The sequence below is a fragment of the Hibiscus syriacus genome, unplaced genomic scaffold (genome assembly GCF_006381635.1).
Source record: "Hibiscus syriacus cultivar Baekdansim isolate YM2019G1 unplaced genomic scaffold, ASM638163v2 tig00110833_pilon, whole genome shotgun sequence".
In the NCBI taxonomy this organism is placed as follows: domain Eukaryota; kingdom Viridiplantae; phylum Streptophyta; class Magnoliopsida; order Malvales; family Malvaceae; genus Hibiscus; species Hibiscus syriacus.
Genome location: NW_024062884.1, coordinates 262,408 through 404,423, shown reverse-complemented (window position 1 = coordinate 404,423; position 142,016 = coordinate 262,408). Strand labels below are relative to the sequence as shown.

The following is a 142,016-nucleotide window of genomic DNA, read 5'->3' as shown; positions in this document are numbered from 1 at the left end:
ATTTGGAAGTTATTTTAAAATTTGTGAATCTCATTCACTTGAACAATGGATGACTTGGTGAGCCGAGTCCATCAAATAATTTCTCTAAACCATAACCCAAAAACATATGTTTGAACTTGTTTTAGCCAATTTGACACGCATATGAACCACTGAATTTAAAGTATATTGGTTCACTCTCACTTTCTTCCCCAACTTCTTTACTCCTTTAGTGACATTCTTCTCCATCATTACTATAAAAAAATTCAAAGAAAAATAAAAAAAAAATAGTTAGAGATTTTTTTTCTAACTTATCAGAGAAAACCAAACTTTTTAAATGGTTAAAATATTGTAACTCTTGAATATGCTAATTGTAGAGCAACACACTGATGAGTGTTCAAATTTGTATATATTTTATTGGTAATTATTCTTAGTTGGTTTGATATTATTGATTTGATTATGTTTTGACTTGTTTTTGTGTAGGAACTTATTTTCTAGAACCAACAATAAAAGGGCTAATTCTGTATTTTTTTATTTATGGAATCATGGCTAGCATAATAGACACAATCTGGAGCACGACGTTTTTCAACTTGGCAGATTTAGATCGTCCAATCATAATCTTTTGAAAGGTTGGCGGACGAAATTATCTTAGGGAATTTAAGTTTGAATTTTGAAAATACTATGTATAAATCTTTTGACTATTATTGAGATATTTTATTTCGAATATTTCTTCTATTCTTAAGATATTCTTAGACTATAAATATCCCTTATGGTGAAGCTTGAGAATGTACACTTTTTACTTTTGATTTATTAAATTCTATCGGGTTTTATTTTATCAAAGTTATTTTCTTCCATCTTTTATTTTAACTTTAACTTTTATTTTATTTTCCAAAAAACTAAGTATGATTTCAATCATGCTTAGCTAAATTTTCATATAGCCAAAGACTTAGCGATGACTCAGTTCATATTGTGAGAATTGAAAAGCACTTAATATCTTTGGATAACATTATTGATTTTCTGAAAATGTGGATTGACAATCACTCATTCCTTAAATTATCACAACTCCTTCACTTAAAAAAAAACGTTGTTGATTTAAAGGTTTTTTTGTATTATTAGGAGGAAGAATTGGTCGGTTGTAATTCAACTTCCTATGAAAAAACTTAGTGATGATCCACTAAGGTGAATAGAGATCAGGTTCGATTCTCAGCGAGACATCATAACCTTGTTGGGCTTTTTTAGCGCTTAAAGTTGTATTGATGCTAACGACGATAATCATAGTTAGTTTAGCAAGGACTGAATTCCTAAGATAAACTTGGAAATATCAATTTACCAGAGAGAAAAGTAAGTTGTAAGGGTTGACCTTGTAGACTGTAACTAACATGTATCTGGAAGTAAAATCTTTTTCGATGATCAATTGAGAATCGAGCCAAAGCGAAGCTTGAAGCTATTTTCATCTTATCGTATTCTTTTTACAAATTTACTCTTATTTTATTTCATCATTTTTAGATTTTTACTATTTTATTTTTAAACCCCCTTTCTTTTATTTTATTCGTTAAAGCAAGATCCAAAGAATTCAACATTGAAAACTCCTTAGTTCTTGCAGATCGACCCTACTTCTCTATACTGTCTTTCCATTTATTTATTTATTAAAATTAGAAATTATTTTATTTGACAACTACAACGTTTGTCACACATGTACAAGTCTATAGTCATTTAGAAGCAATCATCACAATGATTCTTCCCCAAACGAATGACTAAATGTAAAAAATATTGTCTTCACACACAAATCTCAAATCAAACCACTTTATAACACTCTATTGACCAAGAAAGACAAGTGTTATATCTCATTCGAATATATAAGTTTTTGGATGAATTTCCCCCCTAATCAGAGTCTTCAGAGAATCATATTCTCTGACCCTCCTTTGACATCACTTATAGCAAGTCTATGTGATGGGTCAAAGTTGAATCTATTATCAGACTATCATGTCACTCATCCTACTAATATATAAGTAGTCATCGTCATCTTACATCTAACATTAACATTTAGTGATAATATATAAATCTTCATGTAATATTGAAAAATGAGACTCTTTGTGCCTCAAATCACTCATCATCTTAAATTTATCACTCACTCTTAAATTATTAACTATGATTTTCTACCTAAATTAAAAAGAATGAACTATTCATAACCCTGATATCTCACATTATTACCATAATAATTTCGAATTTTCATGTTTTGAAAACTCTTTGAATTGTCCAAACGAATCAATAAACGGAAACGTGTTCTTACAAAATAGTGGGTTAATTTTGTCATAATGAACCGTTAAATTAAGGAAAACAATTTTTAAAGGCAATAATAATTGAGTTTTATGTTCATCGTGGAGATCCATCATAAAAAATACGCAGACGCGAAGGGACAAGATAACGCCACGTAACCCCGACACACAACCGTCGCATTCCCAACCTGACCTAAGACCAAACATTGAACTATGATTAAGGCCTAACCTAAGCTTGTATTAAAATAAGATTAAAATTCCAAAGTAATGACTCATTTTGATTGCCCCACCACGTGGCGAGCAACAAGACCCGCATCGTAAACGAAGAAAGTTAAAGAAAAAAAAAGTTATCTGTCTCTCTTCTTCTCTCTCTCTCTCTCTCTTAGCTTCCAGAAAGTTCCGGGGAACTCGTGACGGCAAAAGAATAATCTAAAGCGCGGTCCTGATTAGGACACGTGTATGTCTTTGATGTGGCATCCGACGTGGCATGCGTTAGTTGTCTGTAATTGATACGCACCCCCCCACCCAACCCCCAAAACATTTTGTCAGGTAGGATTCGCTAAATTCTCCGTTTCTCTTTTCAACTCTCTCCTATTTCTCGTCTTACACAGAAACGGGTCAGATTAATTTTCTCGGAATTTAATCCTATTTTTTTTTAGAAAACTCAGAAACGAACAAAGAAATAGTGGATATTTTTCTTTGAAATTTGTTTCAGAAAATGAATGGAAACGAAAGAGAAGTGAAGGTGGAGGAATGTAAAGAACTGGAGGTTTATATGTGGGGGTATTTACCGGGGACTTCACCGGAAAAATCTCCGATCTTGTCTCCGGTTCCCGTTCGATTGCCGGATTCTGTTGAAGGCGGAGCTCGGTCTTGGACGGACATTTGTGGTGGTGGTTGTGGATTTGCTATGGCCATTTCAGGTTTATAATTTTTTTTTTAACAATCTGCTACCGATTTCATTTTTCTTAAGTTAATGTTTCAAGTTACGATCTTGATTAATCTGTTTGGGTTATGGATTTGAAGGACTTTTGTTGTAAGTTGAAAGTAAAACAAAATTATTTCACAGTTGACTTAGGCCGAAGTTATGAGGAATAAAATCAAGGATTGAACTTTAACTGAAGAAAATGGCTGATTTGTTTTGGTTTTCAATGTTTGGAAATTTAGATTGCGGGAAGCTGATAACATGGGGTTCAACAGATGAGGAAGGACAAAGCTACTTGACATCAGGGAAGCATGGGGTAAATGAAGTGATCCTTTAATTTATTCGACTTCAAATGATTAATGATTAATTTGTTTTGTTTTGTTTTGAAGGAAACACCAGAGTCGTTTCCTCTTCCAACTAAAGCTCCAATAGTCAAAGCAGCTGCTGGCTGGGCTCATTGTGTGTCAGTAACAGGTATTTTCTTTTATTTCCCATTTTTCTTTGGCTTTTAAGAACTCAATTAGCTTATATAAAGTATTTGCAAATAAAATTCTTTGAGGTACGAAGAAAACAAGAACACAAGTTATGTTTACTGGTTGAGAGATGAAGATTCTGAAAGTTATTTGGGAAATGCTGATGTTCATTGTTCTTGCATCACGGCCTTATAGGTAATATTGTAGAAATAATTGTTGATTCTCCCAATTGACAGGAACTGTACTAGACTGGAAGATCTTTAGTGCTTATATAGTCTCCTTGTTAAGGGGACTTCACTCCTTAATTATTTTATGCAGATTGGTTAATACGATAGTTTGGGGGTTACATGTTCTTCACGGTGCAGGCTTTGCCCGACTGCATTTTGGTTCTTCTTACTATCTTTCTAATCGAAGTTGTGTTATGCCTAAACAGAATCTGAATGGGTTCTTCAAACTTTCAATGTGCAGATACAGGTGAAGTGTACACATGGGGCTGGAAAGAGTGTGTACCCTTAGGGAAAGTCACCCTTGATATGATTGCTGGAGGGAGCTTTCAAAAGGAAATTGGTGGAAAACAGGGACCAATTCAAACCGAACAAGGTGATTTCCTTGAAGCCTGTGTATTTCAATAATTAACAAATGGTGCACCAATTTTGCGTTTCAGACTAATGCTATGGAGGTTGAATTTCTTACAGTTAGTCCAAAGTCTCGAGGCCTAAATGTTGGTAGTGGAATGGTTTCTCAAACAGAGAATCGGAATACAGGGGAGGAAGTAGCAAAGCGAAGGAAAATATCTGCAGCTAAAGAAGAACTTGAAAGCTCTGCTTCTGGAGATGACTATTTCACATTGACTCCATGTCTTGTGAATCTGGGTCCAGGAGTAAGGATCACAAGTGTTGCTGCGGGCGGGCGCCATACTTTAGCACTGTCAGGTAAATAAACTACATATTGGGTCACCAACCGGGACAGTTGTATCTTCAGGTGAAAAAGTATCATCTTGTCATCACACCATGTAGTTTTTTAGGTTGTGTGAAGTACAAAGTTATGGAAGATTTTTTATCTAAAGCAAGACACCTGATGGTTCATATTTTTAACCGAGCTTTCAGATATGGGACAGTTGTGGGGTTGGGGATATGGAGGCGAAGGACAGCTAGGCTTGGGTTCCCGAATAAAAATGGTGTCTTCTCCTCACCTCATACCATGCATTGAGCAAAATACTTCTGGAAAAGATGCACCTCCGGCTGTTCGTCAGGGAGGCTTGAATTCACAAGTGCAACATTCTAAAGCAACTGGGAGCTATGTGAAGGAAATCGCTTGTGGAGGTCGGCACAGTGCAGTAATAACAGGTCTGCTTTTGGTACTAGAACAATCGGTTAATTTTCTAGGAAGGATTTTGGCTGTATTTATTTATTATAATTGAAATTGAACATATCGGTTTAGTTTGATATGTTTTTTCTGTTATAGTTCAACCGTGGCTATGACCTTCTTCAAGATGATTCTAGCTTATATTTCTCTGACATGGATCTCGTTAGGTTGATTCTGGTTGGAAGTTGGTTGCAAAATTTTTTCAGTTGCATTCTATGTTAAATATTATTGATGTATTTGAACATTCTTACATCCCTTCATCACTTTTTTCAATTGTAGATGCCGGAGCTGTACTTACCTTTGGTTGGGGGCAATATGGGCAGGTAAATCTTCTCAATGTGATATATATTGCTTTTTTTGTTGGTTGGTGAGATGAACGGATAAACTCTTTCTGAAATTCCTCCACCTATATACGACATATACGACGTATATGACCTGTTTTCGTGAGACACTAACCTTGGGTACTTCTAGTACAGTTTGTTCATTTTGCTTTATGTCAATTCTGCCTCTTTTATCCAGTGTGGACAAGGAAGTACAACTGATCTTCTGAGACCAACCTGCGTTTCCTCTTTATCGGATATTCAAGTTGAAGGAGTTTCTGCCGGACTCTGGCATACTGTGTGCATAGCTGCTGATGGTCAGGTATTTACCTTTGGTGGGAATCAGTTCGGACAGTTGGGTACTGGTGCTGAACAGGCTGAGGTGCGTTTGATGCTGTTATTTGTTTCACTTAGGGCGTGTTTGGGAAGTTACTTCGTAATTGGATTTGGTGCAATTGCTTGTAATTACTCATGTTCGAGTAATTGTTGTAATTAGTGAGTCCAACTGAATTGAGTTTAATTAGATAAGGGTTGAGAATTTTTTTTGTGGGGGAGGGTTGGCGTGCAATTAACCATAATGACTTCCCAATTTTTCATTCATTTTTGGATTAGCGGATCCCATTGAAATAGAAACCTAAGCCTAGGAGCTGAGCAACCTAGAAGCTAAACAATTACCTTAGAATCACCTTTCAAGCTACTTTCTTGTTCATTTCTGTTATCAGAATTAATCTCTTCTTTATTTTGTTTTTAAAAGCTTGTTACTCCACATTTTACTAATATGCATGTAAAGCATTCAAGTATTGGAGAAGTTCCAGAAACTAATTAAACGTTTCCAACTGCCTTAGACATCACCAAAACGATTGGATGCAGCAATTTTGGAGGGCAAGCATGCAAAGAAGGTATCATGTGGGGCTCGTCACAGCACTATACTTACAGGTATGAATATGACTGAACTGGTACTACAAGGATCAGGGGATACGCAAACTAGCTCTCGGTTTATTTCGGCTGGTGCTATATGTTAGGTTGTAGAACTTTTAGCAAGTGCTTAGATAGGTACAGAGGATAATATGTAAAATTTATTTTCTAAAAGGTCCAACAACAGAAGTATCAACTCAAAATATAAGGGGATTGGAATTTGTAAAGAAGTATCTATGGTATAGTTGTCAAGTAGAACAATAAGCATATAAAATTTACTGCTTTTCCCAAGTTTACACCTTAAAATTGCTTATTGCTTTTCTTGCAAGATGATGGCCAAGTACTTAGCTGGGGCTGGAATAAATATGGTCAGGTATGATGTCAACTTCTCTAGTTTGCTACATGACATTTTGTGTGCAAGAATGTTGGAATTCATACTTCGTACTTGCCGGCTTTTGCATGCAGCTTGGTCTGGGTGATACGATTGACCGTAGCATTCCTTCCCTTGTTCCTATAGATGGTTGCATACCAATAAACATTGCTTGCGGTTGGTGGCACACGCTCATGATTACAGAAGCATCAATTTTGGAACCCAAATAGGCCAAAACAAGATCCAGGAGGAACAGTTTTGGTAAATATGGAGATGTACTAACTTGTCAATGTTATTTGATTTAGTATCCATCTCTTATTGTACATAAAGTTTGCTGTTCGCGCATTCTTCGGGAACCTAGTTTGTCATCAACAGCAGATTGAAGTGACATCTGCATTTAACTTGTACTCAACCAATAAATACTTGCACTGATACATTATGTTAATCAGTAGGTTGGTTTGTTATTCCTTAGCCTGGTAATGCAACGTTGTTTGGACAAGAATGCCATCATTTGCTCATGAAAGTCCTCTCCAATTCTTTTGCTTTAAATAGGAGTCCTTTGCTTTTGAAAACATGGGCTGGTACTTGATTTTGACATGAGAGAAACAGAACAGGTTAGGTGTTAAGAAGAGCTTTTGTATGTGTACTAGTCCGGTCAAAAGATTAAATATATGACAATTGATGATTGCGACTCTTATCAAGTAATTATTCATGATTTATACTATTTATGAATTGATATGGAAAAAAACAATTGTTTCAATTGTTTAAAATTAGAACTATTAGACAATCTTCTACTATTAAGAGTTGCTTGACGGTTTTATGTATAGTACATTATTTAAGGTTGTCGAGTTCAACCAGTTCCATCATTTGATCCACAAAAGTCTGAACAGAACATCAGTTGACGTTTAGACCCTGAATTAAATAACTAATGACATGCTTTATGTAATACCCAACCCGGATACGAGTCCGAAGTGTTACATTGACTTTTCAAACTTTGACTCATGACAAAACTCGAGAAAATTTAAAACTTTCATTAAAGTCACAGCGGTTTGTTTAACTCAATCAATTAGTACATGCAAACTATATTCAATATGCAGAATACATCTAATTCAAGACATCTTTTCTGATCTGATCTTCGGTAAGAAGTAACTGACGTGTCTTGCTCCTCTTCACTTTTCTTCTAGCTTTTCGGAACCTACGTGTGAAACACTCACACGCTAAGTCGATGACTTAGAGAGACATAAAAACATATAACCACTACTAATGCATTCATAATCTATACTTATTATATCATACAAAATCATACATTCTGTCATGCAACCACTATCCACTTGTACACACACACATCATTCACATATTCTTATAACAGGTTTCATAGCACAAAACATGTAAATCATATGTAAGGTATTTATTATTATCTCTTTATTAGTCTTATTTTCGTTCTTTATCTTTTTGTTATATGTTCTTGCATCAATTCCTCTTAACCAAGCTATATACACATCATCATATCACATATATCACTTCACACCATAAAGATTACAAACCAATCACATACTATCATGCAAGGTTCTTTATATTATTTCCTTTATTAGCCCATGTACACATGTGAGAACCATAGATATATGAGTCTATAGAGGTTGTGCACTAATGATGTCACCACAGCTCGTATAATTGTACCGAAGTGCCATGTAGAATTGCACCGGAGTGCTGCGTAGAATTGCACCGTAGTGCCATATAATAATGTCCATAAGGACCACATATCATTCCTTAAGAATCATATACATATACTAGAGATCAAGTATGTGTCTCACAAGACTTCACACATGTTCCAAAGAATATATATATATATCCCGAAGGACCGCGTAGACCCTCGACTCTTGGTATGCCAACTATACCCCTAGCTCTCAAGACACATAACATGGGCTTTTTCTTTTATACTTATCATTTCACATAACACATAGTTCACTTTCACATATCACGTAGCTTATATAACTTTTCGTGTCATTTTACATTTCTTGACACCTTGCTTACATTCTATTATTATGACTTTTCATAATTACATATACACATAATCTTATAGTTCATTCACATGGCTCATCATAAATTTTCATAAGATCACACCTATTCATGTAGTTCATTTCCATATAATTCACCTGTACCTATTTGGTTTCTCATATAATCACAGAGTCTTATAATATTTCATACGACCTCATACATCACATCACCTAGATACATACTCAAATACTCATAGTTATATAGTACTTAAATTATTCCTATTCACATTATTCATGGTCATATTTATAAACATGCATTTTATATTCTATGTGCATATCATCACTTTATATCTAAATCTCCTAAGTGATATATTGTTCTCAGTTTCTTTTATAGTTTAGTCTTATCTAGTTTTCCTCCATTCTCCATAAATCTTATAACTCTAATGCACAATTTCCCATAATTGATCATATCATTACTTACTTATCTCATTTATATTTCTATTATTTATGTAACCTTTACACATGCTTACCTAATTCAGTTTCACATACTTATCGCATATGCAAGTCTTCTAATAAATTATCATCAAAAGCTCCTATAACATCTTCCTAGCTTCATAGATCTTTACCATATAATTGGTCTTACATATCCATATAACCAGTTCTATCAATATCTCATAATATATATTTATCTATTAATCTCATATTGTTCTATAGGTCAATGTTATTTAACTTATCTCACATTTTATTTAATCCCTTAAGTTGATTCCACCAATTCCCTTATATCTAAATCAGGTAATTTATATCTTGTTCCATATTTTATGTCACTTTCTCTTGTTAACACATAAGTCGTGGTTACCTTACATAATTTGTGATCCTATAACTTATATCACATGTTCATATAATAATTTTCCTATAATACATAAATCATTGTCATATAACTCATATCATATAAATTCATACCACATAACATATAATACGAACAAAACATATTCACACAATATCAAACATAATCATACTTCTACTCCTACAATCATATTGGAAACAAACTTGTCGCAAGTCTAATTTCCATATTCAATACGTATATTATAATAATATGCACTCACCTGGCCTCACTAGTCAATACCGATCTCTTATCTTTTCCTTGATTGATCTTACTTGCCAAATATTCTAGAATTGCTTTACGCTTAGAATCTGCATAAATGTACATTTTAAGGCAATTATTAGATACCTACACCTTGTAATTGGATACTAGAAACTTACACGAACCTATAAAACCAATATTCACAACTTTCCTTTAGGGGGAATCGGTTCCCTCCTGTGGGGGTATCGGTTCCCTCATGACATTCTATAAATTCTGGTTCGTTTAAGGGGGTATCGGTTCCCCTTGAATGGGTACCGATTCCCCTAGCCAAAAAATCACATTTTGAGCTCGAAAATCACTTCATTTTCAGTTCCACACTTCCTATTTCACTTTCTTGACGCCAGACAGAATAGTGATTATCCTGCAAGCGCTCCAACAGATGATTCACAAGAGAAAATTCGCCCAAAAAAAACCAGAGAAAAAAAGTCTCTAGGGTTTAATAAAATATTATCAAATCAAACAATGCCAAAATCAGTCCACAAGCCGGACTGTTATAGCCAAAAATCGTCTTTATTCGAATTTTGCCAAAAATAGCAAAATCCCGAAAATCACTCTAAATTGAAATTCGAAATAAAATAAGCAATCTCCAAAAAATCCGGCCTAAATCGGATTTAAATTGACTTCCTAATTGAAAATCGAAATATTACCATAAATAGTAAAAAATATCTAATTATAGTGATTCGGAGGGGAAAACGGAAGAATTTGAGGTTGAAAAAAAGGCCATATGGAGCATAGCTCCATGTGGAGAGTGTGCGCGTCGAAAAGAGCTTTTCGGATTGGGGTCTTATGCGCGATTCTGACACCTGTAGCCAAAGTTATGGCCAAAAGACTGAAACATACTCAAAACGACCCCAATGAGGAACATGTCACAATCAATTCCCGCCTTTGCGCTGATCTGCCAATTCATGGTATCTCAGCGCCATCAAGGTGCAATCTGACAGCTCAGCATCATCTGTCTCGGATCCTCCTGCATCAGTCACCCCGGGTTGGAAAGAACTCGTCCTCGAGTTCATAGTAGTGTCATCAGAATCCACAAAACAATGACTCAGGTGCTTCACATTAAAGACATCAGAAGTCTTCAAGTGGCTGGGAAAGCGCAACCTGTAAGCATTATCATTGATCTTCTGCACGACCTCACAAGGTCCAATCTTCCAATCCTTAAGCTTATTATACTCACCAACAGGAAAACGATCACGAGTTAATACAACCCAAACAAAATCACCAACATCAAAAAGTACCTGACGACGATGATTGTCGACCCGAGTCTTGTACTTGGTATTGCTCTCATGAATGGTTTGTTTCACCTGCTCATGGATACCCCGAAGATACTTTGCCATCTCATCTGCTTTAGGACTGAAATGACCTATACGTGGAATAGGGGCTAAGTCCAGTACCCCGGATGGGTTCTGACCATAGACAATCTCAAATGGGCTTAAACCTGTGGTTCTGTTTTTTGATCTGTTGTAGGCAAATTCTGCCTGAGGCAATGCCAAATTCCACTACTTCGGCTTCGTTCCTGCCAAACACCTTAAGAGGTTTCCCAAACTTCGGTTCACCACCTCGGTCTGGCCATCCGTCTGGGGGTGGTAGGCGCTACTGAAATTCAACTGTGTTCCCAGTTTCCCCCACAGGCTCTTCCAGAAATGATTGATGTACTTAGTATCACGATCTGAAGTGATGGATCGAGGAACACCATGTAAACGCACAATCTCCTTGAAATAGAGATGGGCAATCCGGTCAGCATCCATAGTCTTTCTGCAAGCTACAAAATGAGCCATCTTGGAAAACCTGTCAACCACAACAAAGATAGAATCCGAGGCCCTTTGGGTGTGGGGTAAGCCTAGTACAAAATCCATGCTGACATCGAACCAAAGAGCTTCAAGAATAGGTAAGGGAGTGTACAAGCCCGCATTTGTGAGAACTCCCTTAGACCGTTGGCACACATAACAACGGTTCATATAATGGGCCACATCACTAGTCAACTTGGGCCAATAAAAGTCAGAAGAGATAAGGGCCAAGGTCTTATCTCGGCCAAAGTGTCCCTCATTATGGAGTTCACTTATAATTTGCTGCCTCAATGAACAATCTGGAATGCACAACTGTAATCCACGAAACAGATACCCATTATGCAAAACAAAATCATGACGGTGACCCTTAGTTACCTCCTGAAATATCCTTCCAAAGGAAGGATCAGCTGCATACATATCTGTGAACGTCTCAAAGCCTGCAACTTTAGTACTCATGGTGGTGAGAAGTAAGGTACGACGGCTCAGGGCATCTGCGACGCGGTTCAAACTCCCTGCTTGGTGTCTCAGCGTAAAAGTGAATTCTTGCAAGTATGTCACCCACTTGGCATGACGTCTACTCAGCTTGTGTTGTCCATTGATGTACTTCAAGGCCTCATGATCGGTAAACAGAATAAACTCCTTCTGTACTAGGTAGTGACGCCAATGCTTCAGGGACTGAACTATGGCATAGAACTCCAGATCATAAGTGGAATAATTTTTCTTTGATCCCAATAGTTTTTCACTGAAAAAAGCAACTGGACGACTTGCCTGACTCAGAACACCACCAATGCCAACGCCAGATGCATCATAATTTACCTCGAACACTTTGTCAAAATCTGGAAGTGTCAAAACTGGAGCCTCGGTCATCTTCTGCTTGACCAATTGAAAACTGGCCTCTGCCTCCTCAGACCACTGGAAATCACGCCCCTTGAGGCACTCTATGATAGGGGCGATCAGAGTACTGAAATTTCTAATGAATCGGCGGTAAAAAGACGCCAAGCCATGAAAACTTTAGATGTCATGTAAGGTCTTTGGTCTGGGCCACTCCAAGACTGCATCTACCTTTAACTGATCTGCATGAACACCATCAGTAGACACAACAAAACCAAGAAAAGTCACAGAAGTAGTGAAGAAAGAACACTTCTTTTGATTGACAAACAAGCACTCCGTTTTTAGCATCTAAAAAACAACACGAAGGTGATCTAAGTGTGAAGTCCATATCGGACTATAAACGAGGATATCATCGAAGTAAACTACAACAAATTTCCCCATAAAAGGCCGCAAGACCTGATGCATAAATCTCATGAACGTACTGGGCGCATTGGATAGCCCGAAAGGCATGACCATCCACTCATACAACCCTTGTGGCATTTTAAACGCCGTCTTCCACTCATCTCCAGGTCTTATTCTGATTTGGTGGTAACCGCTCTTAAGGTCAATTTTTGAGAAGACCTTAGAACCAGATATTTGATCCAACATATCATCTAGACGGGGAATTGGAAACCGATACTTAACTGTAATTCTGTTGATCGCTCGGCTGTCAACACACATACGCCAAGAACCATTTTTCTTTGGCACTAGCAGAGCAGGGACTGCATATGGGCTCATACTCTCTCGGATATATCCCCTCTCCAACAACTCTTCCACCTATCGCTGCAACTCTTCAGCCTCCTTGGGACTGAGGCGATATGCTGGTCGATTTGGTAAACTTGACCCAGGAACAAGGTCAATTTGAAGCTGAATATCCCTCATAGGTGGTAGCCCAGGAGGAAGATCCTCTAGCATCAAGTTAGAGAATTCTGCTAGCAGCCGCTGCACTTCTACTGGTAAATCTGCATCCACGTCTACTGCATTATTCTCGCAAGGTAATAAATCATAGACCACGTCGCCATGCTCAATCTCATCTAAAAACCTGGACATAGAAAGCAGAGTAGTATTATGGGTTACTGGGGTAGGAGTGAGTCCTTCCCGCCGGGGTGCCAACACAATCTTTTTTCCCTTGATGCTAAGGGAATATGTATTCTTCCGTCCATCATGAATGACACTGCGATCATACTGTCAGGGTCGACCCAACAATATATGACACGTATCCATAGACATAACATCACACCAGGCATTATCAAAATATTTTCTACCAATTGAAAAAGATACGAGGCATCTCCTATCAACTGTTACCTCACTACCTTTATTTAGCCATGACAGCTTGTATGGCTTAGGATGACGGCCCGTCTTCAACTGCAATTTCTGGACAACCTCCTCGGACACTACATTCTCACAATTGCCGCTGTCAATGATAATTTTGCAGACTTTATCTGTAACTGTGCAGGTCGTGTGGAAAATATTGGTTCTCAACCAATCGTCCCCTGAATCGCCCTTGGGAGTAAGTAGACTCTTGCAAACGACCAGAGTCTCATGACCATCTCCATACAGCACATCATCAGTCTCATCATCGTCATATACGGGTTCGCCAATCTCCTCAGTCTCGTCTTCCGCGTTTTCCTCAATCAATAAATTTTTGCCCTTTTGACTAGCATGCTTCCTGTAATCAGTCGCCCTATGCCCTTGTTCACCACAACGAAAACATCTAATAGTAGGGTTAGAATTACCCTGCGGTGGCTGTTGAGCAGGACGAGAATCCTGAGGACGAACTGGTCGACTGTTGTTATCGTTCCTGATCACTAGTCTCCTGTTTTGCTGTTTTTCCACAGCAAGTACACGTTGGTAAGCTTCCGAAACACTCCACAGTGAATGAAGGCCGAGGACATCTTGTAAGGGCTGGCGTAAACCCCCCAAATACCGCGCCACCATTTGCTCCTCCGTCTAAGATAAATTGTTCCGGACAACCAATTGGTAAAACTCCTCCGTGTAATCATCGACTGATCGTGCGCCTTGCCTCAACGCATGAAGTCGCTGAAACAAGGTTTGTGTGTAGCCGAAGGGAAGGAAGTGACCCTTCATCTTCTTCTTCATCTTCTCCCAATCAATGATCTTGGCCTTGCCCTGTCTTTCTCGTGAACGTCGCAACTGTTCCCACCACGCAGATGCTCTGCCCTTGAGTTTGATGGCGATCAGTTTCACTTTCACACGATCGGGGAATTCCTTATATTCAAAAATACGCTCTACTTCATTAATCCAATCCACGAATCCCTCGGCCTGTAACGTACCAGAAAACTCAGGGAGATCGACCCAAAAATCGAGGTCTCCATGACGCTCTTCCCGACCACGGTGTTCCCGAAATAGAGCATGATTGTGATATGTGTTTTCGAAAGCGGAATTGGTATCGTGATCAGAGGCCTCACGATCCTCGAAATCCTGCGCCGCCAGGCGCTGGGTTAATTCTGCGACTTGCCTCTGTAAATCCGCAATCATCACATCCTGAACGTTGCGATCACGTCGTTGGGCTTCCTCATTCAGAACCTGCTCACGACGACCACGACCTTCAGCCATTGAAACTGATGAAATTTCCCAGAAAGATGTTGAAGCTCTGATACCAACTGACGCCAGACAGAATAGTGATTATCCTGCAAGCGCTCCAACAGATGATTCACAAGAGAAAATTCGCCCAAAAAAAACCAGGAAAAAAGTATTTAGGGTTTAATAAAATAATATCAAATAAAACAATGCCAAAATCAGTCCACAAGTCGGACTGTTATAGCCAAAAATCGTCTTTATTCAAATTTTGCCAAAAATAGCAAAATCCCGAAAATCACTCTAAATTGAAATTCGAAAAAAAATAAGCAATCTCCAAAAAATCCAGCCTAAATCAGATTTAAATTGACTTCCTAATTGACAATCGAAATATTACCATAAATAGTAAAAAATATCTAATTCTAGTGATTCAGAGGGGAAAACGGTAGAATTTGAGGTTGAAAAAAAGGTCACATGGAGCTCCATGTGGAGAGCGTGCGCGTCAAAAAGAGCTTTCCGGATTGGGATCTTATGCGCGATTCTGACACCTGTAGCGAAAGTTATGGCCAAAAGACTGAAACATACTCAAAACGACCCCAATGAGGAACATGTCACAATCAATTCCCGCCTTTGCACTGATCTGCCAATTCATGGTATCTCAGCACCATCAAGGTGCAATCTGACAGCTCAACATCATCTGTCTCGGATCCCCATGCATCATTCCTTTAATATTCTTAACTCAAATATACATACTTAAACTAATAAATTTTCATTCAATATCTCTTTAACTTAAAAATCCACTCCTCCACATAGCATTCAAGAATCATACCAATTTTTCCATATTACCCAAACTTAATTCTAACATTTCTAGCTTCTTATTCTCATAGATGACAAGTCAAATTCAACTTCCAATTTGAGTAATGAACTCTATTCCAAAATTTCATTCAAAAACTCTTAATCTTTAATATCTCCTAATTCCACCATCCTTTGTTTTTAAGATGATTTAAGCTTTCCTAAAGCTTAATTATCATCCAATAATTATAACCAAATCCTAAATTCAGCTAAATATCAACTAATAAGAGATCTTACCTTTGCTTATGGCTTCACGGTGGAAAAGAAGAGAATGAAGAAGAGAAGTCTGAAACTCTCTCATATTTCCCACGTTTTATAATACTCAAAAAGGGAAGATAAAAATCTTTCCCATGAAAAGACCATTTTGCCCCTTTAATTCATCCATCTTTGCTATTTAATTCAATATTAAATTTTTTTACTTAACTCCTGAGACTTTTAATTTATTTCTAAATTGAGCACAAAACTTTTAAAATTTGCAATTTAATCACTGACCCTGATTTGGGATGTTACACTTTATGTCATTGAAAATAACACAAAGCAATGTTCTTACCATCTTTTCCTTATTGCTGACTTCTTTCGGTAGGCATAGGAAAGCGGAGTAAATCAAGGATTCTTTGACAGTAACTTGAGGTGAGTGAATATCATTTTGTTCGCAGTATCCAGAAATTCTAGCAAAGGTCTCTTGGACCTCGGGGAAACCAGATATTCGTGTATCACCCTCGATACATCCACCGGTTTTCCTTCCGGCTAAAACATCCATCAATGTTGTCTTTCCAGCTCCATTGATTCTCATCAACGCAGTCAACACTCCCGGCCTAAACGTACTGGTTACTCCTCGAAGTAGTTGTAACCTGTCTTCTGCAACACCTTATGCTTTCATTTCCTGTTCAAATACACTTGATTCAAACCATGCTCCTTGGTAACAACTATAAGGTTTGTGTCAAAATTGGACTTGTAAAGAGAGGAAAAAGGATATTACCGGTGGCATATCTACATAGTAATTGACAGTGTTGAAGGACATTGCAAGAGGAGTGAAAGGAAGAACCATTCCTCTCTTGGGAGCAACTCCGATGGCTGCATGAAGTGAAGAATCATTCTGTCTCATTCCATTGGGATTGGTCCGACTGCTCATTCTTTGGATTTCTATTTCTTCTAAATGAATTCATTTAATAGAAACTTCAATTAGTATTTTGATAGTTAATAGGGTAAACTTTATAGAAACAAACCATTTTGTTAAGTTTCTTACTTGAATTAAGTGTATCTGCAGTAGAGAGTGATCGTGGGAATGAATCTTTGCTCGATTCAGGTCTCCTTAACCTTGGTTCTCCCTCCGTACCTTCATAATTTTCATTATTTGGAACATCATTGTTTCTAAGCAGTTGTACCCCCAACGGCGTGACATTGTCCGAAGCCTGCATCGTAGACAAAGTTTTGGCTTGTAACTAACCTTCTTTTTGATGAAATTGTATCACTTCATGTTATAAGAACATCCAATTTCTTACTGAACAAGAAAGCTATATAACATACCGGTTTGCTCATCCACCTAGGGTCGAATAATTCATTCACAGTGAAGGCATTGTAACCATAACTCAATGGGGAAACCCAGTAAGCTCATTCCCACCAATTCGGAATCTCAGTTGTCAAAATAAAACACCCCTTATCAGTTAAACCTTAACAAACAGGGAAAAGTGTGATAATCTTCCTTTGTTTCTATCGATTTATACTATAATGAAGCCTCCCAACAAGAACACAAGGAGAAGCGTAAGATCCCCTCCAGTGTTAGCTATAACCATTGTTCTGCATAATCCGGCGATGAGTCTAAACTCTAAAGAGCCCGGCCGCCATTTGTTGTGTCAGAAATACCAGCAGAAGATGCTTGAAATACCTAGCAATAGGTTTGAAGGGTGTTAAATTGTTGCTTAGGAAAAAGGACAGCTGGGATTAGTAGAGTGACATGTTAAAAAATTGCTGCGATATGATATACCTGCTGTCCTCTGGTGCAAATCCGATAGTGTAATATGTCACAGCGACCCAAACAACAGATTCAAGAATCGATATTGGAACCCTGAGAAAGAAACTGGGCAAAGTGTAAGTCCAGGCTGGGTGGAATTGAAGATCCCTTTGTTTGTAGAACACTGGAAGCCTATTGATCATCAAGGAGAGCTAGGACAGACCGTTAAACATGTTTATGGCCATTTTTGGAGATTAGGGTTTTCAGAAGAAGAAGAAGGAGAAGGAGAAGGAGAAGGAGAAGGAGAAGAGAGTTCTCTGTGCCTTTCGACAAGTTGAGAGGACACAAAGCAGCATTGGCTTTCCGAAAATTCTCAGTCTCTAAAATGGAACTTCTTAAGGCCTGTTGGGACAAATAATGGTTATTGATCAAGAGGAATTCGTTCCTTTACGCGTTCAAGACTGTTCAAATTATATCATGGCAGCCATCTCGTCGACGGTGTTTTTGCGGACTGAATTGAACACTAGGGTTTTTTTGGAGATCAGGGTTTCCAGAGAATAAGAATGAGAAGGAGAAGAGAATTTACCAGAGGATAACTGGCAAAAAACTAACGCAGGTAACGGCATGGACATAAATGAAAACGAATTAAAAGTTTGATGATTGTATTGTAAGTTTCCAAAGTTGAGTGACAAAGATACAAGCGCTCTAAAAGTTCGAAGATTATTTATATATTTTACCCTAAAAAATATTAGATCTGAACTGGGAGGGTCGTCGTCGCCTCCGCAGTATCCGATCTGAATTAGTCGATCAATAGATCGAATATCAGTGATTAATTAAAAAAAATATTTATGAAAAATATAAAATATTTTAACTTTGTATAATACATTAAATTAAAAAAAAAGACACTTTCTCCACATATATTTTTCATATTTATGAAAGAAGAGAAAAGTGTCCATCTTTCATGCTAGATTAGGGATTTCCCCATTTTTATTTATCTTGCAAGAGCTTGATGATCATAGTTCTACGTTTTATTTATCTTGGAAGTTAAAAGAAAAGTGAGTTTTAAAGACTAAAGGGTAAACTACATAAATAGTCATTAATATTTGAATAAATTTTCATTTTTTCCATTGAAGTTTTAAAAATAACAAATCTATCATTGATATTATTGATTTGTAACAAATTAATCACTCGACATTATCTTCCATTAATTTAGACAACTGAAAATTGAGCTGGACTATTAATTACTTACCTAGTCGATTGATCGGTCATCTCGTTAATTTTAAATAAAAATCCAAAGAGGAGCCACCACAATTGTCTCATCACCATCGTCCCTCCATCTTCTGTCAGTTTTTTTTTTGTAGTTTAATTGAAGGAAATATGAGATAAAGATTCGTAAAACTGATATTTGGTTTGTGTATATTCACTAATTCTATTTTTCGTAAAAAGAATGATGAAAGCATGGCGGATAATCGACGTCAATAGGAGTGGAACATGAAGAGACTCTTCATTCTGAAGTATATGAAAGTCCCTCTCAAATGAGAGATATAAAACCCAAATTTCATACCCACTACACATTACCATCCTTCCCGGCGTCTGCTGTCAAGCTCTTGCATCCAAAATTTCAAAACTTTAACACCCATGCAAGAAAGGAAACCATCTAGTGACATGGAAGGATTGCATTGTCTAGTGGGTTCGAAATTTGGACGTTATTTCTCTCATTCCAAAGGGTCTTTCACATATTTTGAAATGGAGAGTCTCTTCATCCTCCACCACCCATTGACGCCCATTCTCCGCCATGCTTTCATCTTTCCTTTTACGAAAATTAAAATTAGTAAAGGAACGCGAACTAAATATCAGGTTTACGTATCTTTATCTCATATTTCCTTCGATTAAACTACACGAAAAGCTGACCGAAGTTGGAGGGAAGGTGGTGGTGAGGCATTTGTGGTGGCTCCACTTTGGGTTTTTATTTAAAGTTGAAGAGATGGCTGGTCAACCGACCAGGTAAGCAATCAACAAACTAGGTAAGCGATTAATGGTCTAGCTCAGTTTTTAGTCACCCACATTAACATCGGTTAATGTTGAACATCGGTTAATATTGAGTGACTAATTTGTTACAAATCATTAATGTTTGTGATCGATTTATTACTTTTGAAACTTCAATGGAAAAAACGAAAACTTACTCAAACGCTAATAATCAATTACGTAGTTTACCTTAAATTAAAATTAGTAAAAGAGAAAAGTAAGAGATCTTAGGTGATTAGAGGAATAAAATTATCTACATACACAAAGACTTGAACCTAAGACATTGATTAAGCGACTACTTACCAGTTTAACAAACCCAATGGTTAAGTTATATTATATTCTAATATGTTGAGCATAATCTATTAAATTATAGGAATTTAATAAATCCACCTCAAAATTGATGTATTTTTACTTAAAGTGAGTCATGTTGATGATCCTAATTTGATTAAGACATTTTAAAATAACACAATAAATTTTGGTCGTGAGACTTGTTTACGATCTATGTGGGATTCAATAGGATATATGCTAATACAAGACATGTTTTTTTAATCCTAAATCTTAGCACTTATATTTAAACAAGTGGGCGAATGATGTGCCACCAACTTTATTATACCTTACTCAAACTAAACTCTATATTTCAAAGTTATCGATAAATTTTTAAAATAATTACTCAAGTCTTAATTTTTTCCTGTCAAAGTCTTAAAATATTAATATCATATCATTTATGTAAATGTCATTTTAATGATTAAATAGTTTTGAAATTAATGTGGAATATATTTAAAATATGAGATTAAATTTTAAACATCATTTACTTATAATATGAATACTTGGATTTAGTGCGTTAAGGATGCAATTGAAAAGATAAGCAAATATTGAGGGTTTTTTTACTATTATGTATTTTACACTCTTTATTTATACTTTCATCTCATCTTTAAATAAAATAACTAAAATTCACTACTTAATAATCGAACACAAGATCTAGTGTTTATTAGTTTTAAACTTGTGCATAATATATTACATGTTGATCAATTGTAAGTTCCATAATATAGTGATATTAAAAAACTAAAATATCTTACCAATATAAATAAGATTTAAATAATATCAAAATATGAATCATAATTTTCTGATTTATAATATCATTTTTTAGTTTAATTACATTTTTCATAGTTTATAACTATTCAAATAACACTAATAATAATAATAATAATAATAATAATAATAATAATAATAATAATAATAATAATAATAGTAAATACTCTCACATTTAAAATAAAATTATTAATTAAGAGTCGGAATAGAAAATAAGTCTACAACATTTGCTTGTTTTTTTAATTACACTGCTCACCTTTTCATGCCACTTAAAAGAATATTGAACGTTAATTGACCATTCAATATTTAAACTAGTACGTTTTTTTCACAATTCAATGATTACAAGTGGTATAAACAAACAAACAAAAACAAATGGCTCGTTCGTTCATTTACGTTCGTGAATGTTCAATAATATGTTCATTTATGGTCGTTCATTTATGTTCGTTTATGTTTATTTATTTATGTTTGTTCGTTTATATTCAATCAAATCTCCAAACCCATTTAAAATATTAAAACCTAATAAATTTTACCTTAAAACCTATTAATGTTTTAAAACCAAATTAATTTTAAACCCAAAAAAATACTCAAACCAATTAAAGAAAATATAAACCCTAAAATTATTTGAAAATAATTTTTTTATCAAATACAAATCCAATAATTTTATTTTCGTTTGTTTACGTTCATTCGTTTGTGTAACACCCTAAACCCGAATGGGCTTAGGCAACCCCTGATTTCCAAAAGCTATTCGTTTTCTTTTAAAACATACTCAATGGTATCGTAGAATATACAAAACAATTTTTAAAACATTTTATAAACCAGAGCTCCGTGACACATAATTTAAAACCAAAATAATACATCTCAGTGTTTGATAAGACAAATACATAAGTAAGGTTCTCTAAATACACATGCCCACTAAAGCTACAATACAGTACTCTGTAGGAGAAGCTGGAAGTCATGTTATGACATTGCTCCACGGACAGCCCAAGCTAGAAACCTGCCAACGGAAAACATCCGAAGGTTGAACTTATAAAACCTAGTAGTATAATCACTAATCTAGATCAACATTAAGAGTTTCATAAACATAAGCGTGCTACAAATATGGTATTAAACATTAGATAATCACATGATCTAGATCAAGTGATACCTACTTAAGGTCTTACTATTCTATCACTTATGTGGAAATCTTATACTTGCCTTAATCCTCTGCTATGGGCACAGCCCTGAGTACACCTCTATCGAGTCTCTACTCAAACTAATTGTAATTGCTTTGCATTATTTAAATGCAACTCTAACTCACTCTGCATTATCCAATGTGACTCTGACTCTGTTATGCATTATTTATATGCAATATTGACTAGTATCTGGTCTCACAACGCCATCAGACACTAGACAATTGTGGATATCACGCCCGATTAACCTACCCCTTGCGAGTGTTAGGCTTCGCTCCCTAATTAACCGTAGAAAGGCCTCGCACACTTACTTAGGTGTATCCAAGTAAGGATATCACACCCGTTAACCCAATCATCGTGAGTGTTAAGACATCATGGTTAGCCGCAACAATGTCCCGCACACTTGCTTAGGTGTTCTCGGATATCCTATACCATTAGACGATCGTCACTGCCTGTACTGGGTTGATGCGACTATACATGCATACCTAAGACCCAAAGTCCACACGACATTGACATTGCTAACTAACTCCTTATGAGTGTTAGGCCTCGCGCCCTAACTAGCTCTTGAAGTGCTTCGCTCTCTGACAGTGCCCTATTAGGGAAACTAAGGTAAATTGGGTATACCCGAGCATAACTGGACTCACTAAGGTGGACGTACAACCATTCCTATAATTTGAAGGTGAATTGAAGAAAAGGTAGTAATAGCTACTAGAGTGTTGCTACTCAAAGTTGAACTCGAGTCAAGTATCAGGCTAGCGAATAATACAACCAGTGAGCAGCAACCACAAAAATCATCGTAAAGCCTCGATAATGCATGAAGACTTCGCTAACTCAAAATCTAATAAATTCATCATACTATTAGTCGATATATCCTCAGCAATGATCCCTCATTGTTTTATACTAACTATGTGCTCGACTGAAGAAATTTGAACATGTTACGCCTACTATGGTTACTTCGATTGTAACCCACTTCTACAAGTGTATTTGGGTTCTTGTGGCCATTTACGTCCCTCACGAGCCATGGTCTACATGGATCATCCTTCGCTATTTCGGGCCTTAAAAAGGTCAAATCTAACCTTCTAAGGTGAGTAGTATCGATACTCTACTTGTAGTATCGATACCCTAGGGTCAAGTATCGATACACCTATGAGTATCGGTACCAGAAATACATTATGTTACTGAAAATAGTCCCAGTATCGATATTGTCTCCCTAAGTATCGATACTATAGGGGTATTATCAATACTCTCCTTGGAAGTATCGATACTCCCTGCCTAAAATTCATAATTTTTACCCCAATTCAACCAGTATCGATATTGTTCATCCCTGTATCAATATTTAAACCTAAAATGTTTTATTTAAGCTTGGGAAAACACCCAAAATCATCCAAAGATTTAATCCTTAAACACCGCTACTGGAAGGATTATGAACATATTTGAAGTATGAAAAAGAATTAAAATCTTACCTAAGGCTTTGACCCTTGGAAAGGAAGAAGAAGAAGAAGAAGAAGAAGAAGAAGAAGAAGAAGAAGAAGAAGAAGAAGAAGAATGAGAATTGGAGAGGAAAAATAATATGAAAGAAATACAAAGGCTCATCTTTGCAAAAATGGGAAAATTCCACAATTAGTCATTCCTTATTTTTATACAATTTAAAAATCATGTTTTTATGACTAATTGGGCTCCAAACCGATCAAATTAGGCCTACCTCGACCTAACAACTCAACTTATAAATTTCACGAGGTTCACTTACTCCTCGGGTAAACTCAAAACTACTAACCCAAAATTTGGGGTGTTACAGTTTGTATTTGTTTATCATTTTAACAAATGAACATGAACGAACACGAACAAGAAAGCTAAATTCCTTAATGAACGAACACTGACAAGAAATTACTTTTGTACAATTGTTCGTGTTGGTTCGTTTGTTCGGCTAAAATTAAACGAATGAACATAAACATATCCTCATTCGTGTCCATTCGGTTCGTTTACATGCCTACTCAATACTCTCAACCATCTGACAATAAACGCTTAAATATTCTACAGTCATTGATGCTCGAACTTAGGACCTCTGTGATAACAACTATCCCTTAACCATTTGTTTTTTTTTTCATTATACCTTTAAAATTAGATTAATATTCCTTAAATATGTTTCACATCACATTTAAATCAATATTTAATATAAACAATAATTAAAATGATAAAAGAATTAATTTATATAATATTGATATTTTAATAATTGAACTAAACTGTATTAAGATTACATATTAATTTAAAACGAAGATAATAATTGAGGACGTGCTCTGCAATTAACCCTTAAATTTAATTTCTTTTTGAGATTGATGACTTGCAAGTAGCAATGAAGGCTCCTGCCTGTAATTTCCTCCACTTAATTTTTTATAGTTTTACCAATGGCTGGGTTTTTGCAATTTTTATTATAGCGTGAGATGAAGCTGGGCTCCTACCATTACGACACGTCACCACCCTTTCCCGTACCTTTTAAATACCAAACTTTTCCCGGAAAATTTCTCTTCATTCCTTCAACACAAAGAAAAACGAGAAGGGAAATGGTAAAATGGAAGGTCTTATTCCTTTTGTTTACAGAGCAATAGTCCAGTACAAGAACGGAAAGGAGGAACACCATGTTTTAGCATCGTGGTTCAACGACTCGCCCTCAGCTTCTTACACGAGACTCCCCACCGGCGATTCTGGTCGGTTTCAGATGTCCGATGAACGAGTCATCGAATCCTACAGTTACGGTTCTTCGTGATCTCCAATGCCTAGTACTTCTTCTACTGCTGCTAAGATCATTTTATCAGCCGGAGTTCAATCTCCCGCCGTCTGTCGTTTGCCCCCTCGCCGTGGAAGCTATGAAGAAAAAAAACATTGCAAGTGGCATGTCTGAATATTTCCATGTTATAAGCGTATGGGAAAACCAAAGGGAGAAGCATATGCTTGAAGATGTTTTGAAGGGTGTAGGGAGGCCAAAGGGATGGCCCTACGCCGATTGTGTACTGTAAATAGATTTTAAGTGCAAAGGGTCTTTGTGTTATGTTAATCGTCGGTGGAACCAAGTGTTGTAAGAATCACCAGTTTGTGCTATGTTGTTTTTCATTTTTGTGTTTTTAAGTCTTTGAAGTGTTGTGAAGGTGGGGTTTGTTTGTTTTTTTTTTTTAAAAAAAATAGGTAGGTATTATTTGGTGAATTTCTCCCCTCTTTCTATTTGTCAAATATAATGATGGCCATGAGACTCGAATCCGTCGGGTTCTGACCCGTCGGATTTTTTTAAAAAAATTTAGGATTGGGTTTGTGTTTGATGAAAAATACCCGGCGCGACAAAAAAAATAATTTTATCTTATATATTTATGAATAATTACAATAATATCTCTATATATATTATTTTTTTCAATTAAATCATTGTTTTTATTAAATAAAAATAATATTTTTTTATTTCGAATCGAATTGGGTCAAGTTTTTAAGTTATATATCGAATTGGAATTTAACATATTCAGATTCCATCTACATTTATTACTATATTTTAAGATAGTTGGATAAATAAAAATAAATAAAATTATTTTTATTATTTTCTAATAAATATTTATTCATTTTTTAATGGTTGTCTATATTCACTTATATCAATCTTAAAAATTATAAAATTTAAAAAAAATAATTTCATACTATACAAACAGAGACATACGTATAATTTTAAGTTGGTGCGAATTTATAAAATTTGAAATAATTTTTTTTTATAAAAATTTAAAGAATAAAAATAGATTTTAATAGAAAATATTAAAAATATTGATAAAGTGATTTCCACCAACACGCTTAAAATGAAGATATTTGGCATAGTTCAACAGTCATTTTCTGAACTATGGATAAGTTTAAAAAAACCCATTACTACATTAATAAAATCAGGGTTTGAGAAAGACATTCAACTTTGAACCAAATAACGTGAGAATTACCTTTCCTTGAACCAGTTGTACCACAAACAACGTTATAAATGAGCTATTATATGGATGCAAAATGACGTTATTTTGTTTTTAGACGACATCATTTTAACGCCATTAAATATTTAACGGTTGAGTGACCAAAAATGTTAATTGTATTAAATTCAATTATATAATGTGAGGGGGAAATTTCCTCCTGTTTCGACTGCTTTTCTTGGTTGCTTAACGCGGGAAGTTGAAGATTGTGAGATTAAGCAGGCTTTATTTCACATGAATCCAAACAAATCACCGTGTATCGATGGTTTCCATGCTGGTTTTTTTCAGGATAATTGGGAGATTTTGGGTTCGGATGTGTGCCACTTTTGTGAAGGATTGCTTTCGGAAGGAAACTGTTCATGAGGAAATTAATAATACTCTTCTAGTGCTAATTCCAAAAATGGCGACCCCGGAAAGTTTTGCCCATTTTCGGCCAATTGGCCTATGCACGGTGCTCTATAAGATAATTACAAAGGTTATTGTTAACCGCTTGAAACCACTTCTGCCGTAGTGGGTTTCGGAGACTCAAACAAGTTTTGTTCCGGGATGAAGTATATCGAATAATATAGTGATTGCTTAGGAGGCAATCCACTCGGTGAAAGCGAAGAAAGGGGCGAAAGGATGAATGATGATCAAAATTGATTTGGAAAAAACGTATGACTGTTTAGAGTGGCATTTTATAAGCGATACTTTGGCTGATTTGGGTATTCCGAGTTCTTTGGGGAATCTAATTAAAAACTGCGTTTCTTCGGTTACAACGCAGGTGTTATGGAATGGTGGACGGACAGATAACTTCATGCCTTCGAGGGGTATCTGGAAAGGAAATCCCATTTCCCCGTATTTGTTTGTTTTGTGTATAGAGCGATTGGGTCAAGCTATTCAAGGAGCGGTTGAGGAGTGTTCTTTGGAAGCTGATCCGTTTAACTCGAATAGGGTCGTCGACATTATCTCATTTGTTTTTTGCAGATGATCTCGTTCTGTTTGTGGAAGCTTCTATTAAACAACTTGACGTAAATTCCCAGATTCTTTCATTCATTTGTATGGCGTCGGGTCATAGTGTTAGTCGTGCCAAGACAACTATTTGTTTCTCGCGTAATGTGGATGCAAATTTGAGGAATGCAATTAGTAGCGGGTTCTAGTTTACTCAAGTGAATGATTTGGGAAGATATTTGGGGGTGCCGCTTATACATTCTCGGGTGACATTTACAACTTATGGATATCTCTTACAGAAATTGAAAGACCGGCTTGCTGGGTGGTAAACTCGCCACCTTTCGTTTGCAGGAAGAATTATTCTAGCGAAAGCAATCTTGGCCGCTATTCCAACTTATACCATGCAGACTAGTTACCTTCCGAGGAACGTTTGTGATTGAAGATACTAATTTTTTTTATCCATATTATTATTATTATTATTATTAGTATTATTATTATTATTATTATTATTATCATTATTATTATTATTAAATATATATTAAATATAAAAATTACAGACCAATTACAACTGGACCGGCCCAGTTACAAACCAACCAGAACCGGTCCAAATCCAACCAGAAACCCTAAATACTTGGGTTTCCAGTTAGGGTTTCCTAACCCTAATTTACCCAGCCGCCTCAGCTCACAGCCGTTGGATCTAGCAAGATCCAACGGTCCAGATGGTGCCAGAGAGAAACCCTAGGGTTTGATACCCTAGGGCCACGCGGTGCCGCCCCAGCTTCTACGCGGCTGCCGACAGTTTTCTCGCCGCCTCCGCCGCTGCCACGTCCAGAAGGAAGACTCCAGAAGATCAACGCCAGCCGTCCATGCAAGGCTACGGGGGAGTCACCACTGGTAGTCCGGTGACTCACCGAGGCCCCCCTCTTCGGACCGGTCCGACAGCTACAACGGTGGTGGCTATAAAAGCCACCACCCGAACCTGAAAAAAAAAAGGCAGAGAAAAAAAACTAGAGACAGAGACAAAAAAAAAAACAGAGAAAGAAAAAAAAAACAAACTATACCAACGATCTCAGTCAGCATCAACACAGCAAGGAAAAAAGAGAGAAGAGAGGCAAAAGCTTACACTGTCATCGGAGAGCCCCAACCGTCACCGGATCTCACCAAAACTTCGAAAAGCCGAAGGTATTATTGTAGATTTGCTCCGATTGGGAGCTTTAACGGAAAAAAAACATCGGAACCGTCATTAGGACGGTCCGATCTACATTTAGGATAAAAAATTTTTTCCGGCCACCGGCGCGGTGGCCGGCGGTGGCCGGCGGCGGTGGTCGGCGGCAGAACTCGCGGCGGCAGACGGCTGCCGGATTCCCTCCGTGAGGAATCTAGAGAGAGGCCAGAGAGAATTCTGGCTCTCTCTCTCTCTGCTTAAGAAAGAAAAAAAAAAGAGGAAAATGAAATGGCTGGCCCTTCGGGCCAGCCGGTTTGGACTCTTATAGTCCTTCCCGAACGACGTCGTTTCGGGAAGGACTATGCGCGTAATTATGAAATAGTTAAACCCCGTCCGCAGTCCTTCGTATTTGTAAATTTTACATTTTAGTCACTAAATTGAATTTATAATATTTTTAATTTAGTCTTCAAATTTTAATTTTATTTATTTTAGTCCTTCATATTAAAATAATATATTTAGGATAAATTACAGATTTAATCCATTAATTTTAATAAATAATATTTTAAACCTTAGTTTATACTTTTAATTTATTTGATTCTAATATCCAAATTTTAGATAATTTTATTTTAGTCACCAAATAAAGAAATAACATATTTAATCCCTATAATTTAGATTAATTTTGAATTAGATTTTTAATTTTATTTTTTCATTTATTTTATATGTTTTCATTTATTTTATTGTTTTTAAATATATTGTTTTAGTAGTATTTGTGTTTTTATTATATTATTAAATATTTTATTAAATATTTTTATAAATATATAATAAATAGTACTTTTTTAAATATTTATTTTTAATATTGAAGAAAAAGGACAGTCTTAATACAACTGGATGTCCTATTCTGATATTTTAAAATTAAAAAGTAAAATATATTATTATTATTAATATTTATCAATATCAAAGAAAAGAGCTGTCTTAAGGCACCTAGAAGTTCTTTTCGGATATTTTTAAATAAATAAATATTTTTTATATAATTTTGAAATAATAGGATTATAAATTAAATATATTTTTGAATTTTTAAATTTTAATAATAGAGACAATTTATAATTAAAAAGTACCAATTTTGGGCGTTGTAGGGTGCTAATCCTTCCCTAAACGTAACCGACCACGAATCCCTTTTTATTATTAAAAAGAACGAATTTTTGGTTATAAAACGCAGATCAGTTCATCTTTTAAATATGGTTTTCTTAAAAACTCTTTTAAAAGATAATTTTTAGGTATTCGACCTACCTGATCCAAAAGGCCGATGGCGACTCACAAATTATTTTCAAAATTATTTATTCACATCAATTTCCCCGCCAAATTTAATATTTCGTGCCCGGACGAAAACCGGTTACGACAGCTTGGCGACTCTGCTGGGGACCGGTCAAACTTTTAAAAAATCAATTATAAATTGTCTCTATTAGTTAAAATTAAAATTTATATATTAATTTTTAATTCTTTTTTTTTCAAACTTTTTATTTATTTATTATTTTTATATTTATATGTTTATTTTCTTTGCAAGTATTTCATTTCATTATTTATTTTTCTAAAGTTTGAACATTTCTCCTCACACCAACACTTGCATTGCATAACATAAAGCTCTATAATTGAGTTGTCCCTTTTAAGTGAGTGAAAGCAACGTCTTCGTGAGAATTTATTCTCCGTGTCAGACCTAGCAAGTAACTTTCGGGGTTCATATGCTCTATGTCTTCGTGAGAATTTATTCTCCGTGTCAGGCATAGAGAAATGTATCCCCTCGAATTGAACTCGATTCACTTTAGTCTGTAATGGACTAGGATTGAGGGTTAGCAACCCAAGGGGGCACTAACAAGGACAATTCGGGTACCTTTACTCCTAGATCTGAAACCCTGCATATAAAAAAAAAACCTTAGAAACTCTTCCAATCCAAAGTCATGCCAAAATTTTGTCCAAAATAGGTGTACACACAGGAGAAATGAATTCTGTCTTTTCTGTTAATTTATTTATTGTTTAAATTACATGTTTATTTAAATTATTTAAATTCAGAAAAGCATGTTTAAATAAAGAATATTTATGTAAATATTATTATAAATTTCTTTATTATGTAAACTAATTTATTTTCTTTTTGTGTTCTTTATTTTTCTGTTTGCATTGCATCATACAGGATAAAAGACATTGATCCTTGTGTTAATTGTCTCATTGGAAAGCCTTCATCTATGGATAAAAAGTGTTCAAGTCAAATAATTCTAAACTCGGAAGTAAGACAGTGGGCTGAGGATTTACAAAGACAAGAAGGAGACAGTCTGCAGGATGATTATGTATCTGACTTGGCCAGTTATGCTTCAGTTTCACTAAAAAGAAATGATATGCAAGATTTGCGAAGCATTTGGGAAAGTTGGGATTCAAACAAAAAATTGCAGTTTTATCAGACTTACGGAGACATCCCATATTTGCTCTATGTAGAAGTTGATGATGAATTACTCCGAGCCCTAATTCAATTCTGGAATCCAGGGTACAATTGCTTCACTCTCAATAAGGAAGACTTGGTCCCTACTATTGAAGAATACACAACTTTGCTACATATCGAAGGGGCTTTGGATAATCGAATATATTCAAAGTCAATTAAAACTCAGCCCTTTCGAGTTAAATTAGCAAAGATTGCTGGGGTACGAGAAGAATGGGTAGCATCCCGTACCAAACAAAAAGGCGAAAGCGAAGGCATTGCTTGGACCAACATCAGAGAGCTTATTCAGAGTCATCCAGACGCTAAAGTACGATTCGATCTATTTGCTCTGGGTATATGGTATGGTCATCTTCCCAAAAGTATTGGGATATGTTGAAGCTGCAGTGGTAGACTTGTTTGAACAGCTACCGAAGAGATTAATCCTGTTTCTGCCATCCTAGCAGAGACCTTCAGATCGTTAAATGCTTGCAGAAGGCTAGGAGGTGGGACGATTCTCAGGGTGTACCCAGTTGTTATATGTTTGGATCCGTAGTCATTTCTGGAGAACAGAAAAGGTTTCATACCGACGCTTTAATACGGATTATTCACCATTAAAAGAATTTCTAGAGCAGGAATGGCCGAAAGAAATTAAGAAAGATATGTGGATTAATGCCTTTCGAAATCTGCAAAGCAATGACGTTGTTTGGCGCGCCCCGTGGCAAATCCAAAGGGAATTCTTTTACAGGTGTGGTGATTACAACTGGATAATGCTGCTCAGATTATGGGGAGGAATTGGATATGCACCACTGCTGGTTATAAGACAGTATGAAGGTCGTCAATTTGTACCTGTCACTGCTGGACTACAGTCATCTGAGTTCGCATTCCACAGCAAAAATTATAAAAGAAATATCATGGAAGCCGTTACAGCTTGGAAAACAATTTTTTGCATCCGAGCTAAAGCAGCAAAAGAAATGTTAACTCCTGATTATGAAGAATGGAGATCTGTCAGGAAAAACGAAAATATTCCTCTACCAGATCAAAATGAGGATATTTCTATGGAAGATCGCATTAAGGTGGTTCCATCAGAGATTGAAATCTTGAGAGCTGAGTTTGAAGCAGAAAGAGATGGCTGGTCGAAAGAGTTAGAGCAAATGAACAAGATAAAGCTATGTTGGGGTTGACATTGACTCTCATTCATCACAATGTGCAATGTTGAAAAGATAAAGAAAAAGGTGAGGATGAGTACAGAGCCTTACAGAAAATTACCAGGAGTTATATAAATCCCGAAAAGCATCAGGACCCAGCCAATCGACGGTACAGATGACCAGAGAATTGAACATTGAGAAAAGACGAGTTGAAGATCTGAAAGGAAAGAATAGCCGTCTACTCAAAAGCCTGGAAAAAGGAAAGCAAAAAATGGAAGATTTCGAGGTCGACAGAAGAGAGAGAATTATAAAACACAAGGCTGAACACCGTGAGATCATGAATGAAATGCAAAGAGAAAGAGATCGAGCCAAAGATTTAGAAGAGATGAAGAATGACATCTTTGTTAAATTTAAGGCGAGAAAAATATGTTCAAGGGATTTGAATCTGAAATGAACCAGTTGATTGCTGAGCTTGAAGTCAGAGACCAAAAGATGGAAGAATCCAATGTTGAAAAAGAAAAATGGGAGCTAGAAAGAAAAAATTTCAACACCAGACTTGAGGTAGAACAAGAAGTGGCTAGCAATTGGATGCAAAGATGCAGAAACAAAGATGTTCAAATCCAGAAGCTTAATCAAAGAACACAAGAAGCACGAACAAAACTGGAAGAGGATCTGGATCAGTCTAGAAACAAAAACTCAGAGTTTAATGCTTACATTTTGCAACTGGAAGAATCATTGTTTCAAGAAAAGGTTCGTCTACCTAATGATCTCAAAGAAAGTAATGAGGAAAATGCTTTACTGCGAAGACGCATTAGAGATCTTGAAAAAATTCTGCACAATTGTCAAGTCAGAATCACTGAGTTAGAGCAAACTCTTGAAGGAACAAATGAACAATGGCAAAAGTCAACTGAGTTTTATGTCGAAAGAAGTGAAGAAAGAAGCATATGGTGTTCGAGGCCATGGTACAAATGAGCGAAGTTGCTAGATATGTTGGGGAACTAGCTGTTGAAGCCAAAATAATTGAGCATCATGTTGATCCAGTTTCTAAGTGCGGAAAGAGGGTGTCATGGTTAATGAAAGAAATTATAGAGCTTAATAGGAAAGCTACGCCTTATCTGTAGTTTATGAACTATTATAAAGAAACTTTTGTATACCGATGAAAGTTCTATGACAGTTAACATTTTGGGATCAATGTTTTTACATACATGCATTTTGCATACATTCATCATTCATTTCATAATTTTTCGCTATGAATTATTTTATTTATTAAGTTAAAATTCATTAATTAAAATTTGAAATAATATTAAAAGATTTTTCAATCGCAGTTACTCTGGCCAAAGAGAAATACTACATCACTACAGTACTGACAAGCTACTAAGAGAATTATGGAGGATAAATACAGCGTATTGAGAACAGCATCATAAAGAACAAGAAGAAATGAGAATGAAGTTGGAAAAAATTGAAGCCAGTATTGCAAATTCACAGACAGTATGATGAAGAAGATAGAGGACATGTTTAAAAGGCAGGCTATCAGTGGAAAAATGCATGAAAATCCTGTATCTTTCGACCAAGAACCCATATATCCTCTAGGTTTTTCACCAGAACCAATTTATCACTCTGGTACTACCCCTATACAAATCAATGCTCGTACATCTGCATTACAAGAAGCTAAACCACATGAAGATCAACAAGTGGATCCCGCATCTTCAAGCAAAAATCCGCTTATATCAGATGTGAAAGTAGGGGATCTTAATACTGATCAGTTGATCCCAGATTTGAATGAGCTAAATGAGAAACAAAAAGTAAATGAAGAACTGACCAGACAGATCAAGAGCTTAGAAGAACGAATGAAATCTGTGGAAATAACTGAATCATTCTATGGATTTGATGCTAGTGAGTTAAGTTTGGTTCCAGACCTAATCCTCCCTATCAAATTCAAAGCTCCCGAATTTGATAAATATAACGGTACTACATGCCCTTCATCCCACATTACTATGTTTTGTCGAAGAATGGCAGGATATGTGAAGGACGAAAATTGTTAATTCACTGCTTCCAGGATAGTTTGACAGGACCGGCTTTAAAATGGTATACTCAATTGACCAAAGCCAACATTAGATCTTGGAAAGATTTGGCTAAAGCATTTTTAGAGCAGTACCGCCATGTGACAGACATGGTCCCTGACAGATGGACTCTCCAAAACTTGGAGAAAAAGAATAATGAAACATTCAGACAGTATGCCCAGAGATGGCGTGACACTGCGGCCCAAGTTCAACCACCTTTGTCAGAAAAAGAGGCCACAGTGATGTTTGTCCATACATTGAAGGCTCCTTATTTAAACCATCTAATGGGGAATGCAACCAGAAATTTTGCAGATTTGGTCATTTCTGGAGAATTAATTGAAAATGTCTTGAAAAGTGGCAAGATTGAATCAAATGATGGGTCTAGTTCCAAAAGACCTACGTACCGGAAAAAGGAGAATGAAGTCAACAATGCAAATTCTTACAGCAAGGATTCATCGAAAAGTGTTACAATAACCCAGCTAAGGGTTAAGAAAGAGGAAACAAACACTAATCGAGCAGATTCCAGAGGATCTCGAAAGGAAAATGAAAGGTTATCTTTTACACCTTTACCAGTACCATATGCAGAGATCTGATTCGCTGTTAAAAGCAGATGTTATAAGGCCCTATCCTTTGGTTCCCATGCAACCACCATTCCCTCCTTGGTATGATACAAAGGCACACTGTGTTTACCATGAAGGAATTACAGGACATTCTATTGAAAACTGTCTAGCATTCAAAAGGGTGGTTCAAAATTTGATCAACACTGGGAAGTTGGAATTCAATACACCATCCGCATCAAGTCATCCATTGCCAAATCATGGAGATAAAAACGTGAATGCAATTCAGGAAGAGAACAGAAAGAAAGCAAAGACTGACATTTCTGAAATTAAATCTCCATTTGTTTGGATATTCCAACAGCTTTCTTTAGCCGGTATAATTCCACAACAATTCAGGCCAAAGCAGATGAAGGCAAGAATTATTGTGAATATCATCAGGAGAAAAGGCATGAAATTCAACTATGTCCTGAGTTTAGAAACTTGGTGCAAAAATTGATGAACAACAGAGAAATAGAATTCTTTGAAGAAGAACCCGGGAAAAAAGAAGATGATGTTTGCTCATCAGAGGATTCTAAACCAAATCAAAGAATAAATGATCCTGTGATCATTAATGTGAAATCATCCACGGTGATTCCGGCACCAATAAGGCCAAAAGTAGTTATTACCACTCCTCTACCATTTCCATACAAAGATACCCGCAGGGTACCTTGGAATTATACTACCAATATTTCAATGGTAGGAGGATATGTTTCTCTAGATAAAACAGAAGAGAAAATACAAAGTCTGAGTACAACATCAACGTCTGAAGCAGTGAGCGAAGTCGGTTTCTTTACGAGAAGTGGGAGATGTTACTCTCCCGAAACATCCAATGCTTCAGAACAAGTGAAAGCAAAAGGAAAAGCCATGGCAATACCTCAGAAGGTATTTGAGGATGAATCCCTTCCAGCATTCAATGAACCTGTGACAGAAAAGCAAGCTCAAGAATTTTTGAAATTCTTGAAACATAGTGAGTATAGTGTGGTTGAACAACTACACAAACAACAGGCGAGAATTTCTATTCATGATCTTTTGATAAATTCAGAAGCGCATAGGAATGCTTTGATGAAAATTCTCAATCAGACATTTATCCCCGAAGATATATCCCTCAATAAACTTGACAGAATTGTGGGACATATAGCCGCTGACAATTATATAACGTTCACAGATGATGAAATACCAGAAGGCGGAATGGGGTCAGTAAAAGCTTTGAACATCACGACACATTGTCATGGTCATGTGTTGCCAGGAGTATTGATTGACAATGGATCCGCTCTCAACTTGATGCCCCTAGTTACACTTCAAAGAATGCCTCTGGATCAATCACACATGAAGAGTTATCAGAATGTGGTACGAGCATTTGATGGTACTCAAAAAGAAGTGCTTGGGAAAATGGAAATACCGTTGGCCCAGTCGTGTACAATATTGACTTTGTGGTTATGGACATCCACCCCACATATAATTGTCTATTAGGGAGGCCATGGATTCATTCAGCAGGAGCTGTTCCTTCTTCATTACATCAGAAATTGAAATTTGTTGTTGATGGACAACTAATATGCGTCAGTGCTGAAGAAGAAATCATTGCGTCTATAACAAGCGATGTTCCATATATCGACACCAATGATGAGGCTCTTGAATGCTCTTTTCGAGCTCTTGAATTTGTAAATGCAACCTTTATTGCGGAAGGAAGCAAAATTCCATATCCCAAATTGTCTGATTGCACCAAGATGACGGTACAACAAACTTTAGGCATCGGAGCTAAAGTTGGGAGAGGTCTAGGAAAGAATCTTCAAGGGATTTCAGTTCCTATCAGTATAAAGATGAAAAAAGACCGTTTTGGGCTAGGGTTTAAACCCAATCTTCAACAAAAGAACAAAGAAATGAAAAGAAGATGTGAAGACAGAAAGGCAAAATTGAAAGGAGGAGAAATCCTTTGGAAACACATGTCTTTCCCACAGTTGAAGACCACATTCAGATCAGGGGAACAATTAATGTGGAACAGCAGCTTGTTGAAGCCTTTAAAGAAAAAAAGTTGACGAAAGATCAAGACATAGTTAAAGAAGCTATGAATGGATTATTTATCAACATGATCACGAATGACAACAAAACTGGCAAATACTTGGATAGGATTCGACCATGTCTTCCTGGAGAAACACTCACCAATTGGACCACTGAAGATCTTCCTATAGTTTTTAATATTAATGCAGAGTAATATTCAGAACTAATCTTTATGTTTAGCTCAAAAATATGAAAACTTTTTGTTATCTTGTAAAAGAAATTATGTTAAATATAAGAATTTTCTTTAAAATTTTCAGATGGCAATCATTCTTTACATTTTCTTACATTTTTACATTTATTTATTTTCATAAATTTACTATATTCTTTCGGAAATGTTCCGACTTAAATTTGCAGGTGTCACCGTGTTAATAGCATTTTATTCCTAGATTTAATCCAGTGATAAATTTAGAGCAGCCTATATGTCTGGAAGAAATCAATGGTTGTGAAGATGAACTGAATGTGATGTTCCTACTGAACTATTAAGATTGGTAGAAAAGAGGACAAACAATTCTACCACACAAGGAAGAGGTTGAGACTGTGAATTTGGGAACAGATGAAAAATAAAAGAGGTGAAAATTGGTACCACTCTGACAGTCCAGATAAAACAAGAATTGATAAATCTCCTTCAAGAGTTCAAAGATATCTTTGCATGGTCTTATCAAGATATGCCTGGTTTGAGCACAGATATAGTGATACACAAGCTTCCAATCAATCCAGAATATAAACCAATCCAACAAAAGCTCAGAAGAATGAGGCCAGAAATGTTGTTGTAAATCAAAGAAGAAGTGATGAAGCAAATCAATGCAGGTTTCCTACAGGCATCTAAATACCCAGAATGGGTAGCCAACATTGTTCCCGTACCTAAGAAAAATGGAAAAGTTCGAATGTGTGTGGATTACAGAGATCTCAACAAAGCTAGTCCGAAAGATAGCTTTCCCTTACCCCACATAGACACATTGGTGGACAATACTGCAGGGCATGCATGGTTTTCATTTATGGATGGCTTTTCAGGATATAATCAGATAAAAATGAATCCTGAAGACATGGAGAAAACAACATTTATAACCATGTGGGGCACATTCTGTTATAAAGTGATGCCATTTGGATTGAAAAATGCAGGGGCAACATATCAAAGAGCCATGGTAACTTTGTTTCATGACATGATGCACAAAGAGATTGAAGTATATGTAGATGACATGATTGCCAAATCCAGAACGGAAGAAGAACATATTCAAAATTTGAGGAAGCTTTTCCAGAGATTGAGGAAGTATCAATTAAAGCTTAACCCTGCTAAATGCACTTTTGGGGTAACTTCTGGGAAACTTTTGGGATTTGTAGTCAGCAAAAAAGGAATTGAGATTGATCCAGATAAAGTCAAAGCAATTCAAGATCTTCCACCACCCAACACAAAAAAAGAAGTTCGAGGCTTTTTGGGGAGATTAAATTATATATCTCGGTTCATTTCTCAATTGACTGACAAATGTGATCCAGTGTTCAAATTACTTCGAAAGAACAATCCTGAAGTCTGGAATGAAGAATGTCAAGAAACTTTGGATATTATTAAGAAATATTTATCCAATGCCCCCATTTTAGTATCACCAATGCCTGATAGACCATTAATTCTCTACTTGACGGTCTTCGAAAATTCGATGGGATGTGTACTAGGACAGCATGATAAATCTGGAAGAAAAGAAAAAGCTATTTATTATCTGAGCAAGAAATTTACTGATTGTGAAATTCGATATCCACCAATACAAAAATTATGTTGTGCCTTGGTGTGGACTACTCGAAGACTCAGACAATATATGTTATATCATACTACTTGGTTGATATTAAAACTTGATCCTTTGAAATTCTTAATGGAATCACCAGCTTTGACAGGCAGAATGGCTAGATGGCAGATGTTATTATCTGAGTTTGATATTGTATATGTCAACCAAAAAGCGATAAAAGGAAGTGTCATAGCTGATTTCCTGGCCAGTCGTGTATCAAATGATTATCAGCCTTTGAACTTCAATTTTCCTGATGAAGATTTGTTATGCATATCCATGAATGAAGAGTCAAAACAAATGATGAATTTGCATGTTGGAAGCTTTACTTTGACGGAGCATCTAATGCTTTGGGACGAGGAATTGGGGCAGTGTTAATTTCTCCAGAAAATGTTTATTATCCCTTTACAAGTAGACTGGAGTTCTTTTGCACCAATAATATGGCAGAATATGAAGCTTGTGTCATGGGGTTGAAAGCAGCTATAGAAAGAAAAATCAAATTTCTCAAGATATATGGAGATTCATCGTTAGTGGTGTATCAATTGCGAGGAGAATGGGAAACAAAAGATCCCAAATTATTGGAATACCGAAATTTTACACTCGAATTAGTGAAAGAATTTGAGAGAGTTACCTTCAATTATCTCCCTCGAGAAGAAAATCAAATGACAGATGCTTTGGCTACATTAGCTGCTATGTTTCAGGCAACTAAGAAGGTTGATATGATGCCAATCAAAATGCAAGTATATGAAATTCCTGCACATTGTTATAGTGTGGAAGAAGAGGTAGATGGTAAACCATGGTATCATGATCCTGCAATATATCAAAAATCAAAGTTATCCACCAAATGCATCAGAAATTGATAAAAGAACCTTGAGAAGAATGGCTGCTGGATATTTTCTTGATGGAGATTATGTATAGAAGAAGCAGTGATCAAATGCTATTGAGATGTTTAAATACTAGCGAAGCTCGAAGCATCATTGAAGAAGTACACAGTGGAATATGTGGAACACATGCAAATGGTCTTTCCATGGCCAGAAAAATAATGAGATATGGATACTATTGGGCTACCATGTACACAGATTGCATTGATTATGCAAGGAAATGTCATAAATGCCAGATATGTGCAGACAAGATTCATGTACCCCCATCTCCTTTACATGTAATGACAGCACCCTGGCCATTTTCTATGTGGGGAATAGATGTCATTGGAGCAATCACACCAAAGGCATCGAATGGACATTGTTTCATCCTTGTGGCAATTGATTATTTTACCAAATGGGTTGAAGCTGCTTCATACACTAATATTAAGAGGTCCACAGTCTGCAAATTCATAAAGAAAGAGATAGTTTGTCGGTATGGCCTACCAGAAAGGATCATTACAGATAATGCTCTGAACCTGAACAACAAAATGATGACCGAACTTTGTGCACAATTTAAGATCAAACATGCAAATTTAGTGGCATATCGTCCAAAGATGAATGGGGCAGTTGAAGCAGCAAATAACATCAAGAGAATCATTACAAAGACTACTGAAACTTACAAAGATTGGCACGAGAAGTTACCTTTTGCTCTATATGCATACCGAACTACTTTCGAACATCTACTGGGGCAACGCCTTTTTCTTTAGTCTACGGGATGGAAGCAGTCTTACCAATTGAAGTTGAGATTCCATCGCTCCGAATATTGAGAGAAATAAAATTGGATGAATCTGAATGGATCCAAGCTAGATTTGATCAATTGAACCTTATTGAAGAGAAAAGATTGAAAGCTATTTGCCATGGACAAATGTATCAAAAACGGATGATGAAGTCTCATGATAAGAAAGTACATCCAAGAGAATTCCAAGAGGGTGATCTAGTACTAAAAAAGATCTTGCCTATACATAAAGATTTCCGTGGGAAATGGATGCCTAATTGGGAAGGGCCATACGTTGTGAAAAGGCCTTTTCCGGAGGAGCGTTGATCTTGGCAGAATGGATGGAAAAATTCTGAAAAATCCAATAAACTCGGATTCTGTCAAGAAATTATGCTTGAAGAGAATTAAAAAAAAATAAAAAAAAATAAAAAAATAGAAAAAAAGAAAATAAAAAAAAAGAGAAGAAAAGAGGGGTCAAGGTGAAAACCCGCAAAGGGCATCTTGTAACCAAATGAAGGATTTGAGTTGAAAACCTGAAAAGGCGGCTCAAATGCAGGTTGATATTAGGCATCTGGCAATTGAACTCTCTTAAGATTTTGACAGTTTGGAAGAAATTTCACATCCACAAGCATTTTGACAACGTTTGAGATCTTCCAGACAAAAGCTTCCATCATTACTCTAAATTGTGTCAACTTGATTAATTTAGAAATACTTATGCTTATAATTTGTTGAGACATTTGAATTTTTATTCTTATGCTTGTCATAACTTTGAATACAATTATATCTATTTCAAGTTCAATTTATTTGAGATTCAATTTATTTTTGGAAATTCAATTTATTCTTTCTATTGAATTAACATAATTTTGAAATAATTTAAAGATTTCTGAATATCACTTTATGTTAATACTTTTAAATACATGGAATACAAAGTAGGCAAATCATCACTAGCTTAAAGCCATGAACATCAAGATTGTTACAAGTGGTGCTACCGACAACAAGGTCGAATCCGCCAAATCTACTCATCAATTGCTCCAACCGATCACCATTCAGTTCTTGCACATCTGTTTTCAAAGATATACTAAAACAGTAAAAAATGATCTTTGCAGTACTGATTCCAGCAAAAAGAAACAAGACATTGATATCACTAGGAAACATGTTTCTATACAGATCCTTGTATATGGTTTTTAAGGAAACCTAGAAACATTTCCACCTCATCAGGTTCAAGTGGAGTAACTTTATTCCTTCCAAACCATACTAGATTCCATTTTCAGCACTCATCAAGAACATACTTCTGGACACTCGAAGGTGGCTCATTGTCATAAGCTTCAAAAGCCTTACAGATCCTTTCTGTCAATTTGGCACTTCCTGTACATGTTTATAAACAGTTCAACTTTGTTCTTGGATCCCATGGAAGCCATCATTTCTTTGTCAATGGAAAAGCATCAACACATGGAGGAAGCAGAATAAGAGAAAATCTATTCTTAATTGGCAGAATTATGAATATAGCCCTTTTCAGTGTAGTAGCATGGAAATACTTCGAATCTACAAATTCTGGCTCTACATCAAATAAGTGTTGTGATATCTCAGAACCAATCATTGAATTTGGAAGATGAATTTGCTCAATAGCATCTTCTGGAAGTGTTCTTTGAGTTATCTGATCTGATTTGGCAGAACCAATCATTGAATTTGGAAGATGAATTTGCTCAATAGCATCTTCTGGAAGTGTTCTTTGAGTTATCTGATCTGGTTAGACAGAACAATCATTGAGTTTAGAAGATGAATTTGCTCAATAGCATCTTCTGGAAGTGTTCTTTGAGTTATCTGATCTGGTTGGACAGAACCAATCATTGAATTTAGAAGATGAATTCGTTCATAGCATCTTCTGGAAGTGTTCTTTGAGTTATCTGATCTGGTTTAGCAGAACCAATCATTGAATTGGGAAGATGAATTTGCTAATAGCATCTTCTGGAAGTGTTCTTTGAGTTATCTGATCTGGTTTGGTAAGAACTACAGAACCAATCATTGGAATTAAAAGATGAACTGCATGATTATCTTCATTAAGAAGCTTCTTTTCAAGCTTCCTCTGCTTCTTCCTTTTCAAAAATCATAGCCCGAGTTTTGCCTTTGCTTGTAATTGGGATCATTGCATAATGACTTCCTATTTTTCAGAAGAAGTGCATCAGCAGCCTTGGTCATTTGAGCGGCACATATAAAATTTGCCAATTCTGCAATTGATGAATTTGGACCCCACATCTCTACATGGCTATTGAAGTTTCAGCCCATGAGAATCCCATTTTTGTCAAGTATAACAGTTTATCTCCTCATCAGAATCAGAATTCAAGATTTCTCGGTATTAAAAGAACTATCGATATCTGTGAAATCATCTTGAAAGGTCACTTCATAATCAGATGAGTTGTTATCAATCAACATGTTGCCTGAATGCAAGCTTTTCAAAAGTTTATACTATGAGTTTTTATTCTCAAGAGGTTTTGTGACATTATATCTACATACATTTGTCAAAAATGATAGATTCTTTGATTTGAAGAAGACAGATATATTGGGTTTTTATAATTGAAGAAATACTCAATTCACCAGTCGAAATCAAACAACTTAATATTCATGCATCATATTTAGGCATTTGCAAAAATAGATGCATTTTCATTCATTTTTATTCTTGTTGAATTATTAACAGAAATTTCAAAGATTTTAGCAAAGATTTCAAATCCACTTGATGGATCATTCATTGCCAGATAAGTTCATAATGAGAAGAACTCATCTGAAGATGGAAGAAGAAGTTCATAATGAGAAGAACTTGTTCAACTTTTTGTTTAAATTCATCATTTGATGGATCAACATTGCCAGAGAAGGTTCATAATGAGAAGAACTCATCTGAAGAAGGAAGAAGAAGTTCATAATGAGAAGAACTTGTTCAACTTTTTGTTTAAATTCATCATTTGATGGATCAACATTGCCAGAGAAGGTTCATAATGAGAAGAACTCATCTGAAGAAGGAAGAAGAAGTTCATAATGAGAAGAACTTGTTCAACTTTTTGTTTAAATTCATCATTTGATGGATCAACATTGCCAGAGAAGGTTCATAATGAGAAGAACTCATCTGAAGAAGAAGAAGTTCATAATGAGAAGAACTTGTTCAACCTTTGTTTGAATTCATCACTTGATTATTTTTGCCAGAGAAGGTTCATAATGAGAAGAACTCATCTGAAGAAGGAAGAAGAAGTTCATAATGAGAAGAGCTTGTTCAACCTTTGTTTGATACTATCACAGAAGGAGATAGATTAGCATTAGCCTTTCTAGAGAAAGTTCATAATGGGAAGAACTCATCAAGAGCTTATTCAACCTTTTGAATGACTCTATCATAGAAAGGAGGTCATCATCATCCCCATCAGAAAGTTCATAATAAGAAGAACTCATCTAGAGAAAGAGAATAATTATTCAATATATCCATTATGATCAAAGTAAAGCCAAATGGATAAAAAAAATTTATTATCTTTTCATCTTTGCTCTATTCTTGTTAACACAAGAATGAGCAAAGAGGCAGCTGAAGATACTAATTTTTTTTATCCATATTATTATTATTATTATTATTATTTATATTATTATTATTATATTATTATTATTATTATCATTATTATTATTAATATATATTAAATAAATAATAAATTACAGACCAATTACAACTGGACCGGCCCAGTTATAAACCAACCAGAACCGGTCCAAATCCAACCAGAAACCCTAAATACTTGGGTTTTCAGTTAGGGTTTCCTAACCCTAATTTACCCCCCCTCAGCTCACAGCCGTTGGATCTAGCAAGATCCAACGGTCCAGATGGTGCCAGAGAGAAACCCTAGGGTTTGATACCCTAGGGCCACGCGGCGCCGACCCAGCTTCTACGCGGCTGCCGACAGTTTTCTCGCCGCCTCCGCCGCTGCCACGTCCAGAAGGAAGACTCCAGAAGATCAACGCCAGCCGTCCATGCAAGGCTACGGGGTGAGTCACCACTGGTAGTCCGGTGACTCACCGAGGCCCCCTCTTCGGACTGGTCCGACAGCTACAACGGTGGTGGCTATAAAAGCCACCACCCGAACCTGAAAAAAAAAAAGGCAGAGAAAAAAAACTAGAGACAGAGACAGAAAAAAAAACAGAGAAAGAAAAAAAAAACAAACTATACCAACGATCTCAGTCAGTCAACACAGCAAGGAAAAAGAGAGAAGAGAGGCAAAAGCTTACCCTGTCATCGGAGAGCCCCAACCGTCACCGGATCTCACCAAAACTTCGAAAAGCCGAAGGTATTATTGTAGATTTGCTCCGATTGGGAGCCGTCATTAGGACGGTCCGATCTACATTTAGGATAAAAAATATTTTTTCCGGCCACCGGCGGCGGTGGTCGGCGGCAGAACTCGCGACGGCAGACGGCTGCCGAATTCCCTCCGGTGAGGGAATCTAGAGAGAGGCCAGAGAGAATTCTGGCTCTCTCTCTCTCTGCTTAAGAAAGAAAAAAAAAAGAGAAGAAATGAAATGGCTGGCCCTTCGGGCCAGCCGGTTTGGACTCTTATAGTCCTTCCCGAACGACGTCGTTTCGGGAAGGACTATGCGTGTAATTATGAAATAGTTAAACCCCGTCCGCAGTCCTTCGTATTTGTAAATTTTACATTTTAGTCACTAAATTGAATTTATAATATTTTTAATTTAGTCTTCGAATTTTAATTTTATTTATTTTAGTCCTTCATATTAAAATAATATATTTAGGATAAATTACAGATTTAATCCATTAATTTTAATAAATAATATTTTAAACCTTAGTTTATACTTTTAATTTATTTGATTCTAATATCCAAATTTTAGATAATTTTTTTAGTCACCAAATAAAGAAATAACATATTTAATCCCTATAATTTAGATTAATTTTGAATTAGATTTTTAATTTTATTTTTTCATTTATTTTATATGTTTTCATTTATTTTATTGTTTTTAAATATATTGTTTTAGTAGTATTTGTGTTTTTATTATATTATTAAATATTTATTAAATATTTTTATAAATATAATAAATAGTACTTTTTTAAATATTTATTTTTAATATTGAAGAAAAATGACAGTCTTAATACAACTGGATGTCCTATTCTGATATTTTAAAATTAAAAAGTAAAATATATTATTATTATTAATATTTATCAATATCAAAGAAAAAGAGCTGTCTTAAGGCACCTAGAAGTTCTTTTCGGATATTTTTAAATAAATAAATATTTTTTATATAATTTTGAAATAATAGGATTATAAATTAAATATATTTTTGAATTTTTAAATTTTAATAATAGAGACAATTTATAATTAAAAAGTACCAATTTTGGGCGTTGTAGGGGTGCTAATCCTTCCCTAAACGTAACCGACCACGAATCCCTTTTTATTATTAAAAAGAACGAATTTTTGGTTATAAAACGCAGATCAGTTCATCTTTTAAATATGGTTTTCTTAAAAACTCTTTTAAAAGATAATTTTTAGGTATTCGACCTACCTGATCCAAAAGGCCGATGGCGACTCACAAATTATTTTCAAAATTATTTATTCACATCAATTTCCCCGCCAAATTTAATATTTCGTGCCCGGACGAAAACCGGTTACGACAGTGATGAGATTGAGCGTGTGATTAGGAATTTTATCTAGGATGGTTCGATTGATAAAAAGGGTATGCATCTAGTTAATTGGAATGATCTTTTATCAACCAATTGAGAATGGTGGTTTAGGTCTCAAAAGAGTTCAGGTTCAAAATGAGGCGTTCTTAATGAAGACGACCTTCAATCTTATTAAGGATGAGGAGTGTCTATGGGCTAGGATTCTTCGATCGAAATATAAGGTTCATGGTCGCCTCTTGGAGAATATTAACCGATCAGTTTGTTCTCGACTTTGGCGTGGTTTGTCGATGGTATAGGAGGATGTTAGGAAGAATGTGGTATGGAACCTTCGCAATGGAATTTCAATTGACTTTTGGTATGATGATTGGCTAGGGGATCTGGGACCACTTGTTCATCATCTGCAGCCGAATGTGACTCTTCTGTTGCGAGGGATTATGGTTTGTTGTTATGTGAGTGAGAATGGGGAGTGGATGTGGCGACATTTGAGGGAATGTCTATCGACCATGGGCTACTTGGCTTTGCAAGCCGTTCGTCCTCCTGTAATTACGAATGATCCAGACTTACCTGAGTGGAGACTGGATAAGAGACGAAAATTCTCAATGGCAAATGCTTATGACGCACGAAGGGTAGATGATGGTGAGAATTAGACCGGGGACATTATACGATCATATAAGGGCTAGCCTCGGATTAAAATGCTGCTTTGGGTAATTTGTATAGGCATATTATTATCGAATCATGAGCGTTTACGTCGACATTTAACGACTGATTCGAGTTGTGATGTTGTGCATCGGTGGACTGCGTGACCCATATTTTTCAAGAATGTAGAGTGGTTCTGTAGCATGGAGGGTTGTTATTAAACCTAGCTTATTTGAGGAAGTTATGAGTGGTGATAGGGTTAGTTGGATTGACAGAAATCTCTGGCAACCGAATTATTTTCCCGTGGTTAAGAAGGGTTGGGATCTTTTCTTTGGTTTGATGATTTGGAATATTTGGAATCGTAGAAACATGTTCATCTTTGATATGGAGTATATAGAGCATGAAAGACTTGTTCCACGCACATTGCGGCTGACGGAGGAGACTGCCAGAGCCCTTGTTCGAAGGCGGTAGCAGCAGGGTCCTCGACTTTCTAAGGTTCCTCGAAGCGTGATGTTGCAAGCTCCTGTGGAAGTATGGTTGAAACTGAATTCGGATGGGGCACAGAATATAGCATCGGGTCTTATGACGTGCGGAGGTATTATTCGAAACCACTTGGGGGATTGGGTTGTGGGTTTTTCAAAGCGTATTGGATATTGTTTGGCAATAGATGCAGAATTGTGGGGTATATATATAGGTTTATGCATAGCATGGGAAAGGAATATCCGTCGATTGATAGTTGAGAGTGATACTAAGGAACTAATCGATGCGCTCGGAAGGAATGATGCTGCGGGATGTTATTCTCCCATGGTGTCGTATGTTCGGACGCTGATTAGCTTCGATTGGCAACTGGAATTTTTTTAAATCATCTAGGTGCCTAATGTTACCTACGTTATTTATTTAGGTGTCCGAGCCATCAACGACATTAATTTCTCCTGTTAAGTAACACATGTCATAATATGATATTTTGAAATTTATTTTTTAAAAAAAGTAAAAATATTATGATATTTATAGAGAAAACACTAACTTTTCTTATATTATAAAACAACCCCAAAATCCCAAATCCTAACCTTAATCCGCTGCCGCCGCTCGTTCCGGCCACGACCATCGCCATCGACATAATCCATACCATCCTCCTACTTATAAGTTGTCATAGTTTTCGTCAATTGGCCGTCGGATGGATCGCGATTTTCATCCTAGGGTTCGCAGGATATGAAACATTTATTCGTCGACGACCGATCACTATTTCATGGGGGGTTTTGGTCGACGGGGGAAGGGGAGGTCGGGTGAAGCTTCATCGACAACAAAAGGCGACTGTCGGCATGGGTTTAGGGGTTGAAATAAATGTTTTCAAAGTTTTGGATTTATTTCAAAATGTGTGTTTTCTTTTTTAAAATATGTATATAATTTTAATTTTTAAATAAAAATTTTAAAATTACTAAGTTGTGACACATGTTACTTAATAGAGGAATTAACACCTTGATGGTCGGGAACTTAAATAAGTAACGTTTGTAACGTTAGGCACCAGAATAAGTCAAAAAAATATTTTAGACACCTATTTGAGAAAATATATATAGTTTGGACACTTATTTTGATATTAAGCTAATTTAAAACCACATCAAGTAAAAATAAAATAAAATAGAGAGAAGGCCACTTTATTATACATTTACACTAGCCCACATGGCCTGAGGTCGCAAGGGCCTTGTAAATTCATCAAAGATTCAAAAGCCTTGCTTTACTCGGACGAAGAATCAATTACAGCATTAATTTCATCCTACTTTTTTCCAGATTCATTCTCAGAATCAGAGTTAAAAGACCGCAAAGATCACTGTCACAAGCCGACAGCTCTCACGACAAAACTCTGTTCAAACCCAGTTCCGTAAGTCTAGTTCAAGTTCCTTTCTTTTCAATGTCCCTGTCACCTTAGATCCCCATCTACCATCAATTTTCCACTGTTTTTGTTGTATATGATTTATGGGATTTTACAGGAAATACAGATTTTTACTGTGAGATATCAAGATGAAAGCACTCATTCTCGTTGGTGGCTTCGGAACACGATTGAGGCCCTTGACCCTTAGCGTCCCAAAGCCTCTGGTGGATTTCGCTAACAAACCGATGATATTGCATCAGGTTCTTATTCTCTCTTTAAATTTTCTCCTGATTTCCTTTGGCTTTAATGGTGTTTTGCTGTTGGTGATTGTGTATATGTTTGGTATCTCCATGTGTTCATATTTAGGGTTTATTACTGGTTTGAACATGGGTTTTTTCCCAGGTCCATTTGCTTAAGATATATTTGATGATTCACATACTGTTAAAATTAGTTCCAACTTCTTTTTTACTAAAAAAGCCCATCCAGATGGTTAAACGGTTAATGCTCTAAAATAGAAGTTTTTTTTAACCTAAGATGAAACTTTGAGGGCCAAAGTGGATATTTGATCAAATGGTAGGCGCTAGAATGAAATGTTAAGGTCAAAATGTTCTCCAAAAAAAAAAAGAATAAAGGCCAAAATGACCATTTTGGTAAACGTTGGGGGCTAGTTTTTGCATTATGCCTTGATGATTCTATAACCCCATTATTATGCATTTTCCTCTTATCTACACATAGTTATTGAAAGATGACTAACTTCTATGATAAAATGTTTGATTCTTCCACATTATATTGTTAATCGAATGAACTCGAAGGAATTTGTTTGTTTTCAATACTACCAGATTGAAGCTCTGAAAGCTATTGGAGTTACTGAAGTTGTTTTGGCCATCAATTACCAACCAGAGGTAACATAGAAAAGTGCCCTTCCACGGCTTCAAATTTCCATGTTGATACCATTTTGTTATTGATTATTTTCTTGTAGTTAGCTTTTGTAATGCTTCATGGATTTTTCTTCCTAATACTTTTTGCAGGTTATGTTGAATTTCCTGAAGGAGTTTGAGGAAAAGCTGGGCATCAAAATCACTTGTTCACAAGAGACTGAACCACTTGGCACAGCAGGTCCTCTTGCTCTGGCTAGAGACAAGTTGATTGATGGCTCTGGTGAGCCGTTTTTTGTCCTCAACAGTGATGTTATAAGCGAGTATCCACTCAAAGAAATGATAAGTTTTCACAAAGTTCATGGAGGTGAAGCTTCCATTATGGTAACGAAGGTAAAGTGTTAAAACTGTGTTTAGCGTACGTGTTCTTAATCGAGAGTAGACAATTTCCCCCTTCCTAAAAGGATGTTTCTTTTGTTCCAAGGTGGACGAGCCATCGAAATATGGTGTTGTAGTTATGGAAGAAACTACTGGCAGAGTTGAAAGGTTTGTTGAGAAACCGAAGGTGTTTGTTGGTAACAAGATTAATGCCGGGATTTACTTGATAGACTCGTCCGTTCTTGACCGAATTGAACTGAGACCCACCTCAATCGAGAAAGAAGTCTTCCCAAATATTGCAGCAGCGAATAAGCTTTATGCGATGGTGCTACCTGGGTTCTGGATGGACATTGGACAACCAAAGGATTATATTACTGGCCTGAGATTTTACTTGGACTCCTTGCGTAAAAGATCCTCTGCAGAATTGGCATCTGGATCTTACTTTATCGGTAATGTCTTGGTAGATGAGAGTGCTGTAATTGGTGATGGCTGCCTCATTGGACCTGATGTAGCCATTGGTCCTTTGTGTGTAATCGAATCCGGCGTGAGGTTGTCACGCTGTTCCATAATGCGTGGGGTTCGTATCAAGAAGCATGCTTGTGTCTCCAATAGCATTATTGGCTGGCATTCGACGGTTGGAAGGTGGGCACGGTTGGAAAACATGACAATCTTAGGAGAAGATGTTCATTTCGGAGATGAAGTTTACAGCAACGGAGGTGTTGTCCTGCCTCACAAGGAGATAAAGACCAGTATTTTGAAGCCAGAAATTGTCATGTGATCACAAAGTTGAACTTGGAATCAACATTTCAAGGATATAGCAATTTGGTTGTCAATGTTGCCCGTTTTCCTGCTTTTTTTTTATCGTTATTATCAGGCAAAAATCCAGTTCGAATAAGTTCAATGGCCGAGTGCCTATCGACTTGGAGACTCGAGGAGAGCAGCAGGCATTTAGTTACCGGAAGACAACCGGATGCAGACATTAGACACATGTTATTTCTGTTGGAAGCTGTAAGAAAATCAAGTTCACAGTCCTTTCAATTCAAATCTTCATTTAAAATCCCATAAAGCAACAGATTTGACAAGATTGCTAATTAATGGAATGCCAAATCAAATTTCCTTGATGTGCAAAGGAAAATGCAAAATTCCTCAGGCAATGGGAAGGAAAGCAAAAAAGGATTTACATGTCAAGTAGGAGATACTGTTATGTGCTAGTATGGAATCCCTTACTCCCCTAGAAAGAGGCTAAGATCCAGAACATGACATGAGACGACATTGAGATTAGAAGCCAAGTGATGAACGCCAAAATTATAGATATTTCAAATTGCCTGCACGGGATACGACTTTGAGGCTTGCAGAAGTCCAAGTCTCTTTCATACAGGACTATAACACCAGCTGATGAGCATGCTGCTGCCAGTGATAACATAGCTGTGACCTGTGACATACAATTCCGGCTGAAGAGTTACTCGCATAGTTAAGCTCCGTGTAACCGACTGAAAACAAGGTTAATAAAATTGAAATAACAGCCATGTAAACCACTTGTGGGATCACAGACAACCTAAACATGAAGAATATGGGAAAAATATGGGACAGCTGATGGGGAATATGACAAATTCCATATCTAGCAGGAAAAACATTGTCCAAAACCCGATTTACATCATTGTCAATGCATCCATTTCCTGACTAAAGGAGATTAGAGATGATTCTTAGAGAACAGCCTCAATACCTAAAGGAGATTAGAGATGATTCTTGAAATGACCATCCAGCTCAGTTGGTAGAGCACAAGGTTCTAAACCTTGTGGTCGTGAGATCAAGTCCCACGGAGGGCATTTCATAATTTGGAGGTCTCCTACGGAAGCTGCTCTCAACCTGGTGTTGGGGGCAGCCTACTATCTTACCTCCCCCTTACCCCATACATATGGGAAAAAAGGGACAGCCATTTTTCTTAGAGAACAGCCTCATACCCAATCACCTACAATGAATAGGCTCACTAGAACTGGATTCTGAAGATCTCTCTTTCTCCTCAAAGCATAAACATCAAGACATGCAAGTCCAAAGCTCCATAGCAGTTGAAGCCCCATAGATGCAATCAAGTAGCTGAAACAGAAAGCCCAATGAACATAAAAACTGCAAAAAACAACAATTATGGTGCGTTTATATTCTAGTTTAACCTCTTGTCTACCCATCCAACCCAACCCAACCCGTTCGCTCCTTTCCCATGGATATTGTATGGTGAAAATTAGAACAGAAACTATAAGATCCAAAGCCACTTTATTTCAGAAATATAAATGAGGGAAAAGAGTATTAAAGAATCGAAATAGAGGACCAAATACCAAAAAGTAAAAGCACCGACTAAATGAAACCTTAGAGGATCAGACATGCATAAAGAAGACTCAGGGTTACACAGTTCCAATAAGTTTATTCAGACTTATATTATCCTTGTGCCTCTGATTGTCACTCAGATAAATGAATAGCTCTGTTAGACTGTCACTATTAGCAGGCACAAATCATAAAACAAAGATTTGGGAACCGCCATTACTGCTCTACGTGTAGTAGCAGAAAAGCTTCATAGAATTCTGTTCAATTTCCTGCCCTTATGCCTGATAGAAGCACTCAGTTCCAAACAAAGTTTGCTATCACAAAAACAATAACAAACTTCAAACAATCTTGCACCAAGTCTTGCGAATCAGACGTCTATGATTTCTTTGGCTCCACTGTGGCAATAACATTAAGGGGGTGTTTGGTTCAAGGATTGTGGGATTCTCATGGGATGAGAATCCCACACTCCCACATTTGGTTGGTCGGGAATCTCATTCCCGATAATGTTTTATTATCAATAGTAGATTTTTTGGAATATATTACAGGGAATGTCATTACTTCCCTTCCCTTAGGTATTGTAACATTACCGGCGTTTTGGACTAAAATGCCCTTAAATTTTTATTTTTTTTCAAAAATATCATTCTTCTGTCATTGAATAATAAAAATTATACAAAGGTTAAATTACAAGTTTATTCTTAAATTATTTTAGATTTACAAAAAAAGTCTATAATTAAAATTTTATATGAAATTCAGGGGTTAAAAAAAATTTACCCTTTCATTAAACATTTTTTATATTTTTAATTTTATAAAAAATTTATATAAATATTATGAATTTAATTTTTTAAAGAAAATATATAAATATTTTACAATTTGTAATATTATACAAATATATAATAAGGACAATTTGGTTAAATATACATTCCAATAATCTTTTATTCCTTTAACTAAACACGGTAATCTTACATTCTTGCTAAACCAACCAAACACAAAATACAACATTCCCGGTAATCCTATTCCTGGTAATATTTTATTCCCACTGGTAATCTTACATTCCGTGAACCAAACGCACCCTAAAGGGTAGATGATTCCTTTCGGCTTAACCAAGTAAATTACCAGATGCTAATTTACAGAACTTCGTATTAAGCTAAATATCCGCTTTTGGAAGAATTAATAGGCTAAGGGGTTGTTTGTTTGCTTCTTAATGGAACCATTCAGCGCGTTTGTTTCGCACATCTGAATAATTCAGTGCTGACTGATTCAGCAAAACAATTCTGAATGATTCAGTACAGAAGTAAATTCTGAATCATTCAGAACCAGTTATCAAACAACATGTCACATTCAAAGCCAAACCATTCAAAGCATATGAATCATTTAACATTTGAATCATTCAACGCTTAATCATTCTGAAGTAAACAAACAACCCCTAAACATTAATGCGAGTAAACTATGGAATTGATTCACAATATTTAGCCTATAAACCTTGAGACAAATTGAGCTAAACTAAGACTGAAACGAACTTTTCAAAACCAGAATCTAGAACTTAAACATCATCAATAAACTTAAACCAGAATACTAGAGTATCAAAACAAGACCCAATATCATTTACTAAACACTAGAGTCAAAACAAAGTTGAAATAGCACCTTACAAGATGCAAAATAGTAGTCCACAAGTCTAAAAGACAGGTCAATTTCATGCTAATGTTTGCTTAAAATTTAACAGTGTAGGAAGAACAGAAAAGTACCAGAAAGCAGTGTAGGAAGAGAAACCAGAGACAGAGACCATAAGTGCAATAGACGCAGCAGCAAATGCACATTGGGTTATCCTTAGCGTTAACCCACTAACACTTCCTGGCCTCCCAATCACCTCCTTCATCCTCTTTCTTCAAGCTCAAGGTCCCAACCCTTCCCCCCAACTAACCCCTAAAATCGAAGGGCCCTCCTTGCAGATAAGGGAAAGAAACCCTAGAACCTTAAAGTGCTTCCATTAATGGGAACTCAAATCCAGAGTCCAGATCACCTTCCTTTTTTGGTTAAACATTTTAACAAGGTAAATGGAAATTTTGCAGTTGGGGACAAACTGATATAATCAAAATCGTGCGATTTAAGAAACACCCTGAACTTATTATTAGCTTAGCAGATCATAATTTGTACGTTCGGTGGAATTGATAATCTTGATTCGATTAACAGAAATAGAAAGGAGGCTACTTTAGGTTAGTGGGTTCAAGTCTGACAGAGTTCTATCAAAAAGAACATTTCTATGAGTTTCCTTTTTCACTTTGGGCTAATTAAATCATATGTCCTACAATTATGGGTCGAATTCTAAATTGAACTATATTTTAATTAAATCCTTTGAAACATTATCTCGGAAATTATTTCCCTGAATACATATACAGAAGAAAAATATTGCAAAGGGTGATGATGTTGACATAAATGCTTAGAATTTAAGAATTTGAGCTTGTAAGGTCGAGTTCGAATCTTACAATCGTCATTCTTTGTGGGCAATCTATAAATTCCTATGTAAATCTCAATTGAGTCTTAGGTATACCCTGACCCTGGATCGAAGAAGTCAACCCTTATCTAAACTTTTTTGCATTAAAAAAAACTCAAATCCCAACTCAAATATAATTCAAGTTCTTAATCGGCCAAAACAAATTACTTGATACTCGACTCAAAAAAATTACGAATATATAAAAAATAATATATTTAAATTTAAATTAAATTATTAATAATATTAATATTTATATATTTTTTCAAATATAATATAAAAGTTTTATATATTTAAAGTTTAAATTCGAATCTAAGTTCAAGCTTAAAGCAAACTAGAGTTAAAACTTCAACCGAATTAAATTTAAAAAAAAATCAATATTTTAAAATTTGAATCCAGCTTAGTAATTTTCAACTCATAAAATTTTAAATTATACGTAATTTTAAAAAATTTAAGTCAAATTAAACTCATCAACTTAATGTCCCATTTAGAGCTATATAGTATCTTTTTTCTTCTTTTAGAAAAAAGTTAGAGCAATAAAGTAACACGTGTATGAGAGGGACCATTTTATGTTGTGCAATTCCATTACGTTTCTGACTTGAAAGAAATGTTGAGATTCCTTTGCCGAATGCCGACAACAGTTCATCTCGATAAACAAGGTCCCATTCGTCGGTTCTCTACGGACAAAATGGCTAGAGCGATCCGTTACTTTGAGCTCAACACCGGAGCTAAGATCCCCTCTGCTGGACTTGGAACTTGGCAGGCTTCTCCTGGCGTTGTTGGCGCTGCTGTTGCCACTGCCATCAAGGTTCTTTCTTTACATACTTCTTTTTGTCTTTCTGGATTCTTTTCTAGGAACTGAAGTTGTGTCTGTGGGTGTTTTAATTTAGTTTTGGATAATCAGTTTAAACCATGGAGATTTTAAGTGATCCTGTTATCATTCTTTGTATGTAGCTTGGGTATCGGCATATTGATTGTGCTCAAGCCTATGGGAACGAACAAGAGGTAATTATGACTTTTGCTGCAATTCTTTTCTCCTGGATGAACATTTTTTAAAGCTAGTTTTGCATTAAACTAATTAATGATGTCTTGATTTTGATGAATGATGAACGAAATTTACTGATACCCCAATGGTTTTGGTTGATCTAGATCGGTTCTGTTCTGAAGAAATTGTTTGAAGATGGTGTTGTGAGGCGTGAAGATCTTTGGATAACCTCCAAACTCTGGTTTGCCTCGATCTCGAAACTCGTTTCGATTGTTTTTACATATATCATACATGAAACCACTTCGAAATCGACTTCTATAAGTTAAACAATCGAGTTCTTGTTATATGGCGGTACCGATGAATTAGTACTTGCTGCAGGTGCACTAATCATGCACCGGAAGATGTTCCGGTGGCGTTAGATAGCACCTTGCGAGACTTGCAGCTGGACTATCTAGATCTCTATCTGGTATTTATATTTACCTTGCTAACATAAGCGAATTTCGATGATCATTTCTTAGTGAATTGATAATTTGATCGTTTAATGTTTGAAGGTTCATTGGCCTGCCAGCATGAAAAAGGGGGCAGTTGGATTTAAGCCTGAGAACCTTACTCAAGCCAACATACCCAGTACATGGAAAGCGATGGAGGCTCTATACGACTCCGGCAAGGCTCGAGCTATTGGAGTAAGCAATTTCTCTTCGAAGAAGCTCGGAGATTTGCTGCAGGTAGCTCGTGTTCCTCCTGCGGTGCTGCAAGTGGAATGCCATCCTGTCTGGCAGCAGCCGAAGCTACACGCATTCTGCGAATCCAAGGGAGTCCATATAACTGTGAGTGCACATGTGTCGATTACAAAAGCTTCCAACGAGTCGTGATGTTCGAATTCACCTCAAACAATCATCATTGCATTGCCGTTGTTTCAGGGTTACTCACCACTGGGTTCCCCGGGCACGGGTACGGTGAAGAAAGAAGTCCTCAAGCATCCAGTGCTGAATATGGTCGCAGAGAAATTGGGCAAGTCCCCTGCTCAAGTTGCTCTACGTTGGGGGCTGCAAGTGGGTCACAGTGTTCTGCCTAAGAGCACAAATGAAGAGAGGATCAAACAAAACTTTGATGTTTTCGATTGGTCCATACCCGAAGACTTGTTTGCCAAGTTTTCTGAAATAGAGCAGGTAAGTTAGTCATCCTTGGTCCATGAAGCGGCTTATTGTACCGTATGATTCAAAATATGGAGGATTCGAGTGTAGTTCGGCTCATCCATCGCTCGTTTTTTGTCTTCCAGGAGAGGCTGATCAGAGGCAGCGGGTTCGTACACGAAACATTCGGGGCATACAGGACCTTCGAAGAGTTGTGGGATGGTGAGATCTAAACACACACCAAGACTTTGAGGTCTAAGCTATTTATATGCCTTTATATATGTAGTTATGTGAACTATAACTTTATAATATGTGATGATATTAGGACACAATTCCATATCAACATGCTTTCACTTTGCCAATAAAATGCTTTCTCCTTGTTACGTTACACATTTGAAGATGCCATTCGGACACAATACTTACTCTTCTAATACGTTTATGGATCACATGGACATAGAGATATGGGTAAACTACGGTGGTCACTTTCGTTTGAGCTTCTTATTTTAATCATTGAACTTTAGAAAGTAGAAAATAAAATAACGTATCGATCACTTACGTTATCGATTTATTATATTTTGGTCATTGAGTTATTAATTCCTTTTAGATTGATAACTTGACAGCCAAGTACACTAATAATGCAAAAATAACATAAGAACGGTACACTACTCAAATTACTCAATTAGCTTATGTGAAGTGTAGATCAGACTTGTGTTCCGCGTATGAACGGATAACGGATCAATAGAATCATACCATACCATATTTATTAAAAGGTTTAATAGAAAAAATAAGTGTCTAAAATATATCCGAAGTTAACTTTAGGTGCTTAAAATATTTTTATGTGATTTAACATTTTTTTCCGTTACACTTGTTTTAGGTGTCTTTGTTGTAATAACCGTTAAAAACACAACCATCGACATGTTTTAGACATAGTTTTATTTTTAAAAAATACTTAAAAATAAATTTTATTATAAAAATAAATGCAAGGTAGAAAAATCCTAATTTGAATCTTTTAGCACCATTGACCGTCACCAACGTTGTCAATCAACCATCCAACGGCCAAAACCCTTATTTTCTCAATTAGTCAAACATCCAATGATTGTGTAAATATAAGGTTTCATGATTGGTTGAAAGGGATTCTCCACATCGCAATTATAGATTGATTGTTACAATTAGAAATTAGAGATTAGAGCAAGGTTTTCTACCGTTAGGTTTTCAGTTAATCTCACGTCATTGAAATTTCGATCGATTGGCGACAACAAGGAATTAAAAATAGGGTTTTAAGGAACTTTAGATTATTACATAATTTCAGAAAGTGTTTCTTTTTTAAATAAAATTTTTAAAATTCTATACAACCGACATGTGTTACTTAATAACCGAATTTGACAGATGTTGTAATCTAGATACCTAAAAATATAAGTTGAAACTATTAGATATCTAAAAATATAACATAAGAAAAATGTTAAATACTTAGAATTAACTTTTTTTTATTAAACTTAGAATTAACTTTAAGTATATCGTCGAGTAGAGTTTCACCAAAAGGGTCATCAAATTGTTTTTGTTGGTGCCCCTTGGACCTGCCAGACCCTCAGTCCTCACCTACTTCAGGCTTAAGCGGATTGAGTACAATTCGAGAGGATACATATCCTTGTGTCAATACGGAGAATCAATTTTCTCACGAAGACATAGGGTACGAACCCCAGGGGCTAATAGCTAAGGCTCATACGGAGAACCAATTTTCTCACGAAGACGAAGCTTTCACCCCTACTTAATGAAACAGAGCATAGTAAGTATGCTCTTATTATCGTAGAGGTTTTCAAAACACTAGGGGAACTCGTAATCCTTTGCCTCGATCTAGAATCAAATAATATCAAAGAAAAGGTAAGAGTATGAAACCATGGGAAATCGCACATTAGTACAACTATTTATTGATAATTAAATAAAAAATCACATATGACATAATGTAACACCCCCAACCCGTATCTGACCCTGATACGAACCCGAGGCGTCACATTGATTTTTCAAAATATTTACTCTTAAAAATTTGTACACTATATTATATCAAAACAATGGAGAAATTCATACTCAAATTGAACATAAAACTTAATAATTTACATTAATAAAATCAAGTATGTTTACAAAATTCGATCTGAGCATTTTCGATTTAAAATTTCATTTGCATGCCAACAAAATAACATATACACCAGAACATACAACTTAAATCAATTTTGATCTGATCTTCAGTAGAACTATGCTGTCTTGACTCACACTAATCCCGATCTTCCGATTCCTTTGAACCTACGTGTGAAAAATCACTCACACGCTAAGTCGTTGACTTAGTGAGACATATTTAATATATAATAAAACATCTCGTCACTTAATCATATTCTAAACATTGAATATAATCATTTAAAGAAACGATAACACATACCATGTAATAAAAGCATAAGTGCACATATATATAATATGTATCATCATCATCATCATCAATATCATTATCATTGTCACTATGCAAAAGTGCACATATATATAATATGTATCATCATCATCATCAATATCATTATCAGTCACTATGCAAAACCATTTAGAACATATAATCTTGTATTTAATATTCGTAACACATCATATAATACATTTCACAAAGCAACACACATAACATCACACATTGTTTATTTATTTTATTTCTTTTAATAGCTCATGGTACACTTCTGAGAACTTAAGGTATGTGAGTGCATTGAGGATATGAACAAATGTTGTTACCACAGCTCGTATAAATTACACCGAAGTGCCACATAGAATGTTCTGAAGGACCACATAGAATTGTCCCGAAGGACCGCGTAGAACCCTTGACTCTTGGCATGCCAATTATACCCTTAGCTCTCATAACACATACTTATGGGCTTTACTTTTTACATCATTTCACATTTTTAATTATTCACATAGTTCTGTATCACATAGATTATATCACGTGTTCACGTAATCACATAGACCATATCACATAATTTATATCATCTTCTCATATATTCACGTAGGTCAATATCACATAGATATGTACTCACATCACTTATAGTCACATAGCTTATATCATTTTTCATATATCCACATAGATCATGTAACACATAGAGTAATAGGAAACATAGTTCATGCATAACAACGAATGTAACATATAGACATATACTTGTACATCATATACACATAGAGACCATAACCATGATATTCTTGTATTTATAAAATCATACCATAGAACATTAGAAATAGACTCATCTCAAGTCTTCTTTCCATATGATAATATTTCATACTAGCATGCACTTAACACCTTAGATCGATCTTAAATGGTTGAAAACATGTGTCATACAAACACTTGCAAATGTGGGGGTATCTTGATAAGGTAATTGTCATATTACCAAAACAAATGAAAATAGATCCTAAACAATGGATTGTATTTTGTTTGACTATCCTATTATTTAGAAGGATAGATCGATGCTAGTTGGAATTTGATATTTAAGATATCAACGGCACATGTGAACATGTTTCACATTGGAAGGAAGTTGTGTTATGGAATACCTTAAGAAAACGGTCATAACTAGATTCATAGTGAAATCTGAGTTTGATGCTTTAGATAAGTATGGAGAATAAGCTGAATAACTTTGAAATTTCTTGAAGGATGTTATTAAATGGCTGAAACATGAGCCCACAGTATGCTTATACCATGACTAGCAAGTATAATGGTAAGTCGAGACATATGCATCGTTGACATAATACCATAGATAATTGATCTCAAATTGAGTTATCTCTGTTAATTTTGTAAGATCAAAGGATAAATTTTGGATCCGCTAACCAAAGGGTTAAATCAATATCAAGTTGAGAAAACATCAAAATGAATGAGACTAAAGTCCATGAAATTTAAAGGTGTTATGTGAATGAAAACCCTACCTTGTTGATTGGAGATCCCAAGATCTAGGTTCAAAGGGACAACCTAATTGCATAACTCGTGTACGGTCATTGTGGGGGTTTTTTATCCCAAGTCTATTCCCATGATGTAAACAATGATCAAAGTGGTATAGGCTAAGAAAAAGCTTTTAATGACCATTGTGTGATGCGGTGAGCTGAGCAACATAAGTCACTTATGTGAGAATGAAGTGAGGTCGCTTAGTTCACTTAAACTATTGCATAATCAGGCGATGTCCATGGGTTTAAGAACATACCCATGAGAATTAAATTCTTATCAGATGGGTAGTTGTGTGAAGTATGTCATCGTTTACACAAACATCAGAACAATTCAAGGACATCGCGTCTATTGTTTAACCAGTAAAGTAAATATATTATCACAAGGGAAAGTTCAAATGAGGACACCTATCCTATACAACTATCAATCGTAGAGGCTATCACCACATCGTGCCAAAATGTTTTTGATTAAATCACCAATTTCTTTCATGCAGGGGATTGTTAGAGAAAGAGTGAATTTAATTGATGGATTTAATATTTATATTAAACTCATATTCCTTTTGACTATTGTAAATTGAATATATTATTTAATTTGAATATTAGTAGGATAATTACTCTTTGAATAAGTCAATTTAAAAAGATATTTGTTATCTTTTTAACATTGAATATTAAATATAATTATATATTTTTGTATATTTTAAATTAAAATAATATATATTTAAGTTTGAATGGTAAAAAGGGTTTTATCTTTTGAATATTTCAAATTAAAAGATATTATTATTTGTTTAAAGTTGAATATTAAAATATATTGGTTGGATTAAATCTATCTTGAAAATCTCCTATAAATAGTGAACAAACATATTAGGTTTTTCAAATCTCAGAATTGAAGAACATTTCCTCTCTTGAAAAATATTTTCTCTCCTTATAAAATATTCTTTTTTTTCCTAGTTTTCCGGTTATAGTCGAAGGCAATGATAGTTCGTGATCATTACAGTTGTGCTACTGTAGCTGTTCATCTAGTCGTTGTATCCTAGGAGACAGACGACCAACGAACTTTAGCACTAAAGGAGTGGCCAAAAATATGTCTTAAGGAAACTGTGTAGCGACAGGCCTCAACTGATTCCGATCTCAACTGATCAAAAATTAAAAATAGTATTTTTCTCTCTTTAATTTTGATTTACTTTATGAAGTTTAACTTCTTTGTTTGATTTTCTTAGGATTGATTTCGTCTCAGATTGTTACTTCGGTCAACAATCTTAAGACAGTAAACTCATTCTATCCCTTTAATTTTATAATGATATTTATTCATTATTATTTTTTCTATATCATTCTCGGATTAATGCTGTTTTTCTAACATTATTTTTATTAGGTGCATAAAAGTAGCATCTAAAATACGTTCAAAGCAAAAACGGATCTGGAGAGTATCCAAAGCAAACGAATGAAAAATTAATCCCTCATTAAGACCTTGATTACTGTCTTATCCTATCTTCACAAGAAGAATCGGAGGAAAAATGATTGGTTGGTGAAAAGAAAGTGTGATCTAGACAAAGAAAAAAATGACCAAGAGATAACATCGTAAGAAGATTGATGGAAGAAACCTACATAAAAAATCCGAAGACACCAATAATCATAATATCATTCACTAAGAAAATAATCGGGAAAAAATTGAGAACTCAACTAAAAATTAACAAATTTTTTAAATTAAAATAAAAAAAAATTTAAATTACAAATTCTAATAAAATTGATTATATATTCCAATTTTGAGATGACGTCACATTACTATGATTGCAGACAATGTTATTCTGATATCAATTTTATTGTCCTATTGTCAATAACCATTGAAGTCGTACATTTATGAAATTTGTGGTGAAACGGGGGATTTTGGCCCATCTCATCACTACAATTATGGGATCCATTTCTAGTACACCAAACACTACTTCCACAACAATTTGCCAATTGGCAAAGCAATGCCATTATATTTTAACTTTATTTTTTTTCGTCCTTGCATGCTTTAATGTGTTGACACATATGGGCACCGGTCGGGATTGGGTCGGGTTTCGATCAACCGAACTTGAACCAAAAATTTCATATAATTCATTTGACTCGACTCGAAAATTTTACCTCCTCCACCCGATCCAAACCTTACTCGGCTTTTTGAGATAAAATCTGAACCTGACCCGACCTAAACCAAAATAATATATTTATTAAAAATATTATTTTTTTTATTCAATAAAAATATGGATTTAATTAAAAATAATAATATATAAAGGGTATTATTGTAATTATCTATAAATATATAAGGTACAATTATATTTTTTTCGGGCTAGATATTTTACTCCCTAAATTCGAACCTGAAATTTAAAAAAAACGACCCAATCGGGTTAGGTCGGGTCAGAACCTGTCAGGTTCGGGTCCTATGCCCATCCCTAGACACGGTTCCTTTTCTTACACATTTTATCATCTAAGTAAAAGAATATATTTAATGAATTTAATTTTGTTAATTCTCATGGCACTTTCATCGAATGTTAACTGTAATTAAATTGATTGATATCATTTAAATAATTTAATGGTATGATTGATAAAATTAAAAAAATAATTATCAGATTATAGCCCCAATAATTAAGTGATTAATTTACCCTTGATTTTATTGCATGTCTTTAGAGTTAAAAAAGTTACCTAACACTTTGGACGTTCGTTTCATGATTTGCTATTCTCTTTTCCTATGATTTTCGACCTTATAACTTATTAGCACTAATGGCTAAACCATGGAGCTATTAAATTAGTACAATTACAAAATATTTTTTTTTTGAAAGGTAATGTTTTGTATTATGATTAGTGAAATACAAAACACGATAAAAATATAGGTCTTGTTAAAAAATATCTTTAAACTTAAATAAAGGAAAAAGAGTACATCATATAAATATCGAGACGATACTAACTATAACAATAGCTCAGGCAAAAAGATAACAAATTAGCACCGCAGGATATTGAAAACAACTATAAATATTGTAATATAATGTACATTAATATAAAGCTAAACTTCATGTGATTCTATTTTTTCAATTTAATTAAAATACTCTATCTAAGAATGAATCGAGTAATCTCAATGGTAAAGGAACTATTGTTATTCATTGAGATCTGGAGTTCTACCACCAGAAATATTAGTTGGTTAAGAGTTATCTTTAAACAGATATTGCGTTAACTTACCCCAGATTAATTAAAAAAATATTTTATTTAAGTATTTTGTTAAAAAATAAGCGACCCACTTGGCCACTTCTAAATTCCAATTAATTTCACGAAATATTCATTAAAGAGAATTTCATTTTATTAAAATTGATATTTTAAAATCAAATGAGACTGTTTGTTACGTTCAGAATTTAATTTTAATAATATATTAATAAGTAAAAACCAGCTAATTAAATTAACCCACGGTTTTTTTTCTTAAACTTATAATATTTTTAAAAAAATCATTATTTATTGTATGTATGACTATTATACAAATTAGAGTATTGTTTTTATTAGAGATTTCCATGTAAATTTTTCTATAGTTCTGTTTAATAATGGTTTTGTTGGAAAATTATTGAATGAATTGATGTTATTTATAGCTAATTAATAATAAGTAATGTCACTTGATGAATTGACTTAATTTTTGGTTTAAAGTTGCATCCAATCAATCATACTTGTTCAACAATTCTCTTCATGAAAAGATTAAATCTTTTCATGAAAAGGTTAATCACTTTTCATCAAAAGGATAAGTTCTTTAATTGAAAGATTAAGTCATTTCATCGAAATGTCTTAACCCTTTAATCCATTTCCTCCTATATATAACCTAGTTAAGGCACAAATCTAAAAAATACAACACAACACAAGTTACACAAGTTTAGAACTTTGGAATTGGAAAATCATTTAAAATTCCTTCCAAATTCGTTCTTTCCGGCAATAGAGAAAGATAAGATTGTGTTCGACTGGTCACTACGGTTATGCTTACTGTTGTGATCGTTTGTTGTTGTATCCTGGGAGACCGACGTCCAACGTTACTCAAAGCACCGAGGAGAGGACGAATATGTAAGGAAACTATTCATACAGACCTCAAAAAAAATCCTTCTTTGGTTTATCTTACTTTACTCATCTGATTCCGTGTCTACACATGAGTAACAAGTTTCATTATTCTATTTTAATTCTTTATTTATTTTGATTTGTTCGATTATATAATAATATTTATTTATTATTATTATTATTTTTATCTCGGATTAACATTTTGTCTAATAACCTTAAGACAAATTATACGATTTTTTTATTCTAATCCAAGATATATGAACGAATGATTTATTAAATCAAAACAAACATTAGAGGGAGACATCTACAAACTCATTCGGAATTATTGGTTAGCACGGTTTGCAACAACGTTGGAATTCAAACTAGAGATTACACTGTTAAGTCGAGTCTATGAGCCTCATCATTGAACTGGAAACTTCTAGTTTACATGGATAACTTGCGTGGATAACTTGCAAATGATATTGTTTTTGCATGAATCACTAAATTGCAAAGGTATGTGTGTTTATGTTCACTAACCCTTGTGCAATGATAAGACACGTTGGTATATCTTTGCAGGTTGCATGTCAAAGTTCAAGTGAAACATTTTGCAAGTCCCAATTTTTTTTTGTGACGAATGGTTAATTTCGATCAAGAAATCGAAAAGGTATGTATATTTATACATTGAGATTATACTACTATTTCGGTTTTTATTAAATTCCCACCGCTCAACAGAAGTTAGTTCTGTTTCGAGAATTAATTTATTATATTCTCATCGTTTAACAGAAATTGGTTCTGTTTTGGCTTTTAATTTCGTTGTCCAACAGAAGTTGGTTTTGTTTCGGATTATAGTTTTAAATCATGACATTTACCGAATTCAACAAAATAGTTTGATTGTGAATTTCTGTTTCGGGTTTTAATTTTACTAAATTCCCGCCATTTAATTGAAATTACTTGATTGTTGGATTTTAGTTTTGACTAAAATTCGTTGCGCTAAATAAAGTACCGAACGGAATTATGATGTCTATAAACAAAAATCGGGCATATAATTTTGTTTCAGGGTTTTAATATTGTTGTTCAACAAAATTTATTTGATTTACTGTTAATAACAGAAATCGTCTGGTGATAACAACATTGTTACAAATGTTGTTTTAGAATTTTAATTTCTAATTAAATTTTGTTGTTTAACATAAACAAATGGTAAAATAAATTGAATTAACTTTCAATTTATTGTTTGAATATTTACAAATTCTGGTTATGTGTTTTAAGTGAAAAATGGTAACCCGCTGATTCACCTAGCTCGTGATTTCAAATGTTGATTCCTATTCATACTTTGAATAAAATTCAACAATGTCAGTAGTTGTGAGCCACAACGAGAAGCATGTGAAATTCATGGATAAAATTTCAAGACATAGCGACATAAGATGTTATATTTAATCATGTTGAATATGGTCAAATATAGGATAATCCTCCTATTCATAGAGAGGATGAGATAGACATTGTTGTCATTAAAGCTTGAAAGTATTCTAAGTTTCTATTACATCTCGAATGGATTGTCAGATACACCATATAAAGTGTATAGTATCCATAAGATTGCTAAAGAATTATGAATGGCATTTGGTCATGTTCTGAGTTGTTAGCAAATTACCTTTAAATAAGGTAACTTACAAGAAAATAGGTGAGACACCATATGAGTTATGGAAATATAGAAAATTTTCCTACAACTACATCAAAGTGTGGGGGTGCCTTTTATAAGTATAATGGTAAGTTGAGACACATACGTCGTCGACATAATATCATTAAACAATTGATCTCAACTAGAGTTATCCATATTGATTTTGTAAGATCAAAAGATAACATTGTGGATCCGCTAAACAATGAGTTGAATCGAGATCAAGTTGATAAACATCGAAAGAAATGTGACTAAAGCCCATTAATATTTAAGGCGCTATGTGAAGGAAAACCAACTTAGTTGACTGAAGATCCCAAGATCTAAGTTCAATGAGACAACCTACTTGTATAGACCTTGTGAGGTCATTGTGGGGGTTCTTATCCCCAAGTCCATTCCTATGATGAAAACAATGACTAAAATATGGAAAATGTTAAGCAATGCTTTTAATAACCATTATGCGTTTCGGTGAGTCGAACATCATAAGTCACCTATATAAGAGTGAAGTGAGCGCTTCAAAGAGATTATTGGGGCATAGTTCTCTAAACTCTTGCAGAACCAGGGGATGTCCCGACTATATGAACATAACCATGAGAACCAAATTCTTGTCAGTGATATATTTGTGTAAGGTATGCCATCGTTTACACCAACGACAGGACAGTTCAAAGACATCACGTCTACTGGACAGCCAGTAAGGTAAACATATTTTCACAAGGGAAGGTTCAAATGGGGATGCCTACCTATACTATGCAAATATCAAACGTAGAATTTATCACCATATCGAGTCAGTGTTTGAACCATCAAGTTCATTCATGTGGGGATTGTTGGAAAATTTATTGAATGAATTGATGTTATTTATAGCTAATTAATAATAAGTCATGTCACTTGATAAATGAACTTAATTTTTGGTTTAAAGTTGCATCCATTCAATCATACTTATTCAACAATTCTCTTCATGAAAATATTAAATCCTTTCATGAAAAAGTTAAGTACTTTTCATCAAAAGGATAAGTCCTTTAATTGAAAGGTTATGTCATTTCATCGAAAGGTCTTAATCATTCAATCCATTTCCTTCTCTATATATAGGCTAGTTAAGGCACAATTCTAAAAGAATACTACACAAGTTTAGAACTTTGGAACAAGAAAAACACTTAGAAAATTCCTTCCAAATTCGTTCTTTTCAGTGATAGAGAAAGACAAGATTGTGTTCGACTGATCACTACGATTGTGCTTATTGTTGTGATCGTTTGCTGTTGTATCCTGGGAGACCGACGTCCAATGTTACTCAAAGCACCGAGGAGATGACGAATCTGTCTTAAGAAAACTGTTCATACAGGCCTCAATAAAAATCCTTCTTCGGTTTATCTTACTCTACTCATCTGATTATGTGTATACACATGAGTAACAAGTTTCATTCTTCTATTTTAATTCTTTATTTATTTTGCTTCGTTCGATTATAAAATAATATTTATTTATTTATATTTTTATTATTTTTATTTTTATCACATATTAACATTTTTTCTAATAGGTTTTTATATAAATTTTACAAAAAAAAGGGAGATGATAATTTTTTATTAGAAAAAAATAGATGATAATTAATTTAATCATATAACTCAGTTTTTCAATAATTGTTTATAAGATCAATTAAAGTTATTTACAATAGAAATGTCAATCATCGAGGAGGAACAAGCTTTGTAATTTACATAACAAATAAATCAAAATGCTAATATAATTTACAAACAGTTCATATAAGAACCAGCTTCTTGTGTCCTAATTACATACGTTATTTTTTCTCATTCAACAACCACCTCCACCACCACCACTACTATCACAACCTCCTCCACCGCCGCCGCCACCGCCACTATCACCACATCCCACGCTGCCACCGCCAGCTCCGGCATCGAAACCTCCTCCCCAACTGCTATACCCTGCAACACCAGCACCATCAATATCTATGCTTACATGGCCTTCGCCGAAGCCATGAGACATCTTCTGATCACCTCCGCCGAAGTGGCGTTGAACCCCAGAAGCACCACCGCCACCGGTGTTACTACTCCCCGAGGAAGAAAATTTAATAAGGGCAATAAACACAAGCAGCAAACAGATAAAATACAGAGAAAAAAATAACCGGAACCGCCCAAATTTCCATTACTTTTCTTAGTTTCTTCAAATGTGGCGAATGTAGTATTGATCCTGGTGATCAAGTTCCTTATCAATCAACTCCTTTTATAGGTTAAAGGGTCAACGTAAAACGCAGATAAAACAAAAGGTTTGCATAATTATATTGACCTCTTCAATAATATTAATAGAACAAGCATTAGTGCATAAATTGTGAATTACGAAACAGCGTACAAGGGTCAAAGTCAAAAGCACATTGATGGTTATGCAGTCAAAATAAAACAAAGGCACATACGAAGCTTGAATTAATAATGTACCAAAAGATCAATGCCTAATTCATAGATATGTTTCAGAATGGACACATATGTATTAATAACGAAAAATTTTCGTATAAGATGGACACAAATAAAATTTCAGGATTGATACTTTTAACAAAACAAACAACTAACTCACATAAATTCGAATTCTAAGATATACACAAATAAAATTTCACGTGAACACTTTTAATAAAACAAACATCAAACATAAAGAAATTGGGGTTCCATGGTTGGACGTCCGCCAGGAAAGAGATGGTGGTGGCGTGGGTGGTGGAGGTTGACTTTTGAGCCAGCGAAACGCGGCGTTTGACACAGTATTAGAATTCTGTTGAACTTTAAAATACCGTTGACTTGCCACAATTAAGGGTCCCCATGGTAGAGGGATGATATTTTGGAGTCTACGTAATGGTATTTTATTATATTTTCAATATTTATTGTTAAAAATATATAAATAACTTTTTTTTAAATCTTTTAAAATTTTCTGATCTCTAATTTTCAATAATTTTAAGGAAACTTTTGATAATATTTTGTTTTTAAAAAAATTATAAAAACACTAAATTCATATTTTATATAAAATTCAGAAATCAACTTAAATATTAGTTGTTTCTCTACCATGTTTTTGTCACCAATTTAGTGTTTTGGAAATTACACTAATTGTTATTTACTACTTATATCTCATTTAGGATTGTTCATGGATAGTTAACCGTACCGTTTAGTCTAAACAGTCAGTTAACCGTAATAACGGTTATGAGATTTTTCTAACTGTAACCTAATAATTAAGAAACAGTTAACCGCTAATGGTTAACCTTTATTAACGGTCTAGTTACATGTTAACCTACGGTTAATCTATTACAATTATTTGTCAATTCTTTTCATAATTCATACTATAAAAAAATGTAGCACTTAACACATACTTACACCGGTGTAAGTGTGTACATCTCTCAAAATCTTAGTACCTAACAATAAACATATAATTATATTGGTGTAAGCATGTTTCTATATTTTCAAAGAAATAAATAAATATATATATATATATATATTAAGTTATTTGTATACAAATTTTATTAAATATACATATAAATTATAAATAATAGAAACTTATATCAAATTATTTGTGTAAAAATATATTAAATTAGAAATATAATTATAAATTTAATTTATTAACGATTAACTGTTGGTTAATCGTTTATTAAAATTTCTAACCGTAACCTTAACCGTTAATCATCATTTTTAACAGTTCAGTTAAATGAAACCGTTTAATATTAACGGTTCGATTAATTAATCAATTCAATATAACGGTTATACCGACTTACGGTTACGGTTAATGGTTTCAAGGTTTTTTTGAATACACTAATCTCATTTACTTTATCTAGTCTTCAATTCAATCCCAATCATTCCCTAAGAAAATATCACAACACGGTATACTAAAAATAACAAGTTAAAGACGAAAAACAATTGAGAACTTGACCAAATATCATTCACTAATGGCAGAAAATGACAGAAATATTACAACATTCAGACAGGATACAATTGACTTGATCCATGGTAGCACCCTAATTCCCCGTTTCTCTAAAGAATAACTGTAATAATAAATGTTTTTTTGAGTTAATGGCTACTTTTACCCTTATAGTAAACATAATTTATCATTTTCATCCAATCATATTTTCACATCATTTTAACCATCGAAATTGTTTAATTGCATCATTTAAACCTTAAACCTAACCTAAAATCTAAACCCCAACCTAACCCCTAAACCCTAAAATCTAAACTCTTAACTTAAAACCCTAACCAATAGTAAATATTTTAAACATTGATGCAGTAATACGATTTTGGGGGCTAAATTGATACGAAAATACGATAAGAGTGAAAAATGATAAACCGGATCTACTACATGGGCAAAATTTAGCCCATAAGCCTTTTTTTTCAACACAATGGAACATGGTAATTCATAAGGAGCAGGAATAAACAATAATAATAATAATGGTTAAAGTCTATGGCTGATCCATGCACCCGAGAAGAGCCATCATCTGTGATCTTGAGTACCCTTGTCTATTTCTAAGAAAATCAATGTACGTTCTAAGTCTATACCGGTCTGTGTTTGTGAGTGAAAACGGAGGATTCAGAATAAGAGACGGTGCTTCGACTAGAAGGAACACTAATAAACGCTCTGCCTTTGAATACAATGAAGCTGCACTTTCCATATCACCCATGAGCTCATCAACCTGCAAAACACACACAGGACACTTCTCAACTGATAACTTTTTACTTCAATCTTCTATCACCTTATTTCAAGAAAAATTCCACGGCATTCATCAACTATTTATATTATAAAAGATCTTCTTCGCTTGATATACTCTCCATGCCGGAAAATTATATTAGATTAATGCAATTGAGGCACTTGAATGATATCAAGGTGAAAAGAAACGACTCACTCCTCCATGTCTTCCCAAGGCAAGAGCTGCCTGAAATATTGGTCTCCATTGCATCAGGCATCTCTGTACTTCCTGCAATCATGATGACAACATGCAAATTTATTTTATATGCATTTAGTTGCCTTCTTATTGTTCGAGCAATTTCAAATTCAAACAACAAATTTAATACAGGGAATGAGTAATCATTAGTAAAGGCTTACCAGGCTCAATAACTTTGGCAAGTTCCTCAGCACGCTCAACTTCCCGAAGAAATTCCCACTCTATCTCTGAGGATATATCTTCTGGCCCTTCTGGGATGACAATATCATTACAGTCTTCCCTATCAGATGTTCCATGTTTCTTGCTGGCACTCAATCTGCTTGTCTCTTGGCTTGGGCTTCCTTCCATAGCTGATGCAGCCTGGGTGTGGCAAATATGCAGTGCTTGTTTCCAAATTGCAAGAATCACAATCTGGATTGAAAATGCTTCAAGTTGTCTACCTGCCTCAATCTATCAACAAACCACGATAATGTATACAAAATAGCATCAATAAGGCTTGTAATGGCAAAGAAACTAAAAAGTATCCTAGCTAGCAAGATGTTACAGAAGTAACAGTAATCAACATAGAGAATGACATTGAGTTGTGTCATTTAAAATATCATACTATTGCAAGAACCTTGCTGACCCGAAAGTAACAGTAAGGAGCTGCAGACACTGGACATAAGGTAGACAAACTAAACGTTGAAGACGTATACACCTTGTACTCCAATCATGCAAAATTTGCCTAAAAATGACCCAGAAAGATGCAGTGAGAGCATTCATTAACTAATTGCCTTGTGTTAGCATATATCAGTAGACCATGTAGAGGTCCCACCAGCACCAAGAGAGCCAATCAAATAGTGCAGACTCTAGGCACACAAAGATAAGTACACAATGAGACCGATCATCTGCTAAATGGAAGTTGGGCAAGCAAACATGGGGAAGAATAAAGGGCAAGAGAGGGAGTTATGTGGATGCCTTACTCCGCATAATGCACTTATAACAGGTTTATTATGGACTAACCTTTACATGCACTAATTCTGTAACTGCAGATGCACACTGCTGTAATGACTTAATCCTTGTCATGCAATGAGATGATGGTTGTTCCATATCTCCAATATCCATAGATCCTTGAGAAGTCCCAGGGGCAGAGCTCTGACTTCCTAAGCTTCCTACAAGATGAGTTTTGACGTCGGTGGCACCAACGATTGGCATGGGAGCAGTTGATGCAGTTTTATTGACAAAGGGAATTAGAGGAGGATTCTCAGATTTGTATACAATATGGTTTGGCTTGGAAGTGCTAGCTGAAGAAGATGACACATCCATGGAGGGTCCGGACACAAGAATATAATCATGGTCGATCAACTCCAGTGGCTCCCCAACTGTGGAAACAATGCAAGAGTTACAGTTAAACCAGACATGTTATTCAAAGGAATGAAATTGCTCAGAACATTCAAAATAAGCAAGACATGTTGGGATTTAGATCATAAAGAGAAATGAAACACATAAAATTGTTGGTACCTCTTGAACAAGTATTTGCAGGTCTTTGATCCATGGATTTGTGAGGTTCGTCCAGAGTTTCACCTGAAACCTTGCGGCTTTCAAGTTTAAAACTAGCATTTTCCGATTTATGTCTTGTAACACTGTATTTGGATGTAAAATCTACTTTATTCATAGGACTAGGTGTTGTTCCTCTAGTATCTTTCGCATCAACAGAAAATCCATAAGCAGATTTCATTGAGGACCTCTTTTTAGCAAATGAAAGGCTAACATCAGGGCCACAAGAATCATCATCCAGAAAGAAAGGAAGACAGTCCTCCTGAAAGCTTTCCTCTGTATTCCTCACAGGACTGCTTTCAGAACAAGTAAAATCAGCTCTTGAAAAGCTCTGACTCCTGCATATGCAGCAATGTTTCAGTATTTAGGATGTTGGGGGTAATGTATATCAAGGCTAGACCATGATAACTGTCAGTTATACGAGATATATGTTAGTTATTCTCTAGATAAGGATTAGGTCTGTCTTGTATGTATTAGTAGTTTAGTCTAACTCTAATTCCTACCCAATGTGTAGATAAGGATTTACTGCTCATTTTTTTGGGGGAATCTAGTGATTTGGAGAAGTAAAAAACAGGCAGTGGTCTCCAGAAGCAGCGCTGAAGCAAAATTTAGGGCGATGGCACTTGGAATTTGGGAAGGAGTTTGGTTACAAAGGCTGTTGACAGAGTTGGAATTGAGTAATAACGAACACTTTGAGCTTCAAAGTGACATCAAGTCTGCCATAAGTATTGCTAAAAATCCAATTCACCATGACCAAACGAAGCACGTAGAGATTGATAGACATTTTATCTTTGAGAAAGTAAATGGTGGGTTAGTGAAACTTAACTATGTTTCCACACAAAAATCAGTAAGCCGATATTCTCACCAAGGCGCTTTCGAGAATCAAAATTGATGAGATTACGTCCAAGCTGGGTCTTTATAATATCTACTCCCCAGCTTGAGGGAAAGTGTAAGTTATACGAGATATATGTTAGTTTATTCTCTAGGTATCGATTAGGTTTATCTTGTATGTATTAGTAGTTTAGTCTAACTATAATTCCTACCTACTGTGTAGATAAGGATAAGACTAACCTAGTTTAGTTTAATTTAAACTCTAAGTAAAGTCTTGTATAAATTACAGACCTATTCCATTATGGAGAATAAGGTGAATTAATCAACCTTTTTGTTCTACTTTCTACAATAACAATCAGTTCCTCATTTACCTCAACGATTTGTCTGGTGGGCCCTGAGAAAGAAATAGATGGTTGAAGAACTCTTCAAATGTTAAGCGTTCCACTGCAAATTGAAGGATAAAGAAACCAGTGAGAACAAGGGCAAGAACATAAATAAAAATTGCTTAGCACTAGAAAAACATTGATAGCATTGCTGAATGAAACTTGATCTGTATGGATCTCTTTGTTCATTGTCTTGCAGATCGGTTAAAGGTTTATCTTAGCATCATTGGTCTACATGACGAGACTATTAGTTTAGATTAAAATAATTCTAGTAAGCACAATTAACAAATAGGTGGTTGAAGTCATCCATGATTAAACACCAGAATAAGTGAAAACGGAGAAGAACAAGTAATTACAAATTAAATAATTTGGGTTGAGGTTCTTTCATATATTTCTAATCCTGGAAATTCTCATCAACCCAGAATAAAGTAGCATCTACAAGTAAAATAGATGTTTTAGTCTCTAAATGTCAAAAAATTCAATTGTATGTTGGAAGTCTGTAATCTAATCTACATTTGTGGAATACCTGGGTTACGACGGAGCAATTTTTGACATAAATCTTTGCAATCAGATGTCAAATAATCATTTTCCGCAGGGAAATGTAAATCAGTTGATTTCAAAATGTTTTGGAGTAACTGCAAAAGCACCAAAATAATCACTAGTTCAACTCACGTAATTAGTTGCAAACCTAAAGTTAGAAAATTCAAGAACCTCCTGGAACCATTTTAGAAAAAAATTTAGAAGTCCATTACCTCTATTTGATTGTTTCCGGTGAATGGAGTTTTCCCAGTAACGAGCTGAAATAAAATAGCACCAACACTCCAAAGATCTGCCTGCATATTAGGGTCCAGTTAGTAAGGTATGGATGAGAAGAGAAACAGTCAAGTCTTGTGTGGGGAGTAACCATCACCTTTGCATCGTACTTCAGCAACAGCATTATCTCTGGAGCCATGTAAAGAGGAGAACCACATAATGTTTCAGCAAGCTCCCTAGGTTGCAGAGATCTGCCAAAACAGAACTGTAATGTTCTAACTATTGAATATGGGTGAAACAATTCATTGGAAAAACATGTGCATAGCAAAGAAGTACCATCCTTTTCATCTTCTTTATCTCTGATCATGACTAAGAATTATACAAGCAAATGAAATTTATTCTAATTGCAAAAAGACACCAGTGGGGTGCAAACGCAAAAGATCTTCCATAACTCCGAACAATAAATTATGAATAACTCGATTAATATCAACAATTAAAAATCAATCATGATGGACTATTGCAGCCATAGTACTTCCAGTTATTAATTCAATAGCATTTTTTCCAGAAGTCCCAGTTTCCATTCTTCACTGTGTTGAGCACCAACTGGAACCATTCTCGAACCATTCAAAGCAAATAAGCACATAATACAGACTATTAAAGAAGAAAGTGATCTCAACTTTTATTATCAACAACCAAAAGAATTACTTGCAATGTTGCATAATGAAGTTCGATTCATTTTTTTCTTTTTGAAGAAACGAAGATCAGTTCAAACAGCCAAGGATAAGCCTTTGGGCTAGAAAGATGGAAGCCTACTTTTCACTCATAGAATTTCTTTAACTAAAAAAGGGAAAGAGAAAGGTAATAAGAAAAACGCCCTATAAGTGGGCTGATCAATGTGATAGTTTACCTTGCAAATCTGAAATCTGCAATCTTTAAAACTGCAGTGCTGTCATTTGTTGTGAGAAGAAGATTCTGTTCGTCAACATTATAAAGAAAGCTTCACAGCATGGCCAAGACTGGTATGTAAAGATGGTTGCTGTTCAACATCACGGGCTTATTCTTTAAATGCAAATGTACCAATATATACACCTTCATCACATTCAATAATACAGTTCCAAATGCACACCCAATTAAGCAGGAAAAAAGGTGCATTCCATTATATTTTAGTTCTACTTATTATGGTTAAATAAATAAAGTAATACGACTTTTTAGTTGGCGTGCTTCTTTACAGTTTACTCAAAGACACAAGTAACCAAAAAATTAGATAAAAATTCATACTTGACTAAACAGAATTAACTGAACCTGAGGCTTTAGATCCGGATGTATAAGATTATTGTCACGAAGAACTTGGAGGCCTGCCGCTGCAACAAGATGGTTATTAGTGTTTTGAACGACCAAATTCAATGGATAAAGAAAAGCAACAATGGTTTGCTGAATACCTAGCTGTTGCATGAAATGCTTCGCAGTTGCCTCGGGGACACTTCCATGGGGTGTAACATACATAGAAAGATCACCACCCTTGCAGTACTCTAATACAAGATGTATCTTTCCAGGAACCTAAAGATATTCACATAAACCCAAATTAAAATATGATTAAGAAATATATTATAAGATTACTCATATAACAAGTAGAAGTAAAGAAAAACTGACACAGCATATCAGCTTTATTTCAAACAACTTTGATTTTATATCAAAGTATATTATGATTGACATTTTCCAGAAAACTTGAATTTACAATCTAAAGAGAATAAACAAAATGCCACACCAAAGGTTAGAGCATAATTGCAACAATGAGAACCATTAAACAATTCCAAGTCCATGGGGTGAAGGGCAACAACTTATAAATACTATAGAAGGGGAAAAAGGTTTTGACATACACAAAATCAGCCCCGAGCTGGAAACCTTCACAAAAACTACATGAAAATCAGATTTTCAATTAGTTTCTCTTGACCACTGCCATTTCAGCAACAAAAAAAAAATCACTAATGACATACAAAGCTTCTGACGTAGTAATAGTTGCTACAGATCAAAGAGAAATTTATCTCTCAAATCAACAGTGATTAACGCAAACAAAGTAGAAAGTTGACTAAGTTCTACTCTTCAAAATTCATTCTCTACTTCTCTCCCCACTTCCTTAGCATCCAAACAACTCCTAAAATATTAATATTAAAAGGAAACGATGTTTTCTTTAAGAAAGAAAAAAGAAGAAAGGAACCTCAATAATATCATGCAGTCGAATAATATTAGGATGATTAATTCTCTTCAAAATAAAGATCTCCGACATCAAACTATCCTGCAACTTCTTACTGAGCCGACTCATTACGATCTCCTTTATCGCCACCTCTGTTCCATGAACTCGATGCCTCGCATGGAAAACAATCGAGAACGAACCCGACCCGATTTGCCGGCCCACTAAATAGTTCCCTACCACTCTTCCCATCCCTGCTGGTTGAGCCATTACAGGCGAACCTGGAAAATCAAAAAGAAAAGAAAAGAAAACCCTAGGATCCAATGCCGGAACTTGAATTCGTAACTGGAATTCGGATAGTTTAGAAGAGTCGACCCGTATTTTAATAGGATTTCTAAATGGCCATGTGAGGATAATATGGGGAAGAGAAGAGAGAAGAAGGTAAGCTTAATTTCTTGAGGGTGCTCATCTGCTTTTGGGATTGTAATTACTATATACGTTCAATTATTCAGAACTTGATACGTAATTTGGTGATTTCGATTGTTTCTATAAACCACACGCTTCACGTTTTCAAGCTTAAAGAAATAGAAACCAAACTTAATACTGTAGGAACCTTGCACATTTATCATATTGTGTTATTTGTCATAGATGATTAAAGATGGAGACAAATGTAGAATTTGATATTAAAAAAATGAATTTTTGAAATTTTTTTAAAAAATATGAAGTTTTATAAATTTTTGGGTGGAAAAAATTCATAATTTTGGAGCTTTAAATGAGAAATTAATTTAAACGTTGTTGAGAAAAATGTAGAACCAATTGTTGGTTCTTAAATGGGTAGATGTGCACGATGCAGGTAACGTGAATGTCGGAACCGGTCTAATTCTTTGTGGGCTTGTTGATTTTTAACTCAAAGGTGAAATAATTTTTCGTCGAATAGAACATATCTTTTCAAAATATGTTTTGGAATTAAAAGGATAAATATTAAAAATATTCTTTTAATCAAAACAGTAATTTTAGAAATAGTTTAATTGTTTGATTATCATTAATGCTTAATTAGGTCAAAAATTTTCAATTATTCACAATACGAACTCCCTATTAATACCGTGTTAACCTACTACGTTAAACACAATTAAAAAAAACTCAAAATCCAATTCAAAAGAATTCTTTTCTCTAGTTTTTGGTAATAGGTAAAGACAATGAATAATTTGTGATCTCCATAGTTATGCTACTGTGCATTGATCATCTCGTTGTTGTATCCAAGGAGACAGACGACCAAAGATCTCAAGCACCAAGGAGTGACCGAAATTATGTCTTAAGGAAACTGCGTAGTTGCAGGCCTCAACTCGATTGCAATCTTTGATTCTATACTTCTTTTGATTATTAAAAAGAATAATTTTATGTTATTAATCGTTTTTTTTATTCTTGTTTCATGTACACAAATTTTACGACGAGATCCTACCGAGGTGTTGATCGTCATTTGCCACAATTTGTTGAATCACCATGGAAAGAATTTACAAATATGTTTTTTGGTTTATTTGGTTTTTCGTTACATATCAATTATTTGGTATTGCATGCGTTGAAGGTGACATGACACCATGGTACAAATTAATGTATTTTATTCATTTTGTTTTAATTATTATTTTGTTGTATCTTCTCGGATTGTTATACATATAATAATATTAAGATACATTATATCTTCTACCTTTCTAAAGAAGAAAAAATCCGAGATGATTCGGAAATCTTGGGAAAAGCATGAAAAGCAAATAAATTCATTTTTGGAATTTATCCTGTCGTTTTAACGAGTTTGCTTAATTTCAAAGTAGACAAATCTATTTAATAGAAATTGTCATTAAAGTAACGTTTGTTACTAATTTTGAAAAGTTGTTTATGTTCGATAATAAAAATAAAAAATAAGCGAGATTGATTTGAATCTACGCAATGGTACATGAGTTTGCAAATTACTTTACAAGCTCACGTAGAAACCAACTTGTGTAAATACACAAATTGCTTTAAATCGATAGATTGAATTTATTTTCTTAGGAATCAAGTATGATTCTATTTTGGAAAAAAAGATATAAATTGTTAAATTTATTTCTTTAAATTCTTAATATGTTTGTAAAGTGAGATCTTGAAAGTAAATTTACTTTGGAAATTGAATTATTGTCTTAATAATGGGTTTACATGATCTGCTTTTACAAATAAGAATGAATAAATATTCTATTACCTTCATTGGTGATAGCAAAAAGTATTGTTATATATTTGCTAAAGAGCAAAGGTGAAGCTATAGAGAAATCTATTCTCTATAAATTCAAAGTTGAAAACCAACTTAATATTAAGATGGTAAGAACTGATAATGATGATGAATAAATTGAACCATTAATGGATCAATATTGTGCACAACATGATATTATTCATAAAGTGACGCCATCATGGGGTAACAAAGCGAAAGAATTAATTCTTAAAAAGGAAATGATGAACGCAATGCTAAGAAGTTTGGGTAATCACAGAACGTGTGGGGGAAGCTATTTTTCATCTAATTTCCTTTTAAATAAGGTTATCCGAATAAAAATTGACAAGACACCATATGAGTTATGGAAATGTAGAAAATCTTTCTACAAACACTTAAAAATGTGGGGGGGTCTTGTAAAGATAATTATCTCATTATCAAAGGAAACGAAATCGCAAATTGGTAGATTATATTGGCTATGAAGATTATAGCAAGACATATCGACATCTTGTGTATGAATCAAAGAATTCTGAGATTCACAAGAACATGATAATGAAATCAAAGGATATCTCATTATTTGAAAATATATTCCCTTATATAACTAAGGAATATGATTGAAGACTATCAATAAAGATAAGTCTAGATGTTCAACAAAAGGTTTAAACAAAGATATTGTTATTATGACAAACTTCTAAAAAGTAATTATGAGAGAGCTTTGATATCTCATATGCTCAAGAGTATGGATTGTATTATCCCAAGATCATGCTTCTTTAGTAGGATACTCTGACGCCATTTGAATATCTGATGTTCAAGATATCAAAGGCACAAGTGAATATGTTTCACATTGGAAAGAGGAGTCATGTCACAGAAATCCTCAAGAAAACGATTATAACCAAATCCAAAATAAAATAAGCGTTTGTATCTCTAGACAAGTCTAGAGAATAAATTGAATGACTTTAGAATTTCTTGGAGGATATTCTTTAATGGCCAAAGTTTGTGCCCACAATATTCATTTATTGGTAAAGCACAAAACTTTATGTATAGTGGTAAGTTGAGATATATACATCATCAACACAATACCATTAGACAACTGATCTCAAATGGAGTTATCATTGTTGACTTTGTAAGATCAAAGGATAACATTGCATATTCACTAACCAAAAGGTTAATATTGAGATCAAATTGAGAAAACATCGAAAGGAATGAGACTAAATCCCATGAAATGAAAGGCTTTATGTAAAGAAAAACCCTACATTGTTGAATGGAGATACCAAGATCTAGGTTCAAATGGACAACCTAATTACATAAATCGTGTATGATCATTGTGGGTGTTTGTTATCCCAAGTATGTTCCTATGATGTAAACAGTGATCAAATTGGTATAGGCTAAGTAAAGCTTTTAATGACCATTGTGTGCTTCGGTGAGCAAAACAACATAAGTCACATATGTGAGAGTGATGTGGGACTACTTCAAGGAGATTATTAGGCATAGTTCTTTCAAACTCTTGTAGAACCAGGAGATGTCCATGGCTTTAAGGACATACCCATGAGAACTAAAATTTTGTCAGAGGGGTAGTTGTGTGAAGTATATTATCGTTTACACAAACGACAGAACAGTTCAAGGATATCACGTCTATTGGTCAACTAGTAAAGTAAATATATTATCACAAGGTAAGGTTAAAAGGAGTACATCTACTTATCCTATGCAATTATTGATTGTAGAGTCTATCACCACATCAAGTCAAAATGGTTTTGATAAAATAATCAATTTTATTCATTTGGGGATTGTTGGAAAAAATGATAATTTTGGAGGTTTGAATGAGAAATTGATCCAAACGTTGTTGAGGAAAATATGGAACCAATTGTTGGTTCGTAAATGTGCAGACATGCACGGTGTGGGTAACGTGAATGTTCGAATTGGTCTAGTTCTTTATGGACTTGTGGATACTTTAACCCAAAGGTGAAATATTTTTCCTTGAATATAACATATCTTTTCAAAATTTGTTTTGGAATTAAAAGGATAAATATTAAAAGGTTTCCTTTAATTAAAACAATAATTTTGGAGATAGCTTAGTTGCTTGATTCTCATCAATGCTTCATTAGGTCAAAAATTTCCAATTATTCATAATATGAACTCCCTATAAATATTGTGTTAACCTACTAGGTTAAACACAATTAAAAACAACAACAACTCAAAATCCAATTCAAAAGAATTCTTTTCCCTAGTTTTTGGTGATAGGCAAAGACAATGAATAGTTCATGATCTCCGCAGTTGTGCTACTGTGTCCTGATCATCTCGTTGTTGTATCCTAGGAGACAGACGACCAATGATCTCAAGCACCAAGGAGTGGCCAAAATTATGTCTTAAGGAAACTGCGTAGTTGCATGCCTCAACTCAGTTCCAATTATTGATTCTATACTTCTTTTGATTATTAAATAGAATAATTTTATGTTATTAATCGTTTTGTTTTATTCTTGTTCCATGTACACGAATATTATGACGAGATCCTACCGAGGTGTTGATTGTCCTTTGCCACAATTTGTTGAATCACCATGGAAAGAATTTACGAATATGTTTCTTGGTTTATTTGGTTTTGTCGATGCATACCAATTATTTGGTATTGCATGCGTTGAAGGTGACATGACACCATGGTACAAATTAATGAACGTACAAATTAATGAACTTTATTCATTTTGTTTTAATTATTTCGTTGTATCATTTCGGATTGTTATATCTATAATAATATTAAGATAGATTATATTTTCTACCTTTCTAAAGAAGAAAAAATCCGAGACGATTCAGAAATCTTGTGAAAAGCATGAAAAACAAATAAATTCATTTTCGGGATTTATCCTGCCATTTTAACGGGTTTGCTTAATTTCAAATTGGATAAATCTATTTAATAGAAATTTTCGTTAAAGTAACGTTGGTTACTAAGTTTGAAAAGTTATTTTTGTTCGATAAAAAAATAAAAAATAAGCGAGATTGATTTGAATCTACGCAATGTTACTTGAGTTTTGTGCAAATTGCTTTACAAGATCATGTAGGAACCAACTTGTGTAAATACACAAATGCATGGTGATTAGCACATGGTGATTTGCCCTTTTTGCAAATAAAAAAATAAATGTGATTCTTTGGTTATGGAAGAAAAAAATTTAATATGCGGTTGTTGCCTATAAACATATAGCAATTAAAGAATCAATGTGATAGTATTTTGAGAAATATCATTATGGTAAGATTTCACCCATAAAAATGCATGTAAGCACTAATCATGATAATATTAATGATATTATTGGTATGATATTATTACTATATAACCTTTGGCATATTAATATGGAATATTAAATGACATGAATAAAGAATACCTTTGGTATTTATAATTATTATTAAATATTATAATAAATTTTAAAGAATAAAAATAGATTATTAATAAAAATATAAAAAGTATTTAAAATTTATAATAATTTAAATTTTTAAGAGGACGATTGTCCTTAATTAAATTCATATAACTTCTATAAATTAATATTAGATAAATTAATAACTTCTCTAAATAATAATTTTTCTCTGTCCTGATTTGGGCTCAAGGTTAAAATTAATAATTTCAATAAATTAACAAGATAATGATTTTCTGAAAGACCCTTATATAAATTTATGGTCTATTCGATATTATAAATTAATAATTTTATAAAATTACAAATATAAATAAGACAACTTAGTAAAATATGATTCTATTGTTGTTTATTTATTCTTAAAATTTAATTCTAGTTGTATTTCATCTCTAACTTTGTTCACTGCATCCAAAAGTTATGGTGTTGTGTTCTCATATTATAACAAAAAATTGTAAAGAGTTGTTGTCACTATGAGTGTTTCCTTCCACGTAATTGGTTGCGAAGACATTATATAATCTTTATTTTCATCTTCAATATGATTTTTAGTAACACTAACTACACTTTCTTCTAAATTTTGGACCTCTGATCTTGTATCATTTTCACTTAGTTAATTCAATATGTGATTAAAATCTATTTTGTTGCGGTAACCAAGGGTATTAATCAACGTCACATTTATTATTCATGAACATCATTTAATTAGTAATACAATGTATATTTATTATTCATGAAGAATATATAGGTTCGATGAATCAAAAAAATCTATTTAAATTAATAAATTATTAATTTATCAATTAAATAATTCTTCTTTAAATTAATAAAATTATGTGGTCCCGACATTATTAATTTATAGAGGTTTTATTGTTTTTAATTTATGAGTTACAAGTAATTTAAAAATAATATTCTACATATTCTCGACATTATTAATTTATAGAGATTTCACTGCATATAAATTTATTAGTAATAAACAGTTTAAATGAAGCAATACCACCCAACAACATGTCTGTTCCATTTAACCAATCCCACATTCCCAATTGTTGAAGATTGCATCGTGGAACCACCTCGCCTAGCTTCCTGTCGAGCTGAGCAGCACAACCTTTGCACTTTTGTACTCCGAGCAATGGTAGAATTTGGATCACATGAACAATCATTAAAGACATGATTGTTACGATCAAGCCAAATGTGCCAGATAAGCGTTCCAAAGAGAATGTCCCATTCTTTTGTTTGGATACCAAAATGAGAATCATCCGATAAATTGACAGTCATCCAAGTAACAAGATCCAGTGATAAATAATCAGCCAACCAATCTGGCCGAACAAAAGCAGCCCAAACCATCATTGAACGTGAACATCCGCGGAGGACATGGTGAACATCTTTCACAGCAGAGTGGCAAACCGAGCAGTTTGCATCAGCAGCAAAATGACGACGAACTCTTTGCATGTTTGTCATGAGTTTATCCGAACACACGTGCCAAAAAAATATTTTAATCTTCTGTAAAGCCCGAAATCTATTAATCAACTGCCATAATCGTGGATCATAAGCCACAGTTGGGCCAGAGCGACTATTGTAGGCAGACTTGATTGAAAATTGAAAATCCGGGTTCGTTTTTCATCCTACGACATCCTCATCCACACGATAGGACCATAGTGGCAGTAATGCGCAACAAAATAGGCATCGGAAGGAGATGTTGAACCGATCCCATAACCACAACCCATTTTCTTACCCCATATCAGCTACCCGTTCGCTTCTAACTGTATGAACAAGGTGAGCGGGAACATATGTTATCAACGGATCAGAACCCGATAACCATCTATCTCTCTAGAAATCTATGGATAATCCATTGCCAACACAATGAATAATATTCTCACAAACATCTTGCCACACTAAACAAATTCATTTCCAAACCCGAGAGCAATTATACCTGTGAAGATGATCGAGAACCAAGTTGAAACATTTATATTTTTTACGAACAAAGCGGACCCATAGAGCGTTTTTGTTTGCAATAAGTCGAAATGCAAGCTTCATAATGAATGGTTCATTGTAAGTATGGAGATTTCTAAAACCAATACCACCCTGAGCTGTTGGTCGACAAGCATCTTCCCAACGAATCAACGACACACCTTTACTATCCGGAGAGATGCCCCATACAAATCGCTTGATTAATCACTCAATCTCCATACAAGTTTTCTTATGTAGCACAGCCGTTTGCATGGTGTAAAGCGAAATAGCAGCTAGAATCGCCTTTGCTAATTGATTCGGCCTGCAAGAGTAAGATTTTTAGCCACCTAGCCGGAGAGTTTCGTCTGCATATGATTCAGAAGTAACCTGGTTGGGTAGCAAAGGTACGCCCAAATATCATCCCAAGTCGTTGACCATCGTAAATCCCAATTTCTCACTAAGTCGCTTTTGTATCGCAATTGAGACGTTTTTTGAGAAGTACATAGTTGTCTTCGAGAGACTCGCCTTATGTCCAGATACATCACAGAATTGTGAGATACCAGGTCCCTGTTTAAAGGTGCGAAATGGTTTCCATTTACCAGCGTTAGTGGCAGCAGTAATAACTTGAGCGAGACGCTCCATGCAGGGAACAAATAAATAAGACGACAGAGGATCGCCCTGTCAGATACCACATGAAGGATTAAATATATCCGACTGATCGCCATTCCACAAAATCTGAGTCGAGACGAAGAGACACATTGCATGATCAAAGTACGGAGTTGAATAGGAGTTCCTAAATCAATCAAAGTATCTTCTATGAAACTCCATTCAAGGCGATCATAGGCTTTCTCCAAGTCAATTTAAATTGCCACCCACCATTTCCTACCAGATTTCTTTTGCATAAAATGAATAATTTCCTGGGTGACGATAATGTTACCAGTTATCGCTCTTCCTGGAACAAAACTCATTTGGTTTTCAGAGATCCACTCTGGTAAGAATGGTTTTAACCAATTCACAATAATTTTGTAATTGTCTTGTACAAGACATTGCAGAGACCGATGGGTCTAAATTGATTGACCCATTCCGAATCAGTGACCTTCGACAGTAAAACAAGAAAAGTACGATTGAGTTCTAATGGGATAACTCCATCGACGAAAACCTGGAAATGTAATTAAAGACAGAAGTGCTTACACTATGCCAATTTTTCTGATAAAAACCAACTTGCAGACCATCAACACCCGATGCTTTAAAACTTCCCATGTCAAAGATTGCATTCTTTACTTCCTCCATTGTAACCGAAGCAGTCATCGAATCATAGTCACCTTGAGACAAAATTTTGAAACCACCCCGCCAAACAAAGTTTGATCTATGTGACCCCGATGATGTAAAGAGATTACAAAAATAATCACGTTCCATACCAACCAATTCCTTAGGATCAGTACACCAACTACCATCGGCTCGCTTTAAAGCGTTGATTCAATTGGTTCTGCGACGAGCCATAGTAATTGCATGATTATACTTTGTATTTCTATCACCATGCAAAACCCACTGAAAACAAGCTTTTTGCTGCCAAAAACTCTCTTTCTGCTCAAGCACCGTAAGGTATTCATCTTGCAATTCAATTTTTAAGTGAATAAGTAACTTTATGCCTTCGTTGAAGAGCCTTTTCAATTCCACTTAGACGAGCAAGCAAACGTTTCTTCCTTTTACCAATATGCCCAAAAGCTTCAACATTCTACGTCTTGGTCGCTGAATGAAAAGCCTTTATGTTCACTTCTACCGTTTCATCCTGAGCCCATGTGGACTTAAGGAGGTCTTGGAAAGTGGGGTGATCTGCAATAAAACGAAATGGTCTGGAGTTATTTCTCGACTTCTGATCCACCATCTTTAAGAGGAGTGGTCTATGATCTGAGCCCAATTGTTCAAGATGAAACACTTTGGAATCAGGAAAATGGGATAATCAAGCCGAATTAGCAACACACCGATCAAGTCGTTTATGTAATCTGCCCCTCGACCAAGTAAAATGCGGGCTGACAAAACCTAAGGCACTCAAACCAACATCGTGCAAGAAATCAGCAAATCCACGACTACCACTCTGGGACTTAGAAGAACCATCCGATCTCTCACTAGGACACAAAATAATATTGAGATCACCTCCGAGTATCCAAGGCACATTCACACTCGGGTCCAGATTAGCTAATTGATCCCATAACATGTTCCTTTTGGATAGTTGGGGACTAGCATAAATGGCCGTAAAATGAATCCACTTGGAACACGCCGCAATGTACATCTGCCCATTAATGAACTGGTTCAAAACTTACAGGATATCCACACGAGTCGACCTCTTCCATAAAAGCCATAAGTCACCACTAAAGCCATGTACTTCCACTTTAAACAAGCTTTTGAAGCCAAACTTAGAAATGATTTTACCCGCGACAGAACCAGAAATCTGAGGCTCAAAAAAAGACACCACATCCAACCGATTATCCTTAACAATAACTTTCAAAATCCTTCAAAAATTTAGGCTCAAAGCACCTTGACAATTCCAAAAAAGAAACGTCATAAGAGCATAAAGCAAAGAGAGAAACAGGGACTTACTTCCCATTACTCACATCAGGATTCACTCGACCATCTCCATCAATAATCATCTTGCATTCCTCACCGCTTGTAGAGCTTCCTGCACCCGTAGGTGGCGGATGCTGGGAAGCCAAAGAGTTGTCAATATCATTAAGATATTTGGATAACTGCTGAATCCATTCAGCAGGGGCCGTACGGGATAGTATTATAGTGTCCGAAGCCTTTCAAATTTGGACACCCTTCTTATTAATCTCCTAATTCACTTTTTTATTCCCATGCACTTTGTCAGTCTTCTTTGATCTCGGAGCAGTCAATCCGAAACCTGGGTGATCACTTCCGCATTTTTCTCAGCGTCTAAAGGAACAACTTCTATTGCTTTCTTCCTACTAGAGGAGCTCCCTGCTTCCTTGTTTTCTTCTCTGGATTCGAAGCCAATTAGGCTGCATTCTTAGTTACTATCGACGGCTGATTATTGATTCCACTTTTAGAAATCTCCTTGGCCAAATAGTTCCCACGGGGATTATCTTTCCTTGGCTTAGAGGGCAGTGGTTGCTGGTTTGGGATAACTATTTCCATATTTTTTTCATTAGCATCGAAAGCAGCAAACCTAGAGCCTGAGTTTTATACAACCTGAGGTCCATCATTATTACTTCCTTTGCTAACGGTAATTTTTCGTCGTCGACTCGGAAAAATCATCCATGGGACATAAAATTCGCCCTCCTTATTAGCGACAGTTTGGGTAGCCACATGCGGGGTTGCCAGAGTGTTTGACTCCCTAGCATGATTATCTGCTTTACTGCAAGTCTCCTTTGAATGTTCATAGATTCCGCAACCAAAACATATCTGATTAAGACCCTCATATTCTATTTTTTGTACAAAATCATCTATTCCGATACACGATCGTAACGACTTGTTTAAATCAACCATTATTGCCATACGAGCAAAATTTCCACGTTCGTTAACTTGAGTGTTGTAATCAATCTTGATTACATTCCTCAAAACCGAAGTAATACATCGGAAAAGAGCCTTAGGCTTACAATAATACCGATTGGGGAGACCTAGAAGTCTGACCCAGACTATAACCTTCGATGGATGCTTTTTGGACATGGAAAAGGCTCTACTTCAAGGCTACACCGTTAAGTAGTTTCCAGAAATCGTCCAAGGGCCTTCCGTAAGAACATTAGCGAAGTCTCTTTCATCCTCAAATCTAACTAGAAAGTAGTTAATGTCCAGATCAACTAATTGAATCTCTCCAATCGGTTTCCATAAAGCATGGATACGGGACAATAATGTGTTGAATCCTATAGTTCGACCAAGAAGACGGACAATAATTGTGTTACTCATGCTGATGTCAATCTGTTCATGGACTTTTTCGGAGAAGGAAATTTTCAGAAACAAACCCGAATCATCAACCATGCAATCCTCATCCGAAACAATTATGTTGTCCGAGTCAAATCCTTCACCAAAGTTTCTCTTAGTTTCCGTCGCAGAATGGTTTGCAGTAATCGATGCATAAGACACCTTCTGTTCCCCTAATTGGTTACGTTCCTGCCCTTATAACCTCCATTCATATCTTGGACACCGTCATTAGTTTCTATTCCTTCCATGGTGGTTGTATCCACCACCATAGTCTGCTGTTCATCCGTGTTCTCCATGCTTTTCCCCTTCTTCGCAACTTACTGGTCTTCTACTGCCAATGGGGATCCCGGTCGTTCCAGAATTAACGGGGCCTCGACATGTGCTACTGGTTCTGGCGGGCGGCCACCGGTGTTGCCGTAAATATTCAACGTAGGGTTTAAACCCTCGCTAGAGTTTTTTCCACTGCTAGGGTTTTGCATCTTAGCAATTATATTTATTATTCTCTTTAAAAAATTTAAATTTCAACCATTATGCTTGCAGAATATATATTCCTTACAAAATTTGAAAGTAATGTTGTTTCTATATAAAATTATTTCCTTTCCCATACATCTAAATCTTGTTCTTTGTTTCTACGTGAGAGCTGTATAATAAATCTACCTTTATTTGACTATATTATAATTAAACATGTTCACGAGGGAAAAATATTTTATTTAAATTATCATTTAAAAATTATATTTAAATAAATAGTATTTTTAGAAAAAAACTTAATTTATTTTTATTAAAAATTTTATAATTGAATTTTAAAAGATTATACCATTTTCTTTGATAAATATGAGAATGATACAAGGTAGTATCTCTTCAAAAGCTCTCTCAACCATTTGATAATAAATATTCGTGTTTGCATACATGGTGTTCGAATCCATTACCTCAAAAGATAACAATAAGTCCCTTAAACACTGAGATCGCTTAATTCATTAAAAAAATTAACAATTAATTCAATTAACACTATATTTTTATTTAAAATTTTACTTAATTATCATTCAATTCAATTAACAGTCTATTTTATTTGAAATTTTACTTAACTATCATTCAATACTATAGAAATCAAATTATTATATAAACCCATTTCATTACCAATGTTTTATACTGTTTTGTTTGTATCGTTAAATAAAATAAAACATATTCATATAAAAACATCTTAATTTGTTTTTTTTAATGTAAAATAATGGACTCCATTAAACCAGAGTTTTAGGAGCAAGCAGTAATGCTTGCTCCGTACTGAATAAAAAAAATAATATATTAAATAAATTTAGATTCAGACGTGCAAACCAGCCAAGTGAGATGTCTGGGTGGTGTAGTTGGTAATCACGCTAGTCTCACACACTAGTGGTCCCCGGTTCGAGCCCGGGCCTAGACATGAATTTTTATTTACCTTTGGCTTTTGCATTCATCTCTGAAACGAAACTCAATTCCATAGCTCTGAAACAATTTTAATTTTGAAACCCCCATTTGTTTTACTTTTAATGTTCAAAGCAAAAACAAACACTTCCAAACAATCTGTAAGCTTCCCGTAAAAACCAACTTCATTCAAGCTCCATTCATATTCATCAGCTCCACTTCCTCGTATAAGTTTTCCTTTCCCCCTAATATCTAGGGTTTCGTACAGTGAAGAGAAGAGGCTCGAACATAATCAAATCCAATGGATTGGGGAAACGTAACCGTAGAGGATCTGATTGATGCGCTTCGTGAAGTTGACTGGTCATCTCCGCCACGTCCTCTCCCGGAATTCTTCTCTCGTTTCACCGTCCCTCGATCTTACGCCAAATGGAATAGCCGCCTTAAATGCAATCTCTACTAGTATTTTTTTCATTTAATCTTTTATGTTATTTACTTCCTTTATTCGAAAATTTTCGGTAATTTCTTTTATTCGAATTTGAATCTTAACCGGTGCTCTTTGTATGCCAAGTAGAGAAAAATAAAGAAAAACCGTTGCCAAAATAAAAAGAGAGAGAGGATAATTCTTGAATCTTGATCATGAATGTGCTTTTGCGAATACTATATCTAATACTTCATTTCTTTTAGTTCCATGCTTTAATTTTATGTTTTCCTTTCGCTTTGCAGCTACCGGACCAATTATTTCATTATGATTGTTGTCATTCTTGGTAAGTAGACAAAATCATAATGACAACAATCATCGGTGACGCTCTAATTTATTTTTAGTACATGTATACTTATATTAATTATATATATATATATATATTGCATTATTTATTTATTATGTAGGTTTGGGATTCCTGAGGAGACCAGTTGCTATTTTAGCTGCTATCTTAACAGCTCTCAGCATTGCCTTTCTGAATGACAGGTAGGCAATGTTAGACCTCTTTGTTTAGTGTTCTGCATTTCAATTCAGTGACGTTATTTTGAATGTTACCTTGGAAATGGATGGCTGAGCCCTAGTATTTAAGGTTGAGATATGGTTAGATTTAGCACTTGACTCATGTCTTTAACAGTTCGTTTATTATTTTTACAGCTTTGCTAGTACTTTTAGTGAGAAGGTGACTAGAACTGTGAGACAATTCTCTCCACATTTAGCGGCTAAGATGAGGCCCCCACTTACGTAAGTTTTGATTACTTTGCAGACTATATATTCTTGATTTGGTTATTAACTTTTTGATTATTGTCAGACCTGTTATTCGTGGTCGTCCGGTGGCTAAAAGAACAATTCACATATGCGGTCGGCCTCGTTGGGTCTTTGTCTTCATATTCTCATCTGGTATCAATATCTTTCGGAAATTTTCTTTCTTAAGAAGTCAGAACCATTCTGTTTGCAATCCAATGTAGTGTATAAAGCAACTAATTTTACCACTCTTGCTGCAGTGAGTTTCATCCTTTGGTATGTATCATGCGGTCTACTGACTGTATTCTGGGCACTTGCCATTGCACTGCTTGGTCAGTGATCTTATCACTTTTTTCTCATTTACCCCCATGGGATGTCATTTTTTCTTCTAATTCTCTTGCTCTCTTTCTCAGCCACCATCCTTCATGCAAGTTTTAGAACACCTAACCTGAAGGCTCGTCTTAATACTTTCCGTGAGGAATTTCGTGCAGTTTGGCGCAATTACAGTGAGCTGTAGATCATACACTCTATAGCATGTAAGCTGATCTACATCCAATGTTATTTTTGTCGACGGAATTCACCATTGATTAAACTGACCTTGTTTTTGGAATATTCTGTATATTTACATGCTATTCTTATGTATTTCATGATTGTGATTTGTGATTTTCTACTTCACTGTAATGGTATGTGCAGTAGCATGCCGGTATCTTTGATTTGTTTTATGTAGTCCACACTCCACACTTGCATTATGTTTGAAAACCTTCTCTATAAGGAGATACTAGTTACCGTGTATATATAATTAGCGTTTAGTGTTTTATTTCCATCAGATTATGATAAATCTATTATTTAAATCACATGTTTTACTCTGGGATTAAATGGTTGCTGATAAAACAATTTGCCTTCTCAATTGTGTCTAAGTTACTTTTAGCTTCTGCTGATCTCTGAGTCAATTCCTTAGAGAAAGAATGACTCGAGGAAATGAAAAAACACTCATATGATTGAATAGATTATGGAATAGAGATATTCAGATGAGTTCTCTTTAGCTGCTGGTGAAGAGTTTGGGTCGATGCCATTGGGGGCAGGCAGGATGATACTTGTAAAAAGAAGTGTTTACATTTGTTATACAAACAGAAAACGTTCAATTTGTTCTAAAATTTGTTAAAAGTTTTCCGTGGATCAAATTTGAATATTTTACCACTGGGAAATTATGATGTGGTAAATCAATGTACTGCTTCAAAATTTTGTTTCCATTGTGCTAATGTTGCATAGGCTATTGATTTTATCATTTCTGAAATCTGCTACTTCCTCTTGCAGCTTATAATTTCAACCTTTACCTTCATTGTTGCACATTCTTTTATATTTTGTCTGCCTCCTGTTACGCGATTTGGTCATGTGTTATTTCATGATTCTCACTGTTACTGCTGTGTTTGGTTTCAGGCAATGAAGGCTCTGATGATATGAAACTCGAAGATCTTGTTATTATAAGGTTGCTTGGCTGCTGCTGTTGATGATCACTAATCTTTGCAATATCAGACAATGTGTAAATTGTCAGTGCCTCTTTTGTTAAATCAGACCATTTCTGTCTTCACTCCGTTGCTGAATGTTTTTACTCAAAGAGCTCTCCTTTGAGAAGAAAAAAGTAAGTGCAGAATTTACAGGGGCAATTAGCTATCTTATAGTTGTGTTGGTCAAGGTCAGCTGGTAATGTCTTTTAGATATACTTGATTCTTGGTTACCTGTTGTAGTTCATTAAGTGTGAATTTATTGCTAAGATGGTATAAAACCTCGTGCCTTAGGAAAGAATGTTCGTTTGCTGCGAATGATTTTATTTTGATGCATTAATTCCCATCCCCTGTTTATTTGCTCCCTGCCGTCGGGTTCGGATATATAAAAACCGGATGAACATTTGATCCGAACCTAGGCCCTATTAATTTCTTTCATTCTTTGCTATACAAAGCCCTTGTGTATGATCACTATTAATTTGGCATTTCGGTGCTTACCTGCGAACCCTGTTCCAGCTTTTGGTGCTCGCAAGGATTCATGGTTTCGGTTTGTTTGCTTTGAACTGCAAACCATATATATGACAATCACCATGTTTCATTATCTGAAAAGACAATGATTTTAATCAACCGTGAGTATTCTGTCTATTTATTAAATGGTTTAAACATGTAGTAACATTTTTCATTAAATATTTATTATTGTTGTATTTTTAAGATTTTAAGATTTAAATTTTAATTAAATTAAAACAATCTCGTATCAATTACTTCAAATATTCGATAATAATTATATCCTATTTGAATATGTAGTAATACTCTCTCATTTCTGCCATTACTATTAGTGAAAGATAAATAATAGATGTGTCTTCGGGGTGTATATGTGTTTGTCAATTAGTTAAGAAAGTTTTGAATATATATTATTTTGTAATCATCCAGGCTATCCGAAAAAATTAAAAGAAATAATTGGGTAAACTACTTAAAGGGTCACCAATGTTTGAGTAAATTTCTCTTTTTCTCACTAATGTTTCAAAAGTAACAATTTAATCACTAATGTTATCTATTTATGACAAATTGGTCATGCGACCTTTAACCACCGTTATTGGATTAACGGAATGTTTACGTTTGCAGTATGTTCTCACAGTCACCTTTGTGAACGATTCTTTCATGTCCATAAGTGGTATTGCAGAGAGGCTTGCAACTTTCCTTCAAACATCATGATCAGACCTATTAACTTCAGTGGACAACACTTTCACTTGTGGCTTTTATCTTGGTGGTGAACATGCTTACTGCTGCTCAATTTGGTTTACAAACTCTCAAGGAGAAAACAGTTGTTTCGATGGCGAATTATGACAAACCCGTCAATGCCAAAGGCTCCAGAGTTTCTCTGCGGCGAGAAGGCTGTGCCTTTGTCTTGACCGATATCGATGGCTCCCCTGTATGGCAGACCAACACCAGATCCGCTGATGTTCAAAAGAAAGAGAAATCCTATTCCTAAGAACTCTTCTGGCGAAATACATCATTCTCAACGCCACTGGTGTTACATGCAGCTCAAGAATGAGCTCCTAGGAGAAATATCGGCACAATTGATGCATGAATCACCTTAGAACGGGGCAAATAAGCAACATAAGTAGACTCCCTTGCAATCATCTTTGTTGTGACTAAGTTTTTGTATTGCCAGTGAGGAAGAGGTAATCTGCAACCCAAGGACCAGATGCAACAAGTCGACAAGCATGTCGATCTGGACCTCAGGATGCAGATTACCCGGTCCTCACGGATATGGAACCTGCATAGAAAATCATTTGTTGAAGCAAGAACTAAGGAAGTTAAGGGAAAACACAAGGGGTTGAGGCCCTCATGCATGAAAACACAGATATATAGTGGCTCCCAAAGCCAACAAGATTAATTAGTCCATAAATTGGGGACTAAAACAGGTAAAGAATAAAGAGACAAGGTTCTCCAACGGGAATCAACGTCGATTCTGTTCTTCCCAAACCAATGATAGCCATACTTACCTTAGACAACGATGGTATCGTGATCTTGACTGCTTTTTCATCATGACTAGATATCTTCCCTGCCTACTTGTTAAAAAACAATCCTTTCCCAGAACATATCACTATGGAACAAGAAGGCTTCTATCTATTAGAAAGCACAGTGGTAGATAGAAGCCTTTCTTTTTTTCCTCTCTCTGCAAATATGCCGAAAGGTGCTAAGCATCTACAAACCTGAGAATAAATTCCATGGTTGCTTTCCACCCGCATGCATCTTATGCTTACAACTTCACCCAACACTTGCTGCAATGTGATGTCACTGTGTATGACATCTAGTGGTCCTCCTTGTTCATGCCAGACCCTCCAATCAAGCACCAGCAAAATAGAATCAAACCAATACCTTCTATTGTTGAGAAATTTTAAAGTAGTATTCAAGAGAAATGACAGTTTCACATTTTTTGTAAGTTGTAAATAGAGGTGGAAATGAACAGAATGTTCGATGAATTGTTCGTATAACATTTGTTTATTAAGTTAAATAAATGAGTATGAAATTTTTTATGTTCATTTAATAAACGAACGAACACAAACAAAATCGTGTTCGGTTCGTTTATGTTCACGAATAAGCTCATTTGTAAGTTTGGTTATGAACTCATTTATTAGCTCGTTTACTCAGTTCTCTTTTTTCTTTTGATTTTTTGCATTTCAAATAATAGTGAAGATATGGTCTAAATTGAACATTAGGTGAACTTTGGAGTTCAAAATGTGAAACCCAAGTAATTTAAGGATTAGTGGCGTAGTTTCATCATTTTTTATTTGGGTTGCAAATAAAAGGATAAAAGAAGTGTGTTAGTTGCCAAACATTAAACGAATATGTTGGCAAATATTAAAAGAACATGTTCGTAAACGCTAAACGAACGAACACCTTTAAAAATAAATAAATAAACACAATATTGAAAATTTAAACAAACATGAACGGAACATATCCGAAAATAATCAAATGAACACGAATATAACTATGTTCGTTCAAACTCAAATCATTTACACAATTTTATTTAATCTCCAAGAGCTACATAATAGGAATAGAGTAACATACAAAACTGTGATGATGACATGATCATGAACAAATTGACAATTGTGTCTGAATGTTATGGCCTAAGTGTATTGGAACTAGATACTGGATTAGAAAAAAGGTATATCCATGGCAACAACGGCAAAATTTACCTACAGCCTTCTATCATAGCTTGGCTGCTGTTAGATTCTACCCTGTTCTTTCAGGTTTTCTTATCATCTGGAGAACTTAGTGACTAGAGTGTTACAGAAACGATGTTCACGGAAGAAACGGGAGTTCAAGATGAAGCCAATAATCGGTTCGAACGCTTGATAGAAACATCTGCAATGTCTCGTAGGTCATAAAGACGATGCCTACACCATGAACCACCTTGTAGTACTCGGGCAGAACCCCTCTGTACAAGCCACAAAGGCCTTCAGACTGGATTATATGCTGAAAAGTAGCAAGCAACCCAGTTTCATGAACGCAGGCTCGCCCGGCAGCCCCTTGCAATTGCATTCGCCTCCTCACAAGATCAATGGCAAATGTCGCTGCAAAATGTCAGCGAAGAAAAACAAAGTCATGCAGAGCTCAGAATTAGCTTCTCACTAATTTGTACCACTTTAGTAATATATATTTGCCCACCGGGCCTTGGGACATAGGCAACCCACCGCCAACGAAGAGCACAAAGGGGTCAGCACGGACGTGTCCCCTTCGATTCTCCAGACCAAGAGTAGATTGCAACCTCTGAAAATAAAACAAACAACGTCACAACGGTGAATGAATATAAAACTTTTGGTAAGTTAAAAACAAAGAGATGGTTAGAAAAGGTGAGAACATACACTTTTGTACCGTTCATAGGCGTAGAAATTGACTGAAGAATAGGGAAGACGGTGAGCGACTGTAACCATATTGCCTTTCCAAAAAGCTCTGCACCATTCTTCATTTATAATGCCGAAGCCTCGCGCCATATGCAAGCCTTGCTCAATGCCGATACTTTCGAGTGCATTCCTTGCACCTTAAATGAAAGGAAACCATCCAGCAGTCATATTACGGTATAATGTACACACATGCTCAATATAACACAAGCAATATCTTATCAAACAAAAAAACAGTAAGCAGTATGTAAAAATTCATGACAAAATATCATTCAAAAACACTAAGCCGACATTACTACTCTGTTGGTTCATGCTAAATTGACTAATGTCTTCGTCATTAGCACTAAATGAAAAAGATTTCACAATTTGGATAGAAATAAGAAATTCACCGAGCCAAGCCATCTAAAATATGTGAATAATAATCATTCAAGTTATCATTAAAACCAATAAAATAATCAACATGTCCTAGGGTGAGCATTCGATCGAGTAGATTCGAGTTAAAAAAATTCGAGTTATTCGAGTTGACGAGTCGTATTTTACAATTCAAACTTAACTTGAAATTTTCTTGAGTCGAGTCGAGTTTAATAAATTCGAATCGAGTTATTCGAGTCAAGTTATACTAATTTTATTATAATTATTTATAGTATTATGTCAAGTATTTGTTTCAATCTTTCGACTTTTTCTAACTAACTAACTAACTATATATATATATATATTATATTCTTTTCACATTATAATATTATTTAATATATAAATACAATAAAAAAATTATAAAATATATTCATAATATTATATTTTTAAGAAAGTATTTTGAAAGTAAAATATTGATGAGAGTATAAAGGAATTGTAGTCAAAAGACAACATTGAGTAAAATGCAAAGTTAAGAGACTTAATAAAAAAAGAGAGTACATTTTAGTAAAAGAGTAGAAATTGAAGTTACATAATATATTTTATTGTGGTATATGAGCATGTGGTTTAAATTTGGTAAAAAAAATACTTAAAATAAAGGATGAATTCAAGAAGTAAGGAAATTATGAAAAAATGAGGGACTAAATTGAAAAATAAAAAAATTATTATCAAAAAGAGGAATTGAAGTTATATATGTATTCTATTGTGGTATATGAGCATATGTTCAAATTTGGTAAAAAAAAAACTTAAAATAAAGGATGAATTGAAGAAATAAGGAAATTATGAAAAATTGAGAGACTAAATTGAAAAATAAAAAAATTATTGCCAAAAAGAGAAATTGAAGTTACATAGGTATTCTATGAGCATATGGTTCAAATTTGGTAAAAACGGACTTAGAATAAAGAATGAATTTTAAAAATAAGGAAATTATAAAAAAGTGAGGGACTAAATTGAAAAATAAAAAAACTATCAAAAAGAAAAATTGAAGTTACATATTTATTATATTGTGGTATATGAGCATATTGTTTAAATTTGGTAAAATAAACTTAAAATAAAGGATGAATTGAAAAAATAAAGAAATTATGAAAAATTAAGGACTAAATTAAAAAATAAAAAATCTATCATCAAAAAGAGAAATTGAAAGTAAATATGGATTCTATGATGGTTTATGAGCACGTGATTAATATTTGGTAAAAAATTGACTTAAAATGAATGAGTAATTGAGAGAATAATGAAATCAGGAACTAAATCATAAAACTATCAAAATACTTATTCAAAATTTCAGTTTTTCGAGTAACTCGAAATTCCAAAACTTCAATTCGACTCGAACTCGAAAACTGAATTTATAATTCAAGTTGACTCAAATAACTCGAAATTATTTTTTTAAATTTTCGAGTCGAGTTTTGCTTAAATAACCGAATTAGGTCACAACCTTGAAGAACTCTCAACAAACTTCGAAACTCACCACTCTAATCACTTTTAACCTCTTTAATAGAAACGTCAAATTGATTACGCACCATCTTTTGAAACAAACAAAAAGCTTCCAAAGCTTGTGACTTGTCTCGTAACAAATAAACCCGCACATGACAAGTATAAGCATCCACAAAGGAAACGTAATAATGAAAACATTTGGACGGCATATGAGGGGTCCTTAAAGATCCGTAAAGACCAGTTGAAACGGAACACTATACGTCATTTGAGAAACATGAAACAATAACTTGTGAATTTTACCCATTTGACAAGCAACACAAACGTCTTTGTTCATCTCATTAGGAAGGACAATATTACGAGAACTACTCACTTTTAGTAACACCTTATGAGCCAGATGTCCTAACCTTCCACAGGTCATAGACTTCACTTGCAACATTAGTCTTAACCATACTATTGCTAGTCTTGAGCTTCATCGAATCAAATTCGTACAAGTTATTGTTGTCACGCCTTTCAAGTAACAGTTCACCGGAATCTTCATCACGAACAACACAACGATTCGCATGAAATTTTATGAACACCCCATTGTCTCTAGCAAGTTTTGACATCGAAAGAAGATTTTTAATTATGTGCGGAACAAGAAGTAAATTATTCAACGTGAAAGTACGAGAAAAAGAAGATAAGCTAGAACAACCAACACGAGTAACACGTAACTCATTACTATCTCCAAAAACAAGCTTACCAGCCCCATTAAAGGTAGTACTACTATCTTCCAAAACCGTAGCATCAACAGTGACGTGATGAGTTGCACCGGAATCAACAAATCAACAGCCTTTCCATGTATTCCGGATCCATGATCATGCTACATCTATGCTTCCATGACAACCAGCAAGCCACCGCAAATCAAGTCGGCCAAAGCCCATCATCTATCGCAAATCGCCCAGATGGGTGGAGGTTCTGATCGAACCATTCCTGATACGGTATTGAGAGGAATTCCGAGATACGGCTAACTGAGACCACCCTCGACCAGACAGCTCTCGCCAAGTTACAATCCCGAGGAACATGGCATAGATCCTCAGCCCCTTGACCACAAATTTGACTCCTAACGGTCGTATTATAAAATATTTTAAGAGTCTCATTTTAAAAATAATACTATTTCGTATTTTCTGAGACGGGCCTGGTATCTACTGTTTGGCGCCCCGCTTTTGCTACTCACACATCTTATTATTCTTTCATTTTTTAGGTGCTAATAATGGGAAACGCTAACGTGCGTCGCTTTAGTGTACGGCTAAAATAAAGAAAATATATTTTTTTTGACCGATTTTAATTATCTATATAGGTAAATACAGTAAAAAAATCCGGTAAAAAATGATGTTTTAGGTAGTGCATTACCGAAAACATCTTTTTTTGATTTTTTTACTGCGTTTACCTATATAGGTAATTATAACCGATCAAAAAAATGATATTTTCGGTCATTTTTTTACCGGTTTTATTATTTAAAATAATAATAAAATCAGTACCACCTTATTTTAGCCGTATACTAAGGCGTCGCACCGCAAAATCGCCGGACAAAAATGCCCTAAACTACTCCTCCACCTTTGACTTGCAGGGTTTCGTTTTTCATTGAAGGCTCAATAGGAATAGAGTTCCTCAAACATTTAGGAAAAATTAACATCATTAATTAATTTAATTAATAATACTAATTATTTGATCGTTATAATATTGAGGTGATCATTTATAATATTGATGTGATGATTCATAATGAATGATGATATCGTAAGATATTAAATTAAAATTATTAATAATATAACATAAACTATAAAATTATAGATGAGACTACAACTCACGTCGCATACCGCAACACACCACTAAAACGATGTACCGAAATACACCACTAATTATGTTGTCCTTATTAATTAAATATTAAAAGGGTAAATTATACATTTAGTACATACACTATCATTTTTATTTCGTTTCAGTATCTAAACTTTTTATTTTCAAAACCATTAATGATAATGTTGATGTGGCATGACATGTCAATTTTATATATTTTTTAACTTTCATACCACCTTTCTATTTCTCCGTCAGTATTTTTTAATTAATTTTATTCAATCAATTAAATGGTAACACGTATCACCAACAAGAGCAAGAATTTAACCTAGGCCTCTTACATGAAATGCATAACACTCAACCATTGAGTTAAACTAGTAATTTAAATAAAAATTACAACATTTTGTATTTAACTTATATAATAGTATCATCATAAAATCGAAATTTTTTAGTAATTATTAATTTTGAATATGTGACACTTTAAATGAATGATAAAAAACATGGTCATTAAACTATAATGCAAATATATTTTTATTATATCAAACTTAATACTTCCTTATATTATTATTAAATTAAAGAATATTTTCTTTTAATTTATTTTGAAATAAAAAATTAAATAATTATTTATATATATTTATAAAATTTATATTATTATTATAAATATATTTATAATATTATGAAATTATTTTAAAATATTTATTTAATTTTAAAATCATATTATTTATTTATTTTAAATAATATTAATGATTTATTTTAAATAATATTATTCTAAAATTATCTATTTAATTTTAAATAATATTATACGGAACTAAACGTATAATTTATGCTAAATTTAAAATTATTTAAAATTAAATAGATAATTTTAAAATAATATTATTTTAAATAAATAAATAATTTGATTTTAAAAGATAAATAAATATTTTTATAATATTATAAATATACTTTTTAAAATTATTTCATATAGTTTTTATAAAAGTATATAAATTATTTATTTATTTTTTATTTGATAAAAACAACTCATTTTTTATTCAAAATAAGAAATATCTCAAATTATAATAAAGATTTACAATCACAATCATAAATCAAACATATAATTAGGCAAGTTTCCTAGAATCATTGAAACTCGAACAAAGATAGATACAAACAAACATGATCGCATCGACAAACGAACCACTAAAGGGGATCAAGTTTTTGAAAGACCACCGAAAAGAACCAAATTAGACTCGAGCGACGTGAAAAGCTATCCACGAACGCAAATTGGGTATCCACATCCAATCCAAGGGTCCAAAGCAGGGAAGATTAACAAGATATCATATAAGCGTCATCTTAATCAATAGTAACGATGTCAAATTAACCCTTAAAAAAAAGATAAATAAAAAACGAACCGATATAGAAAATAAAAAAACAATAAAGAATATTGATGATCGACAACCAATATTAAAGTTGGTGCCGCTGTCGATCAACAAAGAAGAAAAGAAAATAGATGAATGACACACTAATAAGAGAAAAATAGGTTTTTAAGGTTATGGTTAATCTTTTGATTCTATTCATTTGCGGAACTTAATTTTAATTATTTTTATTTTTAAATAAAGTGAAAAATTAGTCTTTTAATTTAATAATAAAAAAGTAAGTATCCTTTGTTAAATACGGCCAAACACGATTTAGTATCTCTAACTTAGTGTTACGAATAAATTGATTTAATATATAGTCATTCCCCTAATTAAATAAATAGTATACAAATTAAAATATAAACTAATACTAAAAAATAAATAAATAAAAAATTCACAATAATTAACATAACACAATTTAAAATTGTTAACGTATCGACAAAATGACTCTAGATATAATTTATATCTAAATCAAGAACTCGTCTTCCATTTTATAATTATAAAACATAAAAAAATTATCACAGTGAAATATAACAAAATAATAAATTATTTAATGATTATAATATAATAAAAATAATTTTACCTTCTAAAAATAATAACAGAACTCACTTGATGCTTGTTAGAATGAATGATAAAAATAAGAAAGAAAGTGTTTTTTGTGTGGTTTGAGAGTTATATGAGGTGGTATTTATAGAGGATGAGTAGGTGATAATTAAGGGAGAGCGACGGACGGTTGGGGTATTTATGGAAGGAGCGAATGATTATTCGTGCTTTACGTCTTGCTTTACGTCTTGTTCTCGAATAATTGAGAGTTTTAAGGAACCACCCCCACAGTGATTAAGGAATAAATTATTTTTCTTAGTGGTTTAAGTTCGAGCATGACTTATGAAGAAGTGTTTGAGCATTTATTCTCGAATAATTGAGAGTTTTCAAAACAGTCGTATAATCACTTTTTGACCCGTAACAAAAACGAGGACTCTGGTTTTGAATCATTCCCAAGAAAAGGACTGTTTCCGCAGGCATAGACCTCCAGTTGTGGGTTCAAGCCCAGTAAGACCCAAACTGTGACGCTTTAGGGCTTAAGCATATTTTGGATTGTCCACCCCCACTAAATATGGAGAAAACTGGAGACCTTCGTGTGTTGGGCCATGTCTTGTAAGATTGAACCGACCTTACTTGGGTCTTCGGTTTCGTTCGACTAGTTTCAATTTTAATTTTGGGTACGTTTGATAGTATGAAAATAAATTAGGAAATATATATATATATATATATATATATATATATATTTGGTATTCGATTGAGGTAACTAATATTTTTAATGTAATTTATTTTTTTAGTCTATTAAATTTTCTTATAAAATAGTTTATCTTTTGATTTCTTTAAAAAAATCAACTTTTCATTTCAAAACATAAACACATAAAATAATATTATTCTATATATTTAATATTAATATAATATTTTATATAATTTTAATAAAAAAATTTACTAAAATATTCATTTATTTATTAATAAATTTAATAATATTATATTTTTAATATTATATAATAATATATACTCAATTATATTATAATTATATATGATATTATATTTTTATTTTAATAATATATAATATATTATTAATATAATTATTATAATTTTATTATTTTCGTAAAATAACATTATTATTATAATAAATATTATTATTTTATGTATTTAATAATAATATAATAATAATATTTTAGTATTATTCTAGTAAATATATTAATTATTAAAATATTTAGAAGATATCAACAATCAATTGGTTTAGAGGGATACTGTACTAGATTCCTTAAGTAAGGTCAGTAGTTTGAATACTGACATTTGTGAACAGGGCAAATTGAGTTGGGAGGGTCACCCCATAATGGGTCTCTGTAAAACTCGATCTGAATTAATCGGTCAATAGATCGGATACAAATGATTAATTTAAAAAATATTTATTATTTATTTTCATAAATATAATATTATATTCTTATTTAATATTATTTTAATAGAATTTTACTTTAGTTAATAGTTAATATAATAACATATATTTCTTAAATATATGTATTTATATAAATAAATTACAATATTTTCTAATTATATTTAGATACAAAATTTGTAAATCTCAATTAATTCAATAAGAAAATAAGAATACTTTGTATAAGTGTTGATAATATGACTATATGATAATGAAATCATGCTTAATATGAATACATGTGTGATATAAAAATGTATAACATCTTTAGTGAAGATTAATATGTATATGAAATTAAAAATATATTGACTTTGTTAATTCAACTATATGAATATGATTAAATTATCTTTGTGTCTATATGTTACATGTATAAATTATGTATAATATCCTTATTCTGTCATTGAATAATAAAAATTCTATGAAGGTTAAACTATAAATTTATCCTTAAACTATTTTAGATTTACAAAAGAAAACTGTAATTAAAATTTTATATGAAGTTCAGGGGGTTAAAATAAAATCTTAACCTTTCATTAAACCTTTTTATATTTTCAATTTTGTAAAAAAATTATATAAATTTTATGAAATTAATTTTTTTAAATAAAATATATAAATATTTTCCAACTTGTTAAAAAACAAATATATAATAAGGACAATTTAGTCAAATATATATTCCAATAATCTTTTATTCTTTTAGCCAACATGGTAATCTTACATTCCTGCTAAACCAACCAAACACAAAATACAACATTCTCAGTAATCCTATTCCCTGGTAATCTTTTATTCCCACTAGTAATATTACATTCTGTGAACCAAACGTACCCTAAATCTCAAACCCAATATTCTAAAAAGCATTTGTATACCTCAATTTTTTTAAAATGATACTAAACTAAACGCTAAACTTCAATCTCACCTATATTTTAAATAAAATTTAATTTTTTAATTCAAACCTCTTTGTAAATTTAATATATTTTTTCTTGTTCAAACCTAAACTGAAGTGGACCTTCCGTTCAAATATAGAAAATCGAGGCTAAAATAAACCTGGAATTGTAACCGCAGCACGTGCAAGAGTCTCGTTTCAGCACCCTGGGCTGGGTCCACACTAGCACCGGACATCACCAAGGATGGATCGAACGGAGCGGATGAAAATTTAAAATTATCTTATAATTTAATTTTTTTTATATATTTTTTTATTAAAAATCTATTTTATCCTTTGAAATTTTATAAATTTTAAGTTCGTACTTTTAAAATTTTAAAGATTTAAATTCGTTCTTCTAATATAAAATCATTCGTTCATCGGTATGCATCGCTATCATGTTATTAACGTGTTCACTGTTTTCGGCTCTTTCAATCTTACCCATTTTAGTTTTGCCGTTTTATGATTCTTCACCGACCATCCAATGCCTTACTTTTGCGTAGCTCTCTCGCCTTTTATCCATATCACTCGGTTTCACCTTTCATTAATTTTATCAAATACTTTTAATCTAACCTTAATCCTATTCATCATCTACACGACATTTGATTTTCCTCAAAACACTGCCTTTTCTTTTCTTTTGTAATTATCTTCAAATTTTAATTGAATTTGATCTCATCATATAGACTCAGTAATAAAATGAAATGTTAATTTTGATAAAAAAAAATTAAATCTGAACCGTCATAGGCGAAAACAGGGGGCAAGGGAAGTCTTCCCTTGACCCCTGCCAATTATATTTTTAATTATTAATAAATATAGAAAAATATATATTAAAAAATAAAAAAATTTATCAAACTCCCGCTACAATTAAAAGAAATTGTATTTATGAAAAATAAAAAAATCAGCCCCCGCTATAATAAATTTCTAGTTTCGGTCTTGCATACAGTTGTGTTTGTTGGGTATGTGTTACCAATTAGTTGAATTTTTTTGAATAAATATCACCCTCATAATTACTTGAACTATTTAAAAAATAATTGATTTTCAATTATAGTAATTTTTTAACACACCAATAATGTAAATAAAATTTTATATAATTTTATAAAATTATAAAATTTAGGGTAAACTACTCATTTAGTAACTAAACTATCAGTTTTTTTCATTTTAGTATCTAAACTTTCATTTTTTTTAAACCATACATAGCATTTAGTTTTCATTTCATTTTAGTATCCGCCATTAAAAACTTAATGCATTTTATACCTAAACTATCAGTTTTGATCCATTTTAGTACATAATTTTATACTTTTTTTAAAACTTAACATTAAATTTTGAACGAGATACTAATATAAAACAAAAAACTAAAGTTTTTAACGACAGGGGTACTAAAATGAAACAAAAACTAAACTTTAGGTATGTTTTTTAAAAAGTTTAAATACTAAAACGGACCAATATTGATAAATCATGCACAATTTACCCCAAATTTTAAACAATACGCATGGTATTAAATATATATTTTTATTATTTTGGGTGATTATAAGTTAGTGTATGGTCAGAATTTTTTTAGTATATCAACAACGTACACATATTCTGTTTACACAACTGCTCGAACCTGAAACTTCAAGAGAGAATAATATTCCATTTTAACAAAGGTCAATGATCTTAGTGGTGAAAGAGAATATTATTTTCTCTGAAAGATCTAAGTTCAAGTAGTTGCTATGTCTGCAGGATGTATATATACATTGTCAATAAATTAAAAGATTATGAACAGATAATATATTATAATCATTATAAACTATTAAAAAATATCAAATAAAAATGACACTTAAAATTGGACACACGTAGAGCATGCGGCGACCCACAGTGGCAACCTGAAGTCACTTTGAAGTGTATGTGCCAGCCTGCGGGTTGTCGACAAGTGGAATTATGAGTAAATATTATTAAGTGGGAAAGCCATATTCATCAAATTCTATGATTGGTTCCAAAGTCCAAATGGGAATAATGAGACCATCCAATATGAAATTGGATAAAATCAATCTCTCTCCCGTCAAATCATAACCGAAGGGGACCACAGCTTTTGGACTAAACTACCTGACTCTATTTAATATATATAATTTTATCGGAAGTTTAACGTGCGACAGTTTAATATACGATGAAGGAAATATGTTATTAAAATTATTATTATTTTTTAATATTTTTAGTAAAAAAATTACTTAAAATATTATTATGTATACCGGAAATAATATTATTGGGTGCTTTACCAGTTTTAATAATATATCGGGTAGAAAAAATAATGTTTTAGGTAGCGTTTTACCAGATATATTATCAAACCCGTTAAAGCGTCCAATAATAACATATCCGGTATAAATAATAATTTTTTAGATAATTTTTTACCAAAAATATTAAAAAAATAATAAAATTTTCTGTAATGTCTTTTCTAGTTGTATACTAAGATTATCGTACAGTAGAACTTCCCTAGTTTTCTTCATTTCATATATTGGATAGACGTGATATTTTTAGTTAGATGAGACAAATTTGAATTTATAAAACTTAGAGGGTTAAAAATATATTTTTAATAAAAAATATAAAAAAAATTAAAATATATAATAATTTTAAATTTTTATAGGGTGACCGTCACATGCTCCAGCCTATATCCATCCATGTATATATGTGTATATATATATATATATTAAAAAGAGAATGAGAGGTGGTTGTGTTAGTTTTTTCATAAATAAGACCCACCGGCTGAGGTGGGGTTGGTCCAACAGGGCTACAGGATAAGGTCATAAATGGGGCGGTCAATGGACATTGGTTAGGTCATATTTACACCTCAAGTTTTTAATACATTTCTATCTACCATTCAATCTACTTAATAGTTTTCTTTTTAAAAATTAATACTTCTAAAATTACTAATATGAGGGATAAAAATAATATCATACATTGAAAAAAAAAAACTTAAAGATGATATACATTAAAAAATGGTATGAAATTAAGTTATATTATAAAAATGTCTGATTCTAAAATATTAGGAGGCAAGGTATAATTTGATTAATTTTAAAACTAGTAGGTTATTATAAAATTAACAAGATTTTAAGATTTTTTTTTCAAAAATAAGAATCAATTTTAATTTATTTAATTTTAAATTTGTAACATCTTAAACTAGTATCGGATTTAGTGTGCTACATTGGATCACTGAAGCGGTTACTACTTGAAATTTTTTATGTTTACTATCAGAATATGAAATCATAATAACTTTAAACCATAGAGGCAATACAACATTAACATATTTAGAAGGCATAACGATAAATTAGTCTAAATAATTTGCACAAATGGGCACTTTGTGCCTTATTCGTTTTTGGAGCTTTTTGTTCCCTAATATTTCAATTTTTAGTCAAAGTAGACCCTGTTAGATGAAAATTATTAGTGGATTGACGTTCAACCCATGTTTTTGTTAGACAAAATGTTAATCCGAGATAAAATAATAATAATAATAATATATTATTATTGAATCAAATGAAGCAAAAATAAATAAAGAACTAAAGTAAATATATGAAATTGTTTACTCGTATTTTGACATGAAATCAGATGAGCGAAGTCAGAAAACAGAAGAGGAAGTTTTGTTAAGGTATATATGAACAATTTCCTTAAGATAGATTCGTCCTCTCCTTGGTGCTTTGAGTAACGTTGAATGTTGGTCTCCAAAGATACAACAACAAATGATCACAAAAGGAAATACAATCGTAGTGATCAATCGAACACAATCTTATTTTTCTCTATCACTTGAAAAAACGAATTTGGAAGGAATTTTCTAAGTGTTTTCTTATTCCAAAGTTCTAAACTTACATGTTGTAACTTGTGTTATGAGTCTCTAAGATTTTTGCCTTAACTATAGGAGAAAAATTAATCAAAAGGTTATGACCTTTTGATGAAGAGTTAAGACCGTTTAATGAAGAGATTTGTTGAAAAACTAATAGGTATAATTGAATAGATACAACTTTAAACTAGAAAATAAGTCTATTCACCATATGACATAACTTATTATTAATAAGTGCATTCACCAAGTGACACGGCTTATTATAAAAAAATCAATTCTAATCAATTAATTTATTATTTTTTAACATTTGCTGATGTGATATTTTCACATGTGTCCAATTATTGACGTAATATATGTCATATCATCATTTTTTTTGTTACGTGACACATGTCACATCGATACTTTCATTGACGTGACACATGTCATGTCATCACTTTGGATGATGTGACATATATCATATCATCACTTTTGGTTACGTGATATATATCATGTCATCAATTAGACACATGTAAAAATATCATATCATTAATATGGGTTGATTGTTAGTCAACTAACAATTTTTATCCAACAATGTTTGTCTTTATCAAAAATTAAAACATTGAGGATAAAATGCTTCAAAAAAATAGGGGACAAAGTGACCATTTATGCAAACGGTTGAGGATATTTTTGTTATTATTACTATTTAGAAATTAGGGTTTCATTTACATAGTTAACAAAATAAATCTCAAAATAATAAAAGAGTTTACAAACCAAATACAAAACAAGTGTCTTACGAATACATATGACCATTATATTCCCTGAATATTGTACCTAGGAAAAGGATGCTAAAATCTTGCAATAACGGTGCTTCACAAACCGATTCTAGTAAACATAAATTTGGGTATTCCAATTGACAAAGAAAAACGTCCATTTAGATTTGAAGCATCTTGGCTTACTCATGAAGAGTTTAATACGGTTTTAGTTTAGTCGGGGATAAAAAGAAAAAGTCTCTTGTCGATGCGGTGGAAGAAACAAAGAATACTATCATAAAATTGAAGGATAAAACTTTTGAGAACATCTTTAAACGCAAGAAAACCTTGATTAAATGACTTCAAGGTATCCAAAGATCGTCACATTACTTTTACTCAACATACCTTCAAGAACTGAAAATAGCCCTTGATGATGATTATCAATAAGTGTTGACACAGGAGGAAATTCTTTGGTTTCAGAAGTCTAGAATGCACTAGATTTTGAAAGGCGAAAGAAACACAAATTTTTTTCATCTTACCACAATGGTGAGGTGTAAACATAACAAAATAGTTAGTTTATTCATTGGTAACGACTGGATTACGGAGAAGCAAACCCTTTGCCACCACATCTGTAATTATTATAAAGACATGTTCGCTGGAAAAGAGTATGTGTAGCTTACTATGGATTATGACAGATTCATGCCCAGATTGAATGAGGAAGAGAATACCGAGTGAACGAATCACTTCACAATGGAGGAAGTTAGAGACGCCTTGTTATCCATGAAGGAATTGAAAGCTCCGGGTCCGGATGACATTCAACCCATCTTTTATAAGCATAATTGGGACATTGTAAAGAACACCTTACGTGATTTTATTAATATGACAATGGATTCAGGGAGGATGGAGACAAAAATTTTAAAAACTTTTTTTGTACTTATATCGAAGACTACTATAGCCGACAAAATTACACAATTTTGTCTGATTAGTTTACTGAACATGTCTTATAAAATCTTTTCCAAGATCATTGTTCATCAGTTGTGTCCTCTTTTTCAAAGGTTGATCAACCCCTACCAGAACAACTTCCTTAAAGGAATAAGCACCTCAGATAATATTTTGATTGTTCAAGAGGTGGTTCAATCCATGATGAATCTCAAAGGACGAAAGGGTGCGGTCATCACAAAAAATAGATCTACAAAAGGCCTATGATAACGTTAGTTGGGAGTTCCTTAAAAAAACCCTTCATGATTTTAACTTTCCTGAAAAGTTGATAAATATCATTATTTTTTGCATCATGTCAAGCACAATCGAGCCGTTGTGGAACGGGGAAATTATCGAGAGCTTGAAACCTAAATAGGGCCTCTAATAGGGTGATCCGCTTTTGTCGTACTTGTTTATTCTGGTCATGGAATGGCTTTCTCACATGATCATTGAGAAATAAGAGAGGGGTATATGGAAACCTTTTAAGAACTCAAGAGGAAGACTTATGTTAAGTCACTTGTTTTTTTGCTGACAATCTCCTACTATTTGCAGAAGCTAACACGGATCAGATGTACAACATACAAAATTGTCTAAAAGAGTTCAGTCGAACAACTGGCGTTGAGGTAAATTTACTTAAGTCAAAAAATTTTATCTCCCCAAATATTAACTCGAATATGGCTCAGTACTTAGGTGGTTTGTGTGGTATTCCCCTTACGGATGATTTAAAAACCTATTTGGGAGTTCTAATAATCCATAAAAAGGGTTAATTTAGGTACTTATGCTCCTCTCATTGATAAATTCATGAGAAAACTAGCGGGCTAGAAAGGATTATCCATGGCAGGAAAAAGAACACTCATCCAATCTGTCTCAACTGCAATTCCAATTCATACGATGTAAACAACCATGATCCCAATATTTGTCTGTAAGAAGCTGGATAGATTAAATTGTAATTTTTTGTAGGGAGGAGGCACATAGTACACCCACAATCATTTGGTTAGCTGGGAAAAAGTTTTTCGATCCAAACAGCTAGGAGGTTTAGGTCTACGCAAAACAAGATCCATGAATATTGCTCTTATGGCAAATAATAGTTGGAAACTACTCACCAGACAAGAGAGCCTATGGTACAAAGTGTTTGTAGGGAAATACCTTAAGAAAAAGAAGTTTCTGGAGGCGGAAACAAGAGGAAATAGCTCTTCCACTTGGAGGGGCCTGCTAGGCACTAGAAAATTGATAAGAAAATTATGTAAATGACAAATTCAATCGGGCCTTCAAGCAAAATTCTGGCAGGATTGGTGGGTTGGAAAGGAACCTTTGAAGAATATATATCGTATAATGGACAATCCAATCAGAAATGAAGAGGTAGCCAAGTATATCGACGATGATATGTCGTGGAATATCTTAGAAATTCAACATCTCACCTCTGAAGAGACTTTTGTTCCCGATGAGGATTACAACAAGGATGTTGGGATTTATGAAGTTCAAACTGATCAACCGAATAATATTTTCCTAGAGGGGTTGAAGAGGATTTGAGAAAAATTAGGGATTAAGGAGATTTAAGGATGAGAAAATTGATGCAAAAGGATTTATAATGGTTCGACTACTTAACCAAGTCTGCATCCACTACCTAAACTCCTCACTTGGGATTTTCAACAAATTACTAATTTGTTCTTTCTTTTTACAGGAGAAATAGATAACCTTTACAAATACTTATCTTTTCAATGGCTAAGATAGAACTACTCCCCTTTTACAAGGAATAAATGTGTAAATAAGAAAACCTCAAATAATTAGGTGTTTACAAGAATTAAACTCACTCACTAAAAACTAATATTTACAAGAGAATGGAAAATAAGAGTGAAAGACTCTTCTCTTGTGTTTGATTGCTTGGATAGGTGTTGGTAACCTTCTTCAAGTGTCCTCAACTTTCTTTTATATGTTAAAATGAGTTTGTGGTCGTTTCTAGTCTTTTGGGATGTTTTGGAGCCGTTGGGGATTAATTTTCTGCAAAATAAAACTGCTCAGTACAAGGAGTATCAATACTCCTTTGATGAGTATCGGTATTACCTTTTTAATATTTAAATAAACTAGCCGTTAAAGATCGTTGGGTTTGACCAGTATCGATAATATGCTTCATAGTATCGATACTACTATGTAAAATAGTATTGGTACCCCTTTGGGTATCGATACTTATTTTGCATTATGTCATTTGAGCATTTTGAAAACAACAGGCAGTATCGGTATTACCTAGAGAGTATTGATACTTCTCTTACCTTTGGTATCGATACAACATGAATAATATTGGTATTGTTCATATAGTATCGATACTATAAGAACAATATCGGTACTACGTAGCCAGAAAAAGCATTTTGTGCTCAAATTCTAGTTTAATGAACTTTGAATTAGTTTTGAAAAACTTTGAACAAATTCAATCAAGTCCAAAAACATTTTGCTTTAATTTGTTATATCAAAATATTATAAAACATGGTTCAACAATCTCTTTTTTTTATATAACAAAACATTTGAAAAATTGTTTTTGACAAAATTTTCACTTAGTAAAATATTTCATGAAAAAGAGAAATATTTGGAAAATATTAAAGCTCCCATTTTTTTCATTGAGAATTTGAATTTTTCAAACCTATATTTCTCCCTTTTTTTTGTTATATAAAAAATAATTCAATTTTAAAGTTCAAAAGTAGCTGTGAAGAGTAAGGGGTAATTTTAACATTAAAATCATTTGAAAAATCAAAGCTCTCTCTCAACAAAAATATTCCAAACAAAAATTTGACTTTAAAAGTTTGACACTTAAAAAATTGAATTTCAACAAAGATGAACAAACAAGTTAGTAGCACATGAAATTCAATATATCCAAGTCAAATATATTTTATGCAATGCCAATTGTTGTATTTAAGTGCATGTGCATAAAACTATCCAAAAATGTTATGCATTTGAACAATTGATATCAATTGTTGGAGAGATATCATTTGCAATAAATCACATGCATAAACATTTAAGTTAAGGTCAAAAATTAAAATTTGTAAAAACAAAACATTAAAACCAATTTTGACCAAAATTCATTATGATTAATAAACATTTATGAAAAATCATTAAAACTTTAGAAAATGTTCATCACAATTCTTTTTAACATACATGAGATAGAAAACATAAAATTATTTAAAATCAAAATTCATGCATGTATACAACAAATAGGCAACCAATTAATCAAAACAAAAAACATTAAGTTTAGAGGTTACTCATTCCTTTTCAACTGTGGCTAGAGCAATTGAAGTCATTTAATTGGATTTTGGTATCCAAATTGCTTTGGATCCTTGAACATTAGTTTCAATACCCCTTGTTCCTTTTGGAACCCATATTTGTTTAATTTTAAAATATTTTCCTTTCTTTAAAGGACAAGTATATTCCAAATGACCATGATAATGACAATGTGAATTAGATGAATTATTTAAAATTGTTTCCTTTTCTTTTGTTAAACATTCAAGCTTAACTTTTAAATCAAAATATTGTTTTTCAAAATTTTCAATTTTTACTTTTGAAAGCTCTAAATCATTTTTCAAAGTCCAATTTTGCTTTCAAAAGAAAATCGTTTTCAACTTTAAGTTTTAAAATCTCAAACTCTAAAAATAATTCATCATATGCATCTTGTAACTCATCAAAAGAATATGAATTAGATTCACTAGAGTTAGAAGATACATCGGGCTCTTCAAGAGCCATTAAGCACACTAACTTTGGTGATTCTTCTTTCTTGTCACCATGAAGTTCCTCGAGCTTATTCCAAAGCTCCTTGGCATTTGAACAAGAAGAAACTCCTTCATAGACTTTAGGACCAAATGCACAAAACAACATGTGCATGGCCTTAGCATTTTGTTGAGTTTTCTTCTGTTCTTGGGCACTCCACTCCTTCGTCTTCCTCTTTGGAGAAGAGTAGCCGTTCTCGATCATCTCTCATGTATCAAGATTATTGGATTAGATGAATAACTTCATTAATTTCTTCCAATGATGGTAGTTGGCTCCATTAAAGTATAGAGGCTTGTCGATTGGTTGAGAGTCTTCCATATAGAACGAGCCGGTGGTGGAAGCCATCTTCTCGGTTGTGTTGGAAATGGATAGAGCTTTTTCAAGGATCGTCTCAAGGTTGTTAGACCTTCTAATGAGTCAAGCTATGATATCAATTGTTAGAATTTATGAAGCTTAAATTGATCAACTGAATAATATTTTCCAAGAGGGGTTGAAGTGGATTTCAGAAAAATTTAGGGATTAAGGAGATTTAAGGATGAGAAAATTGATGCACAAAAATTTATAGTGGTTCGACTTCTCAACCAAGTCTATATCCACTACCTAAGCTCCTCACATAGGATTTTTCAACAAATTCACTCATTTGTTCTTTATTTTTACAGGACAAAGAAATAATATTTACAAATTCATATTTTTTCAATGGCTAAGATAGAACCACTAATATTTACAAGAATTAAGCTATCTTTAAAATCAGGTGTTTAATGAGGAGGAGGCGAAAGCTATCTTAAAAATTCTTTCTAACTAGTTTCGATCAAGCGGATTGTTGAGTGTGCTGTGGTGAAAAGCCATGGTGTTATAGTGTGAGAAGTGGGTATCGGATGTTAATTAAAGGGGAAGAAATTGATCCTACAGACATGGCAATGTTTAATCACATTTGGAGTTGTTCTTGTCAACGGAAATTTAAATTGCAGGTTTGGAAATTTACTCATAATTTTTCCTAACTCGTTGGAATTTATGTTGAGTTTGTTATTGTAACGAATTTTAACGATATCACGACATCATAATTACACCCGTAATTTAGAAATATAACAGGTTTCGACTAAAAAAATCACTTTACGACGTTATATTCAAAACAGAAATTGTAATCGTAATTTAATACTATATTTCGACTACACTTGATCTTAGGCAACATTTTATTGATCTTATTCCTTGTTGATCTCGTAAAGGTGGATCCGAGAATCTACCTAGCATCCATGACCCCATACTGATCTTTGTGCTGATAGGATGGAGACCGCAATGCCAGCCTAAAGAGTTCATGAACGCGTTGCGTCTTGTATTACAATATTATTTCGTCATGGCTTGCGATCATTTCAATTAACCATGAATCGTGGTCCGGGGGGAGTCGTGGCAATAAAAGATTGGAACTTGGATCCTGGGCCCACTCAAACACTTATGACTAGCAGAAAGCTAGCTGTTCAGCCCGTCAACACAATGCAGAAAACAGAAACGGAAACACACGATTTCAAGGTAAACAATTGTTGGTCCACATGGGAAAAACTTTTATTTCCTTTTTTAATTCCAGCGCAGAAAATTTATTTCAGTTTATTTGGTTTCCATATATGGGTAAAGAGAGGGATGGACGGTTTCATTTTCTCTCAAAACAAACAAAACCCTACTAAGAAAACGCAATCTTCACGTGTCTCTGTTTTCAATTATTCATTTCTTTCCTTGGGGAGCTTTGTTTCAAGCACATATCTCTCTCTATATATAGAGATCTCACTTAGAGTTCATTGTAACTTCATAAGGGCAGTCTAATTTTACTGAGAGACATGGAACAAGGCAAAGGAACCAAGTCCTCTTCTTCTGTTTCTCCCTTTGCTGAACTCTTAGCCCCAAAAGTGTCACCTCCGTCCACTTCAAACATTCTAGAGTCTATATTTCCTCCTCCCCGCAAGGTTTTTTTTTTCATCATGTTAAAAAGTTGCATCTTTTTTCTTTGGTATTCAATGGTTTTGTTAATGGGGTTTTTGGTTTATGTCGCATGGAGTTTCAAAGATCAAAACATTTCTTCTTTCAAATCTGGTTTTTTGATACTGTATCAAAAGGTGTTGTTTTTAAAGATTTTTCCTTTTCATGAATGGGAAATTTTGTTGAGGGCCTTGTTTGTTGCTATTGGTTCTTTTTTGTATTGTTTTTGCTTGTGTCGTCTCATATGTTAGCATCTGCATGGCATGCAAGTTCTCTTTTAAGTCCAATTGTCTGTTTGTGCCTCTTTCTTTTTGTCTCGATTGATTAACCATGCCTGTTGTTGGTTTAGGTGCATAGAGGACAGTATCTGGTGACCAAAAGGCAGGATTCCCCAAATGAGCCCCTGAAAACAAAGCCTGAAGACTCTGGTTTGTGCCTCAGTTTATGCTTTTACAGGATATCTACATTTTATACTACTTAAGACAGGATTTTGCTGAAGACTGATATTTGGTTTAACACTATTGGCTTTGTACATTAGAGCAAAACAAGGCCAGTGTTCTAAGTACATTAGAGATTTTGTGCAAAACTATGACTTTTGCTTGCTCTTTAGAAATTAATCGACTTGACTTGTCAGGTAATCCTTCTCAAGGACATGAAGGTGAATTCCAGAGTGCAGCAGACGAAGAAGCAGAATCGATTTATCCGCAGCAATGCGTGAACCCATGTGGTCTAAGTTCGTCGATCTTCTACGGCGGCCCAGATGAATGCCCTATCCCTAAGGGTTACCGTGGCTCTGGAATTGATTCTTTTGTGAGTACATCAGATTGCCCTATAGGCATGAGCTTATCCACAGACAGGATGGACATCTGGAGCATTCTTTTTGCATACAGATTTCAAATAGTTTAAATGTTAAATCTTTTGATTCGAAATCTGCTAACATGTTTTTTGTAACACTCTAGTTCAAGGATGATGGAGAAGATGATAGGGAGTATGCAACCAGAGGAGACTGGTGGCTAGGTATTATGGTGTATATTATGAGGAATTATAGCATATATAACATTTTTTAGCTGGAAGGCTGATCTTTCTCCTTCTTCCTATCTGTGCAGGATCTCTCTATTACTGAGTGTTTTCATGCCAATCAACATGCTTATCAAGGTATCTTAAGTCAGATTCACTAGAACAGATAATCAACATGCTTATATAACGGTCTTGTCGTATTTTGAACAGTCGATCAACGTGCTTATATAACGGTCTTGTCGTATTTACGTTAATGTTCCGTTATGTTCGGTCGATCAATTAAATATCTCACCCGGAAAATGCGGGTGAGACACGTGCCGTTTTTCTGTTGTTTTTATCTGATAAAGTTGCATCTTTACCCTTGGCAGGTACATAGGAAGACACAGGCAGCAGTTTAATCCGTTTCTAGCCATATATGGAAGTAGACCACAGTAATCAAGCATTGCAGACCGCCGGTTGTTATTTACTTACTCCGGCCGAGCAAGTGTAGTAGTTCAGCTCCCTTCTTCACTGTGAAGAATGAGGAGAGTCAAGTCTTTTATTTTTGCATTTATTTTCGTGTTTAATTTCAGTGAAGCCTGTGTAAGTGACCTTGATTTATGAATTTAAAGCTTTGCGCTTTGAACATATGATGTCCATGTTTGTGTTATCTTCTTTTGTCCCTTAATTAACAATCCAAAGAGCATAAAATAAACCCAAATTGAGGAACTTTGGACTTAACTTAATTGTTACACTTTCATAAAAGGTGAATCTGAGTGGACATATTTTGCCTTTAAATTATCAAAAGAACACTGCCTTTTGAGATACCTGAAAGCACCACTTTCCTACATGAACTGACAAAACAAAACATGGATTGTGTGTGGTCACAGCTGCCACACTTATCTTTCATTTGTGTTCTTTCTATTTTCTTATCTGAACCTAAAGATATTTAGGCTAAGGTTATGGTTGTTCCCTATCAAACAATGGGACCTGCAGATTCAAGCAGTCTTCGTCTATCAGTTGGTGGGGGCAAACCACAAATGCCTTTAAATGGTCGTTAAAGAAAGACTCTGCAGCCACAGAATTTTGTGAAAGTTGATTAGGATTTTGATGTTACATAACGTTCTTTTTAACTTCATTAACCATTGTCGAACGAATCGTATCTTCGGAATCAGTTGTCGATATCCTAACGGCTTTTCTCTGCATGGAATCAGCATAATGTTCAACCAGGAACAATTTCGGGACAACAAATAATGTACTGAGAAGCATGAACCAGACAACTCGTTGTTTATAGACATGCATGGATGATACATTTAAATAACAAGGCGACTGTTCGTCGTTCTCAAGCATCTTCCAATTTCTAGCAAATATTTAGAAACAGTAATAATGGAACCAGGTGAAAGACTGCTGTCTCGGGGAAGTGGTTCATGGTGTGCAAACCCAGGGCTCTTTCTCCGGGAAAAGCTCCTGTTTCAGTGAGCTTATTGTGTCGCTTGGACATTCAAACGATCCTGTTTTTCTCGAGCTATGCTTGAACCTCTGATTTGGTTTCTTCGTTTGGATTAATGTACTTATTGTCTCTTAAATCAATACTAAGATAATCTGTCAACAAGACCTTTTTCACACCGATCCCATGCTGTTGTCTTTCTCCCTTTGCAGGGCTAACAAGATGTGCTGGTGAAAAGTTTGGTGCTGTAAATGCAGTTCTATAAGGAGTGCTCGAGAAGGGCACCTAGTATGGAGTCGAAAGACTCTTCCGACCAATTACACCGACTCCGGCAGATGAAGAGAATTGATCCGAATGCTTGGTCAAATCATGGACATAAAGCAGATCATCAATGCGCGCCACAACGTTAAATGCCAGGCTCTCCAATACTCTCGAGTAGCTTTCCAGAATGGATTTTCCGATATCCTAAATAACACCACAATACTTGGTTACTGGCATGACTTTTGTAACCGAAACCACTCTTATAAACAAATCTGAAAGGGGAACCAGTGACACAAACCTTGTTGTACTGAATCTTGCTCGTATCTAAAGTGGTCTGGGGAAGACCCGGAACCGCTGCTTCAAGCAAAGAAGTAGGCTCTCGGCTCGATCTGCAAGTATTTCTCTCTTTTCAGCATCGACCATCAGATCCTTGACCATGTCCCATGACGACTTTGAACTAGAGCGAGCTGTGTTGACAGGTTTGGGATTGGTTTTTCTGCGCCACAGATATATCGAGGCCTCCACTCGGTTGGCGATTTCTATAGTTTGATGCTCGGAGGACAAATCAAGGCAATCAAGAAGACATTCAGGCGTAAACAGATCGGATGAAATATACCGATAAATAAGATCTCCTAAGCTCGCTCGGCCATTCTGAAACAAATTCTAGCTAAAGTTAACAACCAACAAACTTGGTAGAATATGTACATTATACTCCTAGTCTTTATTTACCATCTTTTTACCTTAGGAAGAGATTCAAAATATGATTCGGGGACTTCCATGTCAGCTAGAGTAATGTTGTTGATAGCCATGGCAGCTTTTAGGATCTGGTTTGCACAGTCACGTTTATGCTGCAACTCCTTCCTCGAATTTTCATCAAGGCCTCCCTGTGGCACTCGAGGCACGGGAAGCCACCATTTCTCCTCTTGACGCTGAAGGGCTTTTCGGAAAGGGGTTGATCCATCAGCCTGCTGAGCTAGAATCTCTTGGTCAACATACCAGAACTCTGCATCAACAAAACTTTCTAATATCTCCTGCAAAAAAAACACATATGCTAATGCTACATTAAAAATAAGCTCTTCAACAGAATCATATTTCCATATTGCAATACAAGCCGGTGAATCTTACGAGAAGCATCTTGTCTAATTTTCGCAAAGCCGGGAGGTTAACGTAAAGATCCAATCGGGGCCTGCAAGTCATGACCTGAAACCATAGCAAGTGACATGGCATTTTAAACTACAATCCTTCAAAACTGCCCTTAGGTCATCATTTTCAAACCATAGCTTCACCTCACGCTTGCTTCCGCCCGGGAACGTGTGCCAAGTCGGTATCAACTCGACAATGTGATCGCTAACGGAGAGAAACCATTCCATCTCTCTTCGCCACATTGCTTTCTTCTCATGTGGTACTGGTTCTAACCTCCATATTTGCCCAAATAAGGTGGCTGAATAGTTAAGGCAGTGAATGAGAAATAGCCATTAAAACAAATGTCAAAACAACTAACCAACAGAAACCAGAAAAAATTAACCAACATGGACAAATCAAACCCATATAAACTATATTAAAGGTAAGAACAAGTGAAATTGTCAACATACCAGAAAGATTGGTGATGGCATTTGAAATAGCCAAGGCAGTGCAAACACCATTTCCTGAACCTGACATATCTTCACCAAGCAGCAATTTTGCAAATCTTTCCTTCATCAACTCAATCTCTGCAAACCCCATTACCAGACACATCAGTGAAATGAATCAAGCAAAAGGAAAAATGATGGTCGAAGTACCTGAAATTGTGGAACTTTGTTTCTCCAATATTCTGTCATTCATGGGGGTTTTCTTTCTATCTTCACTAAAATCATTACAAGTGTTGCCTTCTGTTTCAGCAATTTCATGCACATGCCAATCTATTGAAGGCGTTGAATATAAATCCTCTTCCGCAGAACTACTGTGACTGTGTTCTTCCTCGTGCACTGTTGTTTCTGGTGTCAAAGGGTCGGAGCTTGAACTACTTTCACGACCCTTTTGGACCCCATTATCACCAAAGCTTTCATTTTTCTCAACCGAACTCCCCATTTCACCTTTCTTTTCTTCAAAACCAAGTGAATCTAATCCGTTTAAGCAACATCCATGTGGCTCTACAGCTTTGTAGCACAAGCTTTTAACAGATTTTGAAACCCAAAAGCTTCTGGCTTTTAGCTTTGGCACAGGTAAACAAAGCTTGATCAGGGAAGAGTCTACTTGGTCACGGTGGGTTAAAGCTCCATCCATGAGGCTGCAACCATGCCTGCTTCAAAGAGGCAAAATGGGTGTAAAACAACAAACAATACAAAGAAATGGGTTTTTTTTCATTTCTTATTGTGTGAGAGAGAAAAAGTAGGAAGCTTTGTGCTTACAGTGTATTATGGAGTAATAAGATGGTAATGAATACTGAAGCTTCGCTAAAACCATTTAAAGAAGTCCCTAGTTTTACCCTTTTTGTTTTTTCCCCCAAGTTGTCATGTTTTGAAATATAAAGTAGGTGATGGGAATCTAATGCATTCAAATTTCAGATCCATGGTGTTTACCCCTTTTTTTTCAAAGTTTTAATCTTTCAAATTAGAATATATTTTTTCGGGTTTGAATAGTTATATCTATAAATTATATATATTAAGAAAAATTTCTCGGAACATGCTTTCAAATAATGTTGCTTTTAAGCTCCTCGTAACACACCCTATGTTCTTAGTTCTGTAAATAAAGAAGAAACTGTTCTCATAACATGTTTTCTTTTCACTTTCATGATGGGGCGGCTCCATCTTGTCTGTGTCATATTTCATGGATTTTCAAAACTCGGAATCTTCTTTTCCAAACCCAGATCGAACTTTGACACAATCTTCTTTACTTTGAATTGTGAGTGAAATTCCAACAACATATGAATCTGGATATAAAGCAGGGAGAAACTTTCATTTCCTTTTTTCTTTCCCTTTTATTTGAATTGGACGTCAATTATTATAGCAATTTTGCTTTATAACAGACATAGTTTTGGAAAAGAAATCAATTTCTGTTCATTTTTGAAGATTATAAGCCTTACTTTTTAAAGAAAATGGTCTCAAGGATAAAAGTTATTTGGACATGAAAGCAAGAGGGGAATCAAAGCATTCTCTTGATAACGGAGAACAATATATTAAATTATTATTATTATTAGGATGAAGTAGACAAATGGTTCGTTGATTATAGGGCGGTATTTTTATTGAGTTTATCGATTATTAAAAGTTATAAAATAATAATCCGACTATATAACTATGTTTTGTTAAGTCGCCTACTTTTAAAAATACAAAATGATCAGCTGACTATTCAAATATTACAAACTTGTCATTTCTGTTAAAAAATTGGTCAACTGAGTTGAGATGTAATAAAATTTGATCACGTTTAAGCTTTATTTTGTGGATTGGTTCTCTGTTTATATTATGTCATCGAACTAGTGCTTAAAAGCAACAACAATGTCAATAAACATTATTAAAATATGATTTTATTATATCTCAATCAGTATGTTAACGTCCAGGTTAGACGGTTGTAAATTTTTTTAACAGAAAATGACGAGTTCGAAACATATGAATAGTCGGGTGACCATATAATCAATGGACCATTTTGTAACTTTTAACATTTGAGAGACTCAACAGAATAGCACTCGAGAGTTGGGGGACCATCTATATACTTTACCCTTATTTTTCAATAGGCTTTTAGTAACTTGCAAGGCTTTGGATTAGTGTTAATGTTGGTTGTTCCGAGGGAAGCTTTAGGTGTAATTTTTGGGGCTAAAAGATTGAAGCTTTAGGTTTTAGATAGGTTCAAAATTTAAAATACAGTAAAAATTAGCTGACCCTTATTCCCATATGTAATGGGGTAAGGGGGAGGTAGGATAGTAGGTTGTCTCAACGTCAGGTTGAGAGCAGCTTCCGTAGGACACCTCCGAATTATGAAATGATCATCTAGCTTAGCTAGTAGAGCACAAGGTTCTTAACCTTGAGCTTGTGGGATCGAGTCCCACAGAGGGCATTTCATAATTTGGAGGTCTCCCACGGAAGCTGCTCTCAACCTGACGTTGGGGGTAACCTACCATCTTACTTTCCCCTTACCCCATTATATATGGGAATAAGGGTCAGCTAATTTAAAATATAGTCTTCAACGTTAATTTTATGAAATATGTTCTCATGTTTAGATTTTAAAATTTTAATCTATCCATTAATTATTATTTAATTACTAATCTAATAAATCTAGAAAATAATAAAAAGATTTTTTTATTCTTCTACACTTATAATTTTTATAAATTTATCTTTTAAAAAATGTAAATATATATGATTGAAAGGTAATATTATTTAATCAATGATAATTTTTATTTTTTAAAAGATTGAAAAAAAACTATAAATGTATAAAATTAAAAAATCATTTTTACTTTTTAAAAAATGTCAGTAATTATTGATAGAATTGAATCAAAATTAAGGAAGAACAAGACTTTTGAGTAAAGAAGGAATATAAACACTCAATGTTGTAATATTAAACTATAAAAGCTTGAATTTTAATTTTTAAAACAATATAGACTTGATGTATTTAGGGGGTGTTTGGTTCAAGGATTGTGAGATTCACATGGGATGGGAATCCTACATTCCCATATTTGGTTGGCCGGGAATCTCATTCCCAGTAATGTTTTATTACCAATAGTAGATTTTTTGGGGTATATTACCGGGAATGTCATTACCTCCCTTCCCTTAGGTATTGTAACATTACCGGCGTTTTGGACTAAAATGCCCTTAAATTTTTATTTTTTTCAAAAATATCCTTCTTCTGTCATTGAATAATAAAAATTCTACGAAGGTTAAATTACAAATTTATCCTTAAATTATTTTAGATTTACAAAAAAAAATCTATAATTAAAATTTTATATGAAGTTCAGGGGTTAAAAAAAATTTACCATTTCATTAAACATTTTTTATATTTTTAATTTTGTAAAAAAAATTATATAAATATTATGAATTTATTTTTTTAAAGAAAATATATAAATATTTTACAATTTGTAATATTATACAAATATATAATAAGGACAATTTGGTCAAATATACATTCCAATAATCTTTTATTCCTTTAACCAAACACGGTAATCTTACATTCCTGCTAAACCAACCGAACACAAAATACAACATTCCCAGTAATCATATTCCCTGGTAATCTTTTATTCCTACTGGTAATCTTATATTCCGTGAATAAAATGCACCCTTAAAACCTTTTAGAGGGGATACAAAGACCTCTTTATCCCTATGTAGTTTTTTGGTTTTAGTCCTTTATTTTTATGGCAAGTGATGGTTGAATTGCTTTGTTTAGGGGTGTTCAATCATTTGATTTAGTTAACTTACTGAATCGAACTTCCAAGAATACATTAATCGAAATTTTTATTTAATCAATTTTTTTTAAACAATTAACCAAACTGATCAAAGTTTGGTTAATCATTTAGTTAACTGAATTAACCGAAATTTATAAATAATATATATTATGTATTAAATATTTTATATTTTCAGTTAACTAGGTCAGTTAATTCGGTTAAAATCGAAGTTTAAACACTCTAATATATAAATAATATATTAAATTTTTAATAATTTCAATTAATTTGGTTAACCGGCCGATTTCGATCCAAATTAACCGATAACCGAAGTTTAAGAAATCATTAACCGTTAACTGACCAATTAACCCAAAAAAATTAGTTTGATCGGTTAAATCGGTTTTAAAAATTTGAAAACCCTAGCTCTCAAATTTTGAATGGAAACACATCCAATAAAGGAAATCCCTTTATTTTTGTTGTTGAGTTAGAAGTTAGAAACAAACTAATTTTGGTGTGCTTTGAATAATATTAATTTTTGTTGGTGAGCTTTGAATGCGTTGCATGAGAACAATGGTCCAACAAAAGAAATTCTCTTTTGAAATTTGAAGTCATCTTTTCCTTTTTGAGTTTGAACTCAAGTTGGGTGTTCAAGTAGCCCAAAAAGTAGAAGAGTTGCCTCAAGTTTAGAGTGTACCCTAACTTAAATATATCTATAAAAGAGATGCTTCAAATTGAGATTGTACCCTAACTTTAATTATTCAAAAAAATAATAAATAAAGTTATTGATTAGAGATTAAATTCATTATATGAAAATGTGGATTCTTTTATAATCAATAATAATGTAGATCAAAAGAATTTTTTTGGTATAACCACGGTATCCGATATATTTATCAACTAATCCAGATCGGATACTACAGAGACGAGGGCGACCCTCTCAACCTAATTTGCTCCTTTTGCAATCACCAGAATTTAAACTTATAACATTGCTTAAAGGATCTAGTACCTCATCCTATTGGACTAACTGGTTGATGGTGTAGATCAAAAGAATATTATAATTCACATGATCATACTCTAAACTAGCTTTACTTTTTTTTTAATATATCCTAATTCTAGCCCATTGTCTCTAAGGTATTGGAAAAGCAATAATATTGACTATATTAAAAGTTGTTTAATAGAAACTGTTAATTTTATTAAAAGAAAATATTATGAATTACCTTAAATGTTTATAACTATAATCATAAATTAAATATATAATTAAGATATTTTTTTATAACCATTAATACAAAAATCAATCATTTGAGAATATACAATGATTATATGAGAAAAAGGTTAAAAACCTAACTAAAATACTCGAACAAAGATAGATATGAATATATTTGATTGCATTGACAAACAAACTATAAAACCGATGAAAAATATTGAAAGATCGTCGATAAACCACGTATCAAATATGAGCGACGTGAGAAAACTATTAACGAACACAGCCGTGTGTCCCAATTCAATATGAGAGTCCAAAGTATGAAATATCATTAGGATAACAAAACATCCATCTTGATCAATCGATGTATCATCAATTCCAACACTGAGAAAAAAATAAAAACAAAAGGAACGATAAAACAATCAAAAATGTGCGAAAAACAGAAGAAAACATGCAAAAAAAAAGTGAAAAAAATATCATAAAAGTAGAGTTATTAAAATCTAAAAATCAAAAGGGAAGAAAATATGTAATATAAGAAAATAAACAAAAAAACAAGAAGTAACAACGATCGATAATCAATACTAAGATCAGTGCCACCGTTAACCGAGAAAAAATAAAAAAATGAACAACACAGTGGAAATTTTTTAACAATTGTAAGATCCTTTAATTGACTAACACTAGAGTACTTATTTTTAAATATGAACGGAGAGGTCAAAAAACGATAAAAAAAATAATTGCAGGCCAACCAAGATAAAGTTGACGCTTTAATTTTATTTTTTTAATATAAAAGAAAACGATAAAAAAATAATTGCAGGCCAACCAAGATAAAGTTGACGCTTTAATTTTATTTTTTTAATATAAAAGAAAACCAAATTGCGAAAAAGGAGGAAAAATGTTAATATTTTTTGGCATTATTTTATTAAAAAATCTAATTAATTATTTTTTTAACAGTAATTCCTTAGTAAATTTGTTAGAAAATACTCTCAAACTGTACACGTAGCACTATCTCGCGTCTTATTCAGCGCGAGAACGTGTTTCGCTATCCATAAGACGTGAGGAACGTCCGACGTGGACGACCTTTTCAGATAACGTAATTTAATATTGGTATTTAATATCTCGCGTTTTACGTAAAGCGAGGTTTCCGAGAAAATGAATCACCCCGAGAAATTTCTTGCTAGTGGTATTCAAGGTACCTCGCGTTTTCCAAAGCACGAGATCTTTGTTTTCCAACATAAATACCATGTGTTGATAGGCATGTTCGAGGGGTGTGTTCGGGTATTTAATCTCGAAGTTTTGGATAGTTAAAAGAATAGAGACGTAGTATTCGAATTTTTATTTCTGTTGAGACAAATATATAGACATACGAGATATCGTAAGCGGGTTAAAAATATGGTTGAAAATGGTTCCAAAGCTTGTTTTGTAAATGAAGGAAATGAAAAAATGGTTGGGTAGGCATATTCGAAGGGGTTTTTCTAAAGTTAATCTAAAAATTGCATAATTTCTAAGAGAAAGGGTGTAGTATTGTAATTGATTTTTTTTATTAAGAGTAATATCGACACACACGATACATTATGATCGGGTAAAAATCGTGTTCAAAAAGGTTCTGAAGCTTGGTTTTTCGCATAAAGAAGATGCTAACAAACTAATTGATATTAGGACATGATCGATTAGGACATTTGTTCTTCGAGTGGTTGGAATTCCTACAAATACTACAAAGCTTCGGTTGTCCGGTTCTTTCTCGATGGTCGACCAAATCTTCATCACAATAAATCCTCGTTGAGCGTGGATGACCCCTTTTTTGGCGCTTGTAGTGTGAAATCTGGACGTATTGTAGGTTCATCATCAATTGCACATGGTTCCCTTTCATTTCCAATTGGAGGAAACTCATACCAGTACACATTGAATGCGGTTTCCAGTAAGTATATGCGATCAACGAACTACACGTAGTCTATCCTTACAGAAGAATAAGTTGTAATTATATGTTGACACATATATTTGAATGTTTGGAATACTCTGCATTCGCATGTTCTATCACGTAAATTGACGATATATACCTTGTGTTGTATGTCTTCGAATGTACTAGAATATTCTGAAACACATAATTGATTTTGTTCGCAAGACACGCATGTCGCACTTATTGCGTTTGAGTGTTCCGAAAGGTTTGCAATTTTTTATAGAGATCTAGGTGGAGTATGTGACCACTTGCAATCCAATCATTTGTTTCCCTTCCCAAGGTTGCAAACATGGTTGCCAAACGATAATATGTCGTTTAGACAACGGAAGTGATAGGCAAATGTTTCACTCCCTTTGGTGATGAATTGATTGCTTCAGCCAAGTTCATTGTCATGTGATCATATCGTCTGCCCCCATCAAATGACTGAAGCCATTTCTCCCTTGAGATTTTAGCAAGTTAGTTGTAGCCTTCTTGATTATTATGTCTCAGTTCTTCAAACAGCTGGTTAACCTCGTGTGTAGAATGTGAGTAGCCTACCCATTGAAAATGCAACAGTTAATTATAAATAATAAATGAAAAAAAAATATATGAATCCAAATAAATTGAAAGGCATACTCATTCGAAGCACCATTACTCGTTCATCTTCGTTTCTAAACTTTTTAAAATAATTTACAATAATATGGTGTAAACAGTACCGGTGATAAATACGGGAAGGCTGCCAAGACGATCATATACGCTCAATTGTGTATCTGATCCGTGCGCCTCTGTCAGAGATAAGACATATCCCAGCAAGATGCTCTCGCAAGACATGTGATAGAACATATATATGCAAGTACTTAAAGAATAATGCCCAAGAGTCTATATCTTCCTTTTTGAGTATTGTGAATGCGATGGAAATTATTTTTCTATTGTTGTCTTGTTTTACTACCAACAATATTATTTGTGTATATCTTCCATACAACAAAAAATCGTTGATTTGAACCATCGACTTACAGTGTCGAAATGCATTAACAAACTATATAAATATCCAAAATAACATGTGAAATTGGCACACACCTTGTATGAAACAGTCGCTTTTGTACGACAGCACAGTTTCCAGTTTGACGACCGTGCCCTGTATGCATTTTTTTCATTAGTCTCAACCATGGCCACAACTATTTGTACAATTCTTCCCATTGACCATACACTTTTTTTTAGCATGATACCTAGCGTACCATGCTTTATAATAGTTAAAAATGTTATCGTATTGAAATGTGATTACAACAATACAACTGGAAATTGTAATGCGTGGATTTGCTTTGACGAGTCGTATAAAGGCATCAGAAAGCACATGAACATATAAGTTTGGATGATTCTGAGTGAGCCAGTTGGTGGTGCATGTATGAGGTTGTTCGTATATTGTTAACTTCTATAGGTTGTTCAACATCTTCAAGCGTGATACACGAACCCTCCAATTACATCAATTGCACTTGTGGACGCATTCAGCGATATACTTATACGAGTCTGTTTTTCTCACAATCGACGCAACTGACTGACGTATATTGTAGTTCTTAATTGCAACCACAGCGAGTTCTTTTGTTCTGAATGCCATTCCAACATAGAGTTCACAATCACCATGTTCGTTGTATTGCTCAAACTGTGCAAACTCCGTAAAGCTAAGAGCGTTTAAAGGTTTCATCTCAACTGTTGTAAAGTGGGATAGTGGCCGGTAATAAGAAACATGAGGCACGACATGTGAAATGTTATCATCATTCACTCCCTCTGGCATGTCAATATCATTTGGTTCTTCATTGAAGGGGCTCACCTCATCACCATCTGAGTTGATATCCCTTAATGGTTCGTCATCGAAAGTGTCCCCATCAAACCAAAATAGTTTAGTGTTATCGACTACGGGGACAACATGAATAACACATGTATGTCGATCATGAGACCGCTTACAAATTGTACAATGAAGATCAAAGTAGACAGCACCAGCACAAGAATGTCTCCCTATAGATGTTGGTAAATCTTCGAATGGGTTAAATGCTTCATCTTACTGCAACATCATTTCCCACCGAGAAGATGAGTTACCCACTCCACTGTTGTATGGATTATACGTTCTAGGTTTTAGATTCAAATCAAAGTCTAAGCTATCGATGCAAGAACGCCTTGGAATCAAAGAAGTTTATTCATCAACATCATTGCCCCCACGCAGTAATACTCAATAAGTTTATGTACGTAAATTAGTTGTCAAACTATTAACATTAAGATCGAAGTCAAATCAACCCATCTCTAATTTGGGACATCAATAGCATTATTATCATACGAGAAATCTGCAAACAACTCAAGTGGCCCTCTTAATGAATATTACATGTGGTAATCAATCATTATATCCACATCACCATCATCATTAACGCTGCATGTTGAGTACGTTAGTGGTTCTAATGATGTCAATAGTTGATACTTCAACATGTTCAGTTTTTCTCGTGACCATATGGAACAACATTATTGACTTCTTTCGTCAACTTCTGAGTTGATTTCGTTGGCAAGATCATCGTCACAGTATGTGCGGACTTAAAGATGATGCTAAGAGAATCATTGCGAATAATTCTGCCATCATAGTATACCAAAGCAGTAACAGTTCCTCTTCTCAACATGTTCTAAAAATATATACGATCATAAAAAAAGAATATGAAAATATGCACGAAATGGCAATGCCTTTCAACTATGTAATAATCAAGAATTGTCAAATGAACTTACGAGTGAGACTGAGCCTGCTGATCAATTTTCTTCTTTATTTTAACTTTTTTGTGTGCAACTTGTTTCTTCACCACTATGTGCTTGAAATACGGATTGGAAGGGAAGTCTTATTTTTTTAATGGAATAGATGCTTGATGAGATGCAGAAGGGACTTGACGTGGCAAGAACCTTACGTTTTGCAAAGTGTGGGTTATTGATATTCCATACATGGTAGCATCTAATTTTATATGGTGGTTTGACGTGTACATCGTGCCTTGCACAATACAAGTTGTTGATTATATTCTTGAATCCCAAAAACATATATTCCCGATTATTGCCTACTTAAATTCCTCTTGTTCCACCAAACCAAACCATCTCAGCGAAACATGCTCAAAAAGCTTCTAGTTTTATTTTTTCCTTTGCATTTTTTACAAAATATACCAAGAACAATGTTAAGGCATCCTCTTCTGGTGGCATCTAGATTTCTTTTTAGGGGTTTCAAACTCTTCCTCCAAGAATTAGGTCCAGGCGAACACCTTTTGAGAAGCCCTTCTGAGTTTTTTCCTTTTATGCTCAATACCAACTACACGAAGAAAGAAAACGAAGTTTTCCTTTATGTTTATTTAGTACGGCGATATTCGTTTATTATGGAAGGTAACATCTATTTCTCATTTCCCCTACTGTGGGCAAAAATTAAAATGTAAAAATCGCTTAAGTTATCTACATAAATCGTTCCCTGATTATAATTTCTCATATATGTTCACATCGGTTTCAATTGAAATATAAGTTACAAAACTACGCTTGTAACCTCAAATATTTTCACAAATATTTCATTTAACATCTTATATTACTCAATAAAAAATTCTAGCAACCTATTTTTTAGCTTCAGGGATTTTTAAAATAATAACTCTATATTTGGTACAAATTTATTGATTTTAAGGGGGTTTTTTGCATTAATTAATACATCGAGTCTTGTGGAACGAGAGTTACATATGAATCGTTAGATTTTATTCGATTTAAAACATCACGCCTTTTCGATGTGTACCTTGTGTCTTAGGAAAGTGAGGTCCATCGAATCCTCGCTTCAGGACGGGTGTGAGGCTTGTTATAAATAGGGGCCCATTTTGGAAGGTTTTTTAACCCGGTTTCAAAGCAAAATGGAAAAAAATGTTTTATAATATTGTCGAATTTTCGAGTAAGTCTTAACAAAAATTCTACTTCATGTTACTTCTAACTACATCCATGATTTCATCAACGCACAGTTGAGTTGCAAGAGTTTTCATAAAGATGACAATCACGATTATATTTTCAAGAACGTTTCCATGAAAAAATATTAGCATTATGTCATGGTTTCAACCCGAGAAGATGATTCACCAAATATGATTTCATGCTAACAATCTTAAACTTTATATAGAGAAGGCATGTTTAATTTTTTAATGGAAAAAATATGTTCTTCAGACTACATTTATTAATGCAAGCGGCCGATGAAGGTAACATCAACGCCATATATGTCTATGGCCTTATTCTAGTTTGTTCTGGGGGCGAATCGAGGGATGAAGAACTTCGAATCGTGAGAGCTCTTGATCTCTCGAAAATAAATTTACTTGTTCTTCATCCAGAGATGAATTTGTATCTGTATTTACAGTTGTGGCATCGTTACCACGTTTCCTTCCCATAACAAATCGAAGACTGCAGTTGTCCTACCAGTTGTGCGCATAATTCAGACCTCCAACGTTGGCACCGACATTATGGCAATTTATGTACTTGTTATTCTTCTTGTTTTTGGAACCACGAAGCAAGTTTGTTTCGTCAAGTAGTATGTGATTGTCATGTTCAATATTATTAGTGTTTATTTATATAATAATCTACATGTTTAATATTATTGGCGTTATTAGTGTCTATTTGTTATAGAATATACTCTAAAATGTTATTACACTAAATATTACGTAATCATAATAAAATGTAGAGGTTATGTAATTTTATTAAATACAATGTAATAAAAATAAAATGAGTAAGTTAATTCGAAAAGACCTCGCGCTTTGGAAAACACAAGGTACCTTGAATATCACTCGTGATAGATTTCTCGGGGCGGTTCATTTTCTCAGAAACTTTGCTTTACACAAAACACGAGGTATTAGATACCAATATTAAATTATGTTTTCTGAAAATGTTGTCCACATCGAACGTTCCTTGCACCTTATGGATAGCGAGACAAGTTCTTGCACTAAATAGGACGCGATATAGTCCTACATGTGTAGTTTAGGAGGTATTTTTTTAACAAATCTGCAAGGGGGTTACCATTCAAAAAATAATTAATGGGGGTTTTAATATAATATTTCCAATATTTTTAGTATCAATTATGTTGCAAACGATGATAGAACAAGAATAAAGAATGATGTCGATCATGAGAAAGAACTAAGAAGAATGTTAATTTTTTAGGTTAATTTTATAAATAAAATGTCCTAAACGAGCATAGTTTGAAAGTTTAATGGAATTGAATTTTTTATAGTTGATTGACCAAAGAAAAAGAATGCTAAAAGTTTGGTGACTAAACATAGGTCTGTAAGTGAACCAAACGAACATGAACAAGGGTACGTTCATGTTTGTTCGTTTAACTTTAACCGAAGAAACAAACGAGCACGAACAACTAAACGAATGAAATTTCTTGTTCGTGTTCGTTTAAGAAATTTACCTTGTTCATGTTCGTTCGTTAAAATGATAAACAAATATAAATGAATAAACTTATATGAACACAAATGAATGAACATAAGCAAACATAAATGAACATAAATGAACGAACATAAAATTAATTAGGTTTATATTGAAGAAGAGTTTATTACTTGGGTTTTAAAATATTAATGGGTTTAATGTTAAATTTATTAGGTCTAAATATTTCAAACAAGTCTGGAGATTAGGCTGAACGAACATAAACTAATGAACATAAACGAACATAAATGAACGAAGATAAATGAACGGATTACCAAATGTTCACGAACGTTTCCCGAGTAATTTTATTTATCGATACTAGTAGCATGTACTAAAGCAACTCGAGTATCCTGATCGTTTCCCAAGTATTCAATCAAAGCAAGTTTTATGTCACCCTAACTGATCTCGTTTCTAGTTGTAATTAATTATTATTCTTGTTCTCACTTGTAATCTTATTTGAGAGTGATTATAGAGCTTTTTGGGAAACCTTGAGACCTTTTTAAAGTCCTTTGAAAATACCCCCAAAATGTACACTAGTATCAATACTAAGTGTAACATCCCAAATTATAGGGTAGTGTCTAAATTGTAAAATTTCAAAATTTGGTGATTAAAGTGGAAAAGTTGAAAAGTTTAATGATTTATGTGGAGATAATCCCTGGAAGTTTTTAGTAATTATCCAAAGTAGTAAAGGGCAAAATGGTCATTTGATAATAAAGATATTTTTATCCCCTTTAATAGGAGATTGAAACGTGGAAGATGAAAATATTTCATCTCTTCTTCCTTTCTTCTTTCTCCTCCCGTAAGAGCTCAAGGGCAAAGGTAAGTTTCTTCATTAGTTGATTATTTGTTCAACTAAAGGTTGGGTGTTGTTCATTGGATAGTAATTAAGCTTAAGGAAAGCTTAATTGGTTATAAAACAACAAGATGAAAGGTATAGGAGAGATTAAAGATTTTGAGTTTTTGAATGAAATCTTGAAATAAAGTTGATAAGTTGAAGTTTAAGTTGAATTTGACTTGTCAATAGTTGAATTAAGAGATTTGGAGTGATAGAAAGGAATTTAGAACATGTTGAAAATTGAGTATAATTCTTGAATTTCATTAAGAGGAGAGGATTTTGAGGGCATAAATAAGGATACATAAGTTATATAGGGAAGATTGATAAATTAAAGGAAACTATGGTTTATGTATTATAGTGAAGAGCTACAAAGTTTTATTAAAGAGTATTGTGGAAGTCATGAGAAATTGAACTAAATAAATAGATGGTTTATGTGAGTGGAAAAGGAAAATGATATTAAATAAGTGGAAATTATTTATAAGATAGAATGAGACTAATTGAACCTGTAATATAAACTTTATAAAGGAGTACTTGGGTAAAATCATTATATGATACAATTATAGAGTATTACTATACAAATTATATTAAAATATGATATACGAGAATATGAGTAAGTTTATAGGTTATTGATAAGACATATAAGAATATATAAATGTATGATGATATGAAAAAGGGAACTAAGTTTAATGATGTTGAACTCTATGAGTAGAAGTTATGTGATTATAAGTAACATGATTATATGATCACAAGATATGATACATGATATGAGATATATGAAAGAGAAAATATATGTTATATGAAATATTATATGACTATGCGATTATATGGAAATGTTCTACGCATAAGTGAACCATGTGTTCATATGTATATGGTATATGTGATTTATATGACGATGAGCTATGTGAAAGAACTACATGACTATGTGTATATGTGAATGTATGTTAACATAAATATTAATGCCCATGTTATGTGTCATGAGAGCTAGGGGTATAGTTGGTATGCCAAGAGTCGAGGGTCTACGCGGTCCTTCGGGACATATATGTATTCTTTGAAACATGTGTGAAGTCTGGTGAGACACATACTTGGTCCTTGGCATATGTATATGATTATTAAGGAATGATATGTGGTCCTTTGGGACATATATGTATTCTTTGGAACATGTGTGAAGTCTGGTGAGACACATACTTGATCCCTAGTATATGTATATGATTCTTAAAGAATGATATGTGGCCCTTATGGACATTATTATATGGCACTACGGTGCAATTCTACGCGGCACTCCGGTGCAATTCTACGTGGCACTTCGGTGCAATTATACGAGCTGTGGTGACAGCATAGTGCACAACCTCTATAGACTCACATATCTATAGTTCTCACATGTGTACATGGGCTTTGAAAAGAGAACATAATTTGATATAATGATATGTGTATTTCTCGTGACATGGTAGAAGTGCATATATGTCATGGTGATATGAGATGCTATGCGTTTATGTATTATATGATTATAGAAATTAGTAATGTATTGTGGCATATTAAAATATATATAATATGTTTATATTCATTATATGCTCATATGACGGAATTGAAGTAATGACAAGTGAATTAGTAAGGATAAATAGGTTGGTGATATGAGAACAATGTATGTGATATATATATATGATGTGGGATATGAATTGCATGATATGATATATGTGTGATAGGGGTTATGGTATCTGTTACATAATATACATGAATATATGTTGATGTATATGTAATTGAGTTGTATAATTGATAGCATAAAACAGTCATGCATGATTAGTGGGTATGAATTCCATTAGATGTCTTTTCTTTATTCCTCACTAAGTCATCGACTTAGCGTGTGAGTGTTTCACACGCAGGTTACAGAAAGTGAATATAGAAGCTGTGAGGAGCAATACAGATCAGCATCTCCCTTACAAAATTTCAGATCAGAAAATAGAGGATTTAAATGTTTTTGGTTATTTTGAGTATAGTTGGCATGTACTAATTGGTTGAATTAAGTATGCTCTGATTGATTTTGGTTTTGGTGGTCAGTTTATGTAACTAAACCGCTTTTACTTTAATGAAATGTTTAAATTTTCTTTGAATTTTGTCAAGAGTTAAAGTTTGAAAAGTCAATGTGACACCTCATACTCGTATCCGGGTCGGATACGAGTTGGGGGTGTTACACTAAGCCTCTCGGTATCGATATTGCCTCTTGAGTATCGATACTCCTATCAAGATATTGATACCAACTGTTTGATTCTATTAAATGAAGAAGGAGTATTATCGATACTCCAATGGGGAATATCAATACTCTACCCTTGGTATCGATACCCCTTAAGAACCGATACCAAAAATGAACACTGGAAAAATGGTTTTGATACCCATCTGGCTGGTCTCAAAACCAGACGCTGAGTATCGATACTCTTATAATGAATATCAAGACTCCCCTAAAAAATACCCTATTTTTGCCTCTCATAAGAACAATATCGGTATTGTTCTTCCAATACTGATACTCCCACTCGAAAATGCCCTGCTTAGACAAGAATTTGACATTCAAACTCACCCATATTGTTATTTTGAGGTTCCCAATCATTATTAATATTTTATGTGATCACAAGGGGTCATAAATAAAGCTTTAAAATGTGTTAAAACTCTCAAACATGGATTCTACCATAAAAATGATCAACATGCTTCAAACTCAACTCTTAAGCTATAATGAATTTCTAATGAGTCATAAATGGTATGAAAGAGTTGTGAATGTGTTACCTTAGCTCTTTGACTGTTAGAATCCATCTCAAATAAACCAAGGGTTAATTTCCCTTTTCCCTAGCCTTTGAGCTCTCCTCCACTTCTTTCATTAAGTAAAGGTAAGAAAATGAATTACTAACTTAACTAAGTGGTTGGATTAAAGTTAAAAACAAATCATATAACTTGAATCTACTATAAACGATCAATTGATTCACTAAAACCTCCCTAAACCCACTTTTAGAGACTATGACCAAAACATGAAATATGAGATTTAAAACGAAGCTCTTGGAATAGGGATTTCATTTCTTACCTTCATTAAACTCAACTAAACTTGGATTTCTTAAAGTTTTGATTTTTGCTTCACTTGAAAGGGGAAGAAGAACAAAAGCAAGATAAGATGAAGAGGAAGAGTGTTTGGTGAGATAAGGGGAGTGGGTATATGAAATCATAAAATATAAGGGGTTTTCAGCTTTCAAAATTAACAAGGGGTAAATTGCACTTTTGCCCTCTTCTTTTATCTCATTTTAAAAACATTTTTCTAATCTTGAATTGGGCTCAAAACAAGGCCCCACTTTTGATCTAATTGAATCAAACTTCCCTTACAAAGTGATTGGGCTTATCTAGACATCTCGGGTCAATCCGAATCTACTAATCCGGGGTTTGGAACGGTACAAAAAGTGTGGGATTTGAGTAGATACATCTACCGAGGAGATGCGTGCAATAATTATCAATAGATTAAATAATAATAAACGTACTATCTAACATTGCTGCAAACTAGATATATGACAATGGAATGTTGATTTAGATGCGTTTATTATGTCATGACATTTAATTTACTATTCGACGTTCATCACTTGGTCTTTTTGACTTTCCATTATATGTTAATAATTAACTGAAACCTCACCGATGATGATTAAAGCAAACCTATCTTCCTCCCCGAGAAAACCATGAAGACCTCCTTCCATAAGTACCATCAAACCAAAGTCTCCCTCCGAGGTGTTAAAACATAAAGAAAAATGTGTGGGGGGGGGGGGGGGAAGTGAGATGATGGGTGAAGAAGTGAAGGTATTTGGAACATGGGGAAGCCCTTACAGCCACAGGGTAAAGCTTGCTTTGCAATTAAAAGGTATACCATATGAATATATAGAAGAGGACGTGTACAAAAACAAGAGCCCTATGCTTTTGAAATACAATCCAGTTCATAGGAAAATCCCTTCTTCACCATGACGGGAAACCAATATCAGAGTCGCTTCTTATAATCGAGTACCTGGACGAAACTTGGAAAATCAATCCTATTTTGCCAGAGGATCCTTATGAGAAAGCCATGGCTCGGTTCTGGGCTAACTGCATCGATGACAAGGTGACTCACTTTTGGTTCTTTACTGTATCATCTTTTAAAAGCATAAGTTTTTTCTATGGTTTAATTGTGGGTGTGGGTGTATAGTGCTGGCCGGCTATACGGAGAAAAGATCGGTGCCCGAAGAACGAGCGAGAGAAGTTGATGGAAGAAGCTTGTGAATGTTTAAAAACGCTTGAAAGTGCACTTAATGGAAAGAAATTCTTTGGTGGAGATACAGTTGGACTTGCAGATACTGCAACCAACATCATTGCCTATTGGCTTAGGATCCTTCAAGAAGCTGCAGGGTGCGAGTCGCTGTCAGCTGAGAAACTCCCTGACTTGTTCAAATGGACCGACGGCTTCGTAAATTGCAGCGTCGTTAAGGAAAGTCTGCCTCCCAGAGATAAGTTACTGCCCACTTACAGAGCTCGTTTTGCTGCAACCACGGAAGCTCAAAACTAATGCCTCCAAACAAATGTCTCTCCTTGTTAGTTATGCTTTATTTGTATGTTTATATAATTTTCCTAAAATAGATACGTCCATTTATATGGTGTTAGAGAACGCTAATTCAAGTAAATAAATATATTTTTACACTTAGTATCTGTAATATATGTCTTTTATTTTTTTCCTGAACATAATTCATTCCCAAGTAACTTACTTTTATCTTCAATCTCTCATCCATAATCATTTTGAACCTGTGATATAACGTTCAAATCTTCATTTTTACCAATTAAAATATGCTTCAAAGGAACTCATTAAGTGACCTTCATGGTGTTGTTCTCCCTAAAAGCACATGGTTCAAGTCGTTGTGTTTGCACACGTATACATGTTATTAGGGTGTTCAAAACCAGGTACCCGATTTTTCAGGTACTCGAAAAACCAGGTACCTGTAATTTTCAAATATCAAAATGTCGGCCCGTGCCCCAGCCATTACATTCGGGTACCCGTAAATCGGGTACTCGTATTTTCAGGTCACGGGTATCCAATTCATAATTTTTTTTATTTTTCCTTTAAATTATATTATTTTTTAATATATATATATATATATATATTAAAATTTAAAGTTCTATAATATATAATTCACACATAAAATTTAAAAATTCAAATTACATAATTGAAAGAAAATTTATTAAATAAAAAATAAAAATTATAATTAAATTTCAAGTGTTTCGAAGTTAAAATAAATATTTTAAAAAATATTTAGAATATTAATGTGAAATAATTTAAGGAATTAAAAATTTAGAATGTTATGGTAGCAAAATTTAATAAATTATGAATTTAGGATGTTATAGTGAAATAATTTGAAAATTATAAAAAAATAAAAAACGAAAATAAAAAATAAAAAATAATATATATATATATATAAACTAGGTATCGGGTCGGCGGGTACCCTGTTAAGCAACATTTTGTGACCCGAGCCCGACCTGAAAACCAAAAGTTTAGCGGGTTGAGTACTCGACCCGAAAAATCAGGTATTTTCAATATAAATACTCAATATTTTTAACCGGGTCGGCGGGTTGATGGTTCGGGTCAATTGAATCGGGTATTTTTTAGCACCCCTATATACATGTTCTCAATAACTAATAAAGATTCTGAGTATATACTTTGCTGTTCATAATCGTCACTCACCGACAAAAAAATGATCCAGCAAACAAGAAGAGCATATCAAATTATTTTTATGCAAATCAAACTCGAAATATGTAAAACACTCTCGGTGCTTGTCGGAGCTTGATTGTTCCTTGACGGAAGGAGCATGCGTCATAACATAGTTGCTCACACTCCCTAAGATGATCAAAGGTTAATATAGTACCTTTGAACAGTTCCAAGTCCTCTGCTTCCCATGACCAAAGAGTCGAGCTTCAGATCATCAATGGCATCAAGAATTTTGTCCCTCGCATCTCCTCCCCAGTATGACGACATTTATCTGTAGAATTCAAAAACATGATGAAGATGAACATATGCTCCAAATAAACTTATATTAATAATCAGACAATTTCCAGTGTTTAATATTATAGATATGGAATCAATGGTCAAACAAATCAAGCAAATTCCAAACAAAGGACGGAGTGCTGTGTGACCCGAAACTAAGTTTTTGGACAGCCCCAACGGCGAGTGGTTTATTGTGTACAAAGTCCATGAACCCATTTAGGCCTACTTAACTAAATCATTGTAACACCATCGGCCCGTAGAACTAAAATTACATGCCCAGAAAGTGTGTTAATGTCATCATCATCATCTGCAGTGAATAACATATGAGCAATCTTTTTGTTGATATTAATTGCTATCTGTCATCATCGTACTAAGGTTAGTAACAAACTTCGATCTCATGAACTACCCCACCTTTAGATTTTTGGCTAAACTACACCCATAACCACTAATTACGGGATATTCTATTTTAGCCATGCATCTTTCGATTTTATTGATCATATCACTTAGTTATTTAAATGGTGACAATCAAACTATCAGTTGTTAATAAGGTGTCGTTATGGACCAAACGTATAATTGTACCAAATTTTTTAACTTACACGTCACTTTGTCTGTTGTCGTGGCCGTCTTTCGAGTTTGCTCAGAATTGGGCTAATTCGACTTGAAAAAATAGGTTAGAGTCGCCACCGATCATTTTAAAAATATTTAGGCCGATTGGACACTATCTTAATTGATCTGCGTTTTACCATAAATGTGTCGGGTTCGGGAGTATGTTACAATCAAGGAAGGATTAGCACCCTTTAACTGCTCTTTCGGTACCATTTAATTTGTCGATTATCTTTAATTGCGAAAATTAAAATTAAAATTTAAAAATTCAACTCGAATTTCTTACCTTTGATTGATTGAGATTATTACTGAAAAAGACAAAAAGAATGTTAAATTGAAAAAAATAAAGAAATATCAAATAAATAAAAGAAAAAAGTTAAAAAAAAGGTTTTTAAAAAATAAAAAAATTAGTAAAAAAACTATTAAAAGGGATAATAAAATAATAATCAAAATGAAATAAAAAAGAAAAAAAATATAAATGAAAATTTGAATTAAAGGATTAAATTGAAAAGAACTAAACATTAAGGGCTTAATTGACATTAATTACGAGCTACAGGAAAAAAATAAGAAGTTGGAGAACTTAAAACAGCAAAAATAGACATTTAAAGGACTGAACTGGTATTAACAGAAACTAGGAGGACCTAATAAATAAATATGAACGAATCAGAGTAGTGATTAAAATGAAATAATTATAAATATATGACCAAAATCAAAATATCATAAAAAATACATACCACACTAAATCAATGACTAAAATGGAATAATAAAAAATGTTTTGCCCAAAATATTAACAGAAATAACAACATAAGTAAAACATGACTAAAATGTTAATATTTACGAATAAATGCTCAAAATGAAATAAACATAACTCCAATTAATGGTTGAAAAATAAAGTTACAAATCACGGGGACTAAACGTGTTATTATCCCCTTTTGTTCAAAAACATAGAAGGGTTGGGGGCCAAAACGGCGTAGTTTCGGCTTGATTATTTAAGTCCAAAATGAGGCTTTTTTCTCTCATTTCTTCTCATTTTTCCATTTTCCAAAATTGAAGAGAGAGAGAGAGAGTTGAGAACTCTCTCAACTTCTCCGGTTGAAAACCGATCACCGCTCTGGCGATACCCCCACCGTGTCGGCCGCCGCCTACCACCACTCCGGCCGTCGAAAAAACCAAACTCACCTAAAAGGCTCTCCTCAACCCCGTAAACCCAAATCCGAGACCCAAAAACCAAAACCTACCCCTAACAGCGTAGATCTAGGCGTAAAGTTTGAACCTTTTACCCTTTTCGACGATGTCTCTTCGTTCTCCGATGCTTTGACGATCCGAGTCTCTCGGCCTTGAATGTTGTTTTCGGTCTCTGGGTTTTTGTTGTTTTGTGATGGGTTCGACTACTGATATTTGCTTATGTTTTGTGTTTCGTGGTTTTTGTGCATTTCGTGGTGTTGCTCTATGTTCGTTATGTGTGATGTGTCTCCGATCTTGGTTGTTCGGTTATGTGTATTTTTGTTTATTTGTTCCCCTTTTGCTTGGCCTCACTGGGGCTTTTATAGCCTCGGTTTTGGTTGTTTTGAGCCCCAAAATGAGTGGGATTTGTGGGCTATTCCGATATTCTCGTGCACGCCGTTCGTCGTTCGTGATACCGGCCACTTCGGGATGGTTCAACCCCGGAGATTTCGGCCGGTTGGTAACCTTGCTGGCGTGTGCCCGCCACGCTTGCTTCTTGTGCGGCGTTGATGCTTTGCATGACTAGGGTTTTGCAAACTTTAACCTGCACTGGGCTGGATCAGGCTCAAAATCGATTGGGTTTCTGTTGGACCCGAATCTTGAATCCATTGGACCTGTAAAAAAACAACAAAGAAAAATAAGTAAATTAAATTAAATAAAAAATAAAAAATATTAATATTAATATAATATATAATATATAATAATAATAAAATAAATTTTTAAAATTATATATCATATATGCGTTTTTAAAATCATTGTTTTCAATACCATATAATATAATATATTTTCAAAAACATTTTAAAACTATATATTATATATATTTTTCAAAATGTTTTAAAAACTATATATTATATAAATTTTCAAAATGTTTTTAAAAACTACATATTATATAAGTTTTTTAAAATGTTTTAAAAACTATATTATATATATATTCAAAATAAAACTATATATTATATATAAAAAAATCTTTCAAAAACTATATGATAATATTATATATAAAAAAGATTACGGACGAAAAATGAGTGTCTACATCTGTAAAATGCGAAAGACTGATGGCTTAATTATCATTTAAATATCTAAGTGATCTAATTGATAAAAATTTAAGAATTAGTAGTCAAAATAAAAACTTCATAATTAAATAGCAATGAGTGTAGTTTACCCTAAATTTTTATATTTATATATTAAATAGGCATAATAACAAAATTACTCGCCAACGTTTGCACAAATGATCACTTTGTCCCCTATCTTTTTTTTTGGAGTATTTTAGCCCCCAACATTTTATTATAGAGCAAAATTCCCCCTAATTGGATGAAAATCGTTAATTGATTAACGATCAACTCTTCCTATTGATGTGGTAAGTCCACACATGATGTCACATTAGCAAAAAAAATGTTTTTAAAATAAACTATAATTGTAATTAATTACTTATACACTTATAAAAATATATTTAAAAATAATTTTTTGATCACATGATGGACTTGTTACATCAATAAAAAAACGTTGATCGCTATTCAACTAACGATTTTCATTTAATTAGGAGTATTTTGCTCCAAAATAAAAGGCTTAAGGGTCACTCTTGCCCCTGTAGTAAGTTAAATTTATCATTTTCGACCTTATCGTATTTTCTCATCAATTTACTCAAAA

The 142,016-nt window shown here is 34.0% G+C and overlaps 6 protein-coding genes, 1 non-coding gene and 3 pseudogenes across 8 annotated transcripts; 7 read left to right on the top strand and 3 right to left on the bottom strand.

Moving 5' to 3' along the window:
• Positions 1-2,807: 2,807 nt before the first annotated feature.
• Positions 2,808-7,084, top strand: LOC120143006 (ultraviolet-B receptor UVR8-like). Its single transcript, XM_039157437.1, has 11 exons — positions 2,808-3,175; positions 3,420-3,493; positions 3,567-3,651; positions 4,119-4,250; positions 4,346-4,582; positions 4,757-4,996; positions 5,295-5,338; positions 5,535-5,717; positions 6,181-6,271; positions 6,580-6,623; positions 6,716-7,084. Exons 1-11 carry the CDS (start codon positions 2,971-2,973, stop codon positions 6,848-6,850), a joined length of 1,470 nt encoding a protein of 489 aa, XP_039013368.1. The 5' UTR covers positions 2,808-2,970; the 3' UTR covers positions 6,851-7,084.
• Positions 7,085-47,808: 40,724 nt separating this feature from the next.
• Positions 47,809-50,232, top strand: LOC120143164 (mannose-1-phosphate guanylyltransferase 1-like). Of its 2 annotated transcripts, none has more exons than XM_039157553.1 (5): positions 47,809-47,988; positions 48,107-48,239; positions 48,819-48,881; positions 49,008-49,247; positions 49,339-50,232. In XM_039157553.1, the coding sequence occupies exons 2-5, from the start codon at positions 48,129-48,131 to the stop codon at positions 50,008-50,010; spliced, it is 1,086 nt and encodes a 361-aa protein (XP_039013484.1). In that variant the 5' UTR covers positions 47,809-47,988; positions 48,107-48,128; the 3' UTR covers positions 50,011-50,232. The 2 variants fall into 2 exon arrangements, with proteins under 2 accessions (XP_039013484.1, XP_039013483.1); XM_039157552.1 differs by having other exon boundaries at positions 48,098-48,239; positions 49,339-50,231.
• A 143-nt stretch (positions 50,233-50,375) lies between these two features.
• On the bottom strand, positions 50,376-53,770 carry LOC120143166 (CASP-like protein 5B2). The gene is made up of 3 exons (XM_039157555.1): positions 53,291-53,770; positions 51,194-51,326; positions 50,376-50,664 (listed from the first exon to the last, which is right to left on the bottom strand). The coding sequence occupies exons 1-3, from the start codon at positions 53,419-53,421 to the stop codon at positions 50,464-50,466; spliced, it is 465 nt and encodes a 154-aa protein (XP_039013486.1). The 5' UTR covers positions 53,422-53,770; the 3' UTR covers positions 50,376-50,463.
• An 876-nt stretch (positions 53,771-54,646) lies between these two features.
• On the top strand, positions 54,647-56,539 carry LOC120143165 (NADPH-dependent aldo-keto reductase, chloroplastic-like). The gene is made up of 7 exons (XM_039157554.1): positions 54,647-54,841; positions 54,988-55,038; positions 55,183-55,259; positions 55,397-55,484; positions 55,570-55,845; positions 55,939-56,187; positions 56,298-56,539. The coding sequence occupies exons 1-7, from the start codon at positions 54,662-54,664 to the stop codon at positions 56,382-56,384; spliced, it is 1,008 nt and encodes a 335-aa protein (XP_039013485.1). The 5' UTR covers positions 54,647-54,661; the 3' UTR covers positions 56,385-56,539.
• A 13,650-nt stretch (positions 56,540-70,189) lies between these two features.
• LOC120143021 lies at positions 70,190-76,884 on the bottom strand (annotated as a pseudogene).
• A 12,337-nt stretch (positions 76,885-89,221) lies between these two features.
• Positions 89,222-89,295, top strand: TRNAV-CAC. The gene has a single exon. It is a non-coding gene; the product is annotated as a tRNA-Val (tRNA).
• A 77-nt stretch (positions 89,296-89,372) lies between these two features.
• Positions 89,373-92,315, top strand: LOC120143078 (PRA1 family protein A1-like). The gene is made up of 8 exons (XM_039157497.1): positions 89,373-89,735; positions 90,000-90,040; positions 90,162-90,240; positions 90,409-90,495; positions 90,563-90,651; positions 90,756-90,827; positions 90,909-91,031; positions 91,933-92,315. Exons 1-7 carry the CDS (start codon positions 89,578-89,580, stop codon positions 91,010-91,012), a joined length of 630 nt encoding a protein of 209 aa, XP_039013428.1. The 5' UTR covers positions 89,373-89,577; the 3' UTR covers positions 91,013-91,031; positions 91,933-92,315.
• A 22,597-nt stretch (positions 92,316-114,912) lies between these two features.
• Positions 114,913-116,687, top strand: LOC120142976. Its single transcript, XM_039157407.1, has 6 exons — positions 114,913-115,057; positions 115,420-115,498; positions 115,705-115,880; positions 116,030-116,087; positions 116,177-116,225; positions 116,456-116,687. The coding sequence occupies exons 1-5, from the start codon at positions 114,932-114,934 to the stop codon at positions 116,191-116,193; spliced, it is 456 nt and encodes a 151-aa protein (XP_039013338.1). The 5' UTR covers positions 114,913-114,931; the 3' UTR covers positions 116,194-116,225; positions 116,456-116,687.
• Positions 116,688-117,355: 668 nt separating this feature from the next.
• LOC120142974 lies at positions 117,356-120,162 on the bottom strand (annotated as a pseudogene).
• A 16,158-nt stretch (positions 120,163-136,320) lies between these two features.
• On the top strand, positions 136,321-137,078 carry LOC120142975 (annotated as a pseudogene).
• Positions 137,079-142,016: the final 4,938 nt, after the last annotated feature.

Excerpts from the sequence above, each read along its gene's own strand:
- LOC120142976 (XM_039157407.1), top strand. The coding sequence starts at position 114,932 with ATGGAACAAGGCAAAGGAACCAAGTCCTCTTCTTCTGTTTCTCCCTTT. Across the intron at positions 115,058-115,419 it reads TATTTCCTCCTCCCCGCAAG|GTGCATAGAGGACAGTATCT; the intron begins GTTTTTTTTTTC and ends TTGTTGGTTTAG. Across the intron at positions 115,499-115,704 it reads AACAAAGCCTGAAGACTCTG|GTAATCCTTCTCAAGGACAT; the intron begins GTTTGTGCCTCA and ends TTGACTTGTCAG.
- LOC120143166 (XM_039157555.1), bottom strand. The coding sequence starts at position 53,421 with ATGAAGGAGGTGATTGGGAGGCCAGGAAGTGTTAGTGGGTTAACGCTA. Across the intron at positions 51,327-53,290 it reads TCTTCCTACACTGCTTTCTG|CTACTTGATTGCATCTATGG; the intron begins GTACTTTTCTGT and ends TTTCTGTTTCAG. Across the intron at positions 50,665-51,193 it reads TATTCATTGTAGGTGATTGG|GTCACAGCTATGTTATCACT; the intron begins GTATGAGGCTGT and ends TGTATGTCACAG.
- LOC120143165 (XM_039157554.1), top strand. The coding sequence starts at position 54,662 with ATGCCGACAACAGTTCATCTCGATAAACAAGGTCCCATTCGTCGGTTC. Across the intron at positions 54,842-54,987 it reads CTGTTGCCACTGCCATCAAG|CTTGGGTATCGGCATATTGA; the intron begins GTTCTTTCTTTA and ends CTTTGTATGTAG. Across the intron at positions 55,485-55,569 it reads ACTATCTAGATCTCTATCTG|GTTCATTGGCCTGCCAGCAT; the intron begins GTATTTATATTT and ends TAATGTTTGAAG.
- LOC120143006 (XM_039157437.1), top strand. The coding sequence starts at position 2,971 with ATGAATGGAAACGAAAGAGAAGTGAAGGTGGAGGAATGTAAAGAACTG. Across the intron at positions 4,997-5,294 it reads GCACAGTGCAGTAATAACAG|ATGCCGGAGCTGTACTTACC; the intron begins GTCTGCTTTTGG and ends TTTCAATTGTAG. Across the intron at positions 6,624-6,715 it reads GCTGGAATAAATATGGTCAG|CTTGGTCTGGGTGATACGAT; the intron begins GTATGATGTCAA and ends TTTTGCATGCAG.
- LOC120143164 (XM_039157553.1), top strand. The coding sequence starts at position 48,129 with ATGAAAGCACTCATTCTCGTTGGTGGCTTCGGAACACGATTGAGGCCC. Across the intron at positions 48,240-48,818 it reads AACCGATGATATTGCATCAG|ATTGAAGCTCTGAAAGCTAT; the intron begins GTTCTTATTCTC and ends CAATACTACCAG. Across the intron at positions 49,248-49,338 it reads CTTCCATTATGGTAACGAAG|GTGGACGAGCCATCGAAATA; the intron begins GTAAAGTGTTAA and ends TTTTGTTCCAAG.
- LOC120143078 (XM_039157497.1), top strand. The coding sequence starts at position 89,578 with ATGGATTGGGGAAACGTAACCGTAGAGGATCTGATTGATGCGCTTCGT. Across the intron at positions 90,496-90,562 it reads AAGATGAGGCCCCCACTTAC|ACCTGTTATTCGTGGTCGTC; the intron begins GTAAGTTTTGAT and ends GATTATTGTCAG. Across the intron at positions 90,828-90,908 it reads ACTTGCCATTGCACTGCTTG|CCACCATCCTTCATGCAAGT; the intron begins GTCAGTGATCTT and ends TCTCTTTCTCAG.